General features: G+C 42.2%; 1 protein-coding gene across 1 annotated transcript; it reads right to left on the bottom strand.

The window, feature by feature from the left end:
• Positions 1-31095: 31095 nt before the first annotated feature.
• LOC110536220 (5-hydroxytryptamine receptor 7-like) lies at positions 31096-122917 on the bottom strand. Its single transcript, XM_021621855.2, has 2 exons — positions 122041-122917; positions 31096-32997 (listed from the first exon to the last, which is right to left on the bottom strand). Exons 1-2 carry the CDS (start codon positions 122499-122501, stop codon positions 32259-32261), a joined length of 1200 nt encoding a protein of 399 aa, XP_021477530.1. The 5' UTR covers positions 122502-122917; the 3' UTR covers positions 31096-32258.
• Positions 122918-128303: the final 5386 nt, after the last annotated feature.

Below are 128303 nucleotides of genomic sequence, written 5' to 3'. Positions count from 1 at the left end.
GTTCTGTGTGTGAAGGGTGAGGAGTGGACAGCTCACAGTACCCCCAAAAACAATGAAGAGTGTGGCGTGTTTTTTTCTGCTGGGTTGTGGTCATTGGTTTCAAACCTCAGACATTAGAGCAGCGAAGAGAGCAACACTTCTCATTTTATTGTGTGCAAAAGACATGCCATACTGGAAGGATTTCAGGTTGAAAGTTTCACTGGAGAGAAGTGTGAAAAGTGTGTTTGCTTCCACATCATTCATCTACAGGTGTTAAACTCGTGATTTAGCATCACTTCAGCATATTATCCCACATCAGTGTCAGACAGTGACAGCCTGTTTGAATAGTGTTTCAAAAGCACACTTGACCTCACATGCATTTCCAATTGTAGACACGAATGGACTGGTAAATTCCCCTCTAAAACATTCATAAACCAAAAAGAATGAGAGGTATAAATTGATTAAAATGTATAAAATAAAATCACATTAACAATGGATATATATGGTCTGGAATGGACTGTTTGTCAGTGGATTTTTTTGATTGCAGCATGTTGTCTCTGTGCCAGAATTCTCCCCATCTCAGACCACCCACCCATGGCCATCTGAAAAGGCCCTAGACATGCTGTTGTTGTCTGAAGGACCATAAGGGATAACTAAGAGCGTCTTGCGTCTCAAATGGCATCCTATTCCCTACACACTGGTCAAAAGTAGTGCACTAAATAGGGAACCGTGTGCTATTTGGGATGCAGCCAAGTACTGAGGTTATAATCTGTAACACAGCGTTATGCATATTTACCACCACAGAACCTGCATCATCATCTTAACTCATCATCACCTTGATGGGAAGAATATCTCTTAGCCCCCCTCTCGGTAGCTCCGCTCGCCAAAGCCAGAGCTGCTTCTTATCCTCAGTATCAAACAGAGACTAAAACAGTCCACATCATCCACACTCACATCTGCTATTTGTCTGTCTGTTGGTGTGGGTATCATACTCGCCCTCCAGGCATGGGTCTCTTGGGTCGAAGGAAGAGGGAGGCAGTGGACGCTCCAATGAATATGTTTGGGGACATTCTGTGTTTTGTATATTTATTGTTTTGTGTATTTATTGTCACTTTCACAAGGGATTTTAGCCAGATGGCAATGCATGTGTCACCATATTTCATTCTGCTTGCCATGCAAGCTATGCGTGTGCTTGTGTAATGTGTGAATGTGCTGTTGTTTTTTGTCGAGGATTTGGAGTGGAGATGTACAATATCAGAAATGTATCTTCATGCACAACGGAGTTTGCTTGACCTGATTTAGTTAAAACGAGCTTGGTGTCCTTTCAAGAGTAAATAATCTGGATTCAGATATCAGCCGAGGAGATCTCAAACACTAAATCTGCACCGACTCTGACTCTGCTCCCGGGCGCATGAAGACCAGGGGCACAAATATATATGACTCTGTCCTGAATACATTTTGCCCCAAAAACAAGAGCACTCTCTCCCCTATCTCCCAGAGACAGACTCCTCCCTAATATCCTTGACAAAAATAGCAACCACGGTCACTGGCCAAGGAGCCTTCCTGTTCCATCTGATGCTATCTGAGGAAAATGATTTGGACTCCTGCTGAACATCATACTGTTCCTACCTCCATTCTGTGCAATGAGAAGAAATAGAAATCAAAGTACTGTATATAAAATAATGTATTACAAATTACCCACCTGGATGGGCAAAAACTGATTCATTAATCAACAATAATAATATTGTTTATATTATCTAGAACCCTCAAACTCAACTCTGGACCTCGAAGCCAGTTCCACTGCATTTGTTCATTGTTCACCAGGTGTGTGCAATTAATTATCAGGTAGAACAGAAAACCAGCAGGCTCCAGACCTCGGATGATAAGAGTACCCCTGATCTAGAATATCGAGACTCAACAGTAGAATTACTCCACAAATGAATGACATTACCATCTGTTAAACATTTTAGATGACAAGCTGTGTGTGTGTGTGTGTGTGTCTGTTTTGCTGTTGCTGCATGACCACATAAAGATTTGTGTTCCTTAATAATTTTCAGCCAATATGAGCCATTAAAAACTACTGTCCCGGAAGTTTAAAAAGTCAATCTGAAGTCAAGGCTTATGAGATGGAAATCTGTGTAGAAAAGATGAGGGGAAAAGGAAACTGGTTTGTCTACTGTCTAGGTGATTTTGTTCAGCTCCATGGATTTTGTGTGAGGATCTTCAGAGCTGTAGCTCTGTGCGTCTGAGCTGGCTGTGTTCTCTTCAATATGGCTGGTCAATACGAGGCGAGAAACTCATTTTCTATTGTGGCACCTTGAGCTTGGGTTGTTGCCCCAATATTCACTTTACAGGCCAATATACTGTAAGAAGCGATTCCACTAGTCAGTGTCAGCACATGTATAACTCAATGTACTGAGAGACTCTGTATTTCCAGTCCTAAAAACTAAATAGAGAGGACAGGGTTCTGGCCAGAGCCACATAGGAGAATACTGCATGTGTACTAGCTGGCCCCTTCCTCCACCAACACACAGGTGACTGAGTGATAGACTGAACACACAGATGACTGATAATGCATTGTGGGAACCCCGAGGAGCAGGCTCAGGTATGGGAGCGTCTAACAGACAGAAAGACAGACAGACAGACAGGGTGTCAGCCATGAAGAAATAGTTTAACAGCAGCTAAAGTCATGGATCAGAACCAATGTGCTCTGACACCAGGAAGGTCAGGAGTGACCGGCTGTGTAAGTGGCTGAGACAGATATGAGGAGAGTACCTGGCTGTACTATGCACCTTATGCATCAACTTCCGGGGCATTGACACAGCTGGTAATGTCGTTAAATATTAAGTATATTTGTCAACTTTTAAATAACGTGAACAGAAATTAAAAGACATGTTAATTTTCTGGTGAGGAAAATAATAGAAAAATGTTAAACATTTGTTTTCACGTAGCATAATCACTCAAAAGCCGGCGGTAGCATAATTAGCATTTCCCATATAGTTAACTTGACGTGTTCGCTAGTTAGTTTCATGGCACAACAGATTGCAAATACCCTAATGTTATCCACATTTACATTTTTGTCATTTAGCAGAAGTTTTTATCCATAGTCACTTACAATTATTGCATTCAGATTGCTAGTTGAGACTACAACACATCACAATCATATCAAGTACATTTGTCAACAAAGTATTTATCAGCTAAGTCAGTGCTAGCAGGAAAAGACAAGTGCTTATTTTATTACATTTATTACATTTCAGATTTTTTCGGAAGATCGGCAGGGAGTCCGCTGTCCTGATTTTAGGGGGAAGCTTGTTCCACTTTTGTGGTGCCAGGACAGAGAAGAGCTTTGACTGGGCTGAGCGGGAGCTGCCCTCCCATAGGGCTGGGAGGGTCAAATCAAATTGTATTAGTCACAGGCACTGCAAATAGTCTGGGTAGCAATTTAACTAGATGTTCAGGAGACTTATGGCTTGGGGGTAGAAGCTGTTTAGAAGCCTCTTGGACCTAAACTTGGCGAGAGAGAACAGTCTATGACTAGGGTGGCTAGAGTCTTTGACAAGCCGTTCACACTACCCTGCCTTGCGGTCAGAGGTCAAGCAGTTGCCATACCAGGCAGTGATGCAACCAGTCAGGATGTTCTCGATGGTGCAGCTGTAGAACCTTTTGAGGATCTGAGGACCCATGCCAAATCTTTTCAGTCTCCTGAGGGGGAATAGGTTTTGTCCTGCCCTCTTTACAACTGTCTTGGTGTGCTTGGACCATGATAGTTTGTTGGTGATGTGGACACCAAGGAACTACAAGCTCTCAACCTGCTCCACTGCAGCCCTGTCAATGATGAAGGTAGGATTTCAGCATAGCTTGAAGGTAAGGAAGAGACAAGCACCAGTGTCTTAGAGATGATGCGAGCTTCGACTGGAAGCCAGTGGATTGTGCTGAGGAGCGGGCTGACATGGAAGAAACTTAGGAATGTTGAACATCAGGCGGGCTGTGGCATTCTGGATAAGTTGCGGGGGTTTAATGGCACAAGCAGGGAGCCTGGCCAACAGAAAGTTGCAGTAGTCTAGACAGGAGATGACAAGTGCCTAGATTTGGACCTGCACCACTTTCTGTGTGAGGAAAGGTTGTACTCTACGGCTGTTGTAGAGCATAAACCTGCAGGACCGAGTCACTGCTTTGATGTTTGCAGAGAATGACAGGGTGTTGTCCAGGGTCACACCAAGGTTCTTTCACACTCTAGTCAACTGTGAAGTTGTCAACCATGATGGAGAGGTCTTGGAGCTGGGCGGCCTTCCACAGGAGGAAGAGCAGCTCTGTTTTGTTGAGTTTGAGGTGGTGGGCCAACATCCAAGCTGAGATGTCCCCCAGGCACACAGAGATGCGTGTCGCCATTTGGGTGTCAGAATCTGATGCAGCCGAAGAGCTACTGCCCCCAGACCTGGGAAAGCACCAAACAGACAGGGACGTTGGACCATCGAAGAGGCACAAATATGATGAGAACTACATTGATTTGGGGTTCACTTATATTGGGAGTAGTGCCTTTCCTCAACCACAGTGTGTTAAATGTGCAAAAGTACTATCTCATAACTCGATGAAACCTTCACTCTTGCGCAGACATTTAGAAACAAAACATGCCCATTTGAAAAATAAACCACAGGATTTTTTTCAGTGAGAATTAGATACCATGAACAGAAAGGGCTAGAAGCATCTTATATGGTGAGAAACCGTTTTATTATACAAAACATTAAGAATACCTGCTTTAGGACAGGCAAGCCCCATACTATTGTGGAGGACTTAATTCTTCCTGCTGCTGCAGATATGGCTGGGACAATGCTGGGGGAAAAGGCCAAAAAACTATACAGACAATGCCTTCATCAAACAACACGACGCATCAGTGACATGGCAGAAGATGTTTTGAAACAATTACTGCTTCGCATACAAGTCAGTGAATTGTATGCGTTAGAGCTGGATGAGTCAACAGACGTTGCGGGCCTGGCACAGCTCCTGGTACAGTATATGACCGTTACCTTTATGAGGGGTCAATTAAGGAAGACATCCTCTTCTGCAAACCACTGGAAACCAGGACAACAGGAGAGGATATTTTTTAAAGTACTGGACAGCTGTCATGGAAGTTCAGTACTGAGAGAGACTTGGTCATTTCTTCAAACAATCATCTTTATTTAATATCAAAGGGCAGCAGGGTAGCCTAGTGGTTAGAGCGTTGGACTAGTAACCGGAAGGTTGCAAGTTCAAACCCCTGAGCTGACAAGGTACAAATCTGTCATTCTGCCCCTGAACAGGCAGTTAACCCACTGTTCCTAGGCCGTCATTGAAAATAAGAATTTGTTCATAACTGACTTGCCTAGTTAAATAAATATAATAATTGCAATAATGAAACAGTCAGCCCAACAGTATTGTTCTGACTGTTAGGCTGAGAGTTAGGCTGAGAGCCTAACTGAAAATCAAAAAAATGATATTATATAGAACCTAAAAAATGCTTAGTCATGATGGTTCCATCTCCCATAAGCCACCTTGATTATCTACACGGGATGGTGTTTTACCCCCAAACCGGCTTAGTTTCCCAGATGCCAGGAAGATGAGACAATGAGGCATTGTTCTAAACTCTTACAGGCTCTCTCTATCTCGGGTCACACACACCACATGTTGTCTATGAAATGCCATCTTTTAATCACCAACATCAATCAATTGTCAGCTTCAAGCTATCTCTAGTAAAACCCATGTCCTCAACACCTAGACTATCTGCATGGTGCTAGAGTGGAGACCATAAAACACAGCATTAGCAGGTCAGAAATATCTTACTGTTTGTTAAGTAAATATTTGTTACATTTCCAACAAATAAGGTGAATACATCATTTTTCCATCACACAGCTTTGTGACATCAAATATAGACTTTAGTGGTCAAGATGTGTTGGTATCCGTACTGATGCACAGGGAGACATAGTGGAGAGGTAACGCGTGTGCAAGCAGTTGCTCCCGACGCCACTTGGGTTTCTCACACGACTGGCCTATGTGATGTTCTTTCTCGCCTGAATGATCTGAATCTAGGATTACAGGGACTCTCCGCAACTATATTCAATGTGCGGGACAAAATTGAGGCTATGATTAAGAAGTTGGAGCTCTTCTCTGTCAGCATTAACAAGGACAACACACAGGTCTCTCCATCATTGTATGATTTGTTTGTGCGTAAATGAACTCAAGCTTGTGATGTGATATAACGAAGCACCTGAGTGAGTTGGGTGTGCAATTACGCAGGTACTTTCCCGAAATGGATGACACAAACCAAACAACTGGATTCGTTATCCCTTTCATGCCCTGCCTCCACTTACTGATATCTGAAAAAGAGAGCCTCATCGAAATTGCAACAAGCGGTTCTGTGAAAATTGAATTTAATCAGAAGCCACTGCAAGATTTCTGGATTGGGCTGCGCTCAGAGTATCCTGCCTTTGCAAATCGCGCTGCTAAGACACACACTCAGGCTTACAACGATGGCAAAAAAACTAAATTAGAGAGTGCGCTGACTCTGGTGCTAGAAGGGGTATGGGACTATAAAAGTTTGGGAACCACTGCTGTAGACTAACCAGGTGAATCCAGGTGAAAGCTATGATCCCTTATTGATGTCACTTTTGAAATCCACTTCAATCAGTGTAGATGAAAATAAATACATGTTATTTTCTACCTGACTTGTGTGCGAGTGTAATTAAAGCCTCTAACTTATAATACCATGTGTGGCTGGAAAATTACACCATCATCAGATTAAAATGAAAGGATCTCTCAGCACGTTACCAGACATAAAAGAGAAAGGCAGGAGATAAAACATAAAGCCTACTTATTTTATAGGATGCTGTGTTTATGATCTTAACTGACCCCACAAAGAGATTTTCTCTGCCACTGGCCTGGGGAGATAGAGTGTAGGTGAGGCAGAATACCTGCTAGACTAGAACAGATAACAGAACAGCATGACACTCACCTGGAATGATTATGAGACGGAAGGAGAGAATGAACAATAGTAGTATACTATACAGGCTAACTGGCCATCTCAGCTGCATCATTCACTTCAATGTTTCATGGTGATGATAGTTATAGTCAGCTGTCACTCCCTGATCTGTTTCACCTGTCCCTGTGATTGTCTCCACCCCATCCAGGTTGTCGCTTATTTTCCCCAGTGTATTTATCCCTGTGTTTCCTGTCTCTCTGCTAGTTCGTCCTGTATGTTTAGTCAAGTCAACCAGCGTGTTTTTCCCCATGCTCCTTTTCTATTCTCTTTTGCTAGTCTTCCCGGTTTTGACCACTGCCTGACTCTGGACTACTTTCCCGCTTGCCTGATCATCCTGCCTGCCCTGACCTTCAATCTGCCTGCCCTTCGGTACCTATTGGACTGGTGTTCTTTAGTAGTGGTTTCTTTGCAGCAATAAGACCATGTTGGTCTGATTAAGGCAGTCTCCCCCGAACAGTTGCTATTGAGATGTGTCTGTAACTTGAACTCCGTGAAGAACAATATGGCCTTAAATGGCCAATTACTCTTATAATCTCCACCTGGCACAGCCAGAAGAGGACTGGCCACCACTCGGAGCCAGGTTCCTCTCTAGGTTTCTTCTTAGGTTCCTGCCTTTCAAGGGAGTTTTTCCTATCCACTGTGCATTTACATCTGCATTGCTTGCTGTTTGGGGTTTTAAACTGGGTTTCTGTATAGCACTTTGTGACATCGGCTGATGTAAAAATCGCTTTATAAATACATTTGATTGATTGATTGAAGCATTCATTTGGTCTGCAATTTCTGAAGCTGGTAACTTTAACCAACGTATCCTCTGCAGCAGAGGTAACTCTGGTTCTTTCTTTCCTGTGGTGGTCCTCATGAGAGCCAGTTTCATCATAGTGCTTGATGGTTTTTGCAACTGCACTTGAAGAATTTTCCAGATTGACTGATCTTCATGTCTTAAAGTAATGATGGACTGTCGTTTCTCCTTGCTTATTTGAGCTGTTCTTGTCATAATATGGACTTGATCTTTTATCAAATAGGGCTATCTTCTGTATATCACCCCTACCTTGTCACAACCCAACTGATTGGCTCAAATGCATTAAGAAGGAAAGAAATTACACAAATTCACTTTTAACAAGGCACACCTGTTTTTTTTTAAATGCATTCCAGGTGACTACCTCATGAAGCTGGTTGAGAGAATGCCAAGAGTGTGCAAAGCTGTCATCAAGACAATAGGTGGCTACATTGAAGAATCTCAAATATAAATCTATTTTTATTTGTTTAACACTTTTTTGGTTAATACATGATTACATATATGTTATTTAATCATTTTGATGTCTTCGATATTATTCTACAATGTGGAAAATAGTAAAAAATAAAGAAACACCTTAATGAGTAGGTGTGTCCACATTGTGAAGACATTGAAGTTGGTAATGTATTGTGCTTGTATACATACAGTACCAGTTAAAAGTTGGTACTGTATGTATACAAGCACAATACATTACCCACTTCAATGTCTTCACATTCTTTCGAGAATTTTGTTAAAAGTTTACACAAGTTTCACAGAGTATCAGCTAAATCAAACCCATCTGACAACAATTTTGACCATTGGTAATTTGTATTCTTGACCAAATCCATATGTTTGATCAGGTTAACAAAACACGTTATATTAACACATTGGTAACTGTAAAAAAAATCCTGTATCATCAACTCTAACACAAATAATTTTTTGTAACATACCATCCAACTCTAAAGCCTTGGATAGATAGTATTTATTATGGATCCCCAGCTACTTTTCCTAGGGCCCAGCAAAATTAAGGCAGTTATATAATTTTAAAAACTACAGTTCGTCCTTGAGATCTAACAATTGTTTCAACAGATCCTTGAATCTTGGGCAATGGCAGTTGAAAACTAAAGGCCTTCAGAGCCCTAGCCAAGGCCGGTTTCAGTCTTGGTGTATAAAATGGTTTTGTGATGTCATCGAAGTACCTCTCAAAATAATATAATCTGGTTGAAACAAACAACAATGCCTTAGCTGGCTAAGATGGTTTACTTCACACCATATGCACAACTTATTTGGCTTGATCGCTACGATGTGCTCCAGGATAAAAAACAATGTTGCCTTGATAACCTTTACGATTGGGGTGGTGAGTCTGTCCGGGTCATCAAGCACTTCCACAGGCTTTGGCAGGCATGTTAGATTCAAAGGCCCTATTTTCGAGCCAGTGGTAGTTTGTTGGTGGAAAAGCCTCCAGAGTCGTAGGTATTTGGGGAGGACATGCGCCAGGAAAACCAGTCTGCACATTGTCAGCCAAGGCCTCAAGGTACCAGTCCATAGGGCTGTGGTCTTCAAAGCCGGTTTGTGAATATTCTTTAGACATACTCTTCAAACTGGTGCCAGGAATTTGTCATTCAATAGTTGTCTTGTCTCTTTTAAACCGTTGTTCTGGTAGCTCGAGGCGGGGCCACAATACGTCAGTGTTTAATATCCACAGTCACACTCTAGCTCATCTTCAACATTGGCCAGAAGTAGCGCTGGTCTAATATAGTCATTCCGTTTTAACCCTTCAATACATTTGAACAACACATCTATTCTGTTAGCGACATCTTGCGTGTGAGACACAGAAAAAACACTCCTGAAATCACCCCATACCCTTGAGGTGAAATCCACATGTGGTGTCTTACTTTGCAAAAACTCCTTGCTTTGTGACATTATAAATACCTAAAGTGGAAAACAAAAATAAACTGGTGTGTAGTTTGAACCCGAGACAATTCAGATCAAAAGCGTTTACAACCACAGGTGAAACCACCGGGTTATCTATTTGAATTACCAAATGTTATTACCACCGGACATGCCCCCATCTTAAATCCAAAGGTGTGCAATACAGTTTGACACAAACCGCCCGACAATAACTACTAATGTCGTTTTGGTAAGCAACTCCAGTGTATATTTGGCTTTGAGTTTTATGTTATTGCGTTTGTCTCCCAGTGTCTGTTGGAAAGCAGACTGAACCAGGTTTTCTTCTAGGATTTTGCCTGTGCTTAGCTCTATTCCTTTTCATTTTATCAACAACAACAAAAACATGTTGCCGATGAAGAGTGGTACTCAGTGATGTGCGGTGTTGGATTTGCCCCCAACATAATGCTTTGTATTCAAGCCAAAAGGTCATTTCTGTGCCACATTTTTTACATAATTACTTTAGTGCCTTATTGCAAACAGATGCATGTTTTGGAATATTTATATGATGTACAGACTTCATTTAGGTTAGTATTGTGGAGTATCTACAATGTTGTTGATCCATCTTCAGTTTTCTCCTATCACAGCCATTAAACTCTGGAACTGCTTTAACATCACCATTTGGCCTCATGGTGAAATTGCTGAGTGGTTTCCTTCCTCTTCAGAAACTGAGTTAAGAAAGGCGCCTGTATCTTTGTAGTGACTGGGTGTATTGATACATCATCCCAAGAATAATTTAGAATTTCACCATGGTCAAAGGGATATTCAGTGTCAGCTTTTTTATTTTGACCCTTCTACCAATAGGTGGGCTTCTTTGCGAGGCATTGGAAAACATAATTGTATGTTTGGGGTACAGAAATGGGGTAATCATTCAAGAATCATGTAAACCACTATTATTGCACACAGAGTCCATGCAACTTATTATGTGTCATGTTACTCCTGAACATATTTACACTTGCCATAACATATGACTTAAATACTTATTGACTCAAGACATTGCAGCTTTACATTTATTATTCATTTGTAAAAAAAAATCTAAAAACATTGACATTGTGTGTTATTGTTTGTGGATCACTGGCACAACATCTCAATTGAATCCATTGTAAATGTAGGATGGAACACGACAAAATGTGTGTGGGGGGGCAAAAAAATCACTCGCCTGTTGTCAACCCAACTCTGACGTTGTCGACAGCATTAAGGAATGATTGAATAACCCGTTAGGGGGGATCATTTTTTGTACATTGAGAGAATATGAAAATATGTAAATTGAATATGGATGCAGCACCTTCCCACACAAGACTCTGGTTGATCTCACGTTACTGTATATATATATATATATATATATATATATATATATATATATATATATATATATATACTGTTCATAGGAGTGTATTCTTGGCATTGACCATAATGAACATACTGTATTAAAATGGAAGATGGTGAGTCAAGACTCAAATATTCTGTGATGCAGGGAAGTAATTACTTACTGTTCCAGAAAAGACAGAGTGATAGGCCTGCATGGTGGGTAAGATTTGCAAAGGGGGGAGGGGGGAGAAGGCTACATCATGTAGGGTACAGTAGCTACTGCTTTGATGCCATGTTTATGTTTATAAGAGTGTAGCTATCTCTCGTGCAGAATTCGGCACAAATTCTAAGTATGTCTGTGGGAGGAACTTGATATTTCAGATCACTCAGTAATTACTCAGTAATTGCCGTGTTTACAGCTAGGTCTATTTATAGCTGTGGCTTTAAGGAGGTTGGTGGGAGAGTGGTTGTGAGTGGAAACAAGGTTGCATTTGTAGCCCAATTACATGAGAAAGAGTGTGTGTATAAGTCCTCCTGGCTATGCATGTTTTGGCCTCCTAGCGTTATGGTTCACCAACCACTGCATTAGCCTTAAGAGGACCGCAGTACCTTAATTCATGCTAACAGAATAGGTGACCTAGACGTACTTCTCAAGTGTTTGGTGATATTTATAATACCAACAACATTTACATAACTTCTCCTTGCTCCATTGCACACATCAAACACATTTACTGCTGTATGCTTTAGGACATGCTTGTACTGCTCTTGGCTAATCATTCCCTTTATGAATTAGGGCACAGGACACACATTAAAAGGTGTTAACATTTTACAACTTCAGAGCTGTTTCCTTTCATGTTTAATAAAAGTATTCCGCTTAATTTCCAGGCAGGATTAAAAAATAGCAGTGTGTGTGTGTGTGTGTGTGTTTCTCTGTTCAACCATTATTATTATTATGTTTCTCTGTTCTAAAATTATCTGCCGAAATTGTTGCCACCCCTATTACTAGCCTGTTCAACCTCTCTTTCGTGTCGTCTGAGATTCCCAAAGATTGGAAAGCAGCTGCGGTCATCCCCCTCTTCAAAGGGGGGGACACTCTTGACCCAAACTGCTACAGACCTATATCTATCCTACCATGCCTTTCTAAGGTCTTCGAAAGCCAAGTCAACAAACAGATTACCGACCATTTTGAATCTCACCATACCTTCTCTGCTATGCAATCTGGTTTCAGAGCTGGTCATGGGTGCACCTCAGCCACGCTCAAGGTCCTAAACGATATCTTAACCGCCATCGATAAGAAACATTACTGTGCAGCCGTATTCATTGATCTGGCCAAGGCTTTCGACTCTGTCAATCACCACATCCTCATCGGCAGACTCAACAGCCTTGGTTTCTCAAATGATTGCCTCGCCTGGTTCACCAACTACTTCTCTGATAGAGTTCAGTGTGTCAAATCTGAGGGTCTGTTGTCCGGACCTCTGGCAGTCTCTATGGGGGTGCCACAGGGTTCAATTCTTGGACCGACTCTCTTCTCTGTATACATCAATGAGGTCGCTCTTGCTGCTGGTGAGTCTCTGATCCACCTCTACGCAGACGACACCATTCTGTATACTTCCGGCCCTTCTTTGGACACTGTGTTAACAACCCTCCAGGCAAGCTTCAATGCCATACAACTCTCCTTCCGTGGCCTCCAACTGCTCTTAAATACAAGTAAAACTAAATGCATGCTCTTCAACCGATCACTACCTGCACCTACCCGCCTGTCCAACATCACTACTCTGGACGGCTCTGACTTAGAATACGTGGACAACTACAAATACTTAGGTGTCTGGTTAGACTGTAAACTCTCCTTCCAGACCCATATCAAACATCTCCAATCCAAAGTTAAATCTAGAATTGGCTTCCTATTTCGCAACAAAGCATCCTTCACTCATGCTGCCAAACATACCCTTGTAAAACTGACCATCCTACCAATCCTCGACTTTGGCGATGTAATTTACAAAATAGCCTCCAATACCCTACTCAACAAACTGGATGCAGTCTATCACAGTGCAATCCGTTTTGTCACCAAAGCCCCATACACTACCCACCATTGCGACCTGTACGCTCTCGTTGGCTGGCCCTCGCTTCATACTCGTCGCCAAACCCACTGGCTCCATGTCATCTACAAGACCCTGCTAGGTAAAGTCCCCCCTTATCTCAGCTCGCTGGTCACCATAGCATCTCCCACCTGTAGCACACGCTCCAGCAGGTATATCTCTCTAGTCACCCCCAAAACCAATTCTTTCTTTGGCCGCCTCTCTTTCCAGTTCTCTGCTGCCAATGACTGGAACGAACTACAAAAATCTCTGAAACTGGAAACTCTTATCTCCCTCACTAGCTTTAAGCACCAACTGTCAGAGCAGCTCACAGATTACTGCACCTGTACATAGCCCACATATAATTTAGCCCTATCAACTACCTCTTTCCCAACTGTATTTAATTTATTTATTTATTTTGCTCCTTTGCACCCCATTATTTTTATTTCTACTTTGCACATTCTTCCATTGCAAAACTACCATTCCAGTGTTTTACTTGCTATATTGTATTTACCTTGCCACCAAGGCCTTTTTTTGCCTTTACCTCCCTTCTCACCTCATTTGCTCACATTGTATATAGACTTGTTTATACTTTATTATTGACTGTATGTTTGTTTTACTCCATGTGTAACTCTGTGTTGTTGTATCTGTCGAACTGCTTTGCTTTATCTTGGCCAGGTCGCAATTGTAAATGAGAACTTGTTCTCAACTTGCCTACCTGGTTAAATAAAGGTAAAATAAATAAATAAAATAAAAAACCAAACAAGATTTTTCTGTTTATCTTCAAGAAGATTTTGTGTTCCAGAGTGGTGGTCGTTCGACGTCTCAAGCCTGATGACAGTTGTCCACGTATGTTCACCCCTCACCCCCTCACAGGCTGTCATATTGCAGTTGGTAGTGGGAGCCTTTGGGTAGCATATGTGAAGGAGTCATCTGCTACTGTTTGCTTCCCTTTGATGAACAGACATCACATGTGAACATTTGCCCCCATCTCCCTCCCAGTGGTAATACGCATTTATTCCAGCACAGGGACAGAGACAGGAAGCTAGAGAAGCTGTGTGCTGACATGCAGGGTGACTCCCTCTCAGGGTGTGCTCTTCTCATTCCTCAGTGTTACCCATGGCTGTTAGGAGATCAGACATCGTCGGTTGGACAGGATGGGGTTGGCAGTCCTGTGGGTCTGACTGCCACAACCAGAATGTCAGCATGCTACAGGAGCAAAGGCTATTTTCTCACTCCCTCGTTTGTTGTGTATGCTCCTTTCTCTCCTCTCAGTCATAATATATACCAGGGATCATCAACTAAATTCAGCCGGCGGAACGATTATTTCCTGAGCGGATAGTCAGGGGGCTGGAACAAACTTCCAAATAATTTGCAGATTACTAATTGACCGGAAGAAGCCCAAAGTTATATATTTTTTGAGGAAAAAATAATCATTTCAAACCTTGCTTACATTTGTATGCAATCATGTGTCTCTCTATTATGCAAGAGAATACTTGGGAACATAGTTCTTGAATTAAAATCACTTGGAGGTGATTTCCTGGTGTTTTTACAGTCTTTTATGTCCAACGATGAAAATAAAAAATACATTTGTTTTCTTGTTATATTTTGCTCAGAAAACTTGGGAGGACAAATAAAACAATTTTGGCCTGCAGGCTGCCAGTTGGGGAACATTGCTGTACACCCAGCTAGCAACAAACGTTCACACAACAAAGAATGTTCCCCTAAAAGGTTAGGGGTTCCAAAATGTCTTTGGCACGCAATTTGACGTAAAAATTATTTTGAGGCCCCACTCAAAAAACGTTTTCATTGGGGCTATAACAATCTATTACAAATCAGTCTGAAAGTAGTTTTGACAGTATTTCAGGCTGAAGTAAATATGGTTGAGTGACTGAACATATTGGGAAATTCAGAAGATCATTAGGCAATAATTTTGTATGATCTTCTTTGTGGAAAAGAACATCATAATGGATTGTTCTTTTCCCCACAGTCTGATTTAGTGCCTGATCTTATCCACTCTGTTCTAATGAGGCTTGTGGGCATTGTAGCGGGAAACAGAGAGTCTTATCTTTCAGTGACGGGGTCATAATATTTTGTAGCTTAAACCGTTCAAAAGATAGAGCCACATTTGTTAGAAGAAAACAGATACCGCTCTGTTTATTACAACCACATCTATTGGCTACCGGAGGTTACAGACGTAACCCAGTTCTATGAACCAAGCTCAATTTTATTTTATTTTCTTTGTGTTTCCCTCGTGACCCCATTATCAAATCAGGCAATCCAACATGGGGTTGTGACCCCTAGTTTGCAAATGCTGGTTTTATCACGACTCAGGATATTACCCAGATGCAGACATAGGAGGCGGATAGTACAGTTCTCAGATGATTTATTGAAAACACAGTGCAGGCAAACAGCAGGTTGAGGACAGGCCTGGGTTCGTGATCAGGTCAGAGTCAGGCAGGTACAGGACAGCAGGCAGGCTCGGGGTCAGGGCAGCCAGAATAGTCAGAACCGGGAAAAATAGGAAAACAAACTTGAGAAAAAGTAAGACGGGAAAGCACGCTGGTAAGACATGACAAGACGAACTGGCAAAAGACAGAGAACACAGGTATAAATACACAGGGGATAATTGGCAGATGGGCGACACCTGGAGGGGGGTGGAGACAAAGCACAAAGACAGGTGAAACAGATCAAGGTGTGACAGGTTTAGGGTTTCTTCTGGACAGAGCCTAATACTGGCCCATAAACACATGCCCTATACGTAGATATCCCTTATCGGGAGAGTGGTTAGGATGTTTGTCATTGGTGCTGATGGCCTGGCAATTTATATCAAAAGTGAAGTTCACCCAAAAACACTTCTAGGCCTTTTATAACACTTGGTGGTTCGTCAGTACCCCAGACAGTTTTTAGTTTTTAGGTCCATTGCTTGAGTATTTAGATGTAAGTAATAAGCTGATTCTACCCCCACCTTCCCATAGAAACTCCATGCAACTTTACTCCCAGCCATCTAACCTCAGCTAACATTAGTTAGCTAACAGCAAGCTTTAACTTGGGGTATTTTGTTTAGACATGTCACGTTAACGTTAGCTAGCTAAAAAATTAAGTATAATCCCAATCCATAGAGTAACGTTACAAGCAATACAAACCGATTGTCATAGCTAAAGTTAACCAAATAAATTAGGTTCAATGTTAACGTTAGCTAGCAAGCGAGCCATCGAACTCCAGCTGGCTAGCTAACAGCAAGCCTTAACTTGCAATGAAAACAACTTTCTGAAAAAATTTGAAATATCTGAAACTGTAGCTAGATTCTTACCCATATACATGGATGAAAGCTTCAGGGCAGATTGCAACCCCTTTCATTAAATAAGACATCCTGTGTTGTTTCTGGTTAGTTTGCACAGCTTGTTTGGCCCGTTGTGTTCCACTGATTTCAAAACTTGGTCAACTTCTTCCGTGACAACAACACTGTTGATTGCTGTATCTTCGCCATCACTGTCATCAGAAGACTCAATGTCTTCTTCAAGGAAAATGTTTTTACCTAAATCAGAGATTTCCTCATCGTCTGTATCATTTTCAAAGTCAGAGAGTCAGCATGCCACGATCGTCCTCCTTAAAGTAGTCCATCCCAACTTTTCCTACAGACCTTTGTCGATAGCACCTGATCAATTCAGAGCAGCAATATTATTGAGAGCAGTAAAAACATATTTGCAGTTCTCCACGGCTAACGTTATATCTTTAGAAAAAACTGCAGTAGAAAGCATTACGAGCAGCTCATTTCATAGACACAAGATGCTACACCACAGAACAATCTGAAACAAATCTCTCGGCATGTTCAGCCCACTCATTGAGAAAACTAGACTGCCCACCTCAGTCACACCCTGACCTAACCAAAACAGAGAATAAAAAGGATATCTAAGGTCAGGGCATGACAAACAGGCTGAGTTCAAACCAAGACATGAATTGAGGGGGTATAAGGGGGTATGCCATAGGCCTACCTTGTATTAAAGGAAATAGCAAAAAGTACAGGCTTTTTAGCTTAAGTTTTTAAAGAAAATTAAATGGATCTGATTATATAAAGTAATCTATAAGAGCGCTTTGGTCCGCAATGCTTTATGCTAGATGGAGTCTGTAAAATACCCGGGAAAGACTCTGATGCATAATGGGCATATCATTGTTTTGTTTCTTTGACATTCAGAGGCTGAATTTGTTTGGGAAGCAGTCCAATTCTGTCACTATCCATTGATTAAGTTATTCACTTTTTGCACATTAGATGTACATTAGATGTTTAAAACCTCTTAAGAATCTCTTGCAACCGTTGGATGGTTGAGCTAATGTGCGCTAATGCAATTAGCATGAGGTTGTAAGTAACAATAACAATTCCCAGGACATAGACATATCTGATATTGGCAGAAAGCTTAAATTATTGTTAATCTAACTGCACTGTCCAATTTACAGTAGCTATTACAGTGAAATAATACCATGCTACTGTTTAAGGAGAGTGCACAGTTATGAACTTGAAATGTTTTTAATAAACCAATTAAGCAGATTTGGGCAGACTTGATACCACATTTTGAACAGAAATGCAAGGGTTCATTGGATCAGTCTAAAACTTTGCACATACATTGCTGCCATCTAGTGGCCAAAATCAAAGATGATGGTACAAAAAAATACACAAAAAAACAGTAGTTTTTTTCTTTGTATTATCTTTTACCAGATCTAATGTGTTATATTCTCCAACATTAATTTCAATTTCCACAAACTTCAAAGTGTTTCCTTTCAAATGGTATCAAGAATATGCATATCCTTGCTTCAGGTCCTGAACTACAGGCAGTTAGATGTGGGTGTCATTTTAGGTGAAAATTGAAAAAAGTGTTGGATCCTTTAAACCCAGACAGCTTTTGAGAAACATTTGTGACCATTGTTGGGTTAAGCCTCAGAAGAAGATTAAACAGCAGTTAATGGTTACATTTTTCTGGGTTAGGTTTACAAAATATATATTATTATTTAACCTTTATTTAACCAGGAAGGGCTCATTGAGATTTGAAAGCTCTTTTTCAAGAGTGTCTTGGCCAAGATAGGCAGCACCAAGTCATTAAACAATTAGAGAGAGAAACAACATGAAAAACAGGTAATCCAGTAAAAAAACATAGAATTCACAAGAGTATAACAAGATCATAAAACAGCAAATTAAAAACATTGACAGGTCAGGGAATCACCCTCAAAATCCTTCATCAATTATTTAAAAACACCAATCGGGACAAGTTCTTCTAGTTTAAAAGTATTTTGTAAGGCGTTCCAAGCCAAGGGTGCCCTTTAACCAAATTCAGTTCGGAAATTTGAAACAGTTAGCACGATAAAGTCCTGCGAACGAAGAGAGTACCCACCACATTTCTGAACAATAAAAATGTCCAAATAAAATGGTAGTAATCTCAAAATGGCTTTGTAAATAAAAGTATACCAGTGACTGAGCCTACGATTGACTAGAGAAGGCCAGACGTCCCTGGTATATAAAGTGCTGTGGTGCGTAAGGGTTTTGCAGTTTAAAATAAATCTCAATGCTCCATGGTAAAGGGTGTCAATTGATCTTAAACACTGAGCGGAAGCATTCATATATAAAATATCCCCATAGTCTAGTAAAGGCATAAATGTAGCTGATACTAGCCTCCTTCTGGCTTCAAAAGAAAAACAGGCCTTATTCCTAAAATAAAGTCCCAACTTCAGCTTACATTTTTTTGTAAGTTTTGAATATGCTTTTTAAAAGAGAGGCCATAATTAATTACAATTCCAGGTTACAGTCTCAATCTCATTGCCCTCACAGGTAGTAATAGGTTAAAAACGTTCATGGGTCTATTTCTTGCTTTAGAAAACACCATTTGTTTAGTTTTGTCAGTATTGAGGATAAGCTTCAATTGACACAAGGTATGTTGAACAGTATTAAAAGCAGTTTGCAAGTTCTGGAAAGCTTTTGTTATCAGCATGAAAGTGAAGTTGCGCATTTTGCACAGTTTGTCTAAATTTACATAAATAGTGAATAAGAGGGGACCAAGTACAAAGCCCTGGAGCACACCATTACAGACAGACAATTTAACAGACCATCAAATTGAGTTAACTGAGTTCTATCAGACAGATAGTTAGCAAACCATGCAAATGCATGCTCCGAAAGACCTACACTCGACAATCTCTGCCTCAATATAGCAAGATCAACTGTATCAAAAGCCTTAGAGAGATCAGTAAAAAGTGAGACACAGTGCTGTTTTTAGTCAAGGGCTTCAGTGATATCATTTAAAACCTTCAAGGCTGCTGTACTTGTGCTATGCTTCTTCCTGAAGCCCGATTGGTATATTCATCAAATAGAGTTAGTATGTAAAAATGCTTTTAGCTGTTCACTAACAAGGGTTTCAAGTATTTTCACCAGGGGTGACAGCTTTGAAATTGGCCTATAATTATTTAAAAGAGTTGGACCCTCCCCCCTTTAAAAGTGGTAGGACAAGTGCTGATTTCCAGATCTTTGGAATTTAATTTACATTCCAGGGTTAAATTGAACAGATATGTAAGCGGTTCAGCTATGAAATCAGCTGCCGGGTTTTAAAAAGCTCAAGATGATCAGGACCTGCAGGGTTTCTCTGATCTAGTATTTCAGGGCTTTATGTACCTCCTGCACAGAGAATGGCAAAAATCTAAAAGTTTGACCAGCTCTCACTGGTTCATCCACACAGGGTTATACAGAGACAGAGGATACTGAATCAACACAGCCTACCAGATGATACAAAGTGCTCAGTGAAAATTCAGCATTTCAGTGTTGTCATATACAGCAATAATGTCCTTCAATACATATGACGGTAATTCATTAACATGACTGTTACCAGACATAGACGTACAGTAATAGCCTTCCAAAACGTTCTAGGGTCATTCAAGTTATCAGTGGTAACAGACATAAAATATTCAGACTTGGCCTTCCTGAGAAGAAAATAACACTTGTTTCGTAACTGGCTAAAAATAAGCCAATCAGCATCAGAACATGATTTCCTTGCTTTAGCCCAGGCTAGATTACGGTCGTGAATAATACAAGACAGCTCAGAAGAAAACCATGGATTATCCCGCCCTTTAACCCTGAACCTGCTGAATGGAGCATGTTTGTTTACTATTTGGAAAAAAACATAATGAAAGAATTTCCGGGCAGTTTCCACATCAGGAATAAACTCAATCTTGCTCCAGTCAAAATAAAATAAAGCATAGGTTTGTCTTAGGAACCTTAGTAATTCTAACAACAACAACAGCACAATGGTCACTTAAATCATTTAAAAAAAACACCAACCGCAGAATATTTATGTGGAACATTTGTCAATATCAAATCAATCAGGGTAGATTTCTCTGGACATTTGAGATTTGGGAGGGTGGGTGAGTTAATCAACTGGGTAATATACATGTACATAGAATTACAATACATTTTAAAATCATCAGACACCGGCTTTAACCAACACCAGTTGAGATCGCCAATCAAGATAATTTCACTGTAAAGAAGTTTAGACATAAGGTGCATTAGAGAAGAACATGCATCACAGAGAACAGAGGGGGGGTCTATAACAGCCAATCACAGTTATAGAGAGACCCTTGGAAACCTCAAAATTCAAAGCAAGAAATTCCAACTGTTTACAAATAGTTTCAGACTTTGCCACACTTACAAGGGATTTAGTCGTTACATAGTGTACTGTATATAGCCACATCCCCACCTTTCAGTGCGATAAACATTGTAACCATTTATACAAATATCCTTATCAAGAACATACTTGCTGAGCCAGGTTTCAGAAAACACAATTACATCAGCATCAGTTGATTAAGCCCAAATCATAACCCCATCAATTTTTGACAACAGGCTGCGTACATTTAAATAAAACATACCTACACTAGATCTACATTTAAAATCAGAGGGGGTTTGGAGACATTGCATATCAGGGCCAGGGTTAGGTTGCACGTTACCTGATATCAACAAAATAAGAATAACTAGGCACCTCTGTTTAATAACCTTGCATGACTTCTCTTCTTTAAGAGACCTACTGCAAGCGAATTCTAGAAGTGAGTTTCCAGACAATAAAAAAACAGTCATTTAAAACGATTAGACTTTGGTAGTGACACAAGTTCGTACTGTTCACATCATGCCACAAATGCATCGGCACTTGGACGAGTGGACCGAGTGAAAAAGAGAGAGTTCCCGCAGACAATATGTCTAATGGACGGGAGAGCACATTGTCAGATGTACTCACCCAGCGACAATGTTTGTTTTGTCCAGAGTTCAGTAAAGTCAGTGCACAAAGCAATACCACGAAAATTGTCATTTTTCAGAGAGATGTAAGAAATAGAGGCCAAGGAAAAGTAAGGAGAGAGAGGGACTCTGTGTATGTATGAGTCTGTATGTGAGTGTGTGCAAGTGTGAGTATTGGGTGTGGAGGTCGATTGAGAGAATAGGTTGGGGATTGTTGTGCTGCCTCTGTGAGCCAGGCGGAGAGCGAAAAGGAGCAGCTTGGATGAGACACTGGATGAGACACTCCGCAGAGTGTCTGCGGAGGGAAAGCTGAGGATAGAACCCAGGCCAGCCAGAGAGAGGGTAGCTTTGGAAAACTTCAAGTAAATTAGTGTAAATAGCGTAAATAGCGAAGAAAATAAATCTGAGTTGAGGGAGCAAAACAGCAAAACAGCAAAACAAAATAGTTTTCACTACACAACAAGGAAATTGTAGATTTTCTTCACCATAAATTAATAGGTTATTAGGTTAAAAACTACTAGTCACAGACAAACAACTTCACATGTTGCCATCTTGGATGTACCGCGTTAGGGTTAGGGTTGGAAGGCCTCAGTGGAGGCTCCTCAGAGGAGGAAGGGGAGGACCACCCTCCTTAGTGAATTTCATTAAAAAAAAAATGGTAAAACATTGAACTATACTAAACTATACTAAATATATTCACGTCACCAAATAATTGATTGAAACACACAGTTTTGCAATGAAGGTCTACAGTAGCCTCAACGGCACTCTGTAGGGTAGCACCATGGTGTATCCAGAGGACAGCTAGCTTCCGTCCTCCTCTTGGTACATTGACTTCAATATAAAACCTAGGAGGGTCTTGGTTCTCACCCCCTTCCATAGACTTACACAGTAATTATGACATTATGACATAGGGCAGGTAGTTTTCCCCCAGTGATGCGTTGTGCAAACAGCACCACCCTGTAGAGAGCCCTGCGGTTGGGGGCAGTGCAGTTGGGCACTTAATCTTAATGGTTGTACAGTCGTCTCAAATAAAACTGTGAAGGACCTCGGCGTTACTTTGGACCCTGATCTCTCTTTTGACGAACATCTCAAGACTGTTTCAAGGACAGCTGTTTTCCATCTACATAACATTGCAAAAATCAGAAACCTTCTGTCCAAAAATGATGCATAAAAATGTATCCATGCTTTTGTTACTTCTAGGTTAGACTACTGCAATGCTCTACTTTCCGGCTACCCGGATAAAGCACTAAATAAACTTCAGTTAGTGCTAAATACGGCTGCTAGAATCCTGATGAGAACCAAAATATTTGATAATATTACTCCAGTGCTAGCCTCCCTACACTGGCTTCCTGTCAAGGCAAGGGCTGATTTCAAGGTTTTACTGCTAACCTACAAAGCATTACATGGGCTTGCTCCTACCTATCTCTCTGATTTGGTCCTGCCGTACATACCTACACGTACACTACGGTCACAAGACGCAGGACTCCTAATTGTCCCTAAAATTTCTAAGCAAACAGCTGGAGGCAGGGCTTGCTCCTATAGTGCTCCATTTTTATGGAATGGTCTGCCTACCCATGTGAGAGACGCAAACTCGGTCTCAACCTTTAAGTCTTTACTGAAGACTCATCTCTTCAGTGGGTCATATGATTGAGTGTAGTCTGGCCCAGGAGTGTGAAGGTGAACGGAAAGGCTCTGGAGCAATGAACCACCCTTGCTGTCTCTGCCTGGCCGGTTCCCCTCTTTCCACTGGGATTCTCTGCCTCTAAACCTATTACACTTTTTTGGTTACCACATGATTCCATATGTGTTATTTCATTGTTGTGATGTCTTCGCTAATATTCTACAATGTAGAAAATAGTAAAAATAAAGAAAAACCCTGGAATGAGTAGGTGTGTCCAAACTTTTGACTGGTACTGTATACATTTTTAATCCAGTTGGATGAACACTCCAAAAAGCACACCGTTGCCTCGTTTTATATCACATTCCAATGATAAAACGAAATTTGCGTCCCTGACTACAATACTGTACATAGGTACAATAATGTCAAATAAAATACACGACTACAATACAGGTGGAAGTTGTATGATTGCCATCCCCATGAGCGTACCACCCTCCTTCTGGCCGTGGATGAGGCATGAAATGCAAATCAAGGATTGAAACCAAAATTATTTTATATTAATTTTCTTCTGAACAAACCATTATTTTCGTTCCGTTCCACTGTTCTGACCACCAAAATAAAGTTATGAACCCGTTCGAACCTTTCTGTTCCTTTTTAAACCTGACATTGACATTAAATTACTTAAATTACTTATCCACCAATCAGTGGGGATAGAGCAGCTCGCTGTGGAGCGAGAAGCGATTTAATCTGTATTGGAAATTTGTTAACAGCTAATTCTATTTTGCCAAAACAGCATGGTTTAATCATAATGAAAGACAAACATAAACACTCACAAGTCTAGGGCGTGAGATGCAACTGAAATTTTGAGGGTAAGGAGAAAGCGAGAGAGGTTGGATGAAGCTTGCCTAGAAGCGCTGGGCATTTTGTTTTGAGAAACTTTTAATGGCTTTGAACTTCTGAGTTGGTTTAACGTTGGACCAGCACAAACAGCAAGCTAACAAGCCTGTGTGTGCCGAGCAGCACTACAATTAAAAACACATCTTACCTTTTTGTTGTTAGTAAATCCATTGTGAAACGTGATAACTATAGTGTCCTTAACTACACTGAATAAAAATATAAACACAACCAATCCACCTGTCATTTATGGCCTATCAAGAAACGAACAGCATGATCATTACACAGGTGCACCTTGAGCTGGGGACAATAAAAGGCCACTTTAAAATGTGCAGTTTTGTCACACAACACAATGCCACAGAGTGTGCCATTGGCATACTGACTGCAGGACTGTAGAACTGTTGCCAGATCATTTAATGTTCATTTATCCACCATAAGCTGCCTTCAAGATCGTTTTAGAGAATTTGGCAGTATGTCCAACCGGCATTACAACCGCAGACCACGTGTAACCACTCCAGCCCAGGATCTCCACATCTGGCTTCTTCACCTCAGGGAACGTCTAAGAAACAACCAACTGGACAGCTGATGAAACTGTGGGTTTGCACAACTGAAGAATTTCTGCACAAACTGTCAGAAACAGTCTCAGGGAAGCACATCTGTGTGCTCGTCGTCCTTGACAGGGTCCTGACCTGACTGGTTTTCTGATCCACGCCCATACTTTTTTTTGTATTCCCAGTCATATGAAGTACATAGATTAGGGCCTAATGGATTTATTTCAATTTACTGATTTCCTTATATGAACTGTTACTCAGTAAAATCTTTGAAATTGTTGCATTCTGCATTTATTTTTTTGTTGAATGTAGCATTGGAAAAGTCGATCAATTCTTCTCTAATAAAACATCTCTCCCTAATTTCTGATTTTTTCTTGTAACGTCGTCAGTAGGCTACAGTAACCTATGCCTACACACACACACCCACTGGCAAAGATTTCCAGCTGGCAGGCAGATGCTGGAATGAGTTTCTGAGTGGCAGAGGGAGAGCTTTGTATCGGTGCTTTGTTGCGGTTTTTGTGGGACTTGAAAATAAGTGGCCGGAATGTGAAATAACTTTTTCAACTGGTTCCCATGCTTTTAAAATAGCGGTTCCGACCCTTGATGCAAACTAGTGCCTGCTAAACATTATGTTTCTTTCATTTCTTTCATTTGATTACATTGTGAACAGTTAAACTTTCAGTACCAGTCAAATGTTAGGACACACACCTTCTTTTTTTTTACATTGTGGAATAATAGTGAAGACATCAAAACTATGAAATAACACATACAGAATCATGTATTAACCAAAAAAGTGTTAAACAAATCAAAATATATTTTATATTTAAGATTCTTCAAAGTAGCCACCTTTTGCCTTGATGACAGCTTTGCACACAGTAGAATACTGGATTGGAAGTTGTTCTCTTGTTATGTTAGTCAGTGACAGTCACTCATCCATGGCAGCTAACATTTTCTAGATTGGTAAATTAGTATAGTCAGCTTTCTAAACTAGTAATAGTAATAATAATGAAACATTTAGGAGTGGGATAATATTTCTATGAAACGATCATCCTGACAACGGATACACAGAAACGTTCTTACAAAATTCCCATGAAACGTGTCTAGAACATTAATATATTACATTCTGAAAACATGGCAACCATGTATTGTGTACAATGCATTTGGAAAGTATTCAGACCCCTTGACTTTTTCAACATTTTGTTACGTTACAGCATCATTCTAAAATGAATTAAATTGTTTTTTCCCCTCATCAATCTACACACAATACCCCACAATGACAAAGCAAAAACAGGTTTTTAAAAATGTTTGCAAATGTATTCAAATCAAAAATGTGAAATATCACAATATCATATAATAGTCCAAAACATGCATCCTGTTTGCAATAAGGCACAAACTGCAAAACATTTGACAAAGAAATTAACTCTATGTCCTGAAGACAAAGTGTAATGTTTGATGCAAATCCATCTCAACACATCACTGAGTACCACTCAGTACTCAGTTCATATTTTCAAGCATGGTGATGGTTGCATCATGTTATGGGTATGCTTGTCATCGGCAAGGACTAGGGAGTTTTTTAGGATTAAAAGAAACGGAATAGAGCTAAGCACAGGCAAAATCCTAGAGCAAAACCTGGTTCAGTCTGCTTTCCAACAGACTCTGGGAGACAAATTCGCCTTTCAGCAGGACAATAACCTATAACACAAGGCCATAAATACACTGAAGTTGCTTACCAAAATTACATTAAATGTTCCTGAGTGGCCTAGTTAAAGTTTTGACTTAAATCGGCTTGAAAATCTATGGCCAGACTTGAATATGGCTGTGTATTAATGATCAACAACCAACTTGACAAAGCTTGAAGAATAAAAAACAAGCTCTTAGAGACTTACCCAGAAAGACTCAAAGCTGTAATCGCTGGCAAAGGTGATTCTAACATGCATTGACTCAGGGGGTTAAATACTTACCTAAACAAGATATATTGGTGTTTTATTTTTTATATATATTTTTTGTTAGTTTTTTTGTTAGAATTTTTTTTACGCTTTAACATTACAGAGTATTTTGCGTAGATCGTTAACAAAAAATGACAGTGAGATCCATTTAAATCCCACTTTGTAACACAACCTAAAAACCTTCTTCACCCGCTTTGAGGATAACACAGTGCTACTGACGCTGCCCTCTACCAAGGACTGTGGGCTCGCCTTCTACATGACCGACGTCAGTAAGACATTTAAGCGTGTTAACCCCTGCAAGGCTGCCGGCCCAGACGGCATCTCTAGACGCGTCCTCAGAGCATGCGCAGACCAGCTGGCTGGAGTGTTTACAGACATATTCAATCTCTCCCAATCCCAGTCTGCTGTCCCCACTTGCCTAAATATATCCACCATTGTTCCTGAACCAAAGAAAGCAAGGGAAACTGAACTAAATAACTATTGCCCCGTAGCACTCACTTCTGTCATCATGAAGTGCTTTGAGAGGCTAGTTAAGGATCACCCTAGACCCACTTCAATTTGCTTACTGCCCCAATAGACCAACAGACGACGCAATCAACATCGCACTGCACACTGCCCTATCCCATGTGGACAAGAGGAATACCTATGTAAGAACGCTGTTCATTGACCATAGCTCAACATTCAACACCATAGTACCATCCAAGCTCATCATTAAGTTCAGGGCCCTGGGTCTGAACCCCGCCCTGTGCAACTGGGTCCTGGACTTCCTGGCGTGCCGCTACCAGGTGGTGAAAGTAGGAAACAACACCTCCACTTCGCTGATCCTCAACACAGGGGCCCCACAAGGGTGTGTGCTCAGCCCCCTCCTGTACTTCCTGTTCACCCACGACTGCGTGGTCACGCACGCCGCCAATTCAATCATCAAGTTTGCAGACGCCAGAACAGTGGTAGGCCTGATTAACAACAATGACGAGACAGCCTAAAGGGAGGAGGTGAGGGTACAGTCTGCTCAACGCATCACTGGGGGCAAATTACCTGCCCTCCAGGATACCTACTACACCCAATGTCAAGGACAACAACCACCCGAGCCACTGCCTGTTCACTCCGCTATCATCCAGAAGACAAGGTCAGTACAGGTGCATCAAAGCTGGGACCGAGAGACTGAAAAACAGCTTCTATCTTAAGGCCATCAGACTGTTAAATAGCCATCACTAGGCAGCTTCCACCCGGTTATGTAACCCTGCACAGAGGCTGCTGCCCTATATTCATAGACTTGAAATCACTGGCTTCTTTAATAATGGAACACTAGTCACTTTAATAATGTTTACATATTTTTGCTTTACTCATCTCATATGTATATACTGTATTCTATTCTACCATATTTTAGTATATGCCACTCCGACATTGTTTATCCTAATATTTATATATTCCTTAATTCCATTCTATTACTTTTAGGTTTTGTGTGTATTGTTGTGAATTGTTAATATATTACTGCACTGTTGGAGCTAGAAACACAAGCATTTATCTACACCCACAATAACATCTGCTAAACATGTGTATATGAACAATACCATTTGATTTGATTTGAACAAAATGTGGAAAAAGTCAAGGGCTGTGAATACTTTCTGAAGGCAATGTAAGTTCTGATTGACATTAAAGGGAATGTTCTTAACTTTAACACCAAAACATGCTAAAAAGGTTCTCAGTAGGTTTTTTGCTAACATAGATAGAATATTCCCCTAACTAATGGAAAACTGGCCACTCAAACATTTGGGGAACATTACGAGTAACATTACAAAACCATTCTCTCTCTCTAGAATAGACTCCACTAGCGCGTTCGATTAAATGCAGTAGACACATTTCAGTGGAATGCATTCAGTTGTACAACTGACTAGGTATTCCCCTTTCCCAAATCGTTCATTATTTTCCATAGAACACATAGCCCCTTGTTGATTATCGCTTACATATGACTCTCGGGATATGAAGCAGACAGCTGCCAAACTAATGCTGAATAAAATATTTAGCTGGGAGCAGGTTGATAATAATGAGGAGTTTTTGGGTCACTGTCCTCATTCACTCCTCCAGACACCTCGGTCATGTTTCAGAAGCAAATCTTTTTGGATTGTTTTGAGTTCATCTGAAAATGTATGAATGTTTCAGGACTAGACCTACAGTATACAATGTCTTAAGGTCTATCCTGATTCCCTCTATGAAAGGTCTATAAATCTAGCCAGCTTTGTTGATATATTTTGCATTATTTAGGTTTTGCTCTTTAGTGATGAGATCTTTTATGTAACAATGAAGGAGCCTTTTAAAGGCCTCTTGACGGTTTCTTGTTTCAAAGTGCAATATGACAGGGCATATTTTAAGTGTGAAACAGCTGGCAGAGATCTAACATCTGTGGGTATTAAATAGTTCATGACCATATGAATGTCTGAGTGGCTGGGGAATATATGTGCATACTGGAAGAAACCACTGTGAGATTTTAAACCAAGTGCTGCTTTATTTACAAAGTGATGAAATAAATATGCTTTCATTTCTCCAGGTAAATTTGAGAGAATAATGTCGGCAAAGCAGTTGTAGACGGTATGTGAATGAATTTTGTCGACACTAGACACTTTAAATAACATGGAATCATATGACAAAATATAGTGCAAGCCAGGAATAGATATCTGTTTGCAATAATAATGAACAAGTACTTTACAAAAATCGAGGTAGAGAAAGCACACGCTGCTTCAATGATTACGTTTTACACAGATCAATACAGAGAATGTCAACAGAACAGATCAGCTGTTGTGATCAACCGAAGTTGAGGCAGAGTTCCTAGAAGTTTGACCACATCCTGCTATGGAGTAGGGACAGCAGAAGTAGCAATACCTGATGCTTCAGGTGTTAGAGATGAAGACGTTGATGGGTGGACTTATTCCTTGTTGGGTGAACCTCATCAGCACAATTAGTGCCTTTTCCATAATGGTCATGTTGAATAGTTTGATCAGCTTTTGTTACAAAACAATCATAACGGTAGGGAAAATCAGTCTGTTTCGAGCAGCCAACTCTAACTGTTTGTGTATGTGGTAAAAACTCAACTCAGCAAAAACATCCCCATAGATCCCACATCCCCAGTTTGCTACAGCAAGAAAATAATCCAGCAACAGGAAATGTGAATTATTATGTGGATTATAATGAATTACATTTTTTTAGGGGTTGATATACTTTTCGTAAGGGGAAACCAAGTCTGGAAATTACAAACTCCAGAAGCCTATTTAAACCTCAAATACACTACAAGTTTTAAATGTCCTGCATTGCAGGAAAGCTCTCATGCAACAGGGTGATCAAAGTAGCCCTTTCCTGCAGTCAAATGACCTTGTTGCCTCATGGGTGGAATGTTATTAATAGTTTTCATAATTTCATAATTAAGAAACATCATTTTTTTTAAACCGACGTGTGTTTCTATGTCAAAGCTTTTGTTATATTTCAGTCTTCTGTGATGTATATAAAGTGTACATTTAAAACATGATCTATATCTGACAGGGTACAGGTATCTTCTTTTTTAAGCCCATAACCATGTGTGTGAGGTGTATACTTTTGTTTCAAAGTAGATTTGTTTAAGACTACCAAGAAACACTCTGTGTGACCCTGTTTTAGTCCACTGCAGTAAAAGGTTTTAAGATCCTACATACAGTGCCTTGCGAAAGTATTCGGCCCCCTTGAACTTTGCGACCTTTTGCCATATTTCAGGCTTCAAACATTAAGATATAAAAAAGGTGGATTGTATTTATCATCATTAGTCATTTAGGTCAACATTGGATCATTCAGAGATCCTCACGGAACTTCTGGAGAGAGTTTGCTGCACTGAAAGTAAAGGGGCTGAATAATTTTGCACGCCCAATTTTTCAGTTTTTGATTTGTTAAAAAAGTTTGAAATATCCAATAAATGTCGTTCCACTTCATGATTGTGTCCCACTTGTTGTTGATTCTTCACAAAAAATACAGTTTTATATCTTTATGTTTGAAGCCTGAAATGTGGCAAAAGGTCGCAAAGTTCAAGGGGGCCGAATACTTTCGCAAGGCACTGTATGTACTGTATGTCAGATTTACTATGCACAACATTCTGCTCCTCCATGGAAAATGCATAGCATGTTAGACAGATGCAAGTTTCAATGCAGACTCCACTGAACAATGAATGTCAAATGAAGAGTTTTGTTTTCTGAAATAGTGAGGGTTCCTGTGGATTTTGTAAATGGGCATTTCTCAGAGATAATATGTTTCTAGTTACAGTACATTCTCAGAGATAATATGTTTCTAGTTACAGTACATTCTCAGGCGCTAACCATTAGACCTACTTGTTGTATCATCTCTTTTTTCTCTTACCCATTAAATCACTTCAAATCACAGGCTTGTCATATTTGCTACCCTCAGGTGCTTTGTGGTAACATTGAACGATTTTGTTTGTTGGCTTTCATTTGAATTACGATTTATATTCAAAAGTAATATACTATCTTGGCCATGTACTGTGTGTGTGTCCCTTGGGTCTCTGTGTGTGTACCTTGGGTCTCTGTGTGTGTCCCTTGGGTCTGTGTGTGTGTCCCTTGGGTCTGTGTGTGTGTGTCCCTTGGGTCTGTGTGTGTGTCCCCCTTGGGTCTGTGTATGTGTCCCCCTTGGGTCTGTGTGTGTGTGTGTCCCTTGCGTCTGTGTGCGTGTGTCCCTTGCGTCTGTGTGCGTGTGTCCCTTGCGTCTGTGTGTGTGTGTGTCCCTTGCGTCTGTGTGTGTGTGTGTCCCTTGTGTCTGTGTGTGTGTGTCCCTTGGATCTGTGTGTGTCCCTTGGGTTGACTTTGTAGTTAACTCTTTAATAGCTAAGTGATGTTGGCCAGCAGAGATCAATGTATTCTATTCAATGATTGAATAGAGAAACTGACAGTCAAAGGCATGTCTGGAAATAAAATGACAACGCAAAGGTGCCTTCTGAGGTGTATACTACAAAGCAGATTCAGTGAGTTAGACAGCTAACTTTGATAAACAACTACAAATAACAGATGATATTCTGGTTCATTAAAAAAGCTAAACATAGATACATGTGTGTGTTTTTGGTTGTTGAGTCAATGAGACAATGGCAATTTCAAGATAATCTTTCTGAAAACGTTCAACATTTTCAGAATATTCAGGCTCCTTGATCCTGCTTTGTAGTATACCCCTCTGTTCTGCAGTGTTTTTGTTGGTAAACAGAAAACACTTAACTGCCTCCACAAAGTAATAGATTCACATATACCTATACAGACCACTTTCAATTGTTCACCATCATCACCTACTGTACCACAGACAAGATGAACTGGAAACAGTTATGTAGATACCGATTCCGTGACCTTCATTGGTTTAAATCAATAGCCACTGGCACCCACTTGCTCAAGCATCAATTTGGCAAATATCATCATGCAGAAATCTATTCGCAGCCCATGCTTTGAATGACCCAGAATTATCGCCTAGGTCCGCATGTCATTTCCCCAGTCAATGCACCATCCACCAGACATGAATATGAAGTCAGGACTGTGTAGCATATGCACAAAGCCAGTGTCAACTTGAATAGCCCGTCAAATACGGTCCATGGTTTTGGGTCCCAAAATAGAATGACTGAGCGAGTCACACAGACACAGACCTAAGGAATGGCCTTATCTCTGTGCCTCTGCAGTGGGTTACAGAGGAAGTAACAGTCAGCCTCTGTCTTTATCTGTCTTTATCTACAATACTACTGCCAGGGCACAGGTCATCCCTCTAAGCTTCCATTATACAACCACAGAAACTGCACTTCCCAGTAGTTTTTGCAATAAGGACGGCATTTAAAAATCCTTGGACGATTCTGGGGCCCCAAACTCTCCTCCTCCTCATCCTTGTCCCCTTCCTCCTACACCTTGAGGGCCTCATGCACGCCCACGGCGGACAGGCGTCGGTTGATGTTGCGGTAGCGGCATCGTAGCAGGTCCTTGTATGTGGAGCGCAGATCCCGGTTGAAGAAGGCATAGATGAAGGGGTTCATGAGGGAGTTGGCATAACCCAGCCAGAGGAGGAACCTTTCCAGCCAGATGGGCACGCAGCTGCACTCCACCCCGCAGATGAAGGGCCTAGCTGTGGACAGGATGAAGAAGGGCAGCCAGCAGACAGAGAACACACCGACGATCACCCCCAGCGTGGTGGCTGCCTTCTGCTCCCTTTTGAAGATGGAGATGTTGCGGCGCTCACGGGACAGCAGACGGGATAGCGCCGCACACTCCTCGGCCACACCTTGCGGCTTCAGGCCCTGCATCCTCAGCGCCTCACTGGCCACTGTCTCCAGCCGCTCCCGCCGGGCAAAGTCGGTGAAGCGGTGCTTCAGACCACTCTTGCGGGCGGCCCTGAAGATCTTGTAGTACATAAAGAGCATGACAAGCATGGGGATGTAGAAGGCCACTGCCGTGGAGTAGATGGTGTAGCCAAAGTCCTGGCTGATGAGGCACACGCCGCCCGTGTGGACATTCTTGGCCCAGCCACAGAAGGGGGGCAGGGTGATGGAGGCGGACACCAACCACACCCCCAGGATCATCTTGGCCATCAGCTGACCGTTCTGCCTGGCTGGGTATGTGAGGGGCCGGGTGATTCCCAGATACCTGAGAGAGAAGAAACAAAAATAATTTAGCAAGGTAAATTTTATTATCCCATATGGAAATGCAAGCAGGATAAACATACAAGGCTACATGCCCCCCTTCTGCGGCTGGGTCAAGAATGTCCAAACGGGCGGTGTGTGCCTCATCAGCCAGGACTTTGGCTACACCATCTACTCCAATGTAAAGATGGCGCCGGAGAACAAGGCTGATGTTTTACGTATTCCTAACCAATTGAGTTTTTTTGTTTGTTTCTTTGCGTTGTTAGTAACTTATTAACTTATTTTGTACATCATGTTGCTGCTACTGTCTCTTTTGACCGAAAATAACTTCTTGACATCAGAACTTCGATTACTCACCACGGACTGGCAGAATCCTTTTTTAATTTAACAAGTTCGACATGAATGATATATCACTTTCCCGGAAACAGGCCCAGATCCCCGTCATTTGCGTGAAGAGAAGGTGGAGAAAAAGGGGCCATAGGGTGGGCTACCTTCTGAGAATTTGTAGTCAATCGAATAAACCCCCATTTCCTTCCCTTCTGCTAGCACACAGCAATCTTTGGAAGATTAAATTACCAACGGGACATTCAAAACTGTAATATCTTATGCTTCACGGGGTCGTGGCTGAACGACAACATTATCAACATTCAGCTGGCTGGTTAAACGCTGTATCAGCAGGATAGAACAGGGGCATCTGGTAAGGCAAGTGGTGGCGGACTATGTATTTTTGTAAATAACAGCTGGTGCACGATATCTAAGGAAGTCTCAAGGTTTTGCTCGCCTGAGGTAGAGTATCTCATGATAAGCTGTAGACCACACTAACTACCTAGAGAGTTTTCATCTGCATTTTTCGTAGATGTCTACTTACCACCACAGACTGATGCTGGCACTAAGAAAGCATTGAATGAGCTGTATTCTGCCATAAGCAAACAGGGAAACGCTCACCCAGAGACGGCGCTCCTAGTAGCCGGGGACTTTAATGCAGGGAAACTTAAATCTGTCTTACCAAATTTCTAGCAGCATTTTAAATGTGCAACCAGAGGGAAAAAACTCTGGACCACCTTTACTTCTTTTCTCTACTGTGTCATTGACTTGTTTGAGTTATTGGCTTGTTTATTGTTTACTCCCTGTGTTGTTGTCTGTGTCACACTGCTTTGCTTTATCTTGGCCAGGTCGCAGTTGCAAATGAGAACTTGTTCTCAACTAGCTGTCGTGTCTTTACTATCATTAAACTGAAGACGTATAGTTTTTATCAAAGATTCTCTGTAATTAGTATTACGCGAACTGATCAAACTGATTAATCATGTAACTGTAATTAACTAGGAAGTCGGGCACAGAGGAAAATATTCAGATTACAAAGTTATAATTTCCTAATATAACCTTTCAGATATTTTCACATCTGATCAATAGTCTTCCGATTAATTAATTATTTACTTTACCTCACGTTAGTCTCATTCCAAACGTGAATTGTTTGTCATCTGCACGAACCCAGTCTTCACTATGAGTCATCCATACATCAATTGTCTTAAATCATGTATTTATTAACTAACAATCACAGAAGTGCACACACAAACAAACAAAGTAAATATGGTTACAAGAAATGATAGGAGAATGTGCCCTAGTGGGCTAAACCGGCATGGCGGCTTGTTAGACAAAAGGGGGAGTAGGGTTCACCTGAGAAGTCACTACAGATTTGATAATTGTAGCAATTGAAATACTAATCCTTTGCACATGAACGCTCACTCATTCGGGAACAATTGCAATCAATCAATATATTTACGCTCAGTGTGTCGTCTTGATCACTGTTGAAAAGTTTGTTCCTTTTGTAGAATTGTCCGTCTCGCTCTCTCTCACTTTCTGTCGTGGTTAGAGGGGATAGTTCAGAGCGACATTCATTCATGTTGTTGTAGAATGGATGTTTCGGCGATTGTCGTTCTTCGCGTTCAATGATTCCTAGCTGCAGACTAGTAATTAATATCAAAGACTTGTTCTTATTCTGTCGGTATCGATAGTCTAAGAGTTTAACCACGTATTATGGTTAAAAGATTCAGCAATGGTCTGCAACCTTTGTACACTCGTAATAGAGAAAAACATGGTCTACTGAGAATTTCTCAAAGTTGGGGTTTTATTCGGAATTGCAGAAAAGGGCTGTCCCGGGATGCTCGGCCCTAACTGGGCTCATGGGCAGTCCTCGGATTTAGTTAAACTCAAAAGGGAATTGGAGTTTCCTTCATTAAACAGTCCACAATCACATTACACAATTTTACAAACTGTATCTTCCTCACTCATTCATCTTATACAACAATTAGATGTAAACCTCATATCTGAGGCTATTATACAGTATAAACAGTGTTATGGTAATGTGGCCGCACCGTCTCCCATGAGCCTCACCACAATGTAACAAACGGACCAGTTCGTAGCTGGATTCTTCACTGATCTTTTATACCTTCTCTGGAACATAAATGTTGTTCGAACCTCAAGTTCTGTGAGGTGCAAGAAATTCCTTTTTTCTCTGTGAAAATTCACTCTGTCGTTATACTGTGTGGCCATGAGGAGATCCTCTCCTCGGGAATTTACGACCTCTCTCTGACCACAGCAGTCTGGTTGTAGGAGCAGAGAGCGGGGGATGGTGCTCGATGTACCCAAAGAGGGCAACATCATGACATAGCCTACCTGGTTAAATAAAGGTGAAATTTCAAAAAAATAAAACTCCACACAGAGACGTATACAAAGCTCACCCTCACCTTCCATTTAGCAAATCTGACCATAATGCTATCCTCCTGATTCCTGCTTACAAGTAAAAATTAAAGCAGGAAGCACCAGTGACTCGATCAATTAAAAAAGTGGTCAGATGAAGCAGATGCTAAGCTACAGGACTGTTTTGCTAGCATAGACTGGAATGTTCCAGGATTCCTCTGATGGAATTTAGGAGTACACCACATCAGTCATTGGCTTCATCAAAAAGTGCGTTGATGATGTCGTCCCCACAGTGACCGTACATACATACCCCAACCAGAAGCCATGGATTACAGGCAACATCCGCACTGAGCAAAAGGCTAGAGCTGCCGGGACTCTAACCTGGACGCTTATAAGAAATCCCGCTATGCCCTCCGACAAACCATCAAACAGGCAAAGCATCAATACACGACTAAGATCGAATCGTACTACACCGGCTCTGACACTCGTCAGATGTGGCAGGGCTTGCAAACCATTACAGACTACAAAGGGAAGCACAGCCGAGATCTGCCCAGTGACACGAGCCTACCAGACGAGCAAAACTACTTCTATGCTCGCTTCGATGCAAATGACACTAAAACATGCATGTAAGACCTTTAAACAGGTCAACATTCACAAGGCCACAGCGCCAGACGGATTACCAGGATGTGTACTGCGAGCATGCGTTGACAAACTGGAAAGTGTCTTCACTGACATTTTCAACCTCTCCCTGTCCGCGTCTGCAATACCAATATGTTTTAAGCAGACCACCATAGTCCCTGTGCCCAATAACACTAAGGTAACCTGCCTAAAAGACTACCGAATCATAGCACTCACATATGTAGCCATGAAGTGCTTTGAACGGCTGGTCATGGCTCACATCAACATCATTATCCCAGAAACCCTAGACCCACTTCAATTTGCATACCGCCCAAACAGATCCACAGATGATGGCATCTCTATTGTACTCTACACTGCCCTTTCCCACCTGGACAAAAGGAACACCTATGTGAGAATGCTATTCATTGACTACAGCTCAGCGTTCAACACCACAGTGCCCTCGAAGCTCATCAATAAGCTAAGGACCCTGGGACTAAACACGTCCCTCTGCAACTGGATCCTGGACTTCCTGATGGGCCACCCCCAGGTGGTAAAGGTAGGTAACAACACATCCGCCAAGTTAATTCTCAACACAGGAGCCCCTCAGGCGTGCGTGCTCAGTCCCCTCCTGTACTTCCTATTCACGCATGACTGCACGGCCAGGCACGACTCCAACACCATTTAAGTTTGCCGATGACACAACAGTGGTAGGCCTGATCACCGACAACGACGAGACAGCCTATAGGGAGGAGGTCAGAGACCTGTCCGTGTGGTTCCAGGACAACAACCTCTCCCTCAACGTGATCAAGACAATGGAGATGATTGTGGACTACAGGAAAAAGAGGACTGACCTTGGTGTCCACATCACCAACAAACTATCATGGTCCAAGCACACCAAGAGAGTCGTGACGAGGGCACGACAAAACCTATTCCCCCTCAGGAGACTGAAAAGATTTGGCATGGGTCCTCATATCCTCAAAAGGTTCCTCAGCTGCACCATCGAGAGCATCCTGACTGGTTGCATCACTGCCTGGTATGGCAACTGCTCGACCTCCGACCGCAAGGCACTACAGAGGCTAGTGCGAACGGCCCAGTCCATCACTGGGGCCAAACTTCCTGCCATCCAGGACCACTATACCAGGCGGTGTCAGAAGAAGGCCCTAAAAATTGTCAAAGACTCTAGCCACCCTAGTCATAGACTGTTCTCTCTGCTTCCGCACAGCAAGCGGTAGCGGAGAGCCAAGTCTAGGTCCAAGAGGCTTCTAAACCGCTTCTACCCCCAAGCCATAAGAATCCTGAACATCTAATAAAATGGCCAACCAGACTTTTTGCATTGCCACTCCCCCCTATTTTACATCACTGTTACTCTCTGTTGTTATCATCTATGTGTAGTCACTTTAATATCTCTTCCTACACGTACATATTACCTCAACTAACCGGTGCCCCCGCACATTGACGCTGTACCGGTACCCCCCCGTATATTGTTTCGCTATTGTTATTTTACTGCTGCTCTTTAAATGACTTGTTACTTTTATTTCTTAGGACCACTTTAAGCCATACACTCCACAGAGCTGGGCTTTACGGAAGAGTGGCCAGTAAAAAGACATTGCTTAAAGAAATAAATAAGCAAACACGTTTGATGTTCGCCAAAAGGCATGTGAGAGATTCCCCAAACATATGAAAGAAGGTACTCTGGTCAGATGAGACTAAAATGTAGCTTTTTGGCCATCAAGGAAAACGTTATGTCTGGCACAAACCCAACACCTCTCATTACCCCGAGAACACAATCCCCACAGTGAAGCATGGTGGTGACAGCATCATGCTGTGGGGATGTTTTTCATCGGCAGGGACTGGGAAACTGGTCAGAATTGAAGCATGGTGCTAAATATAGGGAAATTCTTGAGGGAAACCTGTATCAGTCTTCCAGAGATTTGAGACTGGGACGGAGGTTCGCCTTCCAACAGGACAATGGCCCTAAGCATACTGCTAAAGCAACACTCAAGTGGTTTAAGGGGAAACATTTAAATGTATTGTAATGGCCTAATCAAAGCCCAGACCTCAATCCAATTGAGAATATGTGGTATGACTTAAAGATTGCTGTACACCAGTGGAACCCATCCAACTTGAAGAAACTGGAGCAGTTTTGCCTTGAAGAATGGGCAAAAATCCCAGTGGCTAGATGTGCCAAGCTTATAGATTCATACCCTAACAGACTTGCAGCTGTGGCTGTGCTGGTGGCTCTACAAAGTTCTTGTAACCATATTTACTTTGTTTGTTTGTGTGTGCACTTCTGTGATTGTTAGTTAATAAATACATGATTTAAGACAATTGATGTATGGATGACTCATAGTGAAGACTGGGTTTGTGCGGGGGGGGGGGGGGGGGGGGGGGGTTGTGAACGTTCAAGTCTTCTGTTTTTTTGTCTTATTTCTTGAAAAAATATTTTGCATCTTCAAAGTGGTAAGCATGTTGTATAAATAAAATGATACATATCCCCCCAAAATCTATTTTAATTCCAGGTTGTAAGGAAACAAAATAGGACAAATGCAAAGGGGGTGAATCCTTCCGCCAGCCACTATCTTGCATCTACTCAAATGTGTAAGCATTTCACTGTAATGTTCACCTGTTGTATTCGGCGCATGTGACTAATAACATTTGATTTGATTTGACAATACAAAACATAGAGACACTGGGGCAGCAGGATCAGGAAAACACGACAGCACTCCGAGCTAGAACATAACGTTCTGAGAACCATCTGTTGTATAGAGCTTGAGAGCGTTCAGTAGATGTCCTATGGTTATTTTGCATACAACGTTCCCACAACTTTCTGGGAATGGTGCAAGATAGGTATTAAAGAAACTTGACAAAGCATTTGTATTTTCTTTATTTTTATTACTTTAACTGAATGTTTTCTAAAAGTTCTAACATGGTTACATTTTATATTTTTCTGGCAATAGACATTTCAACTGGTTTGACATTGGGAACAACATTGGGAAAAACGTTCTTCTGTGGAAATTTCAGTACTTCAGCATAACATTTCCTACAGGTTTCCTCATGGTTCTATTGAAAGTAATGTTCTCAAATAGTTCAGAGAACGTTAAGAAATAACATTCTTCTACAGAATATTCCACGCGCGTTCCCATGTGATAATATTTAATGTCATATTTTTATAACATTCCGGGAGCATTAAAAAATGGTATGACTTAAGAGATGTTCTCAGAACATTCAAAGAATGTATGTATCTCTTATGTCAGTCCTTGGCAATATTCCAGGAATGTAAAAAATAATCTACACATTAACATCAATTAGCTCTAAATTCCATTCTCAGAACATGAAGAAAACTTTACATACAAAAATAGAAGAACATGTAAATAACTTTCACAGAATGTTCTAAGAATGTTTTTAAAAAACATATACATTCCATTCTCTTATCAACTGGGTGATGGTAAGCTGAGAGTTTTTCCAGGATCAGACTGGTAGGTTGGTGTATGTGTCTTGCCTTGGTTACACAACAACAGAGTCATGCCACCACTCCACTCCACTCACTCCCCCATCCCAACTCTTACTAATGCATTAATAACCATCTCAGTCTCAAACTCTCTTTCTCTGTCAGTCCCAGTACACTTACACCACTGTGGTAAGACTGTGAATGGGTAATTAAATACAGTGCATTCGGAAAGTATCCAGAGTCCTCCTTTTCTCTCTCTCATCAATCTACACACAATACCCCATAATGACAAAGCGAAAAAGGTTGTTTATTTTTTTGATGAAAATGTATTAAAAATTAAAAACAAAAAAACATATTTACATAAGTATTCAGACCCTTTGCTATGAGACTCGAAATTGAACTCAGGTGCATCATAGTTCCATTGATCATCATTGAGATGTTTCTTCAACTTGATTAGAGTCCACCTGCGGTAAATTTAATTGATTGGACATGACTTGGAAAGGCACACATCGGTCTGTATAAGGTCCAACAGTTGATAGTGCATGTCAGAGCAAAAACTAAGCCATGAAGTCGAAAGAATTGTCCGTAGAGCTCTGAGACAGGATTGTGTCGAGGCACAGATCTGGGCATGGGTACCAAAAAATGTCTGCAGCATTGAAGGTCCCCAAGAACACAGTGGCCTCCATCAATCCTGCTCTCCCCCCTTGGGTTGTGCCGTGGCGGAGATCTTTGTGGGCTATACTCGGCCTTGTCCCAGGAAGGTGGTTGAAGATATCCCTCTATTGGTGTGGGGGCTGTGCTTTGGCAACGTGGGTGGGGTTATATCCTTCCTGTTTGGCCCTGTCCGGGGGTATCATCGGATGGGGCTACAGTGTCTCCTGACCCCTCCTGTCTCAGCCTCCAGTATTTATGCTGCAGTAGTTTATGTGTCGGGGGGCTAGGGTCAGTTTGTTATATCTGGAGTACTTCTCCTGTCTTATCCGGTGTCCTGTGTGAATTTAAGTATGCTCTCTCTAATTCTCTCTTTCTTTCTCTCTCTCGGAGGACCTGAGCCCTAGGACCATGCCTCAGGACTACCTGGGATGATGACTCCTTGCTGTCCCCATTCCACCTGGCCATGCTGCTGCTCCAGTTTCAACTGTTCTGCCTGCGGCTATGGAATCCTGACCTGTTCACCGGACGTGCTACCTGTCCCAGACCTGCTGTTTTCAACTCTCCAGAGACAACAAGAGTGGTAGAGATACTCTTAATGAAACTGACAATTATTCCTGAGGTGCTGACTTCCTGAACCGTCGACAACTACTGTGATTATTATTATTTGACCATGCTGGTCATTTATGAACATTTGAACATCTTGGCCATGTTCTGTTATAATCTCCACCCGGCACAGCCAGAAGAGGACTGGCCACCCCTCATAGCCTGGTTCCTCTCTAGGTTTTTTACTAGGTTTTGGCCTTTCTAGGGAGTTTTTCCTAGCCACCGTGCTTCTACACCTGCATTGCTTGCTGCTTGGGGTTTTAGGCTGTGTTTCTGTACAGCATTTTGAGATATATTTATAGCAGCCACATACAAACAGCATGATCACTTTGCTCGTTTTATAATATCTCCTTCTCGCATCTACGCACTCTCCTCTCACCTTTCTCTTCACTTGTGAACACAACAGAAAAGCTGTCTGTGAACAGGTGAAAAAAACTTTCCAAGCCAGACCTTCATACCATAACCGCTAACCGTTACACACAGCCTACATCATTGTCACCATATTAGCTAACGTCAAAGTCAACATAGCTACTAGAACTAGCTCGTTAGAAAATCTGCTACAATCATGCAGTACAGAGTACAGCAAGCAGTTTAGCAGTTACACCGGTGGGCCCTGGTGACAATACATTTATAAAACCAAAAGCTCACCTTGACTTGGAAGGGTTCCAGTGTTGGATAGTCATAGCCAGCTAGCTAACATAGCATTCCTTTCTGTTTGAGCAGGCTGTTTGAGTAGGCTAAACTAGCTACCTGCATTCGCTAGCTAAGTAAGTGAAAGTGAAAGAAAATCCTACGGAATATAACGTTAGCTAGCTCTCTCACTCTCTCTCTCTTACCTATCCTTCATTTTTGAAGAAATGTATTTGTTCAAAACTGTTAACACTATTATCTTTCTCTTTGAGTCAACTACTCATGACATGTCATGCACTGCAGCACTAACCAGCTGAAGCTTTTGCTTTCAGTAGTAGATTCATTCTCTGATCCTTTGATTGGGTGGACAACATGTCAGTTCATGCTGCAAGAGCTCTGATACGTTGGAGAACGGCATAATTACTGTGTAAGTCTATGGAAGGGCATACTCATGAGCCTCCTGGGTTTTGTATTGAAATCAATGTACCCAGAGGAGGACGGAAACTAGCTGTCCTCCGGCTACACCATGGCTGTCACGGTTTTCTGTATGTGAAGGAGAGTCGGACCAAAATGCGGCGTGTAGATTACGATCCATGTTTATTGACTATAGCAACACGAATCTAAATACAAACAGTGCAAAATAATAAACGTAATGAAAACCGAAACAGCCTAAACTGGTGCAAACTAACACTAAGGACAGGAACAATCACCCACAAACACACAGTGAAACCCAGGCTACCTAAATATGGTTCCCAATCAGAGACAATGACGAACACCTGCCTCTGACTGAGAACCATATCAGGCTGAACATAGAAATAGACAAACAAGACATGAAACATAGAATACCCACTCAGATCACACCCTGACCAATCAAAACATAGAAAATACAAAGTAAACTATGGTCAGGGCGTGACAGTACCCCCCCCCCAAGGTGCGGACTCCGGCCGCAAAACCTGAACCTATAGGGGAGGGTCTGGGTGGGCATCTGTCCGCGGTGGCGGCTCTGGCACTGGACGTGGACCCCACTCCATGACAGTTTTAATCCCCCTCCTAAACGTCCCTAAATAGGTTACCCACCACAATGATAACATGGGACAGAGGGACAGCTCGGGACAGAGGTAACTCGGGACAGATGGGTAGCTCAGCACTGAGAGGAAGCTCAGCACTGAGAAGAAGTTCAGCACTGAGAAGAAGCCCAGGCAGGTAGTAGAAACTACCAGAACCTGGCTGGCTGGCGGTTTCAGCAGATCCTGGTCGACTAGCAGATCTGGAAGAATCTGGTCGACTGGCGGATCTGGGAGAATCTGGTCGACTGGTGGATCTGGGAGAATCTGGTCGACTGGCGGATCTGGGAGAATCTGGTCGACTGGCGGATCTGGGAGAATCTGGTCGACTGGCGGATCTGGGAGAATCTGGTCGACTGGCGGATCTGAGAGAGTCTGGACGACTGGCAGATCTGAGAGAGTCTGGACGACTGGCAGATCTGGGAGAGTCTGGACGACTGGCAGATCTGGAAGAGTCTGGACGACTGGCAGATCTGGAAGAGTCTGGTCGACTGGCAGATCTGGAAAAGTCTGGTCGACTGGCAGATCTGGAAGAGTCTGGTCGACTGGCAGATCTGGAAGAGTCTGGTCGACTGGCAGATCTGGAAGAGTCTGGACGACTGGCAGATCTGGAAGAGTCTGGACGACTGGCAGATCTGGAAGAGTCTGGACGACGGGCAGATCTGGAAGAGTCTGGTCGACTGGCAGATCTGGAAGAGTCTGGTCGACTGGCAGCTCTGGAAGAGTCTGGTCGACCGGCAGATCTGGCAGAGTCTGGTCGACCGGCAGATCTGGGAGAGTCTGGTCGACCGGCAGATCTGGGAGAGTCTGGTCGACCGGCAGATCTGGGAGAGTCTGGTCGACCGGCAGATCTGGCTGCTCCATGCTGACTGGCTGCTCAATGCTGACTGGCAGCTCTGGCTGCTCCATGCTGACTGGCAGCTCCATGCCGACTGGCAGCTCTGGCTGCTCCATGCTGACTGGCTGCTCCATGCTGACTGGCGGCTCTGGCTGCTCCATACTGACTGGCAGCTCCATGCCGACTGGCAGCTCCAGCTGCTCCATGCTGACTGGCTGCTCAATGCTGACTGGCGGCCCTGGCTGCTCCATGCTAACTGGCAGCTCTGGCGGCTCCTTGCAGACTGGCAGCTCTGGCGGCTCCTTGCAGACTGGCAGCTCTGGCGGCTCCTTGCAGACTGGCAGCTCTGGCGGCTCCTTGCAGACTGGCAGCTTTTGCGGCATCCTGCAGACAGGCAGCTCTGGCGGCTCCTTGGAGACTGGCAGCTCCATGCAGACTGACAGCTCCTTGCAGGCTGGCAGCTCCTTGCAGGCTGGCAGCTCCTTGCAGGCTGGCAGCTCCTTGCAGACTGGCAGCTCCTTGCAGACTGGCAGCTCTGGCTACTTCATGTAGACTGACAGCTCTGGCTGCTCCTTGCAAACTGACAGCTCGGGCTGCTTCATGCAGACGGACAGCTCAGGCTGCTCCATGCAGACTGACAGCTCAGGCTGCTCCATGCAGACTGACAGCTCCTTGCAGGCTGGCAGCTCCTTGCAGACTGGCAGCTCCTTGCAGGCTGGCAGCTCCTTGCAGGCTGGCAGCTCCTTGCAGGCTGGCAGCTCCTTGCAGGCTGGCAGCTCCTTGCAAGCTGGCAGCTTTAGCGGCATCCTGCAGACAGGCAGCTCTGGCGGCTCCTTGCAGACTGGCAGCTCCTTGCAGGCTGGCAGCTCCTTGCAGACTGGCAGCTCCTTGCAGACTGGCAGCTCCTTGCAGACTGGCAGCTCCTTGCAGACTGGCAGCTCCTTGCAGACTGGCAGCTCCTTGCAGACTGGCAGCTCTGGCTGCTTCATGTAGACTGACAGTTCTGGCTGCTCCTTGCAAACTGACAGCTCAGGCTGCTCCATGAAGACGGACAGCTCAGGCTGCTCCATGCAGACTGACAGCTCATTGCAGACTGGCAGCTCGGGCTGCTTCATGCAGACTGGCAGTTCTGGCTGCGCTGAACAGGCGGGAGACTCCGACAGCGCAGGAGAGGAGAGAGGCTCCGGCTGCGCTGAACAGGCGGGAGATTCCGGCAGCGCAGGAGAGCAGAAAGGCTCTGGCTGCGCTGAACAGGCGGGAGACTCCGGCAGCGCAGGAGAGTAGAAAGGCTCTGGCTGCGCTGAACAGTCGGGAGACTCCGATAGCGCAGTAGAGAAGAGAGGCTCTGGCTGCGCTGAACAGGCGGGAGACTCCGGCAGCGCAGGAGAGGAGAGAGGCTCTAGCTGCGCTGAACAGGCGGAAGACTCCGATAGCGCATGAGATGAGAGAGGCTCTGGCTGCGCTGAACAGGCGAGGCGCACTGTAGGCCTGATGCATAGTGCTGGCACAGGACGTGCAAGGCTAGGGATGGGCACAGGAGGCCTGATGCGTGAGACTGGAACCAACTTCACCAGCCGACTAAAACGGACCTCAGGACGAGTATGGAGCGCTAACCCAGGTGCCATCAAATCCCTGACACGTTCCGTCAGGCGAATTCTATGCAAAATGCACCAACACAGCAACTCCCTCATTTCTCTCTCCTCCAATTTCCCCATTAACTCCTTCACAGTCTCTGTTTCACTCACCTCCAACACCGGCTCTGGTTCTGCTCTCCTTGGCTCCTCACGATAAACAGGGAGAGTTGGCTCAGGTCTGGCTCCTGACTCTGCCACACTCTCCCTGAGCCCCCCCCCCAAGAAATTTTTTGGGCTGACTATGGGGCCTCCGTCCGCGCCGCCTTGCTTGCTTCGCAAACTCCATTCTCCTATATCCTTCCGCGCACTGCTCCATCGAATCCCAGGCGGGCTCCGGCACTCTCCCTGGGTCGGCCGCCCACCTGTCGATCTCCTCCCAAGTCGTATACTCCATACTGCATTCCTCTTTGGGCTGCTCCTGTTGTTTCTTCTCCCGCTGCACCTTTGGGCGGCTACACTCCCCTGGTTTAGCCCAGGGTCCTCTCCCGTCGAGGATTTCCTCCCATGTCCAGAAATCCTTATTGCGCATCTCCTCGCGCTGCTCCTGCCTGTTGACACGCTGCTTGGTCCTTTTTTGGTGGGTGATTCTGTCACGGTTTTCTGTATGTGAAGGAGAGTCGGACCAAAATGCGGCGTGTAGATTACGATCCATGTTTATTGACTATAGCAACACGAATCTAAATACAAACAGTGCAAAATAATAAACGTAATGAAAACCGAAACAGCCTAAACTGGTGCAAACTAACACTAAGGACAGGAACAATCACCCACAAACACACAGTGAAACCCAGGCTACCTAAATATGGTTCCCAATCAGAGACAATGACGAACACCTGCCTCTGACTGAGAACCATATCAGGCTGAACATAGAAATAGACAAACAAGACATGAAACATAGAATACCCACTCAGATCACACCCTGACCAATCAAAACATAGAAAATACAAAGTAAACTATGGTCAGGGCGTGACAATGGCACTACTTCAGAGAGTGCTGTTGAGGCTACTGTAGACCTTCATTGCAAAACAGTGTGTTTTAATCAATTATTTGGTGACATAAATATATTTAATATAGTTTTATCTAAAAAGGTTTTCTTTTTTATGTTTAACTTTTTTTATGCAATTCACTGAGGATGGTCCTCCCCTTCCTCATCTGAGGAGCCTCCACTGCTTGACTTATTTTACATTTTGTTGTATTACAGCCTTACTTCAAAATTGATTTTAAAACAAAATGTCTCACCCATCTACACACAGTACCCCAAAAGGACAATGTAAAAAAAAACATTTTTTGTCAATACATGTTAGAAGCATCTTTGGCAGCAATTACAGCCATGAGTCTTTTTGAAGTAAGTCTCTAAAAGCTTGGAGACACATGGATTGTACAATATTTGCATTTTTATTTTTATTCTTCAAGTTCTGTCAAGTTGGTTGTTGATCATTGCTAGACAGCCATTTTCAAGTCTTGCCCTAGATTTTCAAGCAACTCCAGTGTATATCTAGCCTTGTGTTTTAGTTTATTGTCCTGCTGAAAGGTGGCTTTGTCTCCCAGTGTCTGTTGGAAAGCTGACTGAACCATGTTTCCTCTAGGATTTTGCCTGTGCTTAGCTCTACACCATATATTTTTTATCCCCCCCAAAACACTCCCTAGTCCTTGCCGATGACACGCATACCCATAGCATGATGCAGTCACTACCATGCTTGAAAATATAAAGAGTGGTACTCAGTGATGTGTTGGATGTGCCCCAATCATAACACTTTGTAATCAGGACATAAAGTTCATTTCTTCGCCACATTTGACTTTAGTGCCTTATTTATTCCGTACAGGCTTCCTGCTTTTCACTCTGTAATTTAGGTTAGTTTTGTAAAGTAACTACAATGTTGTTGATCCATCCTCAGTTTTCCCCAATCACAGCCATTAAACTCTGTGACTGTTTGAAAGTCACCATTGGCCTCATGGTGAAATCCCTGAGTGGTTTCCTTCTTCTCCAGCAACTGAGTTAGGAAGGATGCCTGTATCTTGGTAGTGACTGGGTGCATTGATAAATCATCCAAAGTGTAATTAATAACTTCACCATGCTCAATGGGATATTTAATGTCTGCTTTTGTTTTTACCCATCTACCAATAGGGGCCCTTCTTTGAATCTGTGTTTGAAATTCAGTGCTCAACTGAGGGACCTTACAGATAATTGTATGTGTGGGGTACAGAGATGAGGCATCAACAACCATTGTAACCACTACTATTGCACACAGAGTGAGTCAATGCAACGTATTGTGACTTAAGAAAATGTTTACTCCTGAACTTATTTAGGCTTACCATAAAAAAGGGGTTGAATATTTATTGACTCAAGATATTTCAGCTTTACAGTTTTTATTAATTTGTAAAAACGTCTCAAAATAGAATTCCAATTGACATTACGAAGTATTGTGTGTAGACCAGTTACACCAAATCTCAATTTAATCAATTTTAAATTTAGGCTGTAACACAACAAAATGTTAAAAAGGTCAAGGGTTGTGAATACTTTCTGAAGACACTGTAGCTGGCTCCCAAAGACTGAAATAAGATAAATATCTGTTTTCAAGTGCACTTCAAATATGCAGCATGCAATATGAATTGTTTTGATCGTATGAATAGGGAACACTGTTGACCATTTAGCCAATTTATTGAAAGCTAGCCAATGTTACAGTTTGAGTAGCCTAGCCAGCTACCGTAAATGTCAGTTTGTGTTTCATTAGCTATCTTTGTCAGTGAATTACATTTTGTAATCATGCTTATGCACGATTATATGCCTCATTTCAAGTAACTAGCTGCAGGCTAAAAGAAACATTCAATCATAAACGTGGCACTGAAACCGAAACAAAAGCATGTTGATCGAAGGTGTGTGTGTTTGAGTGTGTCAGGTATGCTAGAATGGAGGTTTAAAAACGACAGCTGCATATACATATTAGCCAGTACATATGGCATAGCCTACACATATAGCAATAAAATCTCCTCTAAAAAAAACTGTTGTATAATGTGCTCTGCAATAAGATAAACAAAGTTTGATTTCAAAACCAGGTGAGTTTTCAAATAGCAGCTTCCCAATATCATGATAGGCGTGCATAATGTTGGATGCATTGGAATATAAGGTATGGAGAATGATAGAGAGGCTGTAGGATTATAGAAACAGTTGGGAAATGAATGTTTGAGTTTAAAATGCTAAATGTTCAGTGAATGTGAGTATATTAAGGTGGTTTAAATGATTCGCTTTCCTGCTAACCTTCTAAAAGTTGACGGTACCAAAATCTTGCCAATCCATTCATTAATCTACTAACTATGACAGAGTGTGAGACATGTTACCCATAATGTACGTTTCATGCATATACATTTGAACAAAGAACACCATCACAAATAGTGTTTCACAATTATTGAGTATGGAGACAAATAGCAAAGTTGTCTCAGGCAGTATTTGAAGTATCTAAATATAGTGTAACCTACTAATCAATGTATATCAAGTGCTGTGGAGGGCACAATCTTTCAATGTTGCAGTCCAGAAATGAGAGCTTTACCATCTATGCCAAAAGCCTGGGCCTCTGATGGACACTGTAGAACTGTCAGTATTCCCCCTTTCTCTCTAGGAGCATTTGTGTGCCCAGGCCCCATAGGCATATCAAAAGGATCCCACCATGGTCACCAAAGTAGCTGACCGATGTAGAGAGAGAAGTGCCTTAGCAAAATGAAATCTAAAACTGGTGTGGTCCAGAGACGAGAAATGTACCATCTATGGCAAAAGCCTGGGCTCCTGAAGCGGTAGAATTCTCCCCACTGAATGTTACAATAGTAAAATAATCTGTTTATCATCTGTTAAACTGATTCTACATTGAATTTAGATTTGAGTTGCTCAAACAAGTACATGTCTCTGTAGTTGCCGTTCTTCAATCAAAAAAAATGCACTTGACTGTGTATGACAAAATCCACAAAGAAAAGACAACAGGTGAATGCATACATACAGTGCCTTGCGAAAGTATTCGGCCCCCTTGAACTTTGCGACCTTTTGCCACATTTCAGGCTTCAAACATAAAGATATAAAACTGTATTTTTTTGTGAAGAATCAACAACAAGTGGGACACAATCATGAAGTGGAATGACATTTATTGGATATTTCAAACTTTTTTAACAAATCAAAAACTGAAAAATTGTGCGTGCAAAATTATTCAGCCCCCTTAAGTTAATACTTTGTAGCGCCACCTTTTGCTGAGATTACAGCTGTAAGTCGCTTGGGGTATGTCTCTATCAGTTTTGCACATCGAGAGACTGACATTTTTTCCCATTCCTCCTTGCAAAACAGCTCGAGCTCAGTGAGGTTGGATGGAGAGCATTTGTGAACAGCAGTTTTCAGTTCTTTCCACAGATTCTCGATTGGATTCAGGTCTGGACTTTGACTTGGCCATTCTAACACCTGGATATGTTTATTTTTGAACCATTCCATTGTAGATTTTGCTTCATGTTTTGGATCATTGTCTTGTTGGAAGACAAATCTCTGTCCCAGTCTCAGGTCTTTTGCAGACTCCATCAGGTTTTCTTCCAGAATGGTCCTGTATTTGGCTCCATCCATCTTCCCATCAATTTTAACCATCTTCCCTGTCCCTGCTGAAGAAAAGCAGGCCCAAACCATGATGCTGCCACCACCATGTTTGACAGTGGGGATGGTGTGTTCAGCTGTGTTGCTTTTACGCCAAACATAACGTTTTGCATTGTTGCCAAAAAGTTCAATTTTGGTTTCATCTGACCAGAGCACCTTCTTCCACATGTTTGGTGTGTCTCCCAGGTTGCTTGTAGCAAACTTTAAACAACACTTTTTATGGATATCTTTAAGAAATGGCTTTCTTCTTGCCACTCTTCCATAAAGGCCAGATTTGTGCAATATACGACTGATTGTTGTCCTATGGACAGAGTCTCCCACCTCAGCTGTAGATCTCTGCAGTTCATCCAGAGTGATCATGGGCCTCTTGGCTGCATCTCTGATCAGTCTTCTGCTTGTATGAGCTGAAAGTTTAGAGGGACGGCCAGGTCTTGGTAGATTTGCAGTGGTCTGATACTCCTTCCATTTCAATATTATCGCTTGCACAGTGCTCCTTGGGATGTTTAAAGCTTGGGAAATCTTTTTGTTTCCAAATCCGGCTTTAAACTTCTTCACAACAGTATCTCGGACCTGCCTGGTGTGTTCCTTGTTCTTCATGATGCTCTCTGCGCTTTTAACGGACCTCTGAGACTATCACAGTGCAGGTGCATTTATACGGAGACTTGATTACACACAGGTGGATTGTATTTATCATCATTAGTCATTTAGGTCAACATTGGATCATTCAGAGATCCTCACTGAACTTCTGGAGAGAGTTTGCTGCACTGAAAGTAAAGGGGCTGAATAATTTTGCACGCCCAATTTTTCAGTTTTTGATTTGTTAAAAAAGTTTGAAATATCCAATAAATGCCGCTCCACTTCATGATTGTGTCCCACTTGTTGTTGATTCTTCACAAAAAAATACAGTTTTATATCATTATGTTTGAAGCCTGAAATGTGGCAAAAGGTTGCAAAGTTCAAGGGGGCCGAATACTTTCGCAAGGCACTGTATGTGGTCCCAAAGTCTAAATAGTGAATGCTTTTCCAACAGTCTTGAAGAAGTTCCCACATATTCTGAGCACTTGTTGGCTGCTTTTCCTTCACTCTGAGGTCCAACTCATCCCAAACCATCTCGATTGGCTTGAGATAGGGTGATTGTGGAGGCCACATCTGATGCAGCACACCATCACACTCCTTCTTTGTTAAATAGCTATTTGGTTAAAAAGCCCTTACACAGCCTGGAGGTGTGTTGGGTCATTGTACTTTTGAAAAATGAATTATAGTCCCACTAAGTGCAAACCAGATGGGATGGTGTATTGCTGCAGAATGATGTGGTAACCATGCTGGTTAACTGTGCCTTGAATTCTAAATAAATCACTGACAGTGTTGCCAGCAAAGAACGCCCACAACATCACACCTCCTCCATGCTTCACGGTGGCAACCACACATGCAGAGATCATCCGTTCATCTACTCCACGTCTCACAAAAACACAGCAGTTGGAACCAAAAATCTCAAATTTGGACTCATCAAACCAAAGGAGAGATTTCCACCAGCCTAATGTCCATTGCTTGTGTTTCTTGGTGCTTCTTGGTGTCCTTTTGTAGTGGATTCTTTGCAGCAATTTGACCATGAAGGCCTGATTCACACAGTCTCCTCTGAACAGTTGATGTTGAGATGTGTCTGTTACTTGAACTCTGTGAAGCATTTATTTGGGCTGCAGTCTGAGGTGCAGTTAACTCTAATGAACTTATCCTCTGCAGCAGAGGTAACTCTGGGTCTTCCTTTTCTCTGGCGGTCCTTATGAGCGCCAGTTTCATCATAGCGCTTGATGATTTTTGCAACTGCATTTGAAGATACTTTCAAAGTTCTTGAAATGTTCAGGGTTGACTAACCTTCATGTCTTAAAGAAATTATATACTGTCATTTATCTTTGCTTATTTGAGCTGTTCTTTCCATGATATAGCCCTATTTGGTTAAAGACCAAGTCGATCTTCACTCCGACCTTGTCACAACACAACTGTTTGGCTCAAACGCATTAAGAAGGAAAGAAATTCCACAAAATAAATTTTTACAAGGCATCTGTTAATTAAAACGCATTCCAGGTGACTATCTCATGAAGCTCTTTGAGAGAATGCCAAAAGTGTGCAAAGCTGTCATAAAGCCAAGGGGTGGCTATTTGAAGAATCTCAAATATAAAATATATTTTGATTTGTTTAACACTTTTTTGGTGACTACACGATTCCAGATGTGTCATTTCATAGTTTTGATGTCTTCACTATTATTCTACAATGTAGAACATTGTAAAAATAAAGAAAGCCCCTGGAATGAGTAGGTGAGTCCAAACTTTGAATCGGTACTATAAACAGTGGGGAGAAGTATTTGATACACTGCCAATTTTGCAGGTTTTCCTACTTACAAAGCATGTAGAGGTCTGTAATTTTTATCATAGGTACACTTCAACTGTGAGAGACAGAATCTAAAACAAAAATCCAGAAAATCACATTGTATGATTTTTAAGTAATTAATTTGCATTTTATTGCATGACATAAGTATTTTACCACCTAACAACCAGTAAGAATTCCGGCTCTCACAGACCTGTTAGTTTCTCTTTAAGAAGCCCTCCTTTCCTCCACTCATTACCTGTTTAAACTCGTTACCTGTATAAAAGACACCTGTCCACACACTCAATCAAACAGACTCCAACCTCTCCACAATGGCCAAGACCAGAGAGCTGTGTAAGGACATCAGCGATAAAATTGTAGACCTGCACAAGGCTGGGATGGGCTACATGACAATAGGCAAGCAGCTTGGTGAGAAGGCAACAACTGTTGGCGCAATTATTAGAAAATGGAAGAAGTTCAAGATGACGGTCAATCACCCTAATCTTGGGCTCCATGCAAGATCTCACCTCGTGGGGCATCACTGGTCATGAGGAAGGTGAGGGATCAGCCCAGAACTACACAGCAGGACCTGGTCAATGACCTGAAGAGAGCTGGACCACAGTCTCAAATAAAACCATTAGTAACACACTACGCCGTCATGGATTAAAATCCTGCAGCGCACGCAAGGTCCCCTTGCTCAAGCCAGGGCATGTCCAGGCCCGTCTGAAGTTTGCCAATGACCATCTGGATGATCCAGAGGAGAAATGGGAGAAGGTCATGTGGCCTGATGAGACAAAAATAGAGCTTTTTGGTCTAAACTCCACTCGCCGTGTTTGGAGGAAGAAGAAGGATGAGTACAACCCCAAGAACACCATCCCAACCGTGAAGCATGGAGGTGGAAACATCATTCTTTGGGGATGCTTTTCTGCAAAGGGGACAGGACGACTGCACCGTATTGAGGGGAGGATGGATGGGGCCATGTATCGCGAGATCTTGGCCAACAACCTCCTTCCCTCAGTAAGAGCATTGAAGATGGGTCGTGGCTGGGTCTTCCAGCATGACAACGGCCCGAAACACACAGCCAGGGCAACTAAGGAGTGGCTCCGTAAGAAGCATCTCAAGGTCCTGGAGTGGCCTAGCCAGTCTCCAGACCTGAACCCAATAGAAAATCTTTGGAGGGAGCTGAAAGTCCGTATTGTCCAGCGACAGCCCGAAACCTGAAGGATCTGGAGAAGGTCTGTATGGAGGAGTGGGACAAAATCCCTGCTGCAGTGTGTGCAAACCTGGTCAAGAACTACATGAAACGTATGATCTCTGTAATTGCAAACAAAGGTTTCTGTACCAAATATTAAGTTCTGCTGTTCTGATGTATCAAATACTTATGTCATACAATAAAATGCAAATTAATTACTTAAAAATCATACAATGTGATTTTCTGGATTTTTGTTTTAGATTCCGTCTCTCTCACAGTTGAAGTGTACCTATGATATTGTAAGTAGGAAAACCTGCAAAATCGGCAGTGTATCAAATACTTGTTCTCCTCACTGTATATACAGTTGAAGTCTGAAGTTTACATACACTTTGGTTGGAATCATTAAAACTCCACAAATTTCTTGTTAACAATCTATAGTTTTGGCAAGTCGGTTAAGACATCTACTTTGTGCATGACACAAGTAATTTTTCCAACAATTGTTTACAGACAGATTATTTCACTTACAATTCACTGTATCACAATTCCAGTGGGTAAGAAGTTTACATACACTAAGTTAAGTAACTTTAAACAGCTTGGAAAATTCCAGAAAATTATGTCATGGCTTTAGAAGTGCCTGTCACCAAGGCTCGATCCTAGGCCCCACGCTCTTTCCAATTTACATCAACAACATAGCTCAGGCAGTAGGAAGCTCTCTCATCCATTTATATACAGCTGATAGTCTTATACTCAGCAAGCCCCCCCCGGATCTGGTGTTAAATTCTCTACAACAAAGCTTTCTTAGTGTCCAACAAGCTTTCTCTACCCTTAACCTTGATCTGAACACCTCCAAAACAAAGGTCATGTGGTTTGGTAAGAATAATGACCCTCCTCCCACCGGTGTTATTACCTCTGAGGGTTTAGAACTTGAGGTAGTCACCTCATACAAGTACTTGGGAGTATGGCTAGACGGTGCACTGTCCTTCTCTCAGCACATATCAAAGCTGTAGGCTAAAGTTAAATCTAGACATGGTTTCCTCTATCGTAATTGCTCCTCTTTCACCCCAGCTGCCAAACTAACCCTGAATCGGATGACCATCCTACCCATGCTAGATTACGGAGACATCATTTATAGATTGGCAGGTAAGGGTGCTCTCGAGCGGCTAGATGTTCTTTACCATTTGGCCATCAGATTTGCCACCAATGCTCCTTATAGGTCACATCACTGCACTCTATATTCTTCTGTAAACTGGTCATCTCTGAATACCCGTCGCAAGACCCACTGGTTGATGCTTATTTATAAAACTCTCTTAGGCCTCTCTCCCCCCTATCTGAGATATCTACTGCAGCCCTCATCCTCCACATACAACACCCGTTCTGCCAGTCACATTTGGTTAAAGGTCCCCAAGGCACACACATCCCTGGGTCGCTCGTCTTTTCAGTTCGCTGCAGCTAGCGACTGGAATGAGCTGCAACAAACACTCAAACTGGACAGTTTTATCTCAATCTCTTAATTCAAAGCCTCAATCATGGACACTCTTACTGACAATTGTGGCTGCTTTATGTGATGTATTGTTGTCTCTACCTTCTTGCGCTTTGTGCTGTTTTCTGTGTTGTGTTACTACCATGTTGTGTTGTCATGGTAGCTTTGCTATGTTGTTGTCTTAGGTCTCTCTTTATGTAGTGTTGTCTCTCTTGTTGTGATGTGTGTTTTGTCCTATATTTATATTGTATTTACTTTTTATTTCTAATCGCAGGCCCCCGTCCCCGCAGGAGGCCTTCTGCCTTTTGGTAGGCTGTCATTGTAAATACAATTTGTTCTTAACTGACTTTTCTAGTTAAATAAAGGTTAAATAAATACAAATTTAAAAAAGAACACATTGGCCTCCATCATTCTTAAATGGAATTAGTTTGGAACCACCAAGACACTACCTAGAGCTGGCCGCCCAGCCAAACTGAGCAATCACCGGAGAAGGGCCTTTGTCAGAGAGGTGACCAAGACCCGATGGCCAATCTGACAGAGCTCTAGGGTTCCTTTGTGGAGATGGGAGAACCTTCCAGAAGGACAACAATCTCTGCAGCACTCTACCAATCAAGCCTTTATGGTAGAGTGGCCAGACGAAAGCCACTCCTCAGTAAAAAGGCACGTGACAGCCCGCTTGGAGTTTGCCAAAAGGCACTTAAAGTACTCTCAGACCATGAGAAACAAGATTCTCTGGTCTGATGAAACCAAGATTGAACTCCTTGGCCCGTCACGTCTGGAGGAAACCAGGCAGCGCTCATTACCTGGCCAATACCATCCCTATGGGGAAATCTGGTGGTGGCAGAATCATGCTGTGGGGATGTTTTTCAGCGGCAATGATTGGAAGACTAGTCAGGATCGAAAGAAAGATGAACGGAGCAAAGTACAGAGAGATCCTTGATTAAAACCTGCTCCAGACCACTCAGGACCTCAGACTGAGGTGAAGGTTCACATTCTAACAGGACAACAACCATAAGCACACAGCCAAGACAATGCAGGAGTGGCTTCGGGACAAGTCCCTGAATGTCCTTGAGTGGCCCAGCCAGAGCCCGGACTTGAACCTGATCAAACATCTCTGCAGAGACCTGAAAATAGCTGTGCAGCGACACTTCCCATCCAACCTGACAGAGCTTGAGAGGATTTGCAGAGAAGAGTGTGCCAAGCTTATAGTGTCATAGAAGACTCAAGGCTGTAATCGCTGCCAAAGGTGCTTCAACAAAGTATTGAGTATAGGATCTGAATACTTATGTAAATGTGAATATATTGGGGCCCCTTAGAGTTGTTTTCTGACATATTTTCAAGGTATTAAGGTATTAATTAACAGAAAACACATACCTTGTACACTAAGGACCTGGGGAATAGCTGCAGGATAGAGAAGAGGAGAAGAGAAGAATGTGCCTATTTGAAAGCTATAAAATAAATGAATAGCTCCAGACATGTTTCATTTTTAAAAAGTAGCTTTCCTGCTAGAAAAGGTTGGAAACTCCTGCCCTAGTCAAACAGTGTGGCTGAGTTAATGGAGACTGTTACTTCCACTAGGCTGGCGAAGCACAGTAAAGTGGAACTATTTTCTGCACACATGCATAATGGAAGGACCTGGATCCGCATCATGGTTGCAGTGGCTGTTATTCACCTTCAGGAGCAGGAGCACCACTCAAGCGTTCTATGTCTGAGATGGGAAACATGGTGAAATATTTAACTGGGCTGGAGCTGCTAATTTGGAATGGCTTCCAGCAACAACAAAAAAAAGCAACACACTAAAAAAGGAAAATAGTCTGCTGGGTAGCTTTTAGGCCAAGTGTCTCTAAGAATAAGAGCACAATTCTGTAATTTTCAAACAAATTGGGTTTATTATCTTAAAGGGAGATTTTCAATGTCAACAAAACAATCGGATTGAGTTTTACAAATGTAGATCGCTCTCTGCTTTAGTAAAAATATCAGAGGTTCTGTGCATGTCATGTGCATTTGCAATAACGCTGTGCAATGTATTTGCACAGATGAGAGAACAGTGGATTTGAATGAGATGCACAGGGCTGATGCTAATCTGAAATGAAGTTGACTTTTTTCAGAACGTGAGAACTGTCAAGTTGCTGTTTTTCCTTAAACGTTCAGTACATTTGCTGCTCACTTCATGGTTCATTTCCTTAATATAAAGAAAATGTTAGTGCCATGGAGAAACTTGAATGCACAGAAAGACAGCAACTTCAGCACATCTTCATACTGAATAGCTCTGTATTACTGAAGTATGCTGCAGTTGCCTTACCAGTCCTCCTGCTGATAATGGACTAACACAAATGTGTCTGTATAATGATGTCATTATACAATGATGTCTAGCCCATCTGTGGCCAGGTCAAGGTTAAAACGAATGAGCGTAGAGGTCAGTTAGGAGCTGGAAGTGCCAATATAAAATGGCATTGTCTCTTACATAAACCCTGGCTGAGTCATCCTTAGACGGTTTAATCTGTGCGCTGGGGTTTGTCTTCCCACCAGCCCTTCCCCACATGCCATCCCCCTGTGCTGCCCGCTCCCCTTTCTCTGCAGCTCAAAATACCTGGGTTTAAATAGTATTACATTTGAGAGTTTGATTAAGCGTGCCAGTCCAGATCGAAAGCCTGATTGAGTGCCAGATGGGTGGGTTTGGGGCCCTTCTCGGTCGATTCCATTAGTTCCATTTGGAAATGCTCAAATCAAGCACAGCTGAAGTATTTGGAAAAAATACAATGTGCTTGCATAAAATTGCTCCCTAGCCTGTGACACTATTTGAATCTTTGAAAAACTCCCTAATGGAACATTAATATGGATGTCCGTAATGTGCTCTGTCTGGCCCCACCCTTGACAACCATGATTTGTAAACGGTGACCAGGCCCACATTTATTTTTGGTTGCCGACGTGAGTAAAACATTTAAATGTGTTAACCCTCGCAAGGCTGCAGGCCCAGACGGGATCCCCAGCCGCGTCCTCAGAGCATGCGCAGACCAGCTGGCTGGTGTGTTTACGGACATATTCAATCAATCCTTTACCCAGTCTGCTATTCCCACATGCTTCAAGAGGGCCACCATTGTCCGTATTCCCAAGAAAGCTAAGGTAACTGAGCAAAAAGACTACCGCCCCGTAGCACTCACTTCCGTCATCATGAAGTACTTTGAGAGACTAGTGAAGGACCATATCACCTCCACCTTACCTGACACCCTAGACCCACTCCAATTTGCTTACCGCCCAAATACAGTGCCTTGCGAAAGTATTCGGCCCCCTTGAACTTTGCGACCTTTTGCCACATTTCAGGCTTCAAACATAAAGATATAAAACTGTATTTTTTTGTGAAGAATCAACAACAAGTGGGACACAATCATGAAGTGGAACGACATTTATTGGATATTTCAAACTTTTTTAACAAATCAAAAACTGAAAAATTGGGCGTGCAAAATTATTCAGCCCCCTTAAGTTAATACTTTGTAGCGCCACCTTTTGCTGAGATTACAGCTGTAAGTCGCTTGGGGTATGTCTCTATCAGTTTTTGCACATCGAGAGACTGACATTTTTTCCCATTCCTCCTTGCAAAACAGCTCGAGCTCAGTGAGGTTGGATGGAGAGCATTTGTGAACAGCAGTTTTCAGTTCTTTCCACAGATTCTCGATTGGATTCAGGTCTGGACTTTGACTTGGCCATTCTAACACCTGGATATGTTTATTCTTGAACCATTCCATTGTAGATTTTGCTTTATGTTTTGGATCATTGTCTTGTTGGAAGACAAATCTCCGTCCCAGTCTCAGGTCTTTTGCAGACTCCATCAGGTTTTCTTCCAGAATGGTCCTGTATTTGGCTCCATCCATCTTCCCATCAATTTTAACCATCTTCCCTGTCCCTGCTGAAGAAAAGCAGGCCCAAACCATGATGCTGCCACCACCATGTTTGACAGTGGGGATGGTGTGTTCAGGGTGATGAGCTGTGTTGCTTTTACGCCAAACATAACGTTTTGCATTGTTGCCAAAAAGTTCAATTTTGCTTTCATCTGACCAGAGCACCTTCTTCCACATGTTTGGTGTGTCTCCCAGGTGGCTTGTGGCAAACTTTAAACAACACTTTTTATGGATATCTTTAAGAAATGTCTTTCTTCTTGCCACTCTTCCATAAAGGCCAGATTTGTGCAATATACAACTGATTGTTGTCCTATGGACAGAGTCTCCCACCTCAGGTGTAGATCTCTGCAGTTCATCCAGAGTGATCATGGGCCTCTTGGCTGCATCTCTGATCAGTCTTCTCCTTGTATGAGCTGAAAGTTTAGAGGGACGGCCAGGTCTTGGTAGATTTGCAGTGGTCTGATACTCCTTCCATTTCAATATTATCGCTTACACAGTGCTCCTTGGGATGTTTAAAGCTTGGGAAATCTTTTTGTATCCAAATCCGGCTTTAATCTTCTTCACAACAGTATCTCGGACCTGCCTGGTGTGTTCCTTGTTCTTCATGATGCTCTCTGCGCTTTTAACGGACCTCTGAGACTATCACAGTGCAGGTGCATTTATACGGAGACTTGATTACACACAGGTGGATTGTATTTATCATCATTAGTCATTTAGGTCAACATTGGATCATTCAGAGATCCTCACTGAACTTCTGGAGAGAGTTGGCTGCGCTGAAAGTAAAGGGGCTGAATAATTTTGCACGCCCAATTTTTCAGTTTTTGATTTGTTAAAAAAGTTTGAAATATCCAATAAATGTCGTTCCACTTCATGATTGTGTCCCACTTGTTGTTGATTCTTCACAAAAAAACACAGTTTTATATCTTTATGTTTGAAGCCTGAAATGTGGCAAAAGGTCGCAAAGTTCAAGGGGGCCGAATACTTTCGCAAGGCACTGTAGGTCCACAGACGACGCAATCTCAACCACACTGCACACTGCCCTAACCCATTTGGACAAGAGGAATACCTACAGTGGGGAGAACAAGTATTTGATACACTGCCAATTTTGCAGGTTTCCCCACTTACAAAGCATGTAGAGGTCTGTAATTTTTATCATAGGTACACTTCAACTGTGAGAGACTGAATCTAAAACAAAAATACAGAAAATCACATCGTATGATGTGTATCAAATACTTGTTCTCCCCACTGTATGTGAGAATGCTGTTCATCGACTACAGCTCAGCATTTAACACCATAGTACCCTCCAAACACGTCATCAAGCTCGAGACCCTGGGTCTCAACCCCGCCCTGTGCAACTGGGTACTGGACTTAGGAAAATAACCTCACACTCAAAGGAGATGATTGTGGACTTCAAGAAACAGCAGAAGGAGCACCCCCCTATCCACATCGATGGGACAGTAGTGGAGAGGGTAGTAAGTTTTAAGTTCCTCGGCGTACACATTACGGACAAACTGAATTGGTCCACACACACAGACAGCATCGTGAAGAAGTAGTATTAGCCTCAGGAGGCTGAAGAAATTAGGCTTGTCACCAAAAGCACTCACAAACTTCTACAGATGCACAATCGAGAGCATCCTGTCGGGTTGTAACACCGCCTGGTACGGCAACGGCTCCGCCCACAACCGTAACGCTCTCCAGAGGGTAGTGAGGTCTGCACAACACATCACCGGGGGCAAACTACCTGCCCTCCAGGACACCTACACCACCCGATGTCACAGGAAGGTCATAAAGATCATCAAGGACAACAACCACCCGAACCACTGCCTGTTCATCCCGCTATCATCCAGAAGGCAAGGTCAGTACAGGTGCATCAAAGCAGGGACCGAGAGACTGAAAAACAGCTTCTATCTCAAGGCCATCAGACTGTTAAACAGCCACCACTAACATTGAGTGGCTGCTGCCAACACACTGACTCAACTCCAGCCACTTTAATAATGGGAATTGATGGAAATTGATGTAAAATATATCACTAGCCACTTTAAACAATGCTACTTAATATAATGTTTACATACCCTACATTACTCATCTCATATGTATATGTACAGTGGGGCAAAAAAGTAATTAGTCAGCCACCAATTGTGCAAGTTCTCCCACTTAAAAAGATGAGAGAGTCCTGTAATTTTCATCATAGGTACACTTCAACTATGACAGACAAAAGGAGAAGGAAAAAAAATCCAGAAAATCACATTGTAGGATTTTTACTGAATTTATTTGCAAATTATAGTGGAAAATAAGTATTTGGTCACCTACAAACAAGCAAGATTTCTGGCTCTCACAGACCTGTAACTTCTTCTTTAAGAGGCTCCTCTGTCCTCCACTTGTTACCTGTATTAATGGCACCTGTTTGAACTTGTTATCAGTATAAAAGACACCTGTCCACAACCTCAAACAGTCACACTCCAAACTCCACTATGGCCAAGACCAAAGAGCTGTCAAAGGACACCAGAATCAAAATTGTAGACCTGCACCAGGCTGGGAAGACTGAATCTGCAATAGGTAAGTAGCCTGGTTTGAAGAAATCAACTGTGGGAGCAATTATTAGGAAATGGAAGACATACAAGACCACTGATAATCTCCCTCGATCTGGGGCTCCACGCAAGATCTCACCCTGTGGTGTCAAAATGATCACAAGAACGGTGAGCAAAAATTCCAGAACCACACGGGGGGACCTAATGAATGACCTGCAGAGAGCTGGGACCAAAGTAACAAAGCCTACCATCAGCAACAGACTACGCCGCCAGGGACTCAAATCCTGCAGTGCCAGACGTGTCCCCATGGTTAAGCCAGTACATGTCCAGGCCCGTCTGAAGTTTGCTAGAGAGCATTTGGATGATCCAGAAGAAGATTGGGAGAATGTCATATGGTCAGATGAAACCAAAATATAACTTTTTGGTAAAAACACAACTCGGCGTGTTTGGAGTACAAAGAATGCTGAGTTGCATTCAAAGAACACCATACCTACTGTGAAGCATGGGGGTGGAAACATCAGGCTTTGGGGCTGTTTTTCTGCAAAGGGACCAGGACGACTGATCCGTGTAAAGGAAAGAATGAATGGGCCATGTATCGTGAGATTTTGAGTGAAAACCTCCTTCCATTAGCAAGGACATTGAAGATGAAACGTGGCTGGGTCTTTCAGCATGACAATGATCCCAAACACACTGCCCGGGCAACGAAGGAGTGGCTTCGTAAGAAGCATTTCAAGGTCCTGGAGTGGCCTAGCCAGTCTCCAGATCTCAACCCCATAGAAAATCTTTGGAGTGAGTTGAAAGTCTGTGTTGCCCAGCAACAGCCCCAAAACATCACTGCTCTAGAGGAGATCTGCATGTGAGAGCCAGAAATCTTGCTTGTTTGTAGGTGACCAAATACTTATTTTCCACCATAATTTGCAAATAAATTCATTAAAAATCCTACAATGTGATTTTCTGGATTTTTTTTCTCATTTTGTCTGTCATAGTTGGTGTACCTATGATGAAAATTACAGGTCTCTCTCATCTTTTTAAGTGGGAGAACTTGCACAATTGGTGGCTGACTAAATACTTTTTTGCCCTACTGTATATATTGTGGCAGACCAGGGCGTTTAGTCAACACGTTTACACAGATCAGACACGGACAGAGTAGGATTAGCTCGGTTTCAAGGGTGTTTATTAAATAATAAATCAAAAGAAAAGGATACTCTCCGGGATACCGTCTTCTGGGCTCTTGCTGTATCTTGTCGGGCACAAAAACTGAACTCCCTCCTTTTAGCTCGGGCACTGTCTTCAACTATACGGAAGTCAACATTCTTCCCCCAGTCCCTCCCCTTGTGTGCTGCCCTTCTGGCATCTTTATGGGATTAGTACAGCAGGTGAGCTTGATTACCCACCAACCACAATCAGCCCCAATTGGTCCTGGCCGGAGAGCCCGTCAAGACCTGGCACGTCCAGCAGAGGGAGCCATCGCCTCGTGATGTAGACCCGTCTGCCACCAGGCCTTGACAAGTCTCCCCCTGGTGGCTGACCTGCTGTACGCCACAATACATATATGTGTACACACACACACATATATATATATACACATACACATATATATATACATACACATACATACATACATACATACATACATATACACACAAACTTATCTATATACTAGATGTCGACCGATTAATCGGAATGGATAATCAATTAGGGCCGTTTTCAAGTTTTCATAACAATCGGAAATCGGTATTTTTTGACATTTTTTTTTTTACACCTTTATTTAATCTTTATTTAACTAGGCAAGTCAGTTAAGTTAAATTAAGTGTTCATTCAGTATTGTTGTAATTGTCATTATTACAAATAATACAATTAAAAAAATGGCCGATTAATCGGTATCGGCTTTTTTGGTCCTCCAATCATCCGTATCGGTATCGGCGTTGAAAAATCATAATCGGTCGACCTCTAATATATACACACACGTATGTATGTATACACATAGATATATATATATATGTGTGTATGTATACACACACACACACACACACACACACACACACACACACATCAGGACATGTACATAGTGAACTCGTATACATTGTAAAATAGAATAGAATGTTTCAAAACGTGATCTACCGCTTGCATGTCTATATCAGACTGGGAAGAATGTGCAATTGCGATCTCCCCCTATCTGCAAGCATGACCAACGGCATAACACATTATTGACATCTGACTTGAACCCCAAAAAAATAATCAAATACATATTTCTGCAGTGTCAGTGGAAACAGTGGAAACATAACCATATCTGTTACACTGTTACGCTGAAACGTGAGAATCCCACCAAAAGCATATAATCTGTAGACCTTTTTGTCTGGCCTGTGCCTCATCGACTGGAAACCATAACTCTTTCCACTTTAGAAGAGGAGGATGTTTGAGCAGTAACCCTGTGATAAAGTTTGCAAGTTCGTGAGCACATAATATCCCAAAGTTAGATTCTCTCTCTTCTGTTATGTCTCTTCATTCCTCTCTCCAACCAGCCTGTTCAGCGGCTGGTACTGTGTGTTAGTCAATAAAACATTCATGTTTTATAGCCTTATTTACAGTGGATCATTGCAGGCCTCAGAAACCACCTGCACCACGAGTTTATAGAGTTTCCCACATATAAAGATAATAGCCGGCTATTAGAGTCAAAACAATAAACGGTTAATGGGAACACTAATATAGTGCACAGCTGGTCTGTCACTTTATATACATAAGAGCGGGTGTGTATGTCAAGTTTAATTTGAGTGTGTATGAGTCTGTGATTAGATAATAAGCTCTATCGTTTCCTCTGGATATTGTGGGTAATTACACCTAAAAAACAATTATAGATAAATATGTTTAAGGTATAAGAGTGAAGAGAGGATATAAATTAGATTGTGATGAACCAGCATACACACACAGTTGTGCTATACGACATGTAATATTACCATGTAGAGTATATTTATGAGCCAGCCAGTCCCAGAACCAAACTCATTTACTAGGGGTCCTAAAATGGTCACAAAAATATTTATGAATTTGACAACTATTTTCTCATTATTATGCAACGACAAATATATTGGTAGATGCTGAATATGTATGTCTATTGGTAGAAGCTGAATATTTATGCTTTACCTAGTCCATTGTTTCTATCCAAATCATGGTGATCCATGTTGGTCACCATAGCATCTCCCACCTGTAGCACACGCTCCAGCAGGTATATCTCTCTAGTCACCCCCAAAACCAATTCTTTCTTTGGCCGCCTCTCCTTCCAGTTCTCTGCTGCCAATGACTGGAACGAACTACAAAAATCTCTGAAACTGGAAACACTTATCTCCCTCACTAGCTTTAAGCACCAACTGTCAGAGCAGCTCACAGATTACTGCACCTGTACATAGCCCACCTATAATTTAGCCCAAAACACTACCTCTTTCCCTACTGTATTTTATTTCTTTATTTATTTCTACTTTGCACATTCTTCCATTGCAAATCTACCATTCCAGTGTTTTACTTGCTATATTGTATTTACTTTGCAACCATGGCCTTTTTTTGCCTTATATTTTGCCTTATATATACAGTGCCTTGCGAAAGTATTCGGCCCCCTTGAACTTTGCGACCTTTTGCCACATTTCAGGCTTCAAACATAAAGATATAAAACTGTATTTTTTTGTGAAGAATCAACAACAAGTGGGACACAATCATGAAGTGGAACGACATTTATTGGATATTTCAAACTTTTTTAACAAATCAAAAACTGAAAAATTGGGCGTGCAAAATTATTCAGCCCCCTTAAGTTAATATTTTATAGCGCCACCTTTTGCTGAGATTACAGCTGTAAGTCGCTTGGGGTATGTCTCTATCAGTTTTGCACATCGAGAGACTGACATTTTTTCGAGCTCAGTGAGGTTGGATGGAGAGCATTTGTGAACAGCAGTTTTCAGTTCTTTCCACAGATTCTCGATTGGATTCAGGTCTGGACTTTGACTTGGCCATTCTAACACCTGGATATGTTTATTTTTGAACCATTCCATTGTACATTTTGCTTTATGTTTTGGATCATTGTCTTGTTGGAAGACAAATCTCCGTCCCAGTCTCAGGTCTTTTGCAGACTCCATCAGGTTTTCTTCCAGAATGGTCCTGTATTTGGCTCCATCCATCTTCCCATCAATTTTAACCATCTTCCCTGTCCCTGCTGAAGAAAAGCAGGCCCAAACCATGATGCTGCCACCACCATGTTTGACAGTGGGGATGGTGTGTTCAGCTGTGTTGCTTTTACGCCAAACATAACGTTTTGCATTGTTGCCAAAAAGTTCAATTTTGGTTTCATCTGACCAGAGCACCTTCTTCCACATGTTTGGTGTGTCTCCCAGATGGCTTGTGGCAAACTTTAAACAACACTTTTTATGGATATCTTTAAGAAATGGCTTTCTTCTTGCCACTCTTCCATAAAGGCCATATTTGTGCAATATACGACTGATTGTTGTCCTATGGACAGAGTCTCCCACCTCAGCTGTAGATCTCTGCAGTTCATCCAGAGTGATCATGGGCCTCTTGGATGCATCTCTGATCAGTCTTCTCCTTGTATGAGCTGAAAGTTTAGAGGGACGGCCAGGTCTTGGTAGATTTGCAGTGGTCTGATACTCCTTCCATTTCAATATTATCGCTTGCACAGTGCTCCTTGGGATGTTTAAAGCTTGGGAAATCTTTTTGTATCCAAATCCGGCTTTAAACTTCTTCACAACAGTATCTCGGACCTGCCTGGTGTGTTCCTTGTTCTTCATGATGCTCTCTGCGCTTTTAACGGACCTCTGAGACTATCACAGTGCAGGTGCATTTATACGGAGACTTGATTACACACAGGTGGATTGTATTTATCATCATTAGTCATTTAGGTCAACATTGGATCATTCAGAGATCCTCACTGAACTTCTGGAGAGAGTTTGCTGCACTGAAAGTAAAGGGGCTGAATAATTTTGCACGCCCAATCTTTCAGTTTTTGATTTGTTAAAAAAGTTTGAAATATCCAATAAATGTCGTTCCACTTCATGATTGTGTCCCACTTGTTGTTGATTCTTCACAAAAAAATACAGTTTTATATCTTTATGTTTGAAGCCTGAAATGTGGCAAAAGGTCGCAAAGTTCAAGGGGGCCGAATAATTTCACAAGGCACTGTACTTGTTTATACTGTATTATTGACTGTATGTTCGTTTTACTCCATGTGTAACTCTGTGTCGTTGTATCTGTCGAACTGCTTTGCTTTATCTTGGCCAGGTTGCAATTGTAAATGAGAACTTGTTCTCAACTTGCCTACCTGGTTAAATAAAGGTGAAAAAAATATATTAAAAAATAAATAATAATAATGTTTACTTACCCATCATTCTGTGTAATCTATATCATACTGGTAGCCCTTTCCTGCAGTCAAATGACTTAGTGGCCTCATGGGTGGAATGTTATTCCTATTTTTCATAATTTCATAATTAATAAACATAACTTTTTTTAAATTCCGAAAACCCAGTTTTGTTATATTTCAGTCTTCTGTGATTTACATAAAGTATAATATTGGGACGCAAAATCAAAATTGAATCAATTTAAACTCTATATCTGATATGGTACAGGTTTAAATAATTTTGTATGTTAAATATGTTTTTTTGCTCTTGACCTCTGGGACCAAGGTAACCAACACCATAATGAGCAGGTTTTATTTTATCCGTCTCACCTACATTTCACAATCTAAGTTCCCTAGTTGAAGCCTCCGCTTGTAACCTAAACATCTCTAGATGTAGACAACTGAATAGAACAGGAATGTGGGGGAAATGATTTCTAACTCTTTACTGTGTCCATTTGAATGCATTTAAAAACCAAAGGATGTTGGTTAAAGGTCCATATTTCATTGTCCCTAATAGCTTTTAAATGATGCAACCCTAATAGCACTTTGCAGGTCAACATTGTACAAAAAACACCCTGAGACAGAGAGAGTGTGTGAGCGAGAGAGAAAGGGAGACCATCTTCCTTCGAAGATCTTCAAGATGGGGGAGCTCCATCAGCTTTTCAAAAGAGCACACGGGATAATATGTTTTATATAACAGCATATATCTCATGTTACAGTGAAAAGTCATGCTTTTCTCCTCCATGTGTCCTTCACACAGCATTAAATATCTGTTCAGAATCTGTACGTTGTCTCGACCTCTGTAATTCAACATTTATGGGAAATGAGCTAACGCTACAGAGTAGAGCAAACATTAGGAACACCTAAAAGCAATGTTCCCTCTAAGCTGCACACCTGCGCGGGCCCGCAGTAGCCCCGAGACTGCAGCAGCAGAAATACAGTATCAGCCCACGTAGAGAAGCACAAGATTGAACTTCACTCAACTTTCTAGAGTTTTCTCTGTTAGTTAACACTATAAACGTTTCCCTTTACTGTGACAATTGTGATCGAATCAATGCAATATCAGCCACTCTCAATGCAACATAACCAAACAAAGGAACTATGCAAGACTTAGTATGCAAAATTAACTACAATAGATTTTGTTGTAGGCAGAACTCATTGGAGTAGGACTATTTTGCATTATTAAGCACGACTCAGCCCGTACTCTAGGCAGACCGGTGCGGAATAAGCAATGAACAGAGCAAATGGAATGGCATCAAACACATGGAACCATGTGTTTGATGTATTTGATACCATTCCACCTCTTCTGCTCCAGCCATGACCACGAGCCCGTCCTCCCCAATTAAGGTGCCACCAACCTCCTGTGGCCAGCAGTGCATTCGCAAAGTATTCAGCACCTTCCGCTTTTGCAAGTTTTGTAACATTATAGTCTTATTCTAAAATTGATAAAAGTATGTGTTTTCCTCACCAATCTACACACAATACTAGAAATACCTTATTTGCATAAGTATTCAGACCCTTTGTTATGAGATTTGAAATTGAGCTCAGGTGCATCCGGTTTCCATTGATCATCCTTGAGATGTTTCTCCAACTTCATTGGAGTCAACCTGTGGTAAATTCTATTGATTGGACATGATTACGAAAGGCACACACCTGTCTACAGTATATAAGGTCCCACAGTTGACAGTGATGTCAGAGCAAAAAACGAAGCCATGAGGTCGAAGGAATTGTCCGTAGAGCTCCGAGACAGATGTGTGTCAAGGCACAGATCTGGGGAAGGGTACCAAAAAATGTCTGCAACATTGAAGGTTCCCAAGAACATAGTGGCTTCCATCATTCTTAAATGGAAGAAGTTTGGAACCAGTAAGACTCATCCTAGAGCTGGTCGCCCGGCCAAATCGAGCAATCGGGGGAGAAGTGCTTTGGTCAGGGAGGTGACCAAGAACCCAATGGTCACTCTGACAGAGCTCCACAGTCCCTCTGTGGAGGTCAACCATCTCTGCAGCAATTTACCAAAATCAGGTATTAATATTATAGTGGCCAGATAGAAGCCACTCCTCAGTAAATTGAACACCACATATTGGCTGTTACCGTAGGCTGAATGATAGAACAGCTATTTCCATGTTAAAATGTTATAGGATGCATTATCTCCATTGTTACTGATGGTAGGCCACTCTGGTAGGCCTACATTATAATCAAATAGCCACAGTAGCCTACTTAGCAACTGTTAAAACTAACTTAAAGCGGGTACAGCCTCAAGGTTCACAGTAAACGTACGCTGGAAGTTGCACAGAATTGTTTGAGCTCAGCAGACCTGAAATTTGCTGACCTTTTTTTTGAGGGAACATTGCCTACAAGATGTCGAAAGTGTTCCACAGGGATGCTGGCCAATGTTGACTTCAATGCTTCCCACAGTTGTGTCAAATTAAGTGGACTATTCTTGTTAAACACAGGAAACGTTTGAGTTCTTGACACAAACTGGTGCGCCTGGCACCTACTACCATACACGTTCAAAGGCACTTAAATATTTTGTTTTGCCCATTCACCCTCTGAATGGCATATATATACAATCCACGTCTCAATTGTCTCAAGGCTTAAACATCCTTCTTTAACCTGTCTTCTCACCTCCATCTACACTGATTGAAGTGGATTTAACAGGTGACATCAATAAGGGATCATAGCTTTCACCTGGATTCACCTGGTCAGTCTGTGTCATGGAAAGAGCAGGTGTTCTTAATGTTCTGTATACTCAGTGTATAGCTGGAAAGAGAAGAGACTTTAATTATAGTAAATGTTAAGTCTTCCCTGGGGTATATCAATGTGTCTGCTGCCCTGAGCTCTGCAAACAGAGAGTAAAACATAACTAAGACATACGGTTTTATCAATGTAGACCAACGGTAATCTTCATCTCAATATTCATTCAGTGTTTCGTGGTGACATCCATGTTCCAACAAGCAGTGGCGTGTCCAGATTTTTTTTAATGGGGTGGCAAAGGTGAGCACAAACCTAGTTTAGGGGGCAATAAAATGTTGAACCTTAATAGATGCAAGGTGTATTTTTAAAATAAAATAATGATTGTTAAACGCATTAATGATTCAGCTTAGGTTTGGTACATTTCCCTGTTCTAAAAAAATAATTTAAAAAAATAAAAACAATACAATATAAAACAATACAAATGGCCACTCCCATCAGTGGGATCTCTGGTCAGTGGGTGTGCTCGCCCCCAGGGAGGACGCCCATGCAGGCATGGAAGTCAGCGCACCCAAACTACCAGGACCAGCACACACACCGCTCACAGTGTGAAACCAAAACAGGAATAAACACAAAACATAAAATAATCACATCCCCACACTCACCCCTGATTGGAGGACCTCAAACATTTATACTGTGCATGTGTGTATGTATTTATTCCTACTCATTAATTCCAAACTTCAGACAGCCACAGATCAACCTATGTTTCCCAGTTGATCAACCCATGTTTCCCAGTTAATCATCATGCTTTTCTCTTGCAATACATCCATCCATTATATTATGGTGTCTCTCTAGGGACTTGAACCTCCCAATCTGCAACATTTCTGACAAAATTGCTCCAACAATAAACATTTTACCCAAGAACAAAATTATATTTCCTATTTACAGACTGTGGTCCTTCAAATCCCCCAAATATACAGTTTGCAGGTCTGACTCCAAAAACAAGCCACTGATGAACAGTCCCAAAAGAGGAGCTCTATTGAGTCTGTTTCCGCGTGTTCAATGGCCCATACACTGAGCTTTTTTTATATATAATAGATTCAATCGAAAATAACAGATTGATGGGTCAATCAGTTCATAACCCATTTCCATGGTACTGAGACATTGAAAATCTGTTCCCAATTATCTTGTATTTTATGCAGCATAGTTGTCAGCCGTCTTCACCGTCAGTGAAACTGATACATTTTAAGATTTATACTGGTCATTTTAAGCCATTTATGATTTTTAATTGGTGGCAGACAAACCAATTTATTTCTTCCTCTTTTAAGTAATTGCCACTTCCCTCTTTATGGCAGAGCTGCGATGAGTTAGTTATAATTCTCCATAAATCTTGATTAATTGCTTGTGTAACAATTTTAGTGTCATTGCTTACTATGTCATTCATAAACACGATGCCATCCTTATACAATCTCTTCAAGAAAATGGATTTATCTTCTGTCAGTATATTGGAGTTTAGCCATATTATTTCCTGTAATATATGTTCTGCCTGTACTGGAGGATAAAATTGGAACTGTAGCCAACTCTGTATGGATACGTTAAACCGGGTTCCATTGTTAATCCACCATAAATGGATGGTTTTAATCTGTACATGAGCAAAGAGCCCCCTTTTGTGCCTACTGGAAAACCAGTTTGGATTTAGATACAGTTTCAGTATAATAGAAGCTTTAAGAGAGAGGTTTAATGCCTTGATATTTAATAGTTTTAGCCCTCCAAAGTCATATTCATTATATAAATATGTCTGTTTAACTTTATCTGGTTTTCCAATCCAAATAAAATGAAATATTTCTGTTGGCTCACATGTTTTTGCTCGCAAAAAAGATTATCCTGGAGTCGGTAGAGCCATGAATAGATATGTAAACTGTGATATCACTAGATAATTAATTAGTGATATTATCCCATAGATGGACAAGTCTTTCCATTTCCATGGTTTCAAGATCCTACCTATTTTGCTTAGTTTTCTGATCAAAATGGATAGTTGCAAGATCATTCAACATTTCCGGGATGTGAACACCAAGTACATAATTGCACCATGTGTCCATTTAATCGGGAGACCACATAACAATTAAAAGTTTGTGTCTTTTAGAGACCAAATCCATAATATAATACACTTATCATAGTTGGGTTTTAGTCCAGATAAACTGGAGAAACTCTCCAGGTCCTCAATCAGACCCTTGAATCACTTGAAAACTTGAATCATCAGCATACATTGATACCTTTGTTTCTAATGCATTATTTTCAAACACCTTCATTTTATCATGGGATCTGATTATTATAGCTAACAATTCAATGGCAATAACAAACAAGTATGGTGATAGAGGGCAACCTTGTTTTAAACCACTTGGCAATTCAAAATTCTCTGAGAAATAACCATTATTTATAATTGTACATAAATGAGTGTTATACATTACTTTTATCCATTTTATGAGATTCTCCAAAATTGAAATAATCCATGCACTTATAAATAAATTCTAGCCTTTCTCAAAATATTCTTTAAAGATTGTACCTGGTTTCAATGCATTCTCAAAGTTTATAATTATTTAAAATCATTGTGTAATGTTGTCGCCAATATATATTCATTTTGGGAATCCTGTCTGACCTTGATGAATAATATCCGGTAAGAAGCTTTTTAATTCTATGACAAATACATTTTGCCAATATTCATCGCAACATTGAAGGGTGAACGGCCTCCAATTTTGAAAGACTGGGTGTTTATACTGTCCCCTGGCTCCTGTGTCACGACTCTGACCAAAGGTGGCTTCCCTTCCCATTCGGGTGGCGCTCGGCGCTCGTCGTCGCCGGCCTACTAGCTGCCACTGATTATTTCCTCCCCCTCCTTATGTGTTCATTGAGTGCACCTGTTTTGAATTATGTATAATTAGTGAGGCTTTATTTAGTCAGCCGGCCCGCCTGGTTCCTTGTGCAGGATTAATTATTGTGACCTTCTGTGTTGTGTAAACTTGTGTGCACGTCTGTGAGTTACGTGCTTTCCCATTTCGTGGGTCTTTTCTGGACAGTTTAAGTCCCCCTGTTTGGGGCGTTTGTTTTGTATTACGCCCTGTGTTTTCGTGGGGTTGGCTTATGTTCGCCGTTGTTGTGCATTAAAATAGCACTCCCCTGCACTCTCTGCTTCCTGTGCCTGACTTCTCACCCACTACACTCAGAACGTTACATCCTGCTTCAGTAGGAGAGAAACTAGCCCAGACAGTTGACCATTTACAGTGCATTCGGAAAGTATTCAGACCACTTCACTTTTTCCACATTTTGTTACGTTAGAGCCTTATTTTAAAATTGATTAAATTATTTTTCCCCTCATCAATCTACACACAATACCCCATAATGAAAAAGCAAAAACAGGTTTTATACATTTTTGCAAATGTACAGTACCAGTCAGAAATTGGACACCAACTCATTCAGAAGTGCATTTATTTTAATATTTTCTACATTGTAGAATAATAGTGAAGACATCAAAACTATGAAATAACACATATGGAATTACGTAGTAACCAAAAAAAGTGTTAAACAAATCAAAATATGTTTTATATTTAAGATTCTTCAAAGAAGCCAACCTTTGCCTTGATGACAGCGTTGCACACTCTTGGCATTCTCTCAACTAGCTTCACCTGGAATGCTTTTCCAACAGTCTTGAAGGGGTTCCCACATATGATGAGTACTTGTTGGTTGCTTTTCCTTCACTCTGCGGTCAAACTCATCCAAAACCAACTCAATTGGGTTGAGGTCGGTTGGTTGTGGAGGCCGGGTCATTTGGTGCAGCACTCCATCACTCTCCTTCTTGATCAAATAGCCCTTACACAGCCTGGAGGTGTGTTGGGTCAATGTCCTGTTGAAAAACAAATGGTAGCTCAAACCAGATGGAATGGTGTATCGCTGCAAAATTCTGTGGTAGCCATGCTGGTTAAGTGTCCCTTGAATTCTAAATAAATCACTGACAGTGTCAACCATTAAATCACCCCCACACAATCACACCACCTCCTCCATGCTTCACGGTGGGAACCACACATGCAGAGATCATCCGTTCACCTCATCTGCGTCTCACAAAGACATGGCAGTTGGAGAAAAAAAATCACATTTGGACTCATCAGACCAAAGGACAGATTTCCACCAGTCTAATGTCCATTACTCCTGTTTCCTGGCCCAAGCAACTCTCTTCTTATTATTGGAGTCCTTTAGTAGTGGTGTCGTTGCAGCATTTCGACCATAAAGGCCTGATTCACGCAGTCTCCTCGGAACAGTTGATGTTGAGATGTGTCTGTTACTTGAGCAGATGTCAAACGTTTTCTGTAAGTCTTCACAAGGTTTTCACACACTGTTACTGGTATTTTGGCCCATTCCTCCATGCAGATCTCCTCTAGAGCAGTGATGTTTTGGGGCTGTTGCTGGGCAACACGGATAGGGACAAAAACAGAAATAACACATATCCAATTATTTCTTATTTGTGTCCATATGTGTTTCATACTTCTTCTTCAATTCGCAAGAGACTGAATCTCTCACTGGAGAAGGTGTATCTCATGTGTAGCCCATGTATCTGATGCTCTCTGGCCAAAAGTAATATGACATGTGATGCTCTTTTTGGCCAGACAGCATCAGATACATGGGCTACACATGTAGTTACGGTCTCCTAACCAGTTGCGCTATTATGTGTTTTTTTTCGCGATATTTGTAAATTATTTTGTACATAATGTTTCTGCAACCGTATCTTAGGTCAGAAAAGAGCTTCTAGATATCAGAACAGTGATCACTCACCTCGGATTAGACTAAGATTTTTTCAACAACAACAGCAGCAGCAAGCAGGACTCACACGTTATTCTCCAAACACCCCACAGGGTAGAGATCCCAATTATTCGCAAAAGGAAGCGACGCCGAGGAAGAAGAGCCGTATGCCTCGTCCGGACCCGCAGAAGGCAACTAGGAAAGCTGCTGTTACCGTCAATATTACTCGTCAATGTGCAATCATTGGACACTAAACTAGACGAGGTACGATCACAAATATCTTACCAACGGGACATCAAAAACTGTAATATCCTATGTTTCTCGGAATTGTGGCTGAATGACGACATGGATATTCAGTAAGCTGGATACACGCTGCACCGGCAGGATAGAACAGCACAAGACGAGGGGTGTGGTCTGTGTATTTTTGTAAACAACAGCTGGTGCACGAAATCGAAGGAAGTCTCTAGATTTTGCTCGCCTGAAGTAGAGTATATTATGATAAATTACAGGCCACACTACATGCCTAGAGAGTTCTCAGAAATACTTTTCGTGGCTGTTTATTTACCACCACAGACAGATGCCGGCACTAAGACCGCTCTCAGCCAGCTGTATAAGGAAATAAGCAAACAGGAAACCACTCACCCAGAGGCGGCACTCCTAGTGGTCGGAGACTTTAATGCAGGGAAACTTAAATCAGTTCTACCAAATATCTATCAACATGTTAAATGCAACCAGAGGGAAAAAAATTCTAGATCACCTATACTCGACACACAGAGATGCGTACAGAGTTCTCCCTTGCCCTCCATTTTGTAAATCCGACCAGAACTCTATCCTCCTGATTCCTGCTTACAAGCAAAAATTAAAGCAGGAAGAACCAGTGACTTGGTCTATATAGAAAATGGTCAGATGAGGCAGATGCTAAACGACAGTTTTGCTATCACAGACTGGAACATGTTCTGGGATTCCTCCGATGACATTGAGGAATACACCACATCAGTCACTGGCTTTATCCATAAGTGCATTGAGGACGTCGTCCCCACAGTGACTGTACGTACATACCCCAACCAGAAGCCATGGATTACAGGCAACATTCGCACTGAGCTAAAGGGTAGAGCTGCCGCTTTCAAGGTGCGGGACTCTAATCCGGAAGCCTACAAGAAATTGCGAACCATCAAACAGGCAAAGCGTCAATACAGGGCTAAGATTGAATCATACTACACCGGCTCCGACGCTCGTCGGATGAGGCAGGGCTTGCAAACTGTTACAGACTACAAAGGGAAGCACAGCCGCGAGCTGCCCAGTGACACGAGCCTACCAGACGAGCTAAACCACTTATACGCTCGCTTCGAGGCAAGCACCACTGAGGCATGCATGAGAGCATCAGTTGTTCCGGACGACTGTATGATCACGCTCACCGTAGCTGACGTGAGTAAGACATTTAAACAGGTCAACATACACAAGGCTGCGGGGCCAGATGGATTACCAGGACGTGTGGTCCAGGCATGTGCTGACCAACTGGCAGGTGTCTTCACTGACATTTTCAACATGTCCCTGATTGAGTCTGTAATACCAACATGCTTCAAGCAGACCACCATAGTCCCTGTGCCCAAGAACACAAAGGCAACCTGCCTAAATGACTACAGACCCGTGGCACTCATGTCCGTAGCCATGAAGTGCTTTGAAAGGCTGGTCATGGCTCACATCAACACCATTAACCCAGAAACCTGCCATCCAGGACTTCTACGCCAGGCGGTGTCAGAGGAAGGCCCTGAAAATTGTCAAAGACCCCAGCCACCCCAGTCATAGACTGTTCTCTCTACTACCACATGGCAAGCGGTACCGGAGTGCCAAGTCTAGGACAAAAAGGCTTCTCAACAGTTTTTACCCCCAAGACATAAGACTCCTGAACGGTTACCCGGACTATTTGCATTGTGTGCCCCCCCAACCCCTCTTTTACGCTGCTGCTACTCTCTGTTTATCTTATGTGCATAGTCACTTTAACTATACATTCATGTACATACTACCTCAATTGGCCCGACCAACCAGTGCTCCCACACATTGGCTAACCAGGCTATCTGCATTGTGTCCCACCACCCGCCAACCCCTCTTTTTACACTATTCCTACTCTCTGTTCATCATATATGCATAGTCACTTTAACCATACCCACATGTACATACTACCTCAAAAAGCCTGACAAACCGGTGTCTGTATTTTGCCTTGCTACTCTTATTTTCAAATGTATTTTTACTGTTGGTTTATTTCTTTACTTACCTACACACACACACTTTTTTTCCTCCGCACTATTGGTTAGAGCCTGTAAATAAGCATTTCACTGTAAGGTCTACACCTGTTAAATTCGGTGCACGTGACAAATAAACTTTGATTTGATTTGATTTACACATACTAAGACCGAGGGTGTTGTTTGCCTAGCTCGGATGCTTTCTTCAGTGAGATTGCGTCTTGGTCAAAATTATCAATATATTCAGAGACAACCTTTCAGATCTCAGAGTTTCTTGGGGGGCCACTGGTGTGGCCAATCATATTTCAGGGTGGGGGGTGGACACGCCACTGCCTACAAGTAAATAAACCCTTACTGGCTTGTACAGTGTGTGTAGTTTGACCTTTGTTACTGCAAACACCAAACATTACTGAGAGACTAGGGCAAAAAAGTACAGATAAAAGATGGTAATATCTTAACATGGAAATTCATGACTAATTCATTTTATCAAGAAGGAAAGGCAACGGTCTTACCCTATTGCTTACATCAGCAATGAATACACCTCCAAAAGAGAGAGCAAGGAAACAACATGTAATGTAATCTAATTTGAATGCAGGCGCTAACCACGTTTCCATCTACAGTTTTTATGCGAGTAAAGTCATACCATATATAAAAAAATCAGCTGTGATGAAAACAGTACGTTTCGGTACAATTTTATGAAAGCCGACAGATCACTTGCTCGTTCGACATGGTGGGATCTTTTTGTGTCTGTAAAATGAATTATGCGAGAAATTGCAGTGGAAACGCCTTTATGCACAAATATTGACGTAATGACGGGATGACATGGTGTGTAGTCCTCCCTCTACGACTCAGGAAACCATGCAGTTTATTAGGCTACAGATTAAATATGTTATGATGAACTCCACAGCCTGCCCGCACTGTATCTACAAGCTGTTGGCTAGAGCACACGTGCCAAGATCATTTAACGGAAGGTTTGGTGTCAAAACTATTGGTAGAATTGAAAATGAGATGGCAACACATTGAACTTAAGATTTTTATTTGGTACATGAAACCTTAAGCAGAAAAGTACATTTTGTGTGCACTACATCATCACGCTCTGATTTTTATCTGCAGTAAGTCCTTTAGGTGGAAACACACCGCTGGTGGGAAAATGTACATGTTTTCTTTTCGAATATTCACATGAAAATCTGTCTCCAAATGGATGGGAACCTAGATGGGAACCTAGCTACTGACATGCATCAGAAATGACAGGTTTTGGGGAGAGTCTGTTTCTGTTTGTTTGTTCAATGCACATACAGAATAATATAGTAGGAAACTATAACTATCCACTTTATCTTAATATATCCCATTACCAGGGAAACTTTACAGTGAAGCACAATATTGTTTATCTCTTTAAACACATTCAGTGCTATGAGCAAAAAAGTAAGCATGGAATAGCTTATGTTCATACCCTCTATCTATTTCATCATCTTCACTTACAAGTTTGAATATTGCTAGGACGTGTTATCTCTACGCTATATATATATATTATATATCTCCTCTTAGATACCTGAAGTGTACCTTTACAGGTGAGCAAACAAAGTGTACACTCACACAGTAAACATGGATTGCACCAGGCATCTACAGTATAAACAACATATGACAGAAGTGTTATAGGAGAATCTAAAGTAGCATTAATGGACTTAAGGATTCCTAAAAATAAACCTAGCTAGGTTATTCTACATTAAGTGAAAGGGTTTAAAAATGATAGAAGTCTCCACTCTGCTATAGCCTATTGTAAATACCTAAGTGGGTGTCAAAGTCATGACAGTTAATTCCAGCATGAAATAAGTAGGATATTTATTCCCTGAGAGAAGATTACCTTTGAAAGATTGCTGACTTAGCTTTCTAATGTGAGTAAAGGCCAAAAGAAAAAACGAATATGTGATTCACAGATAATTGTACTTTGTGTTCTCTCCCTGTGTCAGTTGTGGTGTTATAGGAAGCAGCAAAATGCCAGCCATATTGCCACAGCATCATAATTCTAAATGATGAATTTTGGAATTGAGAGTGAAAACTCTTCCCGGATATGTAGATGCATGCCTACACACATACACACACATGCACACACCAGCACACACACACAAAAAATTCACTACCAATCATCATTTGAGTGGAAGACTTTACCAACATGATATATCTTCACATCGACAGGGATGTACAGTATATCTGTGTCTCATTAGTACCCTTGGTTGGAGAGCATTATAACAACTCCAAAGCGCGCGTGCACACACACACAGCACACAATCTACAGTATATAATCTGTTCCATCAATGGGATTCCCATTATCCTGCTCTGTGTAAAACGTTTAGCTTTTGTCTTTCCCAGATGAATAATGCAACCTGCAACATTATTTATGCAATGTGATTTATGCCAAACTCCCTGCGCCATTTAAAACCTTTGCAAACAGTTGGCCTTTTCCCCCCAGCATGCTCTCTCTCTTGCTCTGAGATTATACATGCAAGTCACTGCCACATGATATGCATATTAAAAGAAGCAGGTCTCAATCTCCTGGAGGTTTATAGCTAATCCATCATACTTTAACCTCTTTTTTTCTTACTTGTGTTGCTCTGTATTGAACCCACAGTGCAAAATGTGCAAATTATTCACAACCCAATTATCCCTGATCATTACATTAACACCTTGCCTGAGGAAGTTTATTCTGGGAAGTTTTCAAGGTCCCTGTTCCATCACTGTGCCTTCTCTCTCTAAGTATGATGCATACGAGTCTTATTCCAAAATGATTTATATCGATTTTCAGAATTGTTGGTAAATGAGCTTTCATTGTTTAAAGAAATTATGAAAGCTATTGGTGTGTTCTTTCACTTTCTATTCATGGCATGGGTTTGTTCAATGACGGGCATGTACAGTATTTGTTTAAAGTCCATCACTTGATAGGTGGGAGGTGGGGTAGTAAAGTGCCTTGCTCAAGGATAGGATTTAGGATTTGATACCTACAGCCCTCCGGTTGCCAGCTCACTTCCCACCAAATGTTCCCATCGGAACAGGGATTCGAACTGGCAACTCTCAGGTTGGTGGCTCACCTCTCTAACTGCTTGGCTACATGCTGCACAATGAGAGCTGGCCAGACAGCTTATCAGAGTTCTGTGACAGCTGAGAACCAAGTGAACGACCAAGACAGGCCTATCTCCCGATTGCTAGGAAGAGTCTTGGTGGTTACAAACTCCTTCCATTTAAGAATGATGGAAGCCACGTGTTCTTGGGGACCAGAAATGTTTTGATACCCTTGCCCAGATCTGTGCCTCGACACAATCCTGTCTCTGAGCTCTACGGACAATTCCTTTGACCTCATGGCTTGGTTTTTGCTCTGACATGCACTGTCAACTGTGGGACCTTATATAGACAGGTGTGTGCCTTTCCAAATCATGTCCAATCAATTGAATTTACCACAGGTGGACTCCAATCAAGTTGGAGAAACATCTCAAGGATGATCAATGGAAACAGGATGCACCTGAGCTCAATTTCTAGTCTCATAGCAAAGGGTCTGAATACTTATGTAAATAAGGTATTTATTTATTTTATTTTTAATACATTCGCTAAAATTACAAAAAAATGGTTTTCACTTCGTCATTATGGGGTATTGTGTGTAGATTGATGAGAAAAAAAAGATTTGATCCTTTTTAGAATAAGGTTGTAACGTAAGAAAAAGTGGACAAAGTCAAGGGGTCTGAATACTTTCCAAAGGCACTGTATATCAGTGGATAATATACTGATGGACTTCTGCAGAAAATCTATACATTTTGGGGGGTGTATATTAAAGGATTACATGAGAAGAAGCATGCCTCTCCAAGCACGCATTCACTTTGATATGACTGCACTACTATTGCTTACAGGAGACCTCCTCTGTCCTCTCTCCTCAGCCACATTCCTCCTCTCCTACATATTTGAGATTAGGCAGGGGACTGCATCTTTGGAGATGTGGAGGAGGGAGGGAAAATGCCACTGAGTGTGTATCATCCTCTGTGTCACTCTGTATTACCTGTGCAACCGTCATCCAGGTCGTGTGCTGTTGTGCTGTGCTCTGGTGGGTGGATGTTCATTCTGCACCAAACAACTACACACACACAGGCCTACCCTTGTTTGAACTTATTCACTGGCTCACCAACAACAATACATGATAGAGGAAGACTATATACTGTATCAGTAAGGTCCCTCAGTCGGGCAGTGAATTTAAAGCACATATTCAATCACAAAGACCAGGGAGGGTTTTCCAATGGTTTGCAAAGAAGGGCACCTATTGGTAGATGGGTAAAAAATAGAAAATCCCTTTGAGCATGGTGCAGTTATTAATGACACTTTAGATGGTGTATCAATACAAAGCTTATGTTTGGGGCAAATTCACCCCAGTGATGTGACCGAGTACCACTCTTCATATTTTCAAGCAGGCAAGAACTAGAGCTAAGCACAGGCATAATCCTAAAGAAAAAATTGGTTCAGTCTGCTTTCCAACAGACCCAGGGAGACAAATTCACCTTTCAGCAGGGCAATAACCTAAAACACAAGGCAAAATATACACTGGAGTTGCTTACCAAGATTCCTGAGTGGCCTAGTTACAGTTTTGACTTAAATAGGGCTAGAAAATACACTGCTCATATTCTTATTAAATACTTTTTTCTTTACATAGTTGAATGTGCTGACAACAAAATCACACAAAAATTATCAATGGAAATCAAATCTATCAACCCATGGAGGTCTGGATTTGGAGTCACACTCAAAATTAAAGTGACTGATCCACTACAGACTGATCCAACTTTGATGTAATGTCCTTAAAACAAGTCTAAATGAGGCTCAGTAGTGTGTGTGGCCTCCACGTGCCTGTATGACCTCCCTACAACGCCTGGGCATGCTCCTGATGAGGTGGCGAATGGTCTCCTGAGGGATCTCCTCCCAGACCTGGACTAAAGCATCTGCCAACTCCTGGACAGTCTGTGGTGCAACGTGGCGTTGGTGGATGGAGCAAAACATGATGTCCCAGATGTGCTCAATTGGATTCAGGTCTGGGGAACGGGCGGGCCAATCCATAGCATCAATGCCTTCCTCTTGCAGGAACTGCTGACACACTCCAGCCACATGAGGTCTAGCATTGTCTTGCATTAGGAGGAACCCAGGGCCAACCGCACCAGCATATGGTCTCACAAGGGGTCTGAGGATCTCATCTCGGTACCTAATGGCAGTCAGGCTACCTCTGGCGAGCACATGGAGGGCTGTGCGGCCCCCCAAAGAAATGCCACCCCACACCATGACTGACCCACCGCCAAACCGGTCATGCTGGAGGATGTTGCAGGCAACAGAACGTTCTCCACGGCATCTCCAGACTCTGTCACGTCTGTCACATGTGCTCAGTGTGAACCTGCTTTCATCTGTGAAGAGCACAGGGCGCCAGTGGCGAATTTGCCAATCTTGGTGTTCTCTGGCAAATGCCAAACGTCCTGCACGGTGTTGGGCTGTAAGCACAACCCCCACCTGTAGACGTCAGGCCCTCATACCACCCTCATGGAGTCTGTTTCTGACATTTTGAGCAGACACATGCACATTTGTGGCCTGCTGGAGGTCATTTTGCAGGGCTCTGGCAGTGCTCCTCCTGCTCCTCCTTGCACAAAGGCGGCGGTAGCGGTCCTGCTTCTGGGTTGTTGCCCTCCTACGGCCTCCTCCACGTCTCCTGATGTACTGGCCTGTCTCCTGGTAGCGCCTCCATGCTCTGGACACTACGCTGACAGACACAGCAAACCTTCTTGCCACAGCTCGCATTGATGTGCCTTCCTGGATGATCTGCACTACCTGAGCCACTTGTGTGGGTTGTAGACTCCGTCTCATGCTACCACTAGAGTGAAAGCACCGCCAGCATTCAAAAGTGACCAAAACATCAGCCAGGAAGCATAGGAACTGAGAAGTGGTCTGTGGTCACCACCTGCAGAGCCACTCCTTTATTGGGGGTGTCTTGCTAATTGCCTATAATTTCCACCTGTTGTCTATTCCATTTGCACAACAGCAAGTGAAATGTATTGTCAATCAGTGTTGCTGTTTGATTTCACAGAAGTGTGATTGACTTGGAGTTACATTGTGTTGTTTAAGTGTTCCCTTTATTTTTTGAGCAGTGTATATGGCAAGACATGGGCTGACTAGCAATGATCAACCACCTTGACAGAGCTTGAAAAATTTAAAAAAGACTAATGGGCAAACATTGTACAACCCAGGTGTGCAAAGCTCTTAGAGATTTACCCAGAAAGATTAACAGCTGTAATCGCTGCAAAGGGTGATTCTAACATGTATTGACTCAAGGGGTTGAAAACGTATCTAATCCAAATATATTGGTTTATATTGGTTTACATTTTCCATACATTTTTGAAATCTTATATTTTTTCCTCCACTTTCCAGTATTTTCTGTAGATCATTGCCAAATGACAATTGACAATTGCCAAATGCCAAATGACAAATGACAATTAAATCAATGTTTAATCCCACTTTGTAACACAACAACATGTGGAAAAGGGGTGTGAATACCTTCTGAAGACACTGCACTGCACTGGTATTTTTCAATGGTTCTACAGAATTGGCACTGGCTGACATGCAATTATCAAAAGGTAGTAAAAAGGAACTATATAAAGTATTGTAGCGAACAGCTCGGCAGGGAAGTGAACCCGGGTCACAGGTGTGAAAGGCAAACACCCTTCGCTACACGCCAATAGGGTTATTGCTTCATAAACAACAGGTAACAGTGAAATACTTACTTATGGGCCCTTCCCAACAATGCAGACAGAAAGAAAATAGAGAAATAACAGAAAAGTAATAACGTAATAATAAAAGTAATAATAAATACACAATGAGTAACTTGGCTATATACACAGGGTACCAGTACCAAGTCAATGTGCAGGGGTACGAGGTAATTGCAGATATGTATATATAACTAGGAATAAAGTGACTAGGCAACAAGATGGATAGTAAACAGTAGCAGCAGCATATGTGATGAGTCAAAAATGTTAGTGCAAAAAGGGCCAATTGTCTGGGTACCTATTTAACTAACAATATAGCAGTCTTATGGTTTGGGGGTAGAAGATGTTCAGTGTCCTGTTGGTTCCAGACTTGGTGCATCGGTACTGCTTGCCGGTCGGGAGCAGAGAGAACAGTCTATGACTTGGGTGGCTGGAGTCTTTCACATATTTAGGGTCTTCCTCTGACACCGCCTGGTATAGAGGTCCTGGATGTCAGGCACCACACTGCCAGGTCTGACCTCCTCCTTATAGGCTGTCTCAACGTCGTCGGTGATCAGGAAAACCACCGTTGTGTCGCCCGCAAACTTAATGATGGTGTTGGAGTCGTGCGTGGTCACGCAGTCGTGGGTGAACAAGGAGTTAAGGAGGGGACTAAAAACGCACCCCTGAATGGCCCCCGTGTTGAGGGTCAGCGTGGCGAATGTGCTGTTGCCTACCCTCACCACCTGGGGACGGCCCGTCAGAAAGTACAGGATCCAGTTGCAAAGGGAGGTGTTCAGTCCCAGGGTCCTAAGCTTAGTGATGAGCTTGGAGGGCACTATGGTGTCCTAATAAATCAAATCAAATCTCTTTGCTTTAGTCAATAAACAGCATTCTCACATACGTGTTCCTCTTGTCCAGGAAGGAAGAGGGTAGTGTGGAGAGCAATAGAGATTGTGTCATCTGTGGATCTGTTGGGGTGGTATGCAAATTGGATTGGGTCCAGGGTGTCTGGGATGATAGTGTTGATGTGAGCCATGACCAGCATTATGAAATGCTTTGAAAGGCTGCAGATGTGAGTGCTACAGGGAGATAGTAATTTAGACAGGTTACCTTGCTGTTCTTTGGTAGAGGGACTATGGAGGTCTGCTTGAAACATGTAGGTATTGGTGACTGGGTCAGGGAGAGGTTGAAATTGTCAGTGAAGACAATTGCCAGCTGGTCAGCGCATGCCTTGTGTATGCGTCCTGGTAATCCATCTGGCCCTGCGGCCTTGTGAATGTTAACCTGTTTAAAGGTCTTACTCACGTCGGCTATAAAGACCTTGATCACACAGTCGTCTGGAACAGCTAGTGCTCTCATGCATGGGTCAGTGTTGCTTGTCACGAAGCGAGCATAGAAGACATTTAGCTTGTCTGGTAGGCTCGCATCACTGGGCAACTTGCGGCTGGGTTTCCCTTTGTAATCCGTAATAGTTTGCAAGCCCTGCCACATCCGACGAGCGTCAGAGCCAGTGTAGTAGGATTCAAATTATGTCCTGTAGTGATGCTTTGGAGGTCATAGCGGGATTTCTGGTAAGTGTCTGGATTGTAAAGCTGTACATACGGTCACTGTGGGGACGACATTGTCGATGCACTTATTAATGAAGCTGGTGACTGATGTGGTAAACTCCTCAATGCCATCGGATGAATCCCAGAACATATTCCAGCCTGTGCTAGCATAACAGTCCTGTAACTTAGAATCCGCTTCATCGGACCACTTCACTGGTACTTCCTGTTTGAGTTTTTACTTGTCAGCAGGAATCAGGACGATAGAGCTATGGTCAGATTTGCCAAATGCAGGGCTAGGAAGAGCTTTGGTATGCATTTCTGCATGTGGATTAAAGGTGATCTGGTTTTGTCTCCTCTAGTTGCACAGGTGACAAAGTGGTAGAAATGAGGTAAGATGGATTTCAGTTTCCCTGCATTAAAAGTGCCGCCTATGGATGAGCATTTTCTTGTTTGCTTTTGGCCCAATAAAGCTTGTTGTATGCAGTCTTATTGCCAGCATTGGTTTGTGGTGGTAAATTGACAGCTACAAAAAATATGGATTAAAACTCTTAAAATAGTATGGTCTACAGTTTATCATGATGTATTCTAACTCAGGTGAGCAGAACTCCGAGACTTCCTTAATATTAGAGATTGCACACAAGCTGTTGTTAACAAAGATACACACACCTCCCACCTGGAGCGTACCTGATGCTGCTGTTCTGTCCTGCTGATGCATAGAAAAACCAGCTAGATGTATATTATCCATGTCCTTGTTCAGCCATGACTCCAAAAAACAGTTCTTCAAGTCTCTTTGATAGGATAGTCTCGACCAGAGCTCGTCCAGTTTGTCCTGCAGTGATTGTACGATCACCAATAGAATGGAGGTAGAGGCAGATAATTTATTTAAAAAATTTAAAAAGTTTCAAAGATCACTACAGTATGTTAGAATCTACAGGATTGTCAAGTCTGCTTGGGCTTATCCAGGTGCTTTAAGGGCCAAAGCAGGCTGTTAAAATGGAGGGGAATCACATCACACATAGAGAAGGGACATCTTTAGTCTAGCAGCCTGCCTGACCCTGTAAGAGGGACACCTCACCATTTAAGACAGACGATATCATTCCCTCCATCCAAAAATGCATTGAGTGCAAGACTGTTTTTTATTCATTTGCAATTTTAATGAGGATATGTGTTTTTGCAATAACTAACTATTCCATTCCCTTTAGTACCATCTAGATTTTGTCAACGGCTGGGTGACTCTAGACAGTGAATATCCTCTCTCTCCCCTCTGTTGCCAATGAATAATTAATATCTGGCTTTTGAAAAAATGTATATACAATATACTGTATTACTCTCAGAGGGGTGAGAACTAGAACTGGCCATAAGAGAAAGCACCTTTTTAGGAGTGGACAAGGCCGCTCTAGTGCTAGGTAAGACTATTTCCAAATGATGATGAATTTGTTTGTTTGGAGAGTGAGGAGGGACAGAAAAGTAATAACAAAGGATGGAGAAAAGTCCTGATCATATTTCTGAAAACTATTTTCCTATTCACACTTTCCAGAGTAAGATTTATGCAGTGATCATGTACTTAGTAAGAGCTGTTCGGGTATATTGTTTGGCACAGCTGAGTAGAACCCAATTGAGAAGATCCTCATCCAGGGATGATAGTTGAGCCAGAATTAATTTACCTGCATGGTTTTCATAACCACAAATGATGCAGAAACAACCCATAGAGAAAATCCATCCCAAGTGTCATGTATTGTCATGTTGTGTCTTTCTGTCCTTTCCTTTCACCCTGTCTCCCTCTGCTGGTCGTACTAGGTTACCGTTTCTGTCCCTCTTTCCCCCAGCTGTTCCTTGTCTTCTCTGACTACCTCATTCACCCCTTTTCCCACCTGTTCCCTTTTTCCCTCTGATTAGGTCCCTATATCTCTCTCTGTTTCTGCTCCTGTCTTTGTCGGATTCTTGTTTGTGTGTCTCATGCCTGAACCAGACTATCATCGTGTTTGCTGCAACCTTGTCCTGTCCTGTCGGAATCTACCTGTCCATCTGAGCCCACGTGTGTTCATCATTAAAGAAACTCTGTTTGTTAATTCGCTTTTGGGTCCTCATTCACGCACCTGACAGAAGAATCCGACCAAGAATGGACCCAGCGACTTCGGATCCTCTCCACTCAGCCGTCGAGATCCAGGGAGCGATGCTAGGCAGACACGAGCAGGAATTGTCTGCTGCTCGACATGCCGTTGAGACCCTGGCCACCCAAGTCTCCAACCTCACAGAACAGGTTCACCATCTCCGCCTCGATCCACCGGCCACTTCCAGGGCTTTCGAATCTCCGGAGCCCAGAATCAATAACCCGCCGTGTTACTCTGGGGAGCCCACTGAATGCCGCTCGTTCCTCACCCAGTGTGATATTGTGTTTTCTCTCCAGCCCAACACTTACGCCAGGAGCACTGCTCGGGTCGCCTACGTCATATCTCTCCTTACTGGACGGGCTCGTGAGTGGGGCACGGCAATCTGGGAGGCAAGGGCTGAGTGTACTAACCAGTATCAGGACTTTAAGGAGGAGATGATACGGGTTTTTGATCGATCTGTTTTTGGGGAGGAGGCTTCCAGGGCCCTGTCTTCCCTATGTCAAGGCAATCGATCCATAACAGACTACTCTATTGAGTTTCGCACTCTTGCTGCCTCCAGTGGCTGGAACGAGCCGGCTTTGCTCGCTCGTCTTCTGGAGGGTCTCCGCGCAGAGGTAAAGGATGAGATTCTCTCCCGGGAGGTTCCTTCCAGCGTGGATTCCTTGATTGAACTCGCTATTCGCATTGAGCGACGGGTTGATCTTCGTCACCGAGCTCGTGGAAAGGAGCTCGCGTTCTCCGTTGCCCCCCTCTCCGCATCACTACCATCTTCCTCTGCCGGCTCGGGAGCTGAGCCTATGCAGCTGGGAGGTATCCGCATCTCGACTAAGGAGAGGGAACGGAGAATCACCAACCGCCTCTGTCTCTATTGCGGTTCTGCTGGTCATTTTGTCACTTCATGTCCAGTAAAAGCCAGAGCTCATCAGTAAGCGGAGGGCTACTGGTGAGCGCTACTACTCCTGTCTCTCCTTCAAGATCCTGCACTACCTTGTCGGTCCATCTACGCTGGACCGGTTCGTCAGCTTCCTGCAGTGCCTTAATAGACTCTGGGGCGGAGGGCTGTTTTATGGACGAGACCTGGGCTCGGGAACATGACATTCCTCTCAGACAGTTAAGGGAGTCCACGGCCTTGTTCGCCCTGGATGGTAGTCCTCTCCCCAGGATTCAGCGTGAGACGCTACCTTTAACCCTCACTGTTTCTGGTAATCATAGCGAAACCATTTCTTTTTTAATTTTTCGTTCACCTTTTACACCTGTTGTTTTGGGCCATCCCTGGCTAGTTTGTCATAATCCTTCCATTAATTGGTCTAGTAATTCTATCCTCTCCTGGAACGTCTCTTGTCATGTGAAATGTTTAATGTCTGCTATCCCTCCTGTTTCCTCTGTCTCTTCTTCACAGGAGGAGCCTGGTGATTTGACAGGGGTGCCGGAGGAATATCACGATCTGCGCACGGTGTTCAGTCGGTCCAGGGCCACCTCTCTTCCTCCACACCGGTCGTATGATTGTAGTATTGATCTCCTTCCGGGAACCACTCCCCCCCGGGGTAGACTATACTCTCTGTCGGCTCCCGAACGTAAGGCTCTCGAGGATTATTTGTCTGTAGCTCTTGACGCCGGTACCATAGTCCCCTCCTCCTCTCCCGCCGGAGCGGGGTTTTTTTTTGTCAAGAAGAAGGACGGGTCTCTGCGCCCCTGCATAGATTATCGAGGGCTGAATGACATAACAGTGAAGAATCGTTATCCGCTTCCTCTTATGTCTTCAGCCTTCGAGATCCTGCAGGGAGCCAGGTTTTTCACTAAGTTGGACCTTCGTAACGCTTACCATCTCGTGCGCATCAGGGAGGGGGACGAGTGGAAGACGGCGTTTAACACTCCGTTAGGGCACTTTGAATACCGGGTTCTTCCTTTCGGCCTCGCTAACGCTCCAGCTGTCTTTCAGGCATTAGTCAATGATGTCCTGAGAGACATGCTGAACATCTTTGTTTTCGTTTACCTTGACGATATCCTGATTTTTTCACCGTCACTCCAGATTCATGTTCAGCACGTTCGACGTGTCCTCCAGCGCCTTTTAGAGAATTGTCTTTTTGTGAAGGCTGAGAAGTGCACTTTTCATGCCTCCTCCGTCACATTTCTCGGTTCTGTTATTTCCGCTGAAGGCATTAAGATGGATCCCGCTAAGGTCCAAGCTGTCATTGATTGGCCCGCCCCTAAGTCACGCGTCGAGCTGCAGCGCTTTCTCGGCTTCGCGAACTTCTATCGTCGTTTCATCCGTAATTTCGGTCAGGTGGCAGCTCCTCTCACAGCCCTTACTTCTGTCAAGACGTGCTTTAAGTGGTCCGTTTCCGCCCAGGGAGCTTTTGATCTCCTCAAGAATCGTTTTACATCCGCTCCTATCCTTGTTACACCTGACGTCTCTAGACAGTTCGTTGTCGAGGTTGACGCGTCAGAGGTGGGCGTGGGAGCCATTCTTTCTCAGCGCTCCCTCTCTGACGACAAGGTCCACCCATGCGCGTATTTTTCTCATCGCCTGTCGCCGTCGGAACGTAACTATGATGTGGGAAACCGCGAACTGCTCGCCATCCGGTTAGCCCTAGGCGAATGGCGACAGTGGTTGGAGGGGGCGACCGTTCCTTTTGTCGTTTGGACTGACCATAGGAACCTTGAGTACATCCGTTCTGCCAAACGACTTAATGCGCGTCAGGCGCGTTGGGCGCTGTTTTTCGCTCGTTTCGAGTTCGTGATTTCTTATCGTCCGGGCTCTAAGAACACCAAGCCTGATGCTTTATCTCGTCTCTTCAGTTCTTCAGTAGCCTCCACTGACCCCGAGGGGATTCTCCCTGAGGGGCGTGTTGTCGGGTTGACTGTCTGGGGAATTGAGAGGCAGGTAAAGCAAGCGCTCACTCACACTCCGTCGCCGCGCGCTTGTCCTAGGAACCTTCTTTTCGTTCCCGTTCCTACTCGTCTGGCCGTTCTTCAGTGGGCTCACTCTGCCAAGTTAGCCGGCCACCCTGGCGTTCGGGGTACGCTTGCTTCCATTCGCCAGCGTTTTTGGTGGCCCACCCGGGAGCATGACACGCGTCGTTTCGTGGCTGCTTGTTCGGTCTGCGCGCAGACTAAGTCCGGTAACTCCCCTCCTGCCGGCCGTCTCAGGCCGCTTCCCATTCCCTCTCGACCGTGGTCTCACATCGCCTTAGATTTTGTCACCGGACTGCCTTCGTCAGCGGGGAAGACTGTTATTCTTACGGTTGTCGATAGGTTCTCTAAGGCGGCTCATTTCATTCCCCTTGCTAAGCTTCCTTCTGCTAAAGAGACGGCACAAATCATCATCGAGAATGTTTTCAGAATTCATGGCCTTCCGTCAGACGTCGTTTCGGACAGAGGTCCGCAATTCACGTCTCAATTTTGGAGGGAGTTTTGCCGTTTGATTGGGGCTTCCGTCAGTCTCTCTTCCGGCTTTCACCCCCAGTCTAACGGTCAAGCAGAACGGGCCAATCAGACTATTGGTCGCATCTTACGCAGTCTTTCTTTTCGCAACCCTGCGTCTTGGTCAGAACAGCTCCCCTGGGCAGAATACGCCCACAACTCGCTTCCTTCGTCTGCGACCGGGCTATCTCCTTTTCAGAGTAGCCTCGGGTACCAGCCTCCGCTGTTCTCATCTCAGTTCGCCGAGTCCAGCGTCCCCTCCGCTCAGGCTTTTGTCCAACGTTGCGAGCGCACCTGGAAGAGGGTCAGGTCTGCACTTTGCCGTTATAGGACGCAGACTGTGAGGGCTGCTAATAAGCGTAGAACTAAGAGTCCTAGATATTGTCGCGGTCAGAGAGTTTGGCTCTCCACTCAGAACCTTCCCCTTAAGACGGCTTCTCGCAAGTTGACCCCGCGGTTCATTGGTCCGTTCCGTATTTCTCGGGTCATTAATCCTGTCGCAGTTCGACTTCTTCTTCCGCGATACCTTCGTCGCGTCCACCCGGTCTTCCATGTCTCCTGTATCAAGCCCGTTCTTCGCGCCCCCGCTCGTCTTCCCCCCCCCCCCCCCCATCCTTGTCGAGGGCGCACCCATCTACAGGGTCCGTAGGATTTTGGACATGCGTCCTCGGGGCCGTGGTCACCAGTACCTCGTAGATTGGGAGGGGTACGGTCCTGAGGAGAGGAGTTGGGTTCCCTCTCGGGACGTGCTGGACCGTGCGCTGATCTAGGATTTCCTCCGTTGCCGCCAGGTTTCCTCCTCGAGTGCGCCAGGAGGCGCTCGGTGAGTGGGGGGGTACTGTCATGTATTGTCATGTTGTGTCTTTCTGTCCTTTCCTTTCACCCTGTCTCCCTCTGCTGGTCGTACTAGGTTACCGTTTCTGTCCCTCTTTCCCCCAGCTGTTCCTTGTCTTCTCTGACTACCTCATTCACCCCTTTTCCCACCTGTTCCCTTTTTCCCTCTGATTAGGTCCCTATATCTCTCTCTGTTTCTGCTCCTGTCTTTGTCGGATTCTTGTTTGTGTGTCTCATGCCTGAACCAGACTATCATCGTGTTTGCTGCAACCTTGTCCTGTCCTGTCGGAATCTACCTGTCCATCTGAGCCCACGTGTGTTCATCATTAAAGAAACTCTGTTTGTTAATTCGCTTTTGGGTCCTCATTCACGCACCTGACACCAAGACAACAAAAACATAATCCTCAATCATTGTGAAGTGGGGCCACACTCTCCAATGTGCAGTCAGTGTGTGTGTGTGTGTGTCTATATATATATATATATATTATATATATATATAAATATACAGTTGAAGTCGGAAGATTACATACACTTAGGTTGGAGTCATTAAAACTCATTTTTCAACCACTCCACAAATTTCTTGTTAAGAAACTATAGTTTTGGCAAGTTGGTTAAGACATCTGCTTTGTGCATGACACAAGTCATGACACAATAGTTTAGACAGATTATTTCACTTATAATTCACTGTATCACAATTCCGGTGGGTGAGAAGTTTACATACACTAAGTTGACTGTGCCTTTCTAAGCTGTTTAAAAGTCCAGAAAATGATGTCATGGCGTTAGAAGCTTCTGATAGGCTAATTGACATCATTTGAGTCAATTGGAGGTGTATCTCTGGATGTATTTAAAGGCCTACCTTCAAACTCAGTGCCTCTTTTATTGACATCATGGGACAATCCCAAAAAATTAGCCAAGACCTCAGAAACAAAATTGTAGACCTCCACAAGTCGTTCATCCTTGGGAGCAATTTCCAAATGCCTGAAGGTACCACGTTCATCTGTATAAACAATAGTACGCAAGTATAAACACCATGGGACCACGCAGCCGTCAAACCGCTCAGGAAGGAGACGTGTTCTGTCTCGTTGAGATGAACGTACTTTGGTGCGAAAAGTGCAAATCATTCCCAGAACAACAGCAAAGGACCTTGTGAAGATGCTGTAGGAAACGGGTACACAAGTATCTATATCCACAGTAAAACGAGTCCTATATCGACATAACTTGACAGGCTGCTCAGCAAGGAAGAAGCCACTGCTCCAAAACCGTCATAAAAAAGCCAGACTACAGTTTGTAACTGCACATGGGGACAAAGATCATACTTTTTGGAGAAATGCCCTCTGGTCTGATGAACTGTTTGGCCATAATGACCATCGTTATGTTTGGAGGAAAATGGGGAGGCTTGCAAGCCGAAGAACACCATCCCAACCGAGAAGCACGTGGGTGGCAGCATCATGTTGTGGGGGTGCTTTGCTGCAGGAGGGACTGGTGCACTTCAAAAAATAGATGGCATCATGAGGACGGAATATTATGTGGATATATTGAAGCAACATCTCAAGACATCAGTCAGGAAGTTAAAGCTTGGTCGCAAATGGGCCTTCCAAGTGCACAATTACCCCAAGCATATTTCCAAAGTTGTGGCAAAATGGCTTAAGGACAACAAAGTCAAGGTATTGGAGTGGCCATCACAAAGCCCTGACCTCAATCCTATAGAACATTTGTGGGCAGAATTGAAAAAGCGTGTGAGAGCAAGGAGAAATAAAAGCTTAAATAAAAATGCTTTCTACTATTATTCTGACATTTCACATTCTTAAAATAAAGTGGTGATCCTAAATGACCTAAGACAGGGAATTGTTGCGAGGATTAAATGTCAAGAATTGTTAAAAACTGAGTCTAAATGTTTTTGGCTCAGGTGTATGTAAACTTCCGACTTCAACTGTGAGTATATACAGTGGGGGGGAAAGTATTTAGTCTGCCACCAATTGTGCAAGTTCTCCCACTTAAAAAGATGAGAGAAGCCTGTAATGTTCATCATAGGTACACTTCAACTATGACAGACGAAATGAGAAGAAAAAAAAATCCAGAAAATCACATTGTAGGATTTTTAATGAATTTATTTGCAAATTATGGTGGAAAATATGTATTTGGTCACCTACAAACAAGCAAGATTTCTGGCTCTCACAGACCTGTAACTTCTCCTTTAAGAGGCTCCTCTGTCCTCCACTCGTTACCTGTATTAATGGCACCTGTTTGAACTTGTTATCAGTATAAAAGACACCTGTCCACAAGCTCAAACAGTCACACTCCAAACTCCACTATGGCCAAGACCAAAGAGCTGTCAAAGGACACCAGAAACAAAATTGTAGACCTGCACCAGGCTGGGAAGACTGAATCTGCAATAGGTAAGCAGCTTGGTTTGAAGAAATCAACTGTGGGAGCAATTATTAGGAAATGGAAGACATACAAGACCACTGATAATCTCCCTCGATCTGGGGCTCCACGCAAGATCTCACCCTGTGGGGTCAAAATGATCATAAAAATCCCAGAACCACACGGGGGGACCTAGTGAATGACCTGCAGAGAGCTGGGACCAAAGTAACAAAGCCTACCATCAGTAACACACTACGCCGCCAGGGACTCAAATCCTGCAGTGCCAGACGTGTCCCCATGGTTAAGCCAGTACATGTCCAGGCCCATCTGAAGTTTGCTAGAGAGCATTTGGATGATCCAGAAGAAGATTGGGAGAATGTCATATGGTCAGATGAAACCAAAATATAACTTTTTGGTAAAAACACAACTCGTCGTGTTTGGAGGACAAAGAATACTGAGTTGGATCCAAAGAACACCATACCTACTGTGAAGCATGGGGGTGGAAACATGCTTTGGGGCTGTTTTTCTGCAAAGGGACCAGGACGACTGATCCGTGTAAAGGAAAGAATGAATGGGGCCATGTATCGTGAGATTTTGAGTGAAAACCTCCTTCCATCAGCAAAGGCATTGAAGATGAAACGTGGCTGGGTCTGTCAGCATGACAATGATCCCAAACACACCGCCCGGGCAACGAAGGAGTGGCTTCGTAAGAAGCATTTCAAGGTCCTGGAGTGGCCTAGCCAGTCTCCAGATCTCAACCCCATAGAAAATCTTTGGAGGGAGTTGAAAGTCCGTGTTGCCCAGCAACAGCCCCAAAACATCACTGCTCTAGAGGAGATCTACATGGAGGAATGGGCCAAAATACCAGCAACAGTGTGTGAAAACCTTGTGAAGACTTACAGAAAACGTTTGACCTCTGTCATTGCCAACAAAGGGTATATAACAAAGTATTGAGAAAAACTTTTGTTATTGACCAAATACTTATTTTCCACCATCATTTTCAAATAAATTCATTAAAAATCCTACAATGTGATTTTCTGGATTTTTTGTCCCCCTCATTTTGTCTGTCATAGTTGAAGTGTACCTATGATGAAAATTACAGGCCTCTCTCATCTTTTTAAGTGGGAGAACTTGCACAATCGGTGGCTGACTAAATACTTTTTTGCCCCACTGTATTGGTGTGTGTGTGTGTGTGTGTGTGTGTGTGTGTGTGTGTGTGTGTGTGTGTGTGTGTGTGTGTGTGTGTGCGCGTGCAAGCCTGCGTGTGTCCAAGACGGGGCAGCTAGGGACCAACCGACCTGACAGACGGGGAAAGGTCAGAGAAACACAGGTATTCAGCAGAGTGGTCCATGTTTTTCGATGGGCTCCTGAGTGGTGCAGTGGTCTAAGGCACTGCATCTCAGTGCTAGAGGCGTCATTACAGACCCTGGTTTGATTCCAGGCTGTATCACAACAGGCCGTGATTGGGAGTCCCATAGGGCGGCACACAATTGGCCCAACATTGTCCGGGTTAGGGTTTGGCCGGGGTAGGCCGTCATTGCGAATAGGAATTTGTTCTTAACTGACTTGTCTCGTTAAATAAAAATAAATCCTTTAGCCCTGCCAAAAATGCTGACAGGATCATGCCAATCTAGCAGGCATCATTTATAGTACACTTCCTTTGACCAGTAGCAATATATGGTGAAAAACCACTGCTTGTATACATGTTTGAGATTCACTAAATCACTACATTGCGATGCATGCTGTTCGACTGCGAAGAATCACTGTTCTACAAATCACCACCTTGAATCCAAAATAAATCCAAATTATGTCAGATTCTGCACCTCACCTTACTTAAACTGGTCCCCTGAAACACACTGACACTATGATCCACAATCAAAGTTTTAGTTATTTTTTATTTTTTTTTACAACTGACAAATTCATCAATCTATAGATATTTTTTTTACACAGATATCAATAGTGTATAGGCCAATAAAATGTTTCTACAACTGCACAGTCATTTTCTAAATGAGTACGCTACACTGAAGAGCAAAACCTTTTCAGCTTTCCAGGATATGACTGAATATAGCCTAGTGTGCAGGTACAGTCAATCACTCTAAATACCCAATCTGACAATAATACTGACATCCCAGAAGATTATCTCCTCATAATCTCAAGCATTTATCTCAAGATGATTTACATCTTTATAAAATGGCATTATTGATCTAGGGTGCTACCGTGCTAGATCAGTTTAGACTTAATTTCCCAATAGAGAAGTGAGTTGCAGCATGAAACTAAACTCTGGAAAGGTCTTCCCTTTCTCGATGACTATTTTGTGTACACGCACATGTCTTATTTGTCTCAAGTAGTTGACTGATCCAATTGTCCATCTAATCATTTTAGACATGCTTTCCCTCATACAAGGTCTTTTTCTCCCTGGGTCCGCTGAGCACAAGCGATGAGCTGTTCAGTTCAGAGCCCTAATTACTAGAACATTTTATCTCACACAATGGTCCCTGATAAACAGCAGTCACAATGACGCTTTTCTTTTGTTTAGGGCGAGACTGAGACAACCTCCTTTTAAAGATTGGGGCCAATTGTCTGTCAACAATGCCCAACAAGGGGTGAGGTCATGTTGACTTTGCTCTCCGTGCTGCGGTCCTCAAAAGCGTGGTTATATTTAACACATTAGCTTTGTTTATTTCTCCTTTTATAGGTTAGCTTGATGGAATATATTTGTGAGGAAGGATGAAATCGATGGCTTAAATGGTTAGATGAATGGATCTTGCTCTCCTTGCGCAAAGAAAATGTTGGAGTCATTCTGTATAAGCAGGAAAGTCAGGGAGGTTTAAGGATATTTTTTGTTTTTTTAATTTACCTTTATTTTCCAATCCTATTGACAACAGCCTGTCATTGATTGTTATGAAAATGTAGGCCTTTAGAACCACCTGCATGTGGGACAGCTGAAGTATTTGTTGAGAGAGGATCCATGAGTGACATATGCTATAGAAAGGCAGATGCTGAGTTCACTGAAGGGTGAACAACCACTGGCCATACTGCATACCATAGTTTCTGTCTCTCTGAGCCATCAATTTTCCTCACCTGTCAGTGTCTATCACACTGACCTGGCTGAATATTTCAAATACGGTCATTCTCAAACCATCTTTTCCCCAACGAATGCTTCTGTCACACTTGTTGATTCATAATAGGACCATGTCATCATATGTCATACTTATCCTCCCTACCATATAGGCATCATGAAGGAAGGGCCCCAACAATACTAACCCCTAAAAGTCTAAGCCTTTTAGGGGTATTTTTTTTTTTATGCAGGACAAACATATGCACACACAAACACGCACATACAAGCATACACACTGCATACATGCATACACAAACTGGCACTTCTAAACTTGCATACATGCACCCATTCACACACACACACACACACACACACCCACACTCGTCCGTTTAAAACATGTACATTTCATCTCCTGTTAGGGCCTATAAATATTTCATACTATAACGTCTCAAATAGTCATTTTGTTTCTTATTCTATGAGTTATCGTTTCCATACTAAACTCAGCAAAAAAAGAAGAAATGTTCACTCACTGTCAACTGCATTTTTTTCAGTAAACTTAAGGTGTAAATATTTGTATGAACACAAGATTCAGCAACTGAGACATAAACTGAACAAGTTCCACAGACATGTGACTAACAGAAATTGAATAATGTGTCCCTGAACAAAGAGGGGGTCAAAATCAAAAGTAACAGTCAGTATGTGGTGTTGACACCAGCTGCATTAAGTACTGCAGTGCATCTCCTCCTCATGGACTGCACCAGATTTGCTAGTTCTTGCTGTGAGATGTTACCCCACTCTTCCACTAAGGCACCTGCAAGTTCCCGGACATTTCTGGGGGGGAATGGCCCTAGCCCTCACCCTCCGATCCAACAGGTCCCAGACGTGCTCAATGGGATTGAGATCCGGGCTCTTCGCTGGCCATGGCAGAACAATGACATTCCTGTCTTGCAGGAAATTAAACACAGAACGAGCAGTATGGCTGGTGACATTGTCATGTTGGAGGGTCATGTCAGGAAGAGCCTGCAGGAAGGGTACCACATGAGAGAGGAGGATGTCTTCCCTGTAACGCACAGCGTTGAGATTGCCTGCAATGACAACAAGCTCAGTCCGATGATGCTGTGACATACCGCCCCAGACCATGATGGACCCTCCACCTCCAAATCGATCCCGCTACAGACTACAGACCTCGTTGTAACGCTCATTCCTTCGACGATAAACGCCAATCCAACCATCACCCCTGGTGAGACAAAACCGCGACTCGTCAGTGAAGAGCACTTTTTGCCAGTCCGGTCTGTTCCAGCAACGGTGGGTTTGTGCCCACCTTGGGCACAACCTTGTTGCCGGTGATGTCTGGTGAGGACCTGCCTTACAACAGGTCTACAAGCCCTCAGTCCAGCCTCTCTCAGCCTATTGCGGACAGTCTGAGCACTGATGGAGGGATTGTGTATTCCTGGTGTAACTCTGGAAGCTGTTGTTGCCATCCTGTACCTGTCCCGCAGGTGTGATGTTCGGATGTACCAATCCTGTGCAGGTGTTGTTACACGTGGTCTGCCACTGCGAGGACGATCAGCTGTCCGTCCTGTCTCCCTGTAGCGCTGTCTTAGGCGTCTCACAGTACGGACATGGCAATTTATTGCCCTGGCCACATCTGCAGTCCTCATGCCTCCTTGCAGCATGCCTAAGGCACGTTCACGCAGATGAGCAGGGACCCTGGGCATCTTCTTTTTGTGTTTTTCAGAGTCAGTAGAAAGGCCTCTACACGGAACCCAAACCGGCTGCGCGCGTGCGCCATCATGCATAGATTTATTTGCAGCTTGGCTTCCCAAATCATTTAAATGTATCACCGATCATATTTGGCTTAAAGTCGCTGTCCATTACAATTTCTCGCAGGTAGTAGGTCTGTTTGGATGCATTTTGTTTGAGTGATCTCTGTCCAGACTTTTATGTTGTTATTTATACAGGTATCATCTTCCTAGAGTCGGTATTGATTGTCTTCTTAAATATAGTTGGATTTCCTTCTGTCCATTTAGTTGTTGATGCCGGGTTCATCCATACAATAATCATTTTTTAGATGGGCGGCTATCAATATTCCCTCTAAACTGCGAACGCGCACTTCCTCCAGGACTGCCGCTCAGAAGAAGAGAATGAACTTCACTGAGTTCGCCCCATTAGTTTGCACTATATAGATCAAGTTTTTTTCTGTGATCGAATCAACATTATATCAGACCCTTTTCAATGCAACAAAACAAAACAATTCTAACTTTGCAAGACTGAGTCTGTGATTATGTAGTCAGAGCTAGATCGCAACAGAGTAGAATTCTATTGGCGGATGTAACCCATGAGCGGTTTTTCAATCACCCTCGAGTGAATTGTTTTTTCAGATCAGAGCGCAGAGCTGCGTGTGTGCACATTTGTTAATATTCTTTGCTAGTTAGCGAGTTATTAGCCCAGTTTTAGATAAGTATAGGTCAGCAATAGGGAGTTACTGCGTGTAGGCTACATTTCAAGCTGTAGTTGAAAAGCCAGTCAGGTAAAATGCTTACGTCGTAATAAAAGAGGCAGTGTTGTATTTTGAGACATGCTCGAATATGCAAATAAACCAATATGCAGAGGGGTAGCCTACATTGTCTAATTCTCTGTATGGTAATAACAATTATATTTTATTTTGTAAACTGGTACAACACAATTCACTGCAATTTACAGTCACATATTTGGTCCATGGTGTTACAGATCAAGAAAAAACGAATTAATTAATGGCAAGCCCTTCATAATGTAAAAATGTTTTTTAAAAGCCTCATGTAATGTAGGGCGACATTGAACACCACATATAGGATTTGCTCCTTTGGTTTTGTTGGTAGGCCTAAATTATTCTCAAATAGGCACAATATCGTATTGGCTACTGTCTAAAACTGTAAGGGTACAGCCTCAGTTTTCAATGTCAACACGGAAGTTGCACAAAATTCTCACAATGTTCAAATTTCCAATCACAAGACCGATAATTTGATTACTGCCCCAAACAATTAGAGTGAACATTAGTGGCTATGTAATAATTAATTAGGTTTGGTCATGCTAGCCCGCCTGCATGTTTACATTGTTTCATTGTTTTAAGTTTGACACTGGCATTTCTTCCTCCCCAAATGAATGTGCTCAGTAGCTTGTCCCACTGTTTTAAAATATTTGGAGTAATAGTTACTAGTCGATTCTTGGAAAGGAATTCAAATCTTGGGAGGACATTCGTTTTAATAATAAAAAATTCCATCTTTGTAGGTCCAGTATAAGCTGGTTTTCCAATGTCCCAAAGTTATACTGATGTAGTTTCGTCACATCTTAGGGGATAGTAATACATAAGTATTTCAGTTTATTTTGATCCCATTTAAGTTGCCATGGCGTTAGAAGCTTCTGATAGGCTAATTGACATAATTGAGTCAATTGGAGGTGTACCTGTGGATGTATTTCAAGGCCTACCTTCAAACTCAGTGCCTCTTTGCTTGACATCATGGGAAAATCTAAATAAATCAGCCAAGACCTCAGAAAAAAAATGTAGACCTCCACAAGTCTGGTTCATCCTTGGGAGCAATTTCCAAACGCCTGAAGGTACCATGTTCATTTGTACAAACAATAGTATGCAAGTATAAACACCATGGGACCACGCAGCCGTCATACCGCTCAGGAAGGAGACACGTTCTGTCTCCTAGAGAACGTACTTTGGTGCGAATAGTGCAAATCAATCCCAGAACAGCAGCAAAGGACCTTGTGAAGATGCTGGACGAAACAGGTACAAAAGTAACTATATCCGCAGTAAAACGAGTCCTATATCGACATATCTTGAAAGGCTGCTCAGCAAGGTAGAAGCCACTGCTCCAGAACTGCCATAAAAAAGCCAGACTACGGTTTACAACTGCAAATAGGGACAAAGATTGTACTTTTTGGAGAAATGTCTTCCGGTCTGATAAAACAAAAATAGAACTGTTTGGCCATAATGACCATTGTTATGTTTGGAGGAAAAAGGGGGAGGCTTGCAAGCCAAAGAACACCATCCCAACCGTGAAGCATGGGGGTGACAGCATCATGTTGTGGGGGTGTTTTGCTGCAGGAGGGACTGGTGCACTTCATAACATATATGGCATGATTAGGCAGAAACATTATGTGGATATATTGAAGCAACATCTTAAGACATCAGTCAGGAAGTTAAAGCTTGGTCGCAAATGGTTCTTCCAAATGGACAATTACCCCAAGCATACTTCCACAGTCGTGGCAAAATGGCTTAAGGACAACAAAGTCAAGGTATTGGAGTGGCCATCACAAAGCCCTGACCTCAATCCTGTAGAAAATTTGTCGGCAGAACTGAAAAAGCATGTGCGAGCAAGGAGGCCTACTGACCTGACTCAGTTACACCAGCTCTGTCAGGAGGAATGGGACAAAACCCAACTTATTGTGGGAAGCTTGTGGAAGGCTACCTGAGACGTTTGACCCAAGTTAAACAATTTAAAGGCAATGCTACCAAATACACTCAATTTGTATGTAAACTTCTGACCCACTGGGAATGTGATGAAAGAAATAAAAGCTGAAATAAATCACTCTCTCTACTATTATTCTGACATTTCACATTCTTAAAATAAAGTGGTGATCCTTACTGACCTAAGACGGAATTTTTACTAGGATTAAATGTCGGGAATTGTGAAAACCTGAGTTTAAATGTAATTGGCTAAGGTGTATGTAAACTTCTGACTTCAACTGTATGTCTTGTTTGAATTTCTTATAGAATTCATTAGTGTATCCGTAGCTACCTGGACATTTCTCTTCTTTAAAAAAAAAAAAAGTAAATGGTAAATTATTTTGCTCATCTGTCCCTTCGGACAGTACCATTTTTTCTAAGTATTTTTGTATTTTCTCTATATTAGAGTTTTGTACCTCTGGAGTATAGAGTTTTTTGGTAATATTGGGTAAATTCATTCGCTATTTTGGTTCTTTTGGTAAGGATTTTTGAGTTAATTAATTCCCGGTATGTTGGCCCTTTTACTTTGTTTTCTCAGTCTAAATGTGAGTATGGAATTATATTATTATTTTATTTTAAAAAAATTAATTATAAGATGGTCAAACTATGGATCATTTAGCTATTTTGATAACATTTTGAATTTGGCTTTTACTACTATTGCCCATCGAAACGCATTGAATAACACATTCATAAATATAACAAAACAGACAGTCAAAAAATAATATATCTAGCGGGCACAAAACTACTTCCATACATTTTTTAAAGCAGTATCGGGTTACCTTCAGACGAGTCCCGTGACACTTGCAGGGGTTGTAGAACAAAACGGAGAACACCATCATGTTCGTAAGTCTCCCCTTTCCATTAATTTGTAGAACTAAACCAAACGGTTCGGATGCTATAGACATTTTCGCAATATATTTTTTTTAAGGATGCCTCCTGGTCTGACAAACAGCGCTGTAGCTTTGCCACTTTCCACAGCAGATGCAGAAGGCCTACATAGGCGGATGAGGTGGATTGAGACGCAGCCCATACAAAAAAACTGGATATCTTTAGCTTAAACAGACATATTTTTATGGGTATTTGTTATTATGTTAATTAATTGACGTGCTTGTGCGTCGGAGTGTTCCTGTTCCCCCTTTAATAGTATTAGCTCTTCCGACATACAGAATTATTCTATTTTTGCGAAAGCAGTGCTGGCACCATGAATAATTTATTGGTGTAATTAATGTATGGCGATTATTATCAAAATGTTCAACGTAGAACTAATCAGGGTCTCAGTTATCATCAGGAGAAAGATCTGTGGATGGATGCAAGCAAAGATACATTGAGGAAATAATTTGGTTTGTAAGCATTCATAATTTTGGCAAATCAAAGAGAGGCTAGTACAAAAAGCATGAGGATAGCGTGTACCGAGTATGCTTGCTGAAGAGCTGCCCATTTTGATGATTTGTATCTACATATTAGTATCAAAAATCAGTGTAATTGGCAGAGAGCATGTTTATTTGACCGTTGAAAGCAGGGATGTTTGGCAATGGGTTGGTCCAGTATGCTCAGTAGGAGAGTGAGTCACATACGGCATGCTTGCAGAATGACATCAAATGTTGCATGAATTTTAAATCTAGCAATGTGAGTACGTGGATTGTATTACATACACAGTGCCTTCAGAAAGTATTCACAGCCTTGACTTTTTCCACATTATTTTGTTAGAAGGTGGGATTAAAATGGATTTGTACACAAACATTATTTTTTTTTTAAATATAATAATAATAATAATAATGTAACCAACCACCATGATTATGGCTTATGTAGCGAAATGTGAAATGCTATATCATACACTCCAGTTGAGGAACAATGGGAATGTAATTCTGCTTTTAAAATGTATACATTTGTAAACCCACTTTTGAGAAAATGGCCCTTGAAATGTTTTGGTACACCTACTGGAGAGCTCTTCGACTACACCCATTCAGCATCGTTCACATCCTCTAAAGCCTTAGCCCCACCCATCTCTTTAAGGATTCACATGTGTGGCCATGTAACAACAAACAAACAAAAATTAGGACTAAAGGTTGGTTTATACTACGGATGTGTAAGTAAATTTAACCTGGAGTGCCAGAGTGTGCTCAGAGTGTGCACTTGTCGTTCATAAACTCAGAGCGTTGTCAGATTGTCCTTTTGTAAATTCAGAGTGTTTTGCTCTCGGAGCGTCCAGAGTGCACACTGGACGCTCTGGCCGAGGAGTAGAGTTGATCCGAGCGTTCTGACCTAACAACAGCAGTCAAGCACCCAAGTTAACTGGCTAACTTTAGCTACCTTGCTAGCTACTTCCAGACAAAAATGAAAGAACACCTCACTCTGACCATTTTACTCGGCCTGGCAGAGCTGGTTAGGCTATATTTATGTTATCCAGAGCATTGGTGACTGCAACTGTCCTGCTGGCAACAATTTAATTACGCTTTTTTGCCAATGTTTACTAACACAGGCCCTATTCAATGGGTGTTGAGTGTTTGTAAATTCATCAGTTATTTTGCACTCAGGCACACTCAGACGAGAGTGCTCTAAAATTGGAACAGATAGCCAGAGCAAATTTACCAGCTACGTCTAGCGACAGTTGTCGCAATGACATCATGAACATTGTATTGAAACGGTTACTTGCATAATGGAGTCTTTTGTTTAGACATGTAACTAGCTAGCTAAACAATGAACCATAATCCCAACTCATAACGTTACTAATCTGAAGGAAACGGCAGGTTGCTAACCAACCCAGTTCAACGTTAGCTAGCTAACATTAAGCTATAGCTAGCAATGCAAATAGATCTGAGATACGAATATTATAACTACACACAGATCATACAGTACAGTACACTTTAACTTGAAATGAATTACTTCTGACAAAATTAGAAACGTGTAATATCTGAAAATGTAGCTAGCTAGACTATCTTACCCGTACATGGACCCGTACACCAACTAGGCTTCTCCCGCTCTGTCACGGATGCCATGGTTGCCCTTAGTTTGAAGATGTAACCCGGAGACAGGTGTTTTTTCAACATCCTTCTGTTTGTTCTCTTTTCGACTCTGTCTGCATATTTGCAATCAAACACGAGAATTTTCTCCATCTCCTTAGCTATCATACTCTTAATCTCGGTCTTCCAGAAAGTGGAGAGCAACATGTAGTTCTACTATGTGATTTCTTTAAGGATTACCTTACACACACACTGACCAGGTCATGTATTTTTTTATATTTTTGTAAAAATATTTTTTTGGGGGGGGGTGGGGGACTTTTTTTTTACCCCTTTTACGCTCCAATTTTGTGATATCCAATTGGTAGTTACAGTGTTGTCCCATCGCTGCAAATCCCGTACAGACTCGGGAGAGGCGAAGGTCGAGAGCTATGTGAATTAGTGACGCAAGTGGGGCGGCAGGGTAGCCTTGCGGTTAGAGCGTTGGACTAGTAACCGGAAGGTTGCAAGTTCAAATCCCTGAGCTGACAAGGTACAAATCTGTCGTTCTGCCCCTGAACAGGCAGTTAATCCACTGTTCCTAGGCCGTCATTGAAAATAAGAATTTGTTCTTAACTGACTTGCCTAGTTAAATAAAGGTAATATAAGAAAAATGCCTAGTTTCCTGAAACAAGTCACACAGTACCAGTCAAAAGTTTGGACACACATTCAAGGGTTTTTACTTTAGTTTAATTTTCTACATTGTAGAATAATAGTGAAGACATCATAACTATGAAATAACACATATGGAATCATTTAGTAACAAAAAAAAGTGTATATTTTATAATTGAGATTCTTAATTCAAAAGGCACTCGCACATCTGAGCAATCTTTTTAGCAGGTGCATGGTAGGTAACAGTTGAATAAAATTAGAAGAAAGAAGAAACCCACACACTGCTCTTTAATAAGCTTTACGTGTCGGCCTCACGGCCTTCGTCAAAGCTTTTGTGAGTTTAAATTGGCACTCTTATGTAGACATAGCCCCACTCACATTAGTTCCACGCATCGAATGATATTGGAGTTGAGGGAAAACAAATATGTGCTACCAAATATAACAATGTGCATTTCATAAATATTAGAATAAGTGTACATAAAACTTATTAAACACGTCTGTAAAACCACAATGAGGACATCGACCTACCAAGCAAGATTTCATAAATCATTGGGTACAGCACAAGAAAAATGGCAGAGTAATCTGAAATGGGGACATAATTCATATTCACATTTACAACATAACATACATAGAGGTCTTAATGATGAAATGCCTAAGAAATAATGTCTGGAGGGTGTAAATCCCAAAACATTCTCTTTTGCTACTATTATTTATATCACCTATGGCGTCCACTAGATGTCCACCTATGGCGTCCACTAGTATGGCGTCCACTAGATGTCAACAGTCTTTAGAAAGGGTTTCAGGCTTGTTTTTTTAAAATTAATTAGTAGTTGTAGTTTTTCAAGGTGGCTCTCATTTGGACTGTAGTCTTGTGGCGCAGGTGGATGAGGGCGCGCACTTCATTATTTATCTCCGGGATTGAACATACTACATTCCGTCTTAAATTTTATTGTTTATTTACATATTAGGGTACCTGAGGATTGATTAGAAATGTTGTTTGACTTGTTTGGATGAAGTTTATTGGTAACTTTTCGGATTCCTTTGTCTGCATGTTGAACAAGTGGAAAGGGTGGATTACTGAATCAAACGCGCCAACTAAACTGACTTTTTTGGGATAAAAAGAAGGACTTTATCGAACAAAACAAACATTTGTTGTGTAGCTGGGACCCTTGGGATATTTCTGCCTGTTATAGACCCCCCTCAGCTCCCAGCTGTGTGTGAATTGTGAATTGATTGCCCCCCATCTATCTTCAGAGTTCATTCTGTTAGGTGGGATATGCTTAACACCCCGGCAGTCCTACAATCTAAGCCAGATGCCCTCAATCTCACACAAATTATCAAGGAACCCACCAGCTACAACCCAAAATCCGTAAACATGGGCACCCTCATAGACATTATCCTGACCAACTTGCCCTCCAAATACACCTCTGCTGTTTTCAATCAGCATCTCAGCGATCACTGCCTCATTACCTGCATCTGATATGGGTCTGCGGTCAAACGACCAGCCCTCATCACTGTCAAACGCTCCCTAAAACACTTCCGCGACCAGGCATTTCTAAATCGACCTGGCCCGGGCATCCTGGAAGGATATTGACCTCATCCCGTCAGTAGAGGATACCTGGTCGTTCTTTAAAAGTGCTTTCCTCACCACCATGACCAAATACAAACAGTGTAGCTATTCCCTCCGCAAGGCAATCAAACAAGCTAAGCGTCAGTATAGAGACAAAGTAGAGTTGCAATTCAATGGCTCAGACACAGAGAGAGGTATGTGGCAGGGTCTACAGTCAATCACGGATTACAAAAAGAAAACCAGAAACCAGCCCCGTCGCGGACCAGGATGTCTTGCTCCCAGGCAGACTAAATAACTTCTTTGCTCGCTTTGAGGACAATACAGTGCCACTGCCACGGCCCGCTACCAAAACCTGCGGACTCTCCTTCACTGCAACCGACATGAGTAAAACATTTAAACATGTTAACCCTCGCAAGGCTGCAGGCCCAGACGGCATCCCCAGCCGCGTCCTCAGAGCATGCGCAGACCAGCTGGCAGGTGTGTTTATGGACATATTCAATGGATCCTTATCCCACATGCTTCAAGAGGGCCACCATTGTTCCTGTTCCCAAGAAAGCTAAGGTAACTGAGCTAAACGACTACCGCCCCGTAGCACTCACTTCCGTCATCATGAAGTGCTTTGAGAGACTAGTCAAGGACCATTTCACCTCCACCCTACCTGACAATAATATGCAATAATATGCAAATTAATTACTTAAAAATCATACAATGTGATTTTCTGGATTTTTGTTTTAGATTCCGTCTCTCACAGTTAATGTGTACCTATGGCAATAATTACAGACCTCTACATGCTTTGTAAGTAGGAAAACCTGCAAAATCGGCAGTGTATCAAATACTTGTTCTACCCACTGTATATACTGTACTCGATACCATCTACTGCATCTTGCCTATGCCGTTCTGTACCATCACTCATTCATATATCTTTATGTACATATACTTTATCCCTTTATACTTGTGTGTATAAGGTAGTAGTTTTGGAATTGTTAGGTTAGATTACTCGTTGGTTATTACTGCATTGGCGGAACTAGAAGCACAAGCATTTCGCTACACTCGCATTAAAATCTGCTAACCATGTGTATGTGACAAATAAAATTGGATTTGATTTGATCTTAAATAAGCATGCCTCTTTCAAAAAATGTAAAACTATGAACACATATAGCCCTTGGTTCACTCCAGACCTGACTGCCCTCGACCAGCACAAAATACATCCTGTGGCAGACTGCACTAGCATCGAATAGTCCCCGCGATATGCAACTATTCAGGGAAGTCAGGAACCAACACATGCAGTCAGTTAGGAAAGCAAAGGCTAGCTTTTCAAACAGAAATTTGCATCCTGTAGTTCTAACTCCAAAAAGTTTTGGGACACTAAAGTCAATTGAGAATGAGAGCACCTGCTCCCAGCTGCCCACTGCACTGAGGCTAGGAAACACTGTCAACACCGATAAATCGACGATAATCGAGAATTTCAACAAGCATTTCTCTACGGCTGGCCATGCTTTCCTCCTGGCTACTCCTACCCACAGCTCTGCACCCCCCGCAGCTACATGCCAAAGCCTCCCCAGCTTCTCTTCCACCCAAAACCCAGATAGCGGATGTTCTGAAAGAGCTGCAAAACCTGGACCCGTACTAATCAGCTGGGCTAGACAATCTGAACTCTCTTTCTAAAATTATCCGCAGCTATTGTTGCAACCCCTATTACCAGTCTGTTCAACCTCTCTTTCGTATTATCCGCGATCCCTAAAGATTGGAAAGCTGCCGCGGTCATCCCCCTCTTCAAAAGGGGATGACACCCTAGACCCAAACTGTTATAGACCTATATCCATCCTGCCCTGCCTCTCTAAAGTCTTCAAAAGTCAAGTTAACAAACAGATCACTGACCATTTCGAATCCCACTGTACCTTCTCCGCTGTGCAATCCGGTTTCCGAGCTGGTCACGGGTGCACCTCAGCCACGCTCAAGGTACTATACGATATCATAACAACCATCGATAAAAGACAGTACTGTGGAGGAGGAGTGAGGAGGAGGAGGTGTGATGGTGTAGGGATGCTTTTCTGGTGACACTGTCAGTGATTTATTTAGAATTCAAGACTCACATAACCAGCATGGCTACCACAGAATTCTGCAGCGATACGCCATCCCATCTGGTTTGCGCTTAGTGGGACTATCATTTGTTTTTCAACAGGACAATGACCCAACACACCTCCAGACTGTGTAAGGGATATCTGACCAAGAAGGAGAGTGATGGAGTGCTGCATCAGATGGCCTGGCCTCCACAGGCACCCGACCTCAACCCAATTGAGATGGTTTGGGATGAGTTGGACCGCAGCGTGAAGGAAAAGCAGCCAACAAGTGCTCAGCATATGTGGGAACTCCTTCAAGACTGTTGGAAAAGTATTCCAGGTGAAGCTGGTTGAGATATTGCCAAGAATGTGCAAAGATGCCATCAAGGCAAAGGGTGGCTACTTTGAAGAATCTCAAATATTTGTTTAACACTTTTTGGTAACTACATGATTCTATATGTGTTATTTTATAGTTTTGATGTGTTAACTATTATTCTACAATGTAGAAAATAGTAAAAATAAAGAAACACCCCTGAATGAGTAGGTGTGTCCAAATTGGTTGTTGATCCTTGCTCGACAACCATTTTCAAGCCTTGCCATAGATTTTCAAGCTGATTTAAGTCAAAACTGTAACTCGGCCACTCGGGAACATTCACTGTCTTCTTGGTAAACAACTCCATCTCCCAGTGTCTGTTAGAAAGCAGACTGATCCAGGTTTTCCTCAAGGATTTTGCCTGTGCTTAGCTCCATTCCGTTTATTTTTTATCCTGAAAAAAGTCCCAGTCTTTAACGATTACAAGCATACCCATAACATGATGCAGCCACCACTATGCTTGAAAATATGGAGAGTGGTACTCAGCAGTGTCTTGTGTTGGATTTGCCCCAAACATAACATAACATAATATTCATTACAAAAAGTAAAGTGCTTTGCCACATTTTTTGCAGTATTACTTTAGTGCCTCGTTGCATGATGAAATAAAGGTAAATAATTATGATGTATTTTTTGGAATCTTCTGTACAGGCTTCCTTCTTTTCCCTCTGTCAATTAGATTAATATTGTTCAGTAACTACAATGTCGTTGATCTATCCTCAGTTTTCTCCTATCACAGCCATTAAACTCTGTAACTGTTTTAAAGTCACCATTGGCCTCATGGTGAAATAGCTGCACAGTTTCCTTCCTCTCTAGCAACTGAGCTAGGAAGGACGGTATCTTTGTAGTGACTGGGTGTATTGATACACCATCCAAAGTGTAATTTTGTAACTTCACCAGGCTCAAAAAGATATTCAATGTCTGCTTTATTTTTATCCAACTACCAATAGGTTCACTTCTTTATGAAGCAATGGAAAACCTCCCTGGTCTTTGTGGTTGAATCTCACTGCTCGACTTGAGGGACCTTACAGAATTGTATTTGAATGGCGTAGTCATTCCAAAATAATGTTAAACACCATTTTTGCACACAGAGTCCATGCAATATAGGGTTCCTGAGTGGCACAGCAGTCTAAGGCACTGCATCTCAGTGCCAGAGGCACGTTACTACAGACCCTGGTTTGATTCCAGGCTGAATCACAACTGGCCGTGATTGGGAGTCCAATACTTTTTAATGTATTTGTACAAATGTCTAAAAACATCATTCCACTTTGACAATATGGGGTATATTGTGTAGGCCAGCGACAAAAAAAACTCTATATAATCCATTTTCAATTCAAGATGTAACACAACAAAATGTGGAAAAAGTCAAGGGGTGTGAATACTTTCTGAAGGCATTGTAGCTTATGTGGACAATTAACACAAACACTGTACATAATCCATAGAATACACAATGCATTAACCAACATGTGTAATTATGCATGCCTGTATCCATGTTCTGGTATGAATGGATAACCAAATAAAATTACTATACATTAATTTTAAAAAGTTAAATAAATAAATGTTTTGTCTGCTCATTTATTTTCTAATGGGAAGATCACTTGACAGGACGGAAGTACATTATTTTCTTGCTGCAGCTTTCTGCTCCCCTGATTCCGGAGACATTGACAAATGTTTTTAATCTTATGATTATCTCAGGTTCTATCCCCGGGGATTGGAAGGTGGCCCATGTACTCCGTCTCCACAAAGGTGGTGACCACTCCAACCCCCCAAAAATGTGCCTTGTCAAAATTGTCTTGCCTAGCAACATTTTTAGAGTCATTAATCAACTGTCAGCTTAGATCCTTCTTGTATATGAGCTGTATTCTAAGCGTTCACCAATCTGGTTTCAAGCCTGGTCATAGCACCATCTCTGCTGCAACCTTGGTGTTAAATGATGTGGTAATCGGTATGGATAGGAGGAAACACTGTGCGACCCTCTTTATTGACTTATCAAAGGCTTTCGATACTGTTTATTGGTAAAGAATATTGTCTGCAATTGGTATGGACCAGGAACTTTTAATATATTCCCTGGTTTTCCCAAATTCCCAGTTGAAGGATTCTCGTAATTAGGAGAGAATAAGCAGGAAATCCTTCAACCAGGATTTCTGGAAAAAAAGGGGAATATATTGAACATTCCTGGGATTTTGCAACCCTAAGTACTGTATATATTATTCTCCAAATCACATAAATGATGATTAATGCATAAGTACATTGGATGGTGCCCTCATTGATCATGTACATGCTTATAAATATCTGGGCATCTGGATTGATGAAAAGCTATCTTTTACAAATACATTAATAATTCAAATGACTTTAATTATAGTAATAGCTCATGCCTTTCATTAAATAGCAGAAGAATAATAATAAAGCAAAATAATTCAGTCGACATTTGTACAGGTTATTGACTATGGTGATATTGTCTGTATGAAAGCAGCTGCCACTGTATTGAAGCCAGTGGACACAGTTTATCACAGCACATTACGCTAGGTGATTCCGTACACATCACTGCGTTTTGTATCAGAAAGTAGGCTGGCCCTCTTTTAAGTATTGTAGATCGATGTATTGCACTCTTTTTGTTAAGAAAGCCCACCTGCATAAACTTCTGCCGTACCTTACTTCATTCTTAACATATGAGAGAACAGTTCGTACCTCCGCACCTTACTTGTGGAATAATCTCCAGGCTCTCTAAAATTGGATGAATTGGTGCCTCTAGGGCAATTCAAAATGCAGATTTTTACTGAAGAATGTGTTGGTTTTCTATGAGTATGTTTTGCTTTTTGTGTATTGATGTGAACCTTGAGTATATTGATGTTTATAGTGTATATTGATGTGTGAAAATGGCAGATCTGTAAAAGAGACCTTGGTCTTGGCATGGCTCCCTGTTTTTGCTTGTTTTTCCTAAAAACCACTGGCATGTAATCGTGTCATTTGCGCGACTTGCAGAATCATAATAATTTATGCATTCATACCCAGCTAACAACAAACATTCCCACAACTTCAGAGAACATTCCCTTAAGCGTTTAAGAGTCTCATTAGGTCACCTAACGTTTTCATATGAATGTTACAGTGATGTGCAATGACTGTTTCCAAGATATCATTCCCTTAATGTCAAAAAGACTTAACCAGAATGTGGTTACCCTGTTCTCAGAATATTCAATATTAATGTTATAGACACATTTCATGGGAATGTTGCAAGAACATTCATGTGTCCAGTTTTCTGGGGGTTAGATGAATATTCCATCAACGTCACGCCAAACATACACAGAACATGGTTGCCATGTTCTCAGAATATAAGATGTTAATGTTCTAGACAAGTTGTTCTATCATGGTCTCCTGGAGGTTTTGGTCTAGTTCTCAGCTTGATCCGGGGTCACACATATTTAGGACGTTGCCTGATGGTCCCAAAAAATTATATGAAATGGCCTGAATGGAATATCAGCCGTTTTACGGGCTCATGACCAATTGTGCAATTTTGTGTATTGTTCTGGCACAGATAAAAAAATATATATAATAATGTTTACATCTTTATGCCATCATTTCCTATGACAGAAAATAGCGTCTGAACATCAGAACAGTGACCACTAACCTTGATTTGGATGAGCATTTCTAGATCAATGTCGGAGATGAATGACATACTACTCATCCAGGAGAAGGCCCAAATCCCCAACACTCTAAGAAGGAAGAGGGGGCATTACAGAGGCCAGCATGCAGGATATCTGACAAGACAACCTCGGTGAGTGGATGAACCACCTTGAACCCCTGTTCTATTGGCGAACGTCCTTTCACTGGAGAATAAACTGAACAAGCTCACTGAGACTATCCTATCAATGTGATCTGAAGAACAGTAATATTCTATGTTTCTCTGAGTCGTGGCTTAACAAAGACATTGAAAATATCAATCTAGCTGTTTCTTTCTATACAGAATGGCAGCTGATCCATTCATAGCTAATTCATTCATTATGTGTCTGTTGGCAAGATCAGGGACACCCATAAAGATCAGGGACACCCATAAATCACAGCTGTCGTGATTTTTTTTTCTCCATACGGTACGACTTTACTCGCATAAAATAGTGGTGACAGATATACATGGTAACATTGTTAATTTATACAGGAATTATTATTAAACCTGGTTTACGGCATTCCGATATTCCTGCTACGCCAGCTAATCTCACATCATTGATTTTATTTACTTAAATCTGCAAATTTCGGGTTTTTCTGTATAGTTGTCTAATGTTTGTGGGGCATATTACTCTATTTTAATATTACTCCTAAATCACTATGATAAATACCAATTGTTTTTCTTGAGTGTGCATTTAACAGAGCTGAGATTTACTTAGATGTGCAAAGTGTAGCAATACAGGTGAAATCAGTCATTGACACAGACATGGTGGGGTACCAGGAAGATTGGAATGCTGTGAACCAAGATGTTGGGAGTTCAAATCCCAGGTGAAGACATGTTGAATGATAGTTACTGTATAAATAAACATACACAATGTAATTATGTATGTCAAATATGAAAGTTGAAAACTGTGTGTGGGTGTCCCAAACCTTTCCAACAGAAAAAGAGCTTTCAACATGGATCAGTGATTCACCAATCAGTGCCTCAATGGACTCGGCAGTAGTATCAAGGGATGATGTGTAATGAAAGTTTCTTTAGGGCGGTGACGTCCTAAAAACGTCTTTAGGAACAAGCCGGGAACAAGAAAAACCTTTGGAGACCATTGCAGAATGTCCTATGTATTAAACATCCTTGGATAGAGGAATGTTCTTACAACGTTACAATGAAACATGTCTATAACATTAATATCTTATATTCTGAGAACATGGCAACCATGTTCTGTGTATGTTTGGTGTGATGTTGATGGAATATTCTCCTAACCCTCAGAAAACTGGACACATGAACGTTCTTACAACATTCCAAGATTATTATAGTTTTGTGTTTAAATAAAAATAAAAAAACGATTCTCATTTGAAATTCAGTTTAGTTTCAGTTAGATTTCAGACTTGATTTACTCGTTTTATTCAAATTTAGTTTGACAAAAACATTTCTACTTCATTTTTATATTATTTAGTTTCAGTTTTAGTGACAGAAAACAGCATAGGGCTAGAGGTCTTCACGGGTCGAACAGACCCGAAATTCCGAGATCCAACCCGGGACTCAAGCGGGAGCTTGTTAACTGTGTTAGCCAATTGCAGCACAATAAAAGGTACAGCTTATGTACAGCTGAAACTGGTTCTGGCTGTTCATGTCAAGTGTGCCTGCTGCTGAGGAGAGAGACAGAGCGAGTGAAAGGAGACTTGGCCTAGGCTACTGTTGATTGGGAACATGTAAGCCTTTTTAATTGAAGTAAAATTAAAGTTAGAGGAGAAATAGTATAGTGAAAAGAGGCCTACAAAAAGGTCCTCGGGGACAAGTTTTAATGGACAAAGATGAGAAGAACCAAATAGACTGTGTCGGAGGCTAGGAGATAGTTATGTGTTGTAGGCCTATAGTTGTGTTTCTGGGGATGTCACTTCTTGCCACTGTTGGGCAGTAATACATAAATTGATGGGTCAGGTCATAGGTTAGGGTAGGTTTAAAAGCCCAGTGCTGTCAAAATTCTGTTTTTTTATGTGTTTTGTATCATATTGTACAACCGCTGATGAAACGAACACTGTAAAAGTTTTTAAAATGTGATCAGTGTTATTTCCTGATAGTTGCTGGATGAGAATACAGCATACACAGGACCTTCTAATCAGCAGGTTTGCAGGGGCGGGAGTTTCGGCTGTCCATGGTGACATCACCATGCGGCAAATTTGGTCAATAGACCAATAAAAAAAGAGTTCCAAACCTCTCTGCCAATAACAGCTAGTTTTCAGTTTCCCCCTCCTCACTATGACCACCCCAAGACAATCCTAGAAAGATTCTTGCCTGTGAATTTTTGGGGGGCTAAAAATGGATGGATATCGTTTTTTCATTGTATTTATTTAACTAGGCAAGTCAGTTAAGAATAAATTCTTATTTACAATGGATGGCCTACACCAGCTAAACCCGGACGACGTTGAGCCAATTGTGCGCTGCCATATGGGACTCCCAATCACGGCCGGTTGTGATACAGCCTGGAATCGAACCAGGATGTCTGTAGTGACGCCTCAGGCACTGAGATTCAGTGCCTTAGACCGCTGCGCCACTCAGAAGCCCAACTAAGCTCCTGAGGCATTTATAAGTTGTATTTTTCAAGAATCAATCCAGTATATATCCCTCAAACTTAACTCTGGACCTCGAATCCAGTTCCACTGCACTCTTTAATTGTTCCCCTCTAATCAGGGACTGATTTAGACCTGGGTGCAATTAATTATCAGGTAGAACCGAAAACCAGCAGGCTCCGGACCTGTTAGGACAAAAGTGTTAATATAATTGATTTATAAGTCCAAAAATGAATGTAGCAACTAAGGATTCTAGCTTTAAAGTCCCAATGCAGATGTTTTTATCAATATCAAATCATTTCTGCATAGCAATTAAGTACCGTAGTGTAAATAAGAATTTGTTCTTAACTGACTTGCCTAGTTAAATAAAGGTTCAATAAAAATGTTTTCAACATCAGAACTCCAAATAATGTTATCCAATGTTTCTAAACAATGTAATATAAACACACACTATAGCCTCAATACAATACAAATTATACTTTTGATATCATGGATGCCTGGTCAGCCCTTTCAGACATAGCTCTGTATATGAATTTGAGAGTGGTTACATTTCTCCAGGCCCATGCATCCCTCAGCTTTTTACCAAAACAGAGACTGGGTGTTCCATTTGTTATTGTTTCAATGAAGGACTCTAGCTTTAAAATGATAAAGTGAATCTCAATGTGACTTGGATTTAAAAGGATTAGTACCTAGACTGGTGCCAGAAACATGATGGAAGGAAACTCTTTCCCCATGTTTAAATTAATGACATGCTTTTTCAACTTTAGTAATACATGTAAGAAGAATCAACCTTTATCTGACAGAAACAGAGAGGAAAAAACAACAAATGAAGTCATAGCACATTTGTTAGTTAATGATAGTGATGCACTAGTCCCATAAATCCCAAACCTAGGCAACAGCAGCATTAGGTCTGAGGAGGATGTCGGATTCTCTTGGACAATTCCGGGGACGGTCCGCTTCAGACAGACAACTCTTTATTTATTTCACCTTTATTTAACCAGGTAGGTCAGTTGAGAACAAGTTCTCATTTGCAACTGCGACCTGGCCAAGATAAAGCATAGCAATTAGACACATACAACAACACAGAGTTACACATGGAATAAACAAACATACAGTCAATAATACAGTAGAAAAAAGAAAACAAAGTCTATATACAGTGAGTGCAAATCAGGTAAGATAAGGGAGTTAAGGCAATAAATAGGCCATGGTGGAGAAGTAATTACAATATAGCATTTAAACACTGGAATGGTAGATGTGCAGAAGATGAATGTGCAAGTAGAGATACTGGGGTGCAAAGGAGCAAAATAAATAAATACAGTATGGGGATGAGGTAGATAGATGGGCTGTTTACAAATGGGATATGTACAGGTGCAGTGATCTATGAGCTGCTCTGACAGCTGGTGCATAAAGCTAGTGAGGGAGATATGAGTCTCCAGCTTCAATGATTTTTGCAGTTCGTTCCAGTCATTGGCAGCAGAGAACTGGAAGGAGAGGCGGCCAAAGGAGGAATTGGCTTTGGGGGTGATCAGTGAGATATACCTGCTGGAGCGAGTGCTACAAGTGGGTGCTGCTATGGTGATCAGTGAGCTGAGATAAGGTGGGGCTTTACCTAGCAGATTTGTAGATAACCTGTAGCCAGTGGGTTTGGCGACGAGTATGAACTGAGGGCCAACCAATGAGAGCGTACAGGTCGCAGTGGTGGGTAGTATATGGGGCTTTGGTGACAAAACGAAATAGGAAGCCAATTCTAGATTTAATTTTGGATTGGAGATGCTTCATGTGAGTCTGGAAGGAGAGTTTACAGTCTAACCAGACACCTAGGTATTTGTAGTTGTCCACATATTCAGAGCTGTCCAGAGTAGTGATGCTGGACGGGCGGGCCGGTGTGGGCAATGATCGATCGCTTGTATTTAGTTTTACTTTCATTTAAGAGCAATTGGAGGCCACAGAAGGAGAGTTGTATGGCATTGAAGCTCGTCTGGAGGTTAATTAACACAGTGTCCAAAGAGGGGCCAGAAGTATACAGAATGGTTTTCGTCTGCGTAGAGGTGGATCAGAGACTCACCAGCAGCAAGAGCGACATCATTGATGTATACAGAGAAGAGAGTCGGCCCGAGAATTAAACCCTGTGGCACCCCCATAGAGACTGCCAGAGGTCCGAACAACAGGCCCTCCGATTTAACACACTGAACTCTATCAGAGAAGTAGATGGTGAACCAGGCAAGGCAATCATTTGAGAAACCAAGGCTGTCGAGTCTGCCAATAAGAATGTGGTGATTGACAGTCGAAAGCCTTGGCCAGGTCGATGAATATGGCTGCACAGTAATGTCTCTTATCGATGGCGGTTATGATATCGTTTAGGACCTTGAGCGTGGCTGAGGTGCACCCATGACCAGCTCTGAGTCCAGATTGCATAGTGGAGAAGGTACAGTGGGATTTGAAATGGTCGGTAATCTGTTTGTTAACTTGGCTTTCAAAGACCTTAGAAAGACAGGGTAGGATAGATATAGGTCTGTAGCAGTTTGGGTCTAGAGTGTCAACACCTTTGAACTCTACCAGGACATCACAATTTGAAACCAAAGTTTGCAGGCAAAACAGTGGTTTTAGTGAAGGTAGATGATGAAAACTAAACACTTACGAAAGGCATTCATTAAAAATAACCTCTGCATTCTCCATTTCCTAGCTAGCTACTACTTTGTGTATGTTTACACTAGGAAAATAAGAAGATGTGGCGGTGACGTCATCGGTGACACGCAACTTATGCAGGAACATTGGTACATTGTATGAGGCTATCAGTCTGTCGACAGAGATTAGTGACGCACAAACTAGGCCTATTTAAAACATCGGCATCTCCTGGCAGCATTTACCTGCCAGATTCAGATGCCTGAAAACCCTGTTGGAAAGAACTGCTTGGAAACCCCATTCGATTTTTGCCCAAAGTATTTTTTTTAACTACCTAAAAACTGAACATAATTTATTATGTTTTTCTTAGTTCGTTTGGGAGTCAAAGATAATAGTTTCACTAAGGTTCACATTTTTCAAATTGGTTTCTTAAATTAATATAGTTTTTTCATGATTAGTTTATTTTCAGTTTTAGTTTACTATAATAACCTTCCAACATTGGTAACCATGTTCCGGGTATGTTCTGTTTGACATCAAGGGAGTGTTCTAACACTAAACGCCAAAACATGCTAAATAGGTTCTTATGATGTTTTTGCTGACATACGAAGAATGTTCGCCTAACTTAGGAAAACTGGACACTCAAACGTCAGGGGAACATTACTGGTAACATAAAAATGGTCTATCTAGAATTGTTAACTAGTTATTCACAGTCAAACGCTCTTTGCAGTGACTAAACATAACTTTAACATTGGCATGTAAGAAACAAATCTAGCGACCAACCCTTATAAATTGCTTGATCCACTCACAAAGGGCTGTGAATCAATAATTAGATTATTGCTAACTGGAAAAACTAAACAACAAAAAACACTGGGCACAGATGTCAGTTCAATGTCTAGATTTGATTTACATTCGTTTGAGTTGTCAACTAATGTGAATTCAACAAAAAAATGTCACCCCGTCATTGGATTTAGCTTAAAAGTTGGGTGCAAAAAATACAAAATTCCCGTACTTTGATGACTAGATAACATCACATAGATTTTTTGTTGTTGAAATTATGTGGAAACAACATTGATTCAACCAGTTTTTGCACAGTGGGAAGTGTTATTGTTGGCTCATGTTGGCAAGCTCATGTTTTTTCTGCTGGACAACCTCAAGCGAACCAATTCACATCCAGCTTACTGTGTGTCATTTGGCGCTATAAATGTTTTGACTAATGTAGGGTTATGTGATATTTGGCGAGACCTCTTCTATGATATGCTACTCTAAATATTTCGATATCCGATATAATCGTTTTGCTCTGTTAATGACTAAATCATTCCAGACTGTGCAATTTTTGTGCTTATTTACAATATCATAGTCACACTAACCAGGCTTCCATCTAAACTTTTCATGAGAGTAAAGTACATGTCGGGGAAAAAAAGCACATTTGTCATAAACGTTCCAAATGTCGACAAAACAAAATACACTAGACAAGGTGGGCACTTTTTGTTTCAGTAAAATGGCGGTGGAAAGGCCTTGATGCGCAAACCCCTTGGGTTGTGCCGTGGCGGAGATCTTTGTGGGCTATACTCAGCCTTGTCTCAGGATGGTAAATTGGTGGTTGAAGATATCCCTATAGTGGTGTGGGGGCAGTGCTTTGGCAAAGTGGGTGGGGTTACATCCTTCCTGTTGGCCCTGTCCGGGGGTGTCATTGGATGGGGCCACAGTGTCTCCTGACCCCTCCTGTCTCAGCCTCCAGTATTTATGCTGCAGTAGTAGCTAGGGTCAGTTTGTTATATCTGGAGTACTTCTCCTGTCTTATCCGGTGTCCTGTGTGAATTTATGTATGCTCTCTCTAATTCTTTCTCTCTTTCTTTCTCTCTCTCGGAGGACCTGAGCCCTAGGACCATGCCTCAGGACTACCTGGCATGATGACTCCTTGCTGTCCCCAGTCCACCTGGCCATGCTGCTGCTCCAGTTTCAACTGTTCTGCCTGCGGCTATGGAATCCTGACCTGTTTACCGGACGTGCTACCTGTCCCAGACCTGCTGTTTTCAACTCTCTAGTGGTAGAGATACTCTTAAAGATCGGCTATGAAAAGCCAACTGACATTTACTCCTGAGGTGCGGACTTGCTGCACCCTCGACAACTACTGTGATTATTATTATTTGACCATGCTGGTAATTTATGAACATTTGAACATCTTGGCCATGTTCTGTTATAATCTCCACCCGGCACAGCCAGAAGAGGACTGGCCACCCCTCATAGCCTGGTTCCGCTCTAGGTTTCTTCCTAGGTTTTGGCCTTTCTAGGGAGTTTTTCCTAGCCACCATGCTTCTACACCTGCATTGCTTGCTGTTTGGGGTTTTAGGTTGGGTTTCTGTACAGCACTTTGAGATATCAGCTGATGTACAAAGGGCTATATAAATAAATTTGATTTGATTAATAACCATCAAATCAAAGTAAACTTGAAGTCACGCAATTATATTTTGTGGTCCTCCCACTAGGACTCTGGAAAGCATAGGCTACAGTTTATTAGGCCACAGATCAAATAAATGATGATGAACTTCAAGCGGGTGGTGAAAGTCCATGGTGATGAGCTTGATTGCGCCTTTCCAATAAAAATAGGGTCTTATTCTGGTGACATGATGATCGATACTTGGCTGCCAATTGACAAATCAAAATAATCTTGCTATATTGTCCATAATAATCTCATTATGTATGTACTGTAGCCTAGCCTCACTGTATCTGCAAGCTGTTGGTTCGAGAGCACGTGCCAAGACCAGAGTAGGCACATTTGCTAAATAGCGCAAAATTCTAAACCATCAGTAGAGTTGAACATGCTATGGAAACCCATTTAACTAGTTTTATTTTTTTCGGTACATGGAAATTTAACCGCAAAAGTTTATGTGCACTACATCATCACACACAGCATTTTATCCACAAGCCAATTTGATGGAAACACCTCTGGTGGGAAAATGCACATATTGTTTTCAGCAGATTTTAGAATATCGGCATGAAAATCTGTTGGCAACTGGATGGATAACCTAGCTATTCTCATTAAATAATCATGTTTATTTTGGCTTAGTTTATAAATGTATACTTAATGTTTAACATGTTGATACAGTCTAACTGAAAAAAACTGTACAGTTTATTTGTAAAGTTCAAATAGAGTCTTGCACAGTCTTATCGGTATATCGTCTTACACTTCATGATACATCTTCAATGTCAAATATTGCGATATTCGATTTAATCATAAAAATCAGCCCAACCCCAGACTAATGTCACCTAATAGCCTATACATTAGATACTTCCTTCCTTGTTTTAGGGTGAGTATTGATAAAGTGGGACGCTTTATGAAAATGTGCTTTCTGGAACACCTTACAGGAACATCCCATTGTCTCAACCCCCAACATGATACCATTCCAAATAGCTTAAAAACTCTACTAGACTATACAAAATAAAAAAAAATATTGAAAAATGGATGGATGACTCTTCTTCAAACATATTGTCCTGAGACCACATTTATTGTCGATACTGGCAAATTGGGACACCTTGATTGGCAAAGTGGGACACTTCATTCTTTATTGTAAAGAAGGATGAGTTAGAGATTTGAATATTTTAATGATAAATTATTCATATGCATTCTTTAGATATTTTTGTGGAACATTAAGAATGATAATTTATTGTTATTATTATTACACTATTATTCATATTATTATCATCATCATCATACTTGATTATAATTATATGAAGTACCCTATATGTAATTGTAAATCCTATAAATAACAAACTTCATCTAGGCCTATCAGCTCAACATTCTCAACAGTGTACTCTAGTGGAAATTTTGTAGAATGAAACCAGAAAGACCTCACCCCTCAACAATTTCAATTAGTTTTATTGTCACCAGAGTCAAATACAGCAAAATAAATGTTTTTTTGTCATCGTATGGTTATGAATATAGCTAGCTAGGATTTTTTATGTTGTTGAATTAATATCTTTCTAAGTAAAATGCAGCTATGCTAGCTGATAACAGATTTGAGGAAAATTAAATCCAACATTTCATCTGATTTAGAAAATTTAGAGGATTTCTGTTAAGAAAACATGTATTTCATAATCCCCCCAAATATTTTATTGCATCAAAATGGCCTAGAGGAGTGTCCCAGTTTGACAGTAGTTAAATTGGCATACTGGGACACCGCCAAAATGTCTATATTCTAAAAAGGTGAGAGAAGTAAATCAAATTAAATAGTATTGGTCACATACACATGGTTAGCAGATGTTATTGCTAGTGTAGCGAAATGCTTGTGAGTAAAAAGCACATCCCATTACAAAATATGTTTTACTGAGACACTGAATATCCTTTCCTAGGTCTAGATAACCATAACATTTGACCTCAGAACCCTATGTAATTTTACTTACCATTATGTCTCTAGTCTAGAGACACGTGTCATTCCATGGGATGCCACGCCCACAACGATGACGTCACTCCCATTGAACCCATTAGTTATCCTGACATACTTCCTCACTAACACACAGGCATTGATTGTTGGTTATGTTATTGTACACATTTAAAGATATCCATTACAAAGCTTGAGTGTTTCACTTTACCATTATTCACCCTACATTTTATTCCACTGTTAGAGTTTAACTAACTCACCTGTCAACGCTGATCACGCACAGGGTCATGATGGAGGCTGTGCAGCACATTACATCCATACCAATGAAGATGTTGCAAAACACCTCCCCAAAAAGCCACTTGCCTCCAGTTAGGTCGGTCACTATAACAAACGGCATTACAACTATTGCCACGGAGAGATCTGCCACGGCCAGAGACACGAGAAGATAGTTTGATGGTTGTCTTAGTTTTTTCACCACGCAAACCGCTATGACAACCAATGTGTTTCCCATCACAGTGACCGCTGTGATGATAGCCAACATCACTCCGATAATTATCTTCTCTCCACTGCCGAAATCAAGTAGTGTCTCCCCGCACGTATCGTTCCACATGACTGTAGGATCAGCGGTGACGTTGTAGACAAGCTCCAGAGTGCCATTGATAACTTCGGAAACATCCTCTCTCTTATTGAAAGTGTGATCGACGTCCGAAGTATTGAACATTACGACAACGTAATCCCGGCGGTGATCCAAGGGACACCTCGCCAGTGTAGGCTACTCCAGTTAAGCGCATCCTTGATTAGTTTGTCTCTGGTCTTGGATCCAGTAGCTATTTTCTTATATAAAAAGACAGCCAGTACTGAGAAACATAAGCCCGCTCATCAAAACCATGCACAGTCAGAGCTTTCACCTGCCCAAAATAGTGATTCGCACCTCTCCAAAAATAAGAGGCGAAAAACAATAATGCATTCTATGGACAGCACCGCATTTCTTCAGAGAAAAATCCCTAAAACGTCACAAATCACTTGAAATGTTAAGCAATTCTTAAAAAGTTGTTTGCACGACGAGCTTGTTTCCCTGTGTGGTTTGTTTCGTTTCGCTGACAGATGTGAATTTCCTCACGAGTGGTTTTAGCTCCGTCTGCGAACGCTCACACCAGAAAATGAGTTCACAAACACAGGCTACGACGCAAGTTAATTGAATAGTATCAAAAAGGTGATTTCTCATGTACTAAAAGCTATACGGCGATTATGAGGGGGTGGTGGGTGGTCAGGAGGGACAACAGGATTTAAACAATGAAGGAAACGGATCATTCTTCACATATTTACATAATCGGAAATCTAAATTGAGGACAGACAGTATAGTATACTGGTTCAAATTGAGGAGATTGCTGTATTAGCCTAATACTATCCTCAATTTAGATTCCTGGGCTATAAATGCCCAAAATTCTTAATTTCACATTATTAAACATAAACCAGGTAAAATTACTGCTTTCTGTTATTTGTAATCACATTTTCTTTGAGATGTTTTGGACATACTGTTTTACTTGGTATAGTAAATAAAGGGTAATCATTGGTGGGGCCTGAACCAATGGTCCATGGAGAAATAAAGCAAGTGCATTACTGCCTGTGCCGTAAACACCAAACCTCTTGGCAGAGTCTGGTCATATATGATTGATTACATGGACGCTACAAAAACAAATATGTGTAATACTTTTTTGTTGTGTTGGTTTTGAAGTGTCAAGTACAGGGTTAACTGTACTTAATGATAAACAAAACAAATAGTTGGCATCTTGCTTCCTATTCAATACATGGGAAAGTACCTGATTTTCCCATGCATGTGCACTGTGGACTGTGACCTTGCAGATCAGATAGGAAACAGTCCTTCTGGTGTCTTCCATGCCACCTCTGGGCCTGGCAGAGGGCAACTGTCTATAAATAAACGGAGGAGGAACATTCGGTCAAAACCACTGGAGTTGAAAACACGTTATTTTCAACATTGGAAAAATGCTGGGGGAGACAGACAGCATGGATAGGACATAAGGGATAGAGAGCTTCTTAGGCTGCTCACAACATCCTCCAGGGAACAGCTGTGGTATGTTAACCACTCTGGGCCTTGGGAAGGCCAGCTCCTTCCCACATAGCACCACTGCCTGGGCTGTCTGTCTCTCCCCCGGATGTGATCACCAGTGCAGCCTAGGGCTTCGCTTGTCATTACCCACTGCTGGGCCTGATGGGCACGCCGGTAATAATGATTGTCGCATTAGATTACCGCCAGTGTCCAGTGACGCCAGTGCTTGGCCAGCCCTACTGTCATTGAAATTGCTCCACTTACAACGAGGCACATTATCACTGGAATGGACGCCAAGGAGACAGTAGTACACATTGTTACACAGGAAAACCCGGAGGATCCAAGTGCAGAGAGCTTATGCAAAACAACCTGTCAGCATCCAGTCCGCACCTCAATCAGCCTCATGTAATGGAGAAGAGGGTAGAAGCAGAGGTGATTAATTGGGATAACAGCTGCTCTGGCAGACTGGAGGAACACTTCTGCTGTGCAAGAGCGAAAGTTTATGCAGTGAGTGACAACTGAAACTAACTGTAGATAGTAGCTGCTGATTGGGGTCACTTCCAGTCACTTCGGCTTTGTGAGATAGTCAGACTGCAAAACTAGTTCAAGAAAATCTTGATAACTAACCCTGTATGAGATTTACAAGTGTAGCACATCCTCTCCCCTCTTTGTGGGCAACCAGTCAGCCCAGCAATCTCTGTGCTCTCTGTGGCTCCAGGGAAGGAATCAATTCCCTAAAACTCTGCCTGTGATAGTAGAGTAGAGTGAATTATTTTGTCATCTGATGTGACTAAATTGGGAAAAATGGGTATAGGAGTCAATGTGCCCAAGTCCAAATTGCTGCGACTGACAGTGTAAAAATAGGTATAATTGTCCTGGTCAATCAAACACAGAGCTCCATTCTCTGCTGTCTTCTCTTTTAACAGCAGATATACTACAAATATAAAAAATGTGGACACCTCTTCAAATTAGTGGATTCAGCTATTTAAGCCACACCCATTTCTGACAGTTGTATAAAATCGAGCACAAAGCCATGCAATCTGCACAGTCAAACATTGGCAGTAGAATAGCCTTACTGAAGCGCTCAGTGACTTTCAACGTGGCCTAGTCATAAGATGCCACTTAACAAGTCAGTTCGTCAAATTTCTGCCATGCTAGAGCTGCCCCGGTTAAATGTTAAGTGCTCTTATTTTGACTTGGAAATGTCTAGGAGCAACAATGGCTCAGTCACAAAGTGGTAGGCCACACGAGCTCACAGAACGGGACAACCGAGTGCTGAAGCACGTAGCGCGTAAAAATCATCTGTCCTCGGTTGCAACACTCACTACTGAGGTCCAAACTGCCTCTGGAAGCAATGTCTGCACAAGAACTGTTCGTCGGGAGCTTTATGAAATGAGTTTCCATCGCCAAGCAGCCACACACAAGCCTAATATCACCATGCACAATGCCAAGTGTCTGCTGGAGTGGTGTAAAGCTATCCGCCATTGAACTATTGGACTCTGGAGCAGTGAAATAGAGTTCCCTGGAGTGATGAATCACGCTTCGTTCTCTAGCAGTCCGATGGACGAATCTGGGTTAGGCAGATGCCAGGAGAATGCTACATGCCCCAATGCATAGTGCCAACTGTAAAGTTTGGTGGAGGAGGTATAATGGTCTATGGCTGTTTTTAATGGTTCTGGTTAGGCCCCTTAGTTCCAGAGAAGGGACATCTTAATGCTACAGCATACAATGACATTCTAGATGATTCTGTGCTTCCAACTTTGTGGTGTAGGGGGTGGGTCCCAAAGACCCTCCTCATTATTGATTAAGGGGACCTTAAGATTCATATGTTTTGCTGCAGGCTTTATAATAAGATACTGTTGCTATGTTTCTAAAAACTATGCCACTATAGGTTGCATAAGCTATCTATATTAGTCTCTGTGGTTAAGCCCTGGCTGTTGCGAAAGTGTGCTTGCAGGCTAGGTCTGAGTCAGACTGAAAATAGATAGAGAAGTAACCACTGTCTGGTTTTGGCATTTTGATCTTGTGTGACAGTAGACCATGCTAATACATTCAGAGAAGCTACTGTACTAGGTTGTCTTATAAGGTAACCCTCAGCTTATTGATACACACATACATTGACGTAGGTGATCATACCACTAGGTATCATACCACGAGTGTATAAAATCAGCTGCGCCCTTAGGTGGGGTGCAGAACCTACTCGGAAACATGCGTGCTATGTTCCCGTTGTCAACTTCTGTGTGCAATTGCATTAATAAATGAATGATTGATTTACTTAAAGATATTGTCTGACTGCCGATTTCACCAATAAGCCAATGATTGACAAGGGACAAGGAACCTACCCCGACAGTGGCAACAGTTTGGAGAAAGTCCTTTCCTGTTTCAGCATGACAGTGCCCTCATACACAAAACTAGGTCCATACAGAAAGGGTTTGTTGAGATCGGTGTGGAAGAACTTGACAGACCTGCACAGAGCACTGACCTCAACCCCATCTAACACCTTTGAGATTAATTGGAACGCAAGCCAGGCCTAATCGCCCAACCTCACTAATGCTGTTGTGGCTGAATGGAAGCAAGTCCACACTGCAATGTTCCAACTAGAGATCGACTGATTCATCGGAATGGCCGATTAATCAGGGCCGATTTTAAGTTTTCATAACAATCTGTAATCTGCATTTTTGGACACTGATCATGGCCGATTACCCTGCACTCCACGAAGAGACTGCGTGGCAAGCTGACTACCTGTTATGAGAGTGCAGCAAGGAGCTAAGGTAAGGTGCTAGCTAGCATTAAACATATCTTATAAAAAACAATCAATCTTAACATAATCACTAGTTAACTACACATGGTTGATGATATTACTAGTTTATCTAGCTTGTCGTGCGTTGCATATAATTGATGGGGTGCCTGTTAATTTATCATTGAATCACAGCCTACTTCGCCAAATGGGTGATTTAACAAGCACATTCGCGAAAAAGCACTGTCGTTGCACCAATGTGTACCTAACCATAAACATCAACGCCTTTCTTAAAATCAATATACAAGTATGTATTTTTAAACCTGCATATTTAGTTAATATTGCCTGTTAACATGAATTTATTTTAACTAGGGAAATTGTGTCACTTATCTTGCGTTCTGTGCAACAGAGTCAGGGTATATGCAGCAGTTTGGGCCGCCTGGCTCATTGCAAACTAATTTGCCAGAATTTTACGTAATTATGACATAACATTGAAGGTTGTGCAATGTAACAGCAATATTTCGACTTATGAATGCCACCCGTTAGATAAAATACAGAACGGTTCCGTATTTCACTGAAATAATAAACGTTTTGTTTTCGAAATGATAGTTTCCGGATTTGACCATATTAATGACATAAGGCTCGTATGTCTGTGTGTTATTATATTATAATTAAGTCTACGATTTGATAGAGCAGTCTGACTGAGCAGTGGTAGGCAGCAGAAGGCTCGTAAGCGCATCAACTCTTAATTTAACGGATTACAGATTGAATCGGACAGCAGCCAATCAAATTATTCCAGCTGAGAAAAAGTTGCATGTGGCAGTGCAGAGGAACGTCGTCGAGTGAAATCAGATGGAGCCCTTGGAAAGATGATACCCCAAATTATTATTTTTCGGATATAAAGACTTCTCTCTATCAACAAAAAACAGATTGCAACTTGCAAAACATGAACAAAGAAAATGACAGATGGAGGCGCAACAACTTCCAAATTTGTTCAACATTTGAAGCTGCACAAAGAACGGTAAGTTGTGGCTAATATAGCCAACAGCTATGTCATTCATAACTTTGCCAGTATAGCATGTTGCTAATGTAACGTTAAATCAATGAGCCTCCAGACAGTCAGTCAGTGCGGTAATGTGATCACTGCACCCAAGATTGAGCTACAACTGGCTCGGCAGTTAGTAGCCTAAATCCTGCCTGATGTTACTGCTGTTCCTAAAGCCATTGACATATGGTAGCATACTGTAACCACACACACAGTGTATGTGTGTGTGTGTGTGTGTGTGTGTAGGTTGGGCGATTTGTGTACAAGCCTACATCGCCCGATTGCGTCCCATCTGAATGGGGGATCTTTCTTATGGCTACCCATGTATTAACATGGAAATATAAAGTCTACTTAGAAAGTAATAAATATATATTTTTAAGGATTCATGATTTGCATAAATGTAATATACAAACTATTACTCTTGTTAAAAATATGAAATGGTATTAGCGATACTGGGGTGCAAAGGAGCAAGATAAATAAATTAATACAGTATGGGTATGAGGTAGTTGGATGGGCTATTTACAGATGGGCTATGTACAGGTGCAGTGATCTGTGACCTGCTCTGACAGCTGGTGCTTAAAGCTTGTGAGGGAGATATCAGTCTCCATCAGTCTCCAGCAGTTCATTCCAGTCATTGGCAGCAGAGAACTGGAAGGAGAGGTGGCTAAAGGAA

The sequence above is a fragment of the Oncorhynchus mykiss genome, chromosome 11 (genome assembly GCF_013265735.2).
Source record: "Oncorhynchus mykiss isolate Arlee chromosome 11, USDA_OmykA_1.1, whole genome shotgun sequence".
Lineage (NCBI taxonomy): Eukaryota > Metazoa > Chordata > Actinopteri > Salmoniformes > Salmonidae > Oncorhynchus > Oncorhynchus mykiss.
The sequence above is the reverse complement of the archived record's forward strand: the minus strand, read 5'-3'. Positions and strand labels throughout refer to the sequence as shown.

What these genes read in the sequence shown, in the direction of transcription:
- LOC110536220 (XM_021621855.2), bottom strand. Translation starts at nt 122,501, where the DNA reads ATGTTCAATACTTCGGACGTCGATCACACTTTCAATAAGAGAGAGGAT. An exon ending in TGCGTGATCAGCGTTGACAG is followed by an intron (nt 32,998 to 122,040) that starts GTGAGTTAGTTA and finishes CTTCTCTCTCAG; the next exon opens with GTATCTGGGAATCACCCGGC.